General features: G+C 46.8%; 1 protein-coding gene across 1 annotated transcript; it reads right to left on the bottom strand.

Annotated features, from left to right (window-relative positions):
- Window positions 1-76,799: 76,799 nt before the first annotated feature.
- PHF2 (PHD finger protein 2) lies at window positions 76,800-119,453 on the bottom strand. Its single transcript, XM_027098383.1, has 21 exons — window positions 119,368-119,453; window positions 114,804-114,918; window positions 109,019-109,179; window positions 100,248-100,389; window positions 99,242-99,428; window positions 97,920-98,082; window positions 96,884-96,971; window positions 96,333-96,439; window positions 94,660-94,751; window positions 93,278-93,367; window positions 92,372-92,731; window positions 91,187-91,306; window positions 90,601-90,719; window positions 88,551-88,729; window positions 88,334-88,404; window positions 87,396-87,556; window positions 82,886-83,160; window positions 81,126-81,221; window positions 80,481-80,590; window positions 79,472-79,877; window positions 76,800-78,794 (listed from the first exon to the last, which is right to left on the bottom strand). Exons 3-21 carry the CDS (start codon window positions 109,125-109,127, stop codon window positions 78,706-78,708), a joined length of 2,964 nt encoding a protein of 987 aa, XP_026954184.1. The 5' UTR covers window positions 109,128-109,179; window positions 114,804-114,918; window positions 119,368-119,453; the 3' UTR covers window positions 76,800-78,705.
- Between the last annotated feature and the right edge of the window lie 24,726 nt (window positions 119,454-144,179).

Genomic DNA, 144,179 nt, shown 5'->3' with positions numbered 1-144,179 from the left:
TTTATCAATTTACATTCCTACTAGCAGTGAAAGCAGTCAATGAGAATTCCTATTGCCTTATATCTTGGCCAGAATTTGGTGTTGCATTTGCCTTCATTTGCAAATATATATTTGCTGGGTATAGCATTTTACGTGGACATATTTTTTCTTTTAGTACTTTAAAAAACATAGCAGGAAGACCCTGAGCTCATGTTTTCTCATGGGCACACCAAAATTACAACTATTTACGAGGCAATTATTGCTGAGAAAGACCAGAAGACTAGCAGAAAAGGTATTCTACAACTAAAGGTATAAAAAAGAAACCATGAGATGGTAGGAAGAGAAGAGTCATAGTATAGTCAAGACCCATACCTCTAGCTGGGCAACTCATAAATGGGAGGTTAATTACAATTGAAGAGGATCTATCCAAGGAGCAACAGATCTGAGCTCCACATTGGGCTCCCCAGCCTGAGGTCTTGCACCAGGAAGACAAACCCCCTGAATGTATGGCTTTGAAGGCCAGCAGGGCTTACTTTCAGGAGTCCCAGCGGGCTGTGGGAAAAAGAGACTCCACTCTTAAATGGCACACACAAAATCTCACACACTTCAGAGCCCAGGACAGAAGAAGTAATTTGAAGACAGCCTGGGTCAGAGCCACCTGCTGATCTTGGAGAAACTCCTGGATGGGTTGGAGGCAACTGGAGCACACCCTAGGGACATAGACACTGGTTGCAGCCATTTTGGGGATCTCATTCTACCATGTGGACACTGGTTCTGACAAGTGTCATTTTGGAGTCCTACCTCCAGCACAGGGACCTGGCCTCACCCACCAGCCTGTGAAAACCAGTACTGGGACACATCAGGCCAAGTAACTAACTGGGGAGGAACACGGTCTTACCCTCCAGTAGGCAGGCTCCCTTAAGAACCCCTGAGCCCACAGCCACCCCAGGACACAGCCCTGTCCACCAAAGGCTCCGGACCCTGTCCCACAGATCAGTGGTCCAGGACCCCCAAGGCTCTGCAGCCAGAGATCCTGGGACCCAGTTCTGCCTACCAGTGAGCCAACTTCAGCCTCAGGACCACCACAGCTACAAAGTCTGCCATGGCAGGACCCAGCCCATGCACCAGCAGGCTGGCATCAACTCTCAGACCTCCTGAGCCCCAGCCCTACCCTCCAGCAGGCCAACACCAGCTCTGAGACATTTGGGACCCTCAGCCAGCTACCTCTGGATCAAGTTCCACCCACCAGCAGGCTGACACAAACTTTAGGACACACTCAACTCTTCATCCAGCTGTCTTAAGTACTAGCCCTGCCCAGAAGCAGGCCAACACCAGCTCCAGGACCTCCCAGGGACCTGAAGCCAGAGATACTGAGACCCATCTTTCCCCTCCAGTGATCCAGCACTAGCCCTAGAATCCATCTTCACCCACCAGTGGGTGGACACCAGCCTCAGGACAACTGCTGCCAAGCAGCCTGCTATGGCAGGATCCAGGCCACACACCAGCAGGACAGCATTAGCCCTGGGAACACCTGCTTCCTGTTCCCCACCCACCAGCAAGCCAACACCAACACTGAGACACCTTAGGTCCCTTAGTCAGCCACCCTGTGATCAGCCCCACCCACCAAGAGGCCAACACCAGCTGGAAGACACCAAGAACACTGTAGACAGAGATACCATGACCCAGGTCCAACCATTAGTTAGCTGGCACTAGCCATGGGAACCTGTGAGTCCCAACCTGCCTACTGGCAAGATGAAACCAGCCCCAGGACCTGGCCCCACCCAACAGCAGGCCAACAGCAGCCCCAAGACACATTGGCCACCTTAACCAGCCAACCCAGGATACAGCACCATGCACCAGTGTGCAAGTATCCGATTTGGGATACCCCAGAACACTGAGCCAGCCATGTCAGGAAATGGTTGCACCCACCATCAGGCTAACACTAGATTTGGGAACCCTGGCCCTGCAACCACCCACTCCAGAACACAGCTCTGCCCACCACTGAGCCAACACTAGCCCCAGGACCTGCCCCCCAGGGTACTGTCATCAGCCACCTCATGACACAGCCCCACCAAAAAGTGGCTAGTAGTCTCTTCACAGTGCAGGGTCTGGTAGCAACTGGACCCAGGGGCCAGCCGTGCTTACCACAGTAGTCAGCCCACCATAACAGACGGACACACTCAGCCCAGATGGCGGCACCCCTCGAGTATATAGCTCTGGTGACCAAAGAGGGGTGCACTGAGGGGATGCATAAGCCACTTCTTCAAGGTCAGTAAATGTAACCAACCTACCAGATACATAGAAATAAAAAGCAGCACATTAGGCAAAATGAGGCAACAGAAGAACATGTTACAAATGAAGGAACAAAACAAAACCCCAGAAGAAGAACTAAGTGAAGTGGAGATAACCAGCCTACCTGATAAAGAGTTCAAAGTAATGATCATAAATATAATCAATGAACTCAGGAGAAGAATGGATGAACAGAATGAGAAGTTATAAGTTTTTAACAAAGAGTTAGAAAATTCTAACTTCTTATTCTTAAAGAAGAACCAAATAGAGATGAAGAACACAATAACTGAAATAAAAAATACACTAGAAGGAAGCAGCAGTAGATCAAATGGTGCAGAGGAATGCATCAATGAGCTGGAAGACAGAGTAGTGGAAATCTCTGAAGATGAACAACAACAACAAAAGAGAATAAAAGAAATGAGAACAGCTTAAGAAAATTCTGGGACAACATCAAGTGCACTAAGACACACATTATAAGGGTTCCAGAATGAGAAGAGAGAGAGAAAGGGACAGAGAACATATTTGAAAACATAATAGCTGAAATTTTCCCTAACCTGGGAAAGGATACAGACATCCAGGTTGAGGAAGCACAGAGTCCCAAACAGCATCGACCCAAAGAGGAACACACCAAGACACATTGTAATTAAAATGCCAAGAATTAAAGATAAGGAAAGAACATTAAAAGCAGCAAGGGAAGTGCAACAAGTTACATACAAGGGAACTACCATAAGGCTATCAGCTGACTTTTCATCAGATACTCTGCAAGTCAGAGAGGAGTGGCATAATATATTTAAAGAGATGAAAGGGGAAAACCTACAACCAAGAATAGTCTACCCAACAAGGCTTTTGTTCAGATTTGGTGGAGAGATCAAAAATTTTACAGACAAGCAGAAGCTAGAAGAGTTCAGCACCACCAAATCAACTTTACGAGAAGTGATAAAGTGACTTCTTTAAACAATAAAGAAAAGGCCAGAACTAGAAACATGAAAATTATGAAAGGAAAAATCTCATAGGTAAAAGCAAATATACAGTAAAGGTAGTAAATTAACCATGTACAAAGCTAGTAGGAAGGTTAAAAGACAAAAGTAGTAAAATAATCTATATGCACAATAAGCAGTTAAGGGATACACAAAACAAAAAGATGTAAAATATAATGTCAAAAACAGTAACCATGAGGAGAGGGGAGTAAAAACGCAGGGTTGTTAAAATGTGTTTGAAATTAAGAGGTCAGCAACTTAAAATAATCATATATAGTTATAGTTATATATAAACCTAGTAGTAACCACAAGCCAAAAATCTATAATAGATACACACAACACAAAAAGAAAGGAATCCAAACATAACACTATAGATAGTCATCAAATCACAAGGGAAGAGAACAAAAGAAAGGAACAAAAATGAACTACAAAAGCAACCTCAAAACAATTAACAATAAGGCAATAAGTACATAGCTATCAGTAATTACTTTAAATGTAAATGGACTCAATCTTGCAATTAAAAACATAGAGTGGTTGAAAGGATACAAAAACAAGACCCATATATATGCTGTCTACAAGAGACTCACGTCAGGTCTAAAGACACACACAGACTGCAAAAGAGAGAATAGGAAAAGGTATTCCATGCAAATGGAAATGAAAAGAAAGTCAAGGTAGCAATACTTATATCAGACAAAGTCTATGGGACACAGCAAAGCAGTTCTAAGAGGGAATTTTATAGACATACAAGTTACCTCAGAAAACAAGAAAAATCTCAAATAAACAACCTAAACTTACACCTAAAGGAATTAGAAATAGAAGAACAAACAAAACCCAAAGTTAGCAGAAGGAAAGAAATCTTAAAGATCAGAGCACAAATAAATGAAATAGAGATGGGAAAAATAGAAAAGGTCAATAAAACTAAAGATCATGTTCCTTGAAAAGATAAACCAACTTTATAAACCTCTATCCAGCCACATCAAGAAGAGAGAGGGCCCAAATCAATAAAATCAGATGTGAAAAGGAGAAATAAAAACCAATGCCACAGAAATAAAAAGTATCATATTACTAGAAACTATTTGCCAATAAAATGGACAACATAGCAGAAACTGAAAATTTCCTAGAAATACAAGACTGAATGCAGAAGAAATAGAAAATGTGAACAGACAAATTACCAGTACTGAAATTGAATCAGTAATTTAAAAGCTCCCAATAAACAAAAGTCCAGGTCCAGATGGCTTCACAGGTGAATTCTACAAAATATTTAAAGAAGAGTTAACACCTATCCTTCTCAAACTATTCCAAAAAATTGCAAAGGAAGGAACATTTCTGAACTCATTCTATGAGGCCAGAATCACTCTGATACCAAAATCAGACAAAGATATTAACAAAAAAATAAAATTACAGGTCAATATCACTGATGAACATAGATGCAAAAATCTTGAACAAAATGTTAGCAAACCAAGTCCAACAATACATTAGAAGGATCATACACCATGAACAAGTGGGATTTCTTTAATGGATACAAGGCTGGTTCACTATCCACAATCAATCAATGTGATACACTGCATTAAAAAAGCAAAGAATAAAAATCATATAAGCATTTCAGTAGATGTAGAAAAGGCTTTTGACAAAATTCAACATCCATTTATGATTAAAAAAAAACTCTCCAGAAAGTGGGTATACAGGGAACATACCTCAACATAATAAAGGCCATATATAATAACCCAGAGCTAACATACACTCAATGGTGAAAAGCTGAAAACATTTGCTCTAAGACCAGGAATAATACAAGGATGTCCACTCTCACCAATTTTATTCAACATAGTTTTGGAAGTCCTAGCCCCTGCAATCAGAGAAGAAAAAGAAATAAAAGGAACTCACATTGGAAAGGAAGAGGAAACTGTCACTGTTTGCAGATGACATGACACTATAACCAGAAAATCTTAAAGATGCCACAAAAAAAACTACTTAATCTCATTAATGAATTTGGTAAAGTTTCAGAATAATACAAAATTAATATACAGAAATCTGCTGCATTTCTATACACTATCAACAAACTATCAGAAAGAGAAATTAAGGAAATGATCCCATTTACCACTGCATCAAAAAGAATAAAATACCTAGGAATAAACTTATCTAAGGAGGTAAAAGATCTGTACTTGGAAAACTATCAGACATTGATGAAAGAAACTGAAGATGACACAAAGAGATGGAAAGATATTACATGTTCATGGATTGGAAGAATTAACATTTTCAAAAATGACCATACTACCCAAGACAATGTACAGATTCAATGCAATCCCTACCAAAATACCAATGGCATTTTTCTCAGAACTAGAAAACATAATTCTAAAATTTGTATGGAAACACAAAAGACCCTGATAGCTAAAGCAATCTTGAGAAAGAAGAACAGGGCTGGAGGTATCATGCTCCCTGACTTCAGGCTATACTACAAAGCTATAGTAATCAAAACACTATGGTACTGGCACAAAGACAGACACATAGATCAATGGAACAGAATAGATAGCCCAGAAATAAACCCACACACTTATGGTCAATTAATCTATGACAAAGGAGGAAAGAATATACAATGGTTGAAAGATAGTTTTTTGAATATAGTGGTGCTGGGAAAACTGGACATCTACCTGTAAAAGAATGAAATTAGAACATTCTCTAAAGCCGTATACAAAAATAAACTCAGAATGGATTAAAAACCTAAGTGTAAGACCAGATACTATAAAAGTCCTAGAAGAAAACATAGAACACTCTCTGACATAAATTAGAAATATTTTTTGCATCTGTCTTCTAAGGCAAAGTAAACAAAAATAAACAAATGGGACCTAACTAAACCTAAAAGCTTTTGCACAACAAAAGAAACCATCAACAAAACAAAAAGACAACCTACTGAATGGGAGAAAAGTTTTGCAAATGATATGACCAATAAGGAGCTAATGTCCAAAATATATAAACAGCTCATCCAACTTAATGTTAAAAAACAAACAACCAATTTAAAAATGGGCAGAAGACCTAAATTGACATTTCTTCAAAGAAGATATACAGATGACCAGTAGGCACATGAAAAGATGCTCAACATCATTAATCATCAGAGAAATGCAAATCAAAACCACAATGAGATATCACCTTACACCTGTCAGAATGGCTATCACTTAATGATAGCCACAAATAACATATGTTGGTGAGGATTTGGAGAAGAGGGAATCCTCATACACTGTTGGTGGGAATATAAATTAGTGCAGACACTGTGGAAAACAGTATGATGGTTTCTCAAAAAACTAAAAATTGAACTATCATATGACCCAGAAATTCCACTCAGGGATATATATCTGAGAAAAACAAAACACTAATTTAAAAAGATACATGCACCCCAATGTTCATAGCAGCATTATTTACAGTTGCCAAGATATGAAAGCAACCTAACTGTTCATCAACAGATGAATGGATAAAGAAACATATATATTGGTTATATGTGTCATATATATATATATATATATATATATATATATATATACACACACATATATGTATGTATATATATACATATACATATAATGGAATATTACTCGGCCATAGAAAAGAATGAAATTTTTGTCAATTGCAACAACATGAATGGACCTGGAGGGCATTATGCTAAGTGAAATAAGTCAGACAGAGAAACACAAATACTTCATGATATCACTTATTTGTGGAATCTAAAAAATAAAACAAACTAGTGGTTACCAGTGGGAAGAGGGAAGGGGGGAGGGGAAGTATAGGGGTAGAGGATCAAGGGGTACAAACTAAAATGAGGGATAAAATAAGCTACAAGTGTATATTGTACAAGGGGCATATAGCAAATATTTTATAATAATTATAAATGGAATATAATCTTCAAAAATTGTGAATCAATATATTTTACACCTGTAACTTATATAACATTGTACATCAACTATATATGAATTATAAATAAATAAATAATAAACAAACTACAAGGATATATTGTACAGCTCAAGGAATGTAGTCAATATTTTATGATAATGTTAAATGGAGTAAAATCTATAAAAATATTGAATCATTATGTTGTACAGCTGAGACTAATATTACAAATAAATTCTACCTCAATGAAAACAATTTTTTAATAAATGGAATCATACAGTTTTTAAAATTTTCTCCACTATTTTCTGGCTTGCATACTTTCTGACAAGATGTCTGCTGTTTTTCTTATCTATATTCTTCGGTTGCAGTGTTTCTTTTCTTCTTCTCTTAAGATTTTTACTTTATATTTATTTTCAGAAGGAAGATTATGATGTATGAAGTCTGTAAATATGTTTTATAGTTAGAGTCAACAGGTGATGGATTAGCTGTGGAGGGTCAAGAAGGAAAGGAATCAAAAATATTGTTAAGAGTTTGAGTTTGAGCAACTGGGTGGATGGAGTGAAATTTGATGAGAAGGGAAAGACAGTTGGTGAAGGCCAAGGGGAATCAGTTTGGTTGATTCAGAGAAGAAGAAGGCATATCCCTTGGGCTGTGTCAGAAGCAGAGCCATGGACAAATATTACAGATGCATGTAGCTTATTTGAGAGATTGACCCCAGACAGCACCAAAAGTGGGAGGGACAAGAGGTAGGGAAGAGAAGGCAGACTAATAGAAGGTGTGCTGTCAAAATTACCACCGTTGGAAAATAGAGCTACTCCCACTGGAGAATTCTGAGATCCAATGTAGAACACGCTCCTCAGCAGTAGCCAACACAAGGGGAAAAGGAGATGGAGTATTGATCCACTAGCTCCCACCAGGCTTTGGTTGACGGCTGGCCCTGAAGGTCATTAATACTCAGACATTTCTGGCCTGCCTCACACAGGCAGAGAGCAAGGCTCTGGAGGCAGATGGCCTCAGGTAGGGATGCAGATGCTGGCAGTGGAATGTTGGCTGCTGCTGTCCAAGGGTATATGGGCAGGGTCTGAGTGGTAGACCAGAGGACAGTCACCTATCAGCTATTCATGAGCCAGGGGTTTCCAAATTTGGGAGTGAAAGACAGTGCCCCTGATACATCCTGTCATCCTGACTGTTTGCCCGGAAGCTCACCAGCCGTCTAATTTAACCCCTGTCAGGGCATGGTGGCTCTTTGCCAAGACCTCAGTAGCAGACAAGCAGAGACCAGTTTCACAAGGCTCCCAAACCCATTCCCACTGCCACCTAAGAGACTTGTATGCAGAGAGGTCTCTACTCACCATTATATTTCATGCTTACCATGAGGCTGAAAGTTGGCATCTTTCCCATATACATCTCATAGAAGAAACTGGTGCTCAGAGAGCTGCAGTGACTAATGTAAGGCTGCCCAGCAAGAGAGTTGGAGTCAGGACTGAAACTGATCCCTGAGTCACTGCCTTTCAGGAACCCAGTCTCCCAGCCTCCACTCTCTAGAAATGAGCATTAGACAAGGCAGTGGCTCTTATTCATCATCATGTCTTATGAATTAAAAACAATGTTCATGAGGTCATTTCCATGGGGCTTTGAGGTTGGCTGTGTAAATATTTGGCCTTCAGGGCTCTTCTTGGCCAAGCTCCTCAGGGTGCTGACGTTAAACACACTCCTTCAGGAAAAATGCAATTGGTCTCAGGAAGCCCCTGGGGTCCAGCTCTCAGAGGGTGTCTGCTCAGCCTAATGTATGACAACACAAAGCCCATTTTTCCTATGACTTTTTCTCATTTAAGACAAGAAAGATCACCCTCCTCTCGACAACACACATACTCAACAGTCATTAATACGCAGGCATTTAAAAACATTTGTGATCAGAAAGGTCTGTGTTTTCTCATTTCTTTACAGAGTCAGGGAGGTTTAAGAGTGAGAGACAGGAGAGATGGAGGAGAGAGAGAGGGAGAGGGAGAGAAGGAGACAGAAAGGGAGGGAGGGAGAGGAAAGGGGAGAAAGAGAGAGAGAAAGGGGGAGGGAGGACAAAGGATGAAGGGAGGGAGAGGAGAAAGCAACCTTAGTATCCACCAACAGGACTTTGTTAAAATATGTTCTATCTGTGCATGGGGTGCTGCAGTCATTTAAAATGATGCTGCAGATCTACATGTAAAAGCCTACTATAGCCTCAGGTGACAAAGCAGGTCTCAGAGCAGCCTAAGAAGCTGTAAGTCAGTGCCCAACTAAGTGCACAAAAACTGATAGAAGGGGTGGTCATCAGAAGCTTAGCAGCAATTTCCTCTGAGTGATGGGGTTCCAGGTGGTTTTACCTTTATTCTGTGATGATTCCTCTTGTGTTCGCCCCCTATGGCCGCAGTAACTAAGTACCACTAATGGGATGACTTAGTTTTATTCTGTCTCAGTTCTGGAGGCCAGAAGTCCAAGATCAAGATGTCAGCAGGGGTGTGCTCCTTCCGTAGCTCTAGAGGAGGAACCCTCCTTGCCTCTCCCAGTTTTGAACAGTGGCTGGCAACCTCTGGTTCTCCTTGGCTTACAGCTGCAGCATTACAATCTCTGCCTCTGTCATCATGTGGCCTCTACCCTCTGTGTCTGTGGCTGTGTCTCCTCTTCTTATAAGGATACCAATCATGTTGGATTAAGGCCCACCCTACTCCAGCCTGATCTCATTTTAACTAATTGCTTTTTAATGACCCTATTTCCAAAAAGGGTAGAGGTCACATGTTGAGGTCCTGGGGATCAGGACTTCAACATAACTTTTGGGGAGAGGACACAGTGATGAAAAATGGCCATCTGTAGATTGTGGGCAGGGCCCAATTCAGGAGGTGAATGTGCCCATCACTTGGGGACTCATCCTCTGTGTTTCTGGACAGTCACACCTTCCCCCAGTACTGTGGGAAGCCTGCAGAGTGTCCCAAATGCAGAGATGCTCCACAGGAAAGAAGGGGTCATGCCCTGGGAAGGAGACTGGGTCTCTGGCAAGATTACAGGGGATACCAGGCAAGGGGTCTGAAGGCTAGAGCAAGGTGTCCTCCTAACAATGTATCTTGGTGCATTGGAAGGGTGCTAGATGCATGTTACTAGTGGAAGGTGCAAAGAGAGGCTGGGACATCTAGGATGAACTAATTGGACAGGGACAACATGCTGGGAATATTAAACCAGAATATTTTATCATGAATCCCTTGTTCATTATGAGGATGGACCTGGAGGACAGGACAATATAATAGAGTCTTCCCTATGGTGGGGATGAAGAGGACTTGGCCTGCTCGAGGAAGAGCAAAGCCCAGAGGCCTGTGGGAAAGAGAAACTGGGAGGTCAGCATGAAAGAAGGTGCACAGGCATATGTGGCTCAGGGCAGGAGCAGTGGGGGAGTGGAATCACTGAAGAACTAGGGGACTTTCCAGATACACCTTCAAAAACTTCTTTTTAATAACGTTGAATTCATAGAAGTGATTATTTATTTGTTAATTTATTTTTAAATTTTATTTTATTGTTTTTATTCTTATCTTTTTAGATTGATAAACACACATCTTAGAGAGTAGAGAGAGCAAGAAGTTAATCATAGGATGTGAATAGCAAGGCATTTAAACATCTGGTTTCACTACATGCCAGGGTAATATTACTATCTTAAGATACTGAAGTCTTTGATTATTCTTTTATTTCAAACCCCACAGTCATTAGGCATAATGATTTTTTTAGAAGTCATTATTTATAATATGTGTGTGAGGTATAAAGAATACCAAGAAACGAGCACCTATGTATCCATCAGGGTCTCTTCATCCCACCTCTCTCCTACCCAGACGTGACGGCCACAACAAATTCTGTGTTAACCTGCCTTTTGTCATTCAGACACAATCTTGCCACCTATGTGTGCCTCCCTAAAAAGAACCTTGTGATATATATTCTTTTGTGACTTGCCTCTTTGCTAATGGCCAAGTATGTACCTGTAGTTAATTTGTTCTCAATGCCACATTGTTTTCACTGTATGAATATGCACGAATTTGTCCACTCTCTTTCCAGGGAACACATGGCTGCCCCACAACTATGCTACTGTGAGAAGTTTCCTGGTGCCTACCTCCTGGTGCCTGTGTGTGGGCACTTGCCCAGGAGGGGAATTGTTGTGACACAGGATGGGCATGTCAGGTTTGCCAGCTGATGCCAAACTGGTTTTCCAAGCACCCAGGCAGGTTCACATGCCCAGTGAGGGGCCAAGGATTTGTACTTCGCCACACCCTGGCCCTATCAGATTCTCAGTCCTATTTCGCATACATTTTAGAATTGTCAGGATATTGTTTACAAGTGTCACAAAACAATCAGGAAATAGGGCAATAAAGAGGATATTGTTTATAAATGTCGCAAAATAATCAGGAAATAAGGCAATAAAGTAATTTATCATTCAAAACAAACCCAAACCAAAAAAGGGGGGAGGAAGATGAAAAATATAAGAAATATTTGCTTGAAGGGGAGCAAGGTGAGATCCCCTGGTCCCTGAAGCAGCAGGTATTCTAGGTGGAGCATTGTGGGAACAGCCCTATGGGCTGATCCAGTCAAGGGCTCCTCAGAAAAGATTATATTTTTCATGTTTGTTCTTTCCATAAAATCCATGACCACAACCCTCCTCTGGAACCACAACTTCATTCTCTGTGACTCCTGCGAGCCCCCACGTCATGACCATCTCCCTAGTCCTGGGCTCTGGAGAGGTAGGAGCCAGGAGGCTTCTCATTGTCTTCTGTAGCAATGCTGTGAGAGAGCTTGACTGTATCTACAAGCCCATCCTACAGGTGAGAAATCTGAGGCTCAGGGGATCACATCAGCCCCCGGCCAACAACTTCAGAGGCCCCAGGACTCCTTCTTGTGAGGGAAACATGCCGTCCAGAACATCTTCTTTCCTTTGCTTTCTTCTCACCTTTCTGTTTGGGGCCATCTGGTCGCCCCATCTTCCCTGATGCACATACAGGTTCATTTCAGCAGTAGCTGGAGCCTTGGGGCACTGCTGTGAGGCTGGGTTAAACCAGGCTTTCTGCTCTGAGGAGAAACAGCTCCTGAGAGCTCAGGGTCCCATTCTGGGTGCTCCTTGCCTTCTCTCACAGCCCCAGGGGTTCACCTCTTCTATCTCCCTGAGGCTCTACCTTTCCCCTGCCCACTGACAAGAGGAAGGACACCCCTCAAGGAACCACACTTTACCAAGGAGCTGAGGTATCTGGGGCAAGAAGGGTTAAAGCAGCAACCAGGAGCAACCAGGAAGGCTGTCTTGGAGGAGGAGGGGCAAGCAGGCTGGGAAGGGCCTTGTGGCACTCCAAGGCAGATGAGCTGAGGGCAGGAAGAGCCCCTCCTCCCTGCGGCACTCCCTGTGGAGCTGGTGCTCAGAATACAGCTTCAATGGTCCAGACCATGTGTAGGTTTATACCCAAGGGCCCCAGGGGTGGTGGCTGACCCCAGGACATGGTGGTCCAAGGGTATGGTGGCCAACCCTAGGTCTGGTGGCTGACCCCAGGGGCCATGGCAGAGGTTCTTGGAAGGGTGTGGGCAGCTGCTCCCCTCCCATGGGGCCTACCCTCCTCCTCATTCTTTCTTGATTTCCCCTCCCCAGTGGGAACAGCCTCTTCCCCCACAGGGCTCTGCATGGGGCCCTGTTTGCCCCCAGAGAGCCTTGGGTGTTTGTTTGATACCTTGCCAGAGCGGTGTGATGCTCTGAGGTCCCCCATCTCCTCCTTTCCTTTACCTTTCAATGGTATGACCCGAGGTAAGCCTGCTGCCTCCCAAAGAGCAAGACAGATGCAGTGATAGCCCTGCCCTGCCTTCCCAAAGCCCTGCTCTTCTCCATCGGCATCATCACCCTCCTTTGCTGACACACCCTCAGTCTCGCTGTGCTGGCACCTTCTAGAGATTTCACATACCTGTTCAGCATGATGGCCCTATGAGGCCAGTGCAGAGACAGGCTCGGAGAGTTCATGAGGTGGCCAGGAGGGATTCTGAGCCAAGGCTGACTGCAACTCCTACCTCAGCCCAGGGCCTCGCTCAGCATGCCCGTCATCATCACTGCCTGCCTCTGAGCCGTGGTTTCCTCACAGGAACAGGGGTGACAGGACCCAAGTAGCCCAGTGCCCGTGGAGACTCTGCTCCCTGCCCTGCCCACAGGCAGACATTATGCTCTAGGTGACTTCTGTGGGCTGGCTGGGTCTCTCGTCCCTAACATGCCTCTAACCCGGCCTCCTAGCTGTTTATCCTCAACCGCGTGAAGAAGTCATAAACCGTGGAGCCTGCCCAGGTATTTATTTTAGTTAGCAAAAATGCCTTGGACTTTGCCAAGAGCCATTTGACTTTAATTGGAAACTTTTGAGGCATTAAGAATGCGCCAAGGTTTAAGACGTGTCCAAAGGCTCTGCAATCATCGATCATGTGAGTGCTGCTTTGGACCAGGTGGAACGAAGACAACCTTTTAGCAAATCCACCTCCCTTAATGGACTCATTTATAATAACTCTGCATTGCTGGGCAGCACGTCTCCCCCAGAACATCATGAACGCCGGCCAGTGCGTTTAAAAGCAATGAACATCTGGTGACTGTAAACCAGGAACCCAGAAAAAAACAAAACATGACATAAAAAAAGGCAGCTCAGGGAGGGCCATTAAGATGGTCTCCATTCTGTGGTCAGGGTAGACATTTCCCCCGCAATGTGAAGGAAGCTAGGGAGAGGCACCATCTGCTGTTCCTCCAAGAAATGTCACCCCAACAGCTTTCTTTATGGAGGACTTACCAGGTGCCAGGCTTGGTCAGGAAGCCTTGGCCAACTGCTCTGGCCTCATCTCCTGACATGTTCCCACTGGCCTTTCTCAGACCCCACCCCATTACAAGGCCTTTGCTTAGGCTCTTCCCTGTGTCTGGAACACTCCCTCTTCCTCTCCTCATGTGTATTAGTTAGCTGTGGCTGCATAACAAACTACCCCAAAACTTAGGAATGTAGAACAATAAACACTGATTATACCAGTCTCTGAGTCAGGAAACCAAGAGCAGCTTAGCTGGGTGCATCTGGTTGAGGTCTCTTATGAGGTTGCAGTCAAGCTATCAGCAGGGGCTGTAGTCTCCTATGGCTGGATTGGGGCTGTAGGATACACTTCCAAGCTCACTTACATGGCTGTGCATGGAAGTCTTCAGTTCCTCATCACATGGACATCCACAGGGATGCTTGAGTGACCTCACAGCATGACGACTAGCTTGCCCAGAGCGAATGATCCAAGAGAGAGTCAATGTGGAAGGTCCAGTCTTTTATGACCTGATTTTGAAAGTGATACACCATCATTTATGCTGTGTTCTGTTGTTTACTGTGTTGAATAATGTCCCTCAAAATTCATGTATACCAGAACTTCAGAATGTGAACTTATTTGGAAAAAGGGTCTTTGCAGATGTAATTAGTTAGGACGAGGCCATTCTGAATTGGGGTGGCTCCTAAATCCAATGACTAGTATCTTTATAAGAAGGCCATATGCAAACACAGAGACACAGAGGAGACACAGGGAAGAGGGCCATGTGGTAATGCAGGCAGAGGTTAGAGTGATGCATCTACAAGCCAAGGTTGATTGCTGGCAGCCATCAGAAGCCAGGAGAAAGTCATGGAATGGATTCTACTGCAGAACCTCCAGAAGGAACCAATCTTGCCAACATCTTGATCTTGGACTTCTGGCCTCCAGACTGGTAGAGAACAAATTCTTATTGTTTCAAGCCCCCCAGCTGAGGGCACTTTGTTACAACAGCCACAGGAAACTAATACATGTTGGCCACATACAGCCTTACAGTCCATGTAGGAGGGAGCATGAGGGTGTAACGAGAGATGGGGACACCGGGACTGCCTACCACATTGCCTGAGCTATTCCACTCATTCTTCAGGCCTCAACGACTGTGGCTTCCTCCAGAAGGCTGGGCCTTGTGCCCTTCATGGATCGTGTACCCTGGAGCATCCAGAGGACCTCTGTAATACACTCCCACTTGGAGTTGTTTCAACTATCTTTCCACCCTATTGGACTGTAAGGTCCAAGATGAGGGCAGTTCTATCTTGATCACCTCCTGACCACTCTTATCCCTGGTGACAAGCTCATGCTCAGCACACAATAGGTACTCAATAAGTACATGAGTGACTATGGGATGTGCTATACATCTTCTACTTCAACCACCCCTCCATTGTCAGTAACCGTCCTCTGAGGCTCAAGGGCGATAGAACTCATCAGGTCACTCAGCACACACAGGTATGCCTGGTTCCAAGTTCTGGGCTTTTCCTACTACATCAACACTGATTCAAAACAGCTGCCAGGGCTTCCCTGGTGGTGCAGTGGTTGAGAGTCCGCCTGCTGATGCAGGGGACACAGGTTTGTGCCCCAGTCCGGGAAGATCCCACATGCCATGGAGAGGCTGGGCCCGTGAGCCACGGCCGCTGAGCCTGCGCGTCTGGAGCCTGTGCTCCGCAACAGGAGAGGCCACAACAGTGAGAGGCCCACGTACCGAAAAAAAAAAAAAAAAAAAACAGCTGCCAGTGGTGGGGTGGGGTGAGAAGGGCCCCAAGGAAAGGTACCTACTTCAGGTATGACAATGTCTCCTATGGGGTGCAGCTGGCCATGGACATTTTACCTGGGAATCACTTGCTGATCATCACTGCCTGCACACGCTGACTGCTGGAGCCTGCTCCTCCTAGGCTGGCTGGCTCATCAGGACCTCAGAACCCTCACCTTTACTCCCCAAAGCACTGTGGAGACCAGGCCAGAACAAGAACAGATTTACTGATGGCTCAGAAATGATGACAGGGAAACAGACACAGAAGCTAAACGGACTCAGAGCATACCCAGGCTGCAGGAACGACATGGGCTATGTCCTGTGGCCCATTCTCCTCCTTCTCATCCTACTCATAGTGAATCACTAGCTATGGGCATGCACAGACGATATTTCCCAACCTCCTGTGCAGCTAGACATGGCCATGAGTCCATCTAAATTCTAGCCAAAGGGATAGCAGAAGTGTCACATGGGACCCCCTGGAAGTGATGTAAGGTGAGAAGGGTGAGTTCTTCTTTGCCCCTTGTCCTACTTTCACCTTCCTGGAATGGCAGAAGTGATGGCTGATGCTCAAGCAGCTATCTTTAACCATGAGATGGAAGCTGTGTGTTGAGAATAGCTGTGCAAGAAAGGTGGAAGAGTTGGAGTCCCTTATGCCTACCTCTGTGCTTTTCATATGAGAGAATAAACTTCCATCTGTCTTAAGCTACTGTAATTTGGATTTTTCTGTTAATTGTAGCCAAACTTGATCCCAATTTATGGAGGAGACTTTGTCTTTTGTGCTTTAGCCAAGGTTCTGCTATCAGAACTTTCTCACACTACTCTGAGCACTTGCTGAGCTGTGAGGGGACCACCAAAATGAAGCCCTGGATCTGTGGTTCTGATGACCTCTCATTCATGGGGAAGGGAGGTTGATGGTTGGCCATTTTGGATGCTCTCAACACTCCAGCTGCCCCCTCTGCCTTCTCATCCCCAGAACTCAGTCTCCTCTCCTGATCCTGGGGACAGAGAGCTCACATTTATTGAGCACCGACTGTGTGTAAGGCAAGTTACTAAGACATTCATGTCAATGATTTCACATGGTTCTTCCCATTATTCCCTGAGATGGCAGTGAGATTCTAAGGATGAGGAAGTTGAGGGTCAGAGATTCACTACACACCTCTGTCCCACAAGAGGATATCTATCAGCTCCTAAACATGAGGGTGACCTGTCTGTAACACCCCTGTTGGCTGTGCCCAGCTTCTCAGCAAGCCCCCTGTAGCATCTGATCTTCATGGAGTCTAGCTCCACCCCTCCTCCCTACTTCCAGGTCCCTCACCCACCTGGAGAGAGCCCCTTGCCTACCTAGAGAAGCCTCCTCTCTGTCTCCACCCTTACCTCTCACTATACTTGTCCTGCTCACTACATTCCAGGCACTCTGGCTGCTCCTCAAACAGGCCAAGCTCATTCTGGCACCTTTGCCATTGTTCCTTCTGGCCACCCAAAGGTATTATTCATGCTCTATCATACATCCTGCTGGTTTTCACAATGGTTTTGTTTGTTTATTGTCTGTTTCCTGAATAGGTAGGCATGCTCCAAGCAGCCAGGGACTTGGTCTTGTGTGTTGCTGTGTTCACAGAGCATAGAACAGTGTCTGACACACAGCAGGTGCTCAGTAAATATCTATTGAATGAATTAATTAAAATCAATTTAATTAATGTAACCAGCAGAGCTGGGGGAAACTTCAGGGAGCAATGGGAGAGAAGACAGGGAGATTTTAATGGAGAAACCTGAGGCCAAGACTACTGCAGAGAAAGGCCCCACAAGCATCCTGGGCAGGTAAGGTATATCAGGGATCAACCTCAGGAGCAGAGCCAGTAGATGAGATATATACATATATATGACTTGTTATAAGGCGTTGGCTTATGTGATGATGGGGGCTAGCTAAGCAAGTCTAAAATTCATAGGCAGGCCATCAGGAAGGAATACCATGAGTAGGCTGAAATCTCCAGACATGGGCTGAAGCTGTGGTGCACAGGAGGTATGTGTTCTCTCTTTTGGGGAAGACTCAGCCCTGCCTTTAAGGCCCCCAACTGATTAAGTCAGGCCCACCCAGATTATCCAGGGTACTCTCCATTAATTAAAGTCAACTGATTAGGAGCCTTAATTATATCTGAAAAATACCTTTACAGCAACATCTGGGTTAGTGTTTGATTGAATAACTGGGGACCATAGCCTAGCCAAGTTGACACATTAAAGAAGCTATTACGGTCCATCCCTTGTCAATGTGGAACTAGATCTCTTTAAACTAGATTAATCTCCAAATAAAGAAATAACAAAGTCACACTTCCACCTAACATGGTAGAATTCACCTGCATACAACCAAAAATACCCTAACCCTTTCCCCCAAAAGAAGACACAAGATCCTTGGATGATGTTCACTCTTGTCCTTTATATCCTGAAACTTAAGTACTATAAGTAGATGTAGAGTTAACACTGTTAATATATCTTATGTTAGATGATAAAGGCATAAGAGAGAAAAAATTAAAAATATTTGGTTACTTTATATATACAAATATACTCATATCAGTATGAGGAAGAAATATTCCACTATTTCTCATTTCTGCATTCCTCATTTCTGTAACTAGTAGTATGGTAAAGCTGGTATTTATCACTACCTTCTTCCACTGCCTATTCCATCTTCTCTTCAACAATCATCTCAACTGGTTATGGTTCTTTACCTGGTGGAATGACCCAAACATTTATTCCTGAAGGGTCTGGGCTATTGGCTTTTTTAGCTTTGCATTGACCTTAGTCACAGGCCATGGGAGATGCCCTCAGGAATCTCCTCTCTTCCAAACATACTCTTCCTTACTTCAGTTGCATAATAGTAGACACATTTTCTCTTGGTAATCAGGATCAACCAAGGGGTACAGTGAACCCCTTCTTCAGCTTGTTTACTCAGAGGCATAAGGAACCCAAAGTGGCCAGGTGGATGCCTTAACTTCTAGTTCAGTGGAATCATTGTTGTGTCTCCTAGTGGAAGCACTTCTCCTTCTAAAATCAAGACCCCTAGGCCAGCAGAGTATAAAGTTACAGGAACAGGAAGCGAAAATTTTGCTAGTGGGTCACTAGTGGCAATAGTGAGTGCTGCCACTCTCACTTCCACCCCTTGATTCCTGGACCCGTGAATCCTGGCTATGGGAAAAATAGCACCATATATTGGACACTGATTCAGAGCACATACAGCCAGCTAGAGAACGTTGCAAGGTATTGCAAGGTATTGCCACCTAGCTTGCACTGTAACTGAGTCTTCAAAAGACCATTCCACCAACTTGTCAAACCAGTTACTTCAGGACGGCGGGAGACATTGTGAATCTAGTGAATTCCATGAACATCAGCCTGCTGTAGCACTTCTTTTGCTGTGAAGTGAGTTTCTTGATCAGAAGCAATGCTGTGTGGAATACCACGATGGTGGATAAAGCACTCTATAAGTCCATGCATGGTACTTCTGGCAGAAGCATTCCATGCAGGGAAGGCAAATTCATACCCTGAGTGTTTATTCCAGTAAGAACAAAATCCTGCTCCTTCCATGATGTAAGTGGTCTGATGTAATCAACCTGTCACCAGGTAACTGGCTGATCATCCTGGGGAATAGTTCCATTTTGGGGACTCAGGTTAGCCAAGGTGCATCACCTCCATCACTGCCACTATGGTCCCTTTGTTCATGACCCCATTAAGTTATGACAGGGTGGTTGGGGAAAGAGGCTGACTGGTATCCACAGAAGATGTAATTCTGTCCACTTGATTATTAAAATCCTTTTCTGCTGAGGCTACCCTTTGATGAGCATTCACATGGGACACAAATATCTTCACATTTTTGCCCATTCAAAGAGGTCTACCCACATACTTTTCCCCCCGGACTTCTTTGTCACCAATTTTCCAATCATGTTCCTTCCAAGTCTCTGATCATCCATTCAAACCATTGGCCAAAGAACATGAATCAGTATATAATTGCACATTTGGTTATTTCTCCTTCCAAGCAAAACTTTGAGTTCTGCCTGCTGGGAGGACTTCCCTTTGCCATTATCCTTCAGCGATGCCCCAGAAAGGGACTATAGGGCTGCAACTGTTCACTTTCAGATGGTACCCGAATACTGAGCAAAAACATCTGTAAATTAAGCCCAACTGTTCTCTTCCTCTATCAGCTGATCATAGGGAACTCCCCATGAGACCATAAGTCAAGGCTGGGAGAGGGAAGGCAATGTAGCAGGAGTGGGGACCATGGGCATTTGGGTCACTTTTTCATGTAACTTACTTTTGCCTTCAGGGCTGCTGTGTCTGATCATGTACATACCATCTCCATTTGATGATGGAGTGCTGCTGTGCACACCCAACTTTATGGTATGGTGGGTCAGGTAACACCCAGTTCATGATGGGCAGTGCAAGTCACTTGATGACCCATGAATAGTAGTGTTTAGTCTCTACTAAGGACTAATAGCAGGTCAAGGGCTGTTTCTCAAAAGAAGAGTAGTTCTGTGGATGTTAGTAAGGTCATGCTCCAAAATCTTAAAGGCCTGCACTAGGATTCACCTATAGCACCCTGCCGAAAGCTCCAAACAGCATCTCTGTCTGCCATTGGATCTGCTGGATTATATGACCCAAGTGGCAGAGCAGCTTGCATGGCAGCCTGGACCTGTTGCAGAGCCTTCTCTTGTTTTGGGCCTCACTCAAAAAGCAGCTTTTGGGGTCACACAGTAAAAGGATCACAGTAACACAGCCAAATGTCCCCAAAATCCAAAATGACCCACTAGGCACTGTGCCTCTTTTTTGTTTGTAAGGGGGCCAGATGCAACAACTTATCCTCCACTTTAGAAGGAATATCTTGACATGCTTCACATCACTTGAGCCCTAGAAATTTCACTGATGTAGAAGGCCCCTAAATTTTAGTTTGACTTATTTCTCATCATCTGACTTGCAGATATCTTACCAAAAAGTCTAGAGTGATCACTCCTTCTTGCTCACTAGGTCCAATCAACATGATGTCATAAATGTAATGGACTGGTGGGATGTCTTGTGGAAAGGAAATATACCACTGAGGTAAGAAGGTAAAGATATATTTCTAGCCTTGTCATCTGAAAGCAATCTGCTTCTGGTGGATCTTATGGACAGGTATGGAGAAAACAGCATTTGCTAGATCAATAGTTGCATACCATGCTCCAGAGGATGTGTTAATTGCTCAAGCAATGAAACCACATCTGGTACAGCAGTTGCAATTGGAGTCACAATCTGGTTAGGCTTATGATAAGCCACTAGCATTTTCCAAGACCCATCTGTCTTCTGCACATGACAGGAGAGTTAAATGGGGATGTGGTGGGAATCACCATCCCTGCATCTTTCAAGTCCTTGATGGTAGCAATAAACTCTGCAATATCTCAAAGAATTGCTTTTGGTTAACTCTTTTGTAGGTAGAGGCAGTTTTAGTAGCTTCCACTTGGCCTTTTCCACCATAATAACCCTGACTGCACAGGTCAGGGAAATAATATGGGGATTCTGCCAGATACTAAGTATGTTTATTCCAATTATACATTCTGGAACTGGAACAATAACAACAAGATGGGTTCGGGGAACCATGGGCCCCACCGTGAGACGGACCTTAGCTAAAATTCCATTGATCACCTGATCTCCATAAACCCCTACCACAGGGATATTTGGGGTCTCCTAGAATTAGTGTCAGTCCAGAACTAGTGTCAGAAATCCCTCAAAAGTCTGATAATTCTCTTTTTCCTATTGCACAGTCATCCTGGTGAATGGTCATAGGTCCCTTTTGAGAAGGCTGGTAAAAAGATTAACAGTGTAAGGTTTCACAGTGTAATGGAGTCCTTCCTGAAGGGGATCTGTCTTCCCTTTCATTCAAGGAGCTCTGGGTCTGTAAACTGGCTCAAGTCTGGCATTTGATTGAGGGCTGTGACTCTATGTTTTTATGATTCAGGCTAGACTTTTATTCATTGACCTAGAATTTTTCTGCTCATACAGATCAAGTATTTAGTAGACTACCCATCTATTTCACTTCCAGAAACACCATGATCTTTGGTCAACACATAGGTCTCTGCAAGTCAGACTATTCTGATTGCTTCTTTGACACTACTGTCCATGCCCACTTTGCCTTTGGTGATTAAGGGCTGCCACTTGGCCTCTGTCACCCCAGGATCCAGTTATCCCCATTGCCTTTAGGTTTCTCAATTTAGTGACAGCAGTTTCCACTGTAATTTCTGACCTACAAGGAAGAGCAATCACAGAGCTTTTCAAGGATGTTGGGACTCCCCCCACAAATTGACTTCTCACAGTTGTGATAAAGGTGTGTCCTTCCTTTTGGTGAGCAAAGGGAGATGAGAAGATCTCAAATGACAAACCCTTTCTAACACTACAATTACCCTAAGCCTTTGGATTCCTTCCTCTGCAGTAAAACAAGGCAGCTCTGGCATCTCAAACTCATCTACTGTGGGTCACCATTTGGTCGACGTTTTAGCCAAGAAACCAAACAAACTGTTAAAGCCCTTTCTCTCCCCTCAAGCTGCAATACTAAATCCAGATTCTCTGCTTAGTGGGTCCATATCAATAAAGTCCTCTTGATCCAACTTTTATGTTTCTTCTGCTATTATCTCGTACTCTTAATATTCATTCCCACACATCCCCTGGATTTCTGTCTGTATAAGTTGGGAAAATCATGTCACTCTTTTGGGGGTTGCCCTTCCTCATGGGTCATAATTTTTACCTCATCTTTTGGGGTCTGTTAGGACTTGCATCTAGTCATATGTCTAGAAGCGAAGAGGGGTGGTGGGCGTAGGGGTGGGACCTGAGTAAAATCAGCAATGTCTTGCAAGGCTAGATGGTGGGAGAGGGGGACATTACAGGTTCTTCAGATAAACTTCTCAGACAGGGGTGGGAGAACTGGTTCTCCTGGTCAAGATGACTTAGCAGAATTTAGGGGTTCAATGTCACCACTTTCATTGGTATCTTTCCATGTATCCCCCTTCCAACTTTCAAGATACCATTTCTTCCCAATCAATGCCCTCACCATAATAACAAACACCATGCAGGATTGGGGCTTCAGTTTGCTTTATAAATCAGCCATTCACAAGATGACATTCTATGTTTGGCTTACAGAAATCCCAGCCCTGTGACTATATGAGATAAGCGTTCCTGGGAACATGTAGAAGACTTCAGGTCATCAATGCAGAGTTTGAGCTGGGAATTTGAATCTTGAGCTCATCTTCTTTTTTCCCCACTCTCTTTAACACATTTAGGAGCAACTGCCCAAATCCATTATACTCCTTATTTTGACTAAAATGTTCTAAGATAGCAAATATGTGGCTACCCAGACTCTTGCCATCTGTGTTTGATTACAAATGTCCAACAGCAATCATCTGAGTAACTTTTTTGCCACATCTTGACACAGACTGCCATTGTCTTCTTTACCACTAAAAGCAGGGTCACTAGCGCCTTTAAATCTAGGAAGATTAGAGAACCAGCTCCAGAAACTCAGAGCCAATACAGGGAACTTATCCATAAGAGTCTGTTTCTCTGGAGACACTTACATTGTGGACATCTGTATCAGCCAGGATTCAAACAGAGAAAAAGACTCAGTATTACAAATATGGAGTGATTATAAAGTTCTACATTTTGATTTAATGTCGGAATGAGCCATAATGGAAATGCCATAAGCAAGCAAAAAGTGAAGAGACAAACATATGTAAGTCAAATCATTATGTAGTACACATTACACTTACAGAGTGCTGTGTGTCAATTATATCTCAATAAAACTGAAAGGAAAAAAACAGTTCATTCCCTTTTATTGTTGAGTATTATTCCATGGTATACCTTATGTACTACAGTTTGTTTAGCCATTTACTTGTGGAAGGCCTCATAAAATGAGTTAGGGAGTGTTCTCTCCTCTTCTACTTTCCAGAAAGAAGTTATGTAAAATTGGTGTTACCAAAATGTTTGGTAAATTCTCCAGTGAGACCTTCTGAGCCTGGAAATTTCTAGCCTGGGAGCTTTTTAATTCAAATTAAATATCTTTAATATATACAAGGCTGTTGATATTATCTATTTAATCTTGGTTGAGATTTCATAGTTTGCGGTATTTGAGAAATTTGTCCATTTCTTCCAGATTGCTGAACTCATGAGCATAGAGTTGTTCATAGTATTCCTTTATTAGCCTTTTAGTGGCTGCAAGATCTGTAGTGATGTCCCCTACTTCATTCTTGATATTGATGGTTTGAATCTTCTCTCTTTTTATTTTTGTCACTCTTGCTATATGCTTATCCGTTTAATTGATTTTTTAAATCAGCATTCTGTTTTATTGACATTCTCTAATTTTAAAAATAGTTCCTATTTCATTCATTTCTGCTCATATTTTTATTATTTCCTTCCTACATTTTATTTCCTTCTGGTTTATTTTTCCCTTCTTTTTTAATATCTTGAGGTAGAAACTTAAGATTGTATATTTGAGACCTTTCTTCCCTTCTAATGTAAGCATTTAAGTGCTGTAAAGTTTCTTCTCAGCACTGTTGAGTTGAGTCACACATATTTAGATTTTTTTCCTTTGTGACTTTCTCTTTGACCCATAGATTATTTAGAAGTATGTTGTTTAATTTCCAAGTATCTAGAGGTTTTCCTCTTGTTTTTCTCTGTTGATTTCTAGTTTGGTGCCATTATGGTGAGAGAACACACTCTGCATGATTTCTATTTTTAAAAATTTGTTGAGGGTTGTTTTATGGCCCAGGATATGGTCTATCTTGGTGAATGTTCCACGGGCACTTGAAAAGAATGTATGTTTTGCTGTTGTTGGGTGGAGTGTTCTACAAATGTCAATTTGATTCTGTTGGTAGATTGCTTTGTTCAATTCTTCTAAGTGTTGCTAGCTTTCTGTTTCATGGTTCTGTCAGTTGTTGAGATGGGGGTATTGAGGTCTCTAAATATAACTGTGGATTTGTCTATTTCTCCTTTTAGCTTTACCAGTTTTTGCTTCATGCATATTGAGGGTCTGTTTTTGTAGGGTTAGGACTGTTAAGCTTTCTGGTAGACTGATCTTTTCTCATTATGTAAGGTGTCTCTTTGTCTCTAATAATTTTCTTTGCTTTGAAGTCTACTTTATCTGATATTTATGTAGCTACTTCTACTTTTAAAAAATCAATATTTGCTTGATATATCTTTTCCAATCTTTTACTTTTACTTGTACGATTGAATCTGAAGTGAAGTTCTTATAAACAGCACAAAGTTGTGTGGTGCTTTTATATCCATTCTGCCAAGCTCTGATTCAGCCACATGCCTACCCTTGAGCTTATCCTGGCCCAGAAGAATGCCATGGTCTGACTGGCCAGGACTGGGTCCCAGGTTTGGCTCCACCTATACCACCTGAACCAGGAAAGAGAGAGCGCTGTGGACTTCCAAAGGAAAAGAGCAGATGGCAGGACAGAGGGTGGGTGGCAGAAACAGCCACACACTTCCTTGTCCCTCTCACTGACCAGGCACATCCATGTCTAGCCACAGCGGCAGGCAGTCCTGTCATCCTGCCCCACCTCCTTCTGCTGCTTGTAGGTTGGGGTGGGTTCTAGAGGCTCCTTTAAGGGACTGTCCACAGCCTCTTCTTCCCTGGAACTGGTGGCTCCAACTGAGTCTGACAGCACTCCATGTCTATACTCAGAGCCAAAAGCCAGGGAGAGGCAAAGGAGACCAATCCACCTGAAGTCACCTGAGATCACACTCCTGTGTCAAATTATCAGATAATCACAGAAAGAGCAACCAGAATTCTGAGAAGGGCACGTTGGGGACCTCTGTGCCCTCTAGAAAGGCTCATGGGTCATAAGCAGGGGGAGGAGGGCTGCATCCTATTAATGGTGTGAGATGGAGCACTCAACCCCAGTTGAGGGCTGGACCTCCTCTTAATGTAGTACCAGGCACTGTCCAGGAGACTTCAAGTCTCCAACCTGCAGAATTGTATCCCAGGTGTGACTCCGCAGCCAGGGAAGTCAAGGAATGTGCCCAGGAATGCACCTCTGCTAAGGGTGGGGTCGGGACTCAGGTGAAGTCCATCTGGTCCCAAAGCCCAGGCTCAGCATAGGAACTGGACTGATGTTCTCCCCAGAGAAATAAAAACAGAGAAGTGTATTCAGACATTCTTACAGGGGAGCAGGTCACTTGCCAGGTTGAGCACATGGGCCAGGTCTTGGTCCTCCCTGCACTTATCTCCTTACCTGCCAGGTGCAGGAGCATTCCCTCCCTTCTTCCCTCTGAGGGCTGTGTGAGTTCACAGGAGATCTTGCCCAGGCACCTTTGGGTGGACTCTCAGCCCCACAGTGGGTTTACTGCAGGCAGGACAGAATCTATAATTCCTGTCATGGGCTGGGCTGGACTACTCTTACCTCCCACCCTCATCTCCCCCTACTACGTCCAATCCATCCCACAAGGAAGTGTGGGTGCAACATCTTATGAGGACTTGAGTCTTCCCCAGAGTCTCCCGAGGGGCTGTCAGCAAGAAAGTCATGATCTTGGGGTGTCAGGTGGGTGACAGGGCTGCTGGGGCCTCTGTCCTTGGCCCTGCCTTCCAAAGACCCTGTGCCAAGAGTGGGAAGGAGGAGGAGAGAGGGTGAGGGCAAGTCATAAGAAAGAATCAGGGCATGCCTCATACTCATGAAGACTCCCTCCAAGATGTATCAAAAGGGAAAAACAAAAGCACAAAAGTTTGCACAGCTAGACAAAAATGAGATAATATACAGACAAAACACTTGTTTGTGCATAAAGACATTCTAAATGGGTACACAGGAAATGGGCAGGATAGGGTGGTTGACCTGGAGTGGGAGGGGCAGGATTTTCTTGTGTATCCTTCTGTCCCTACTGAATTTTGAACCATGGAAAAGAGATATTGGTTTTTAAAATATTTGGTACTTTAAAATATTTGGTACTCTTATTTGGTACTTTAAAAGTTTCTGTGTTTTGTTTCATTCAATTTTTAAATTATGCTACAGGTGTACAATATAGTGATTTACAATTTTTAAAAGTTATCTTCCATTAGAGTTATTATAAAATATTTGCTATATTCCCCATGTTGTACAATATACTCTTTTTGAAATTTATTTTTTATTGAAGTATAGTTGAATTACAATGTGTTAATTACTGGTGTACAGCAAAGTGACTCAATTATACATATATATACATTCTTTTTCATATTCTTTTCCATTATGATTTATCACAGGATATTGAACATAGTTTCCTGTGCTATACAGTAGGACCTTGTTGTTTATCCATTCTATATATACCAGTTTGCTTCTACTAATCCCAAACTAGCAATCCAATCCTCTCCTACACCCCTCCCCATTGGCAGCCACCAATCTATTCTCTATGTCTCTGATTCTGTTTCTGTTGCATAGATAAGTTCATTTGTGTCATATTTTAGATTCCACATATAGTGATATCATATGGTATTTATCTTTTCTGACTTACTTCACATAGTATGATAATCTCTAGGTCCATCCATGTTGCTACAAATGGCATTATTTCATTTTTTATGGCTGAGTAGTATTCCATTGTATATATGTACCACAACTTCTTTATCCATTCATCTGTCGATGGACGTTTAGGTTGTTTCCATGTTTTGGTTACTGTGAATAGTGCTGCTATGAACATAGAGGTGCATGTATCTTTTTGAATTATAGTTTTGTCTGGATATATGCCCAGGAGTGGGATTGCCAGATCATATGGTAATTCTATTTTCAGTTTTCTGAGGAAATTCCATACTGTTTTCCACGGTGGCTGCACCAACTTATTTCCCACCAACAGTGTAGGAGGGTTCCATTTTCTCCAGACCCTCTCCAACATTTGTTATTTGTAGGTTTTTTAATGAAGGCCATTCTGACCGATGTGAGGTCATTTTGTAGTTTTGATTTGCATTTCTCCAATAATTAGTGATGTTAAGCATCTTTTCATGTGCCTATTGGCCATCTGTATTTCTTCTTTGGACAAATGTCTCTTTAGGTCTTCTGCCCATTTTTCGATTGTGTTGTTTGTTTTTTAGTTGTCAAGTTGTGTGAGCTGTTTGTAGAAATTAAGCCCTTGTTGGTTGCATCTTTTGCAAATATTTTCTCCCATTCTGTAGGTTGTCTTTTTGTTCTGTTTATGGTTTCCTTTGTGGTGCAAAAGCTTGTAACAATATACTCTTGTAGCTTACTTTATACCTAATAGTTTGTATCTCTTACTTCCCTACCCCTATATTGCCCCTTCCCCTTTCCCTCTCCCCACTGGTAACCACTAGTTTGCTCTCCATATCTCTGAGTCTGCTTCTTTTTTGTTATATTCACTAGTTTGTTGTATTTTTTATATTCCACATATAAGAGATATCATACAGTATTTGTCTTTCTTTGTCTGACTTATTTCACTTAGCAAAATGCCTTCCAAATCCATCCATGTTGCTGTAAATGACAAATTTTCATTCTTTTAATGACTGAGTAGTATTCCACCATGTGTGTGTGTGTGTGTGTGTGATATACCACATCTTCTTTAACCATTCATCTGTTGATGGACATTTAAGTTGCTTCCATAACTTGGCAATTGTAAATAACGCTGTTACGAACATTGGGGTGCATGTGTCTTTTCAAATGATTGTTTTTATTTTTTTTCAGATACATATCCATGAGTGAAATTGCTGGGTCATATGGTAGTTCAATTTTTAGTTTTCTGAGAAACTGCCATACTGTTTTCCACAGTAGCTGCACCAATTTATATTCCCACCAACACTGTAGGAAAATTCCCTTTTCTCCACATCCTCACCAACATTTGTTATTTGTGTTCTTTTTGATAGCCATTCTGACAGCTGTGGTTTTGATTTGCATTTCCCTGATAATCATGCAGTGCTGAGCACCATTTCATGTGCCTGTAGGCCATCTGTATTTCTTCTTTGGAAAAATGTCTATCCACTTCTCTGCCCATTTTTTAATCGGGTTTTTTTTTTTTTGATGTTGAGTTGTATGAGCTCTTTGTATATTTGGATATTAATCCCTTTTCTGTCATATCATTAGCAAATATTTTCTTCCATTCCATAGGTTGTCCTTTCATTTTGTTGATGGTTACCCTTGTTATGCCAAAACTTTTAAGCTTAATTAGGTCCCATTTGTTTATTTTTGCTTTTATTTCCTTTGTTTCTAGGAGACAGATCCAAAAAACTATTGATACGATTTATGGCAAAGAGTGTTCTGCCTATGTTTTCCTCTAGGAGTTTTATGGTATCTCGTCTTACATTTAGGTCTTTAATCCATTTTGAGTTTATTTTTGTATATGGTGTTAGAGAATGTCTTAATTTCATTCTTTTACATGTAGCTGTCCAGTTTTCTTGCCCCATTTTTTAAAATATTTATTTTGGCTGTTGGTTGCAGCACGCAGGATCTTTTTCTTTTTTTAAATTAATTTATTTATTTTTGGCTGCATTGGGTCTTTGTTGCTGCACACTGTCTTTCTTTAGTTGAGGCGAGTGGGGTTACTCATTGTTGCGGTGCACGGGCTTCTCATTGTGGTGGCTTCTCTTGTTGCAGAGCATGGGCTCTAGGTGCATGGGCTTCAGTAGTTGTGGCATGTGGACTTCAGTAGTTGTGGCACATGGGCTGTAGAGCACAGGCTCAGTAGTGGTGGTGCACATGTCTAGTTGCTCTGCAGCATGTGGGATCTTCCTGGACCAGGGCTCGAACCCATGTCCCCTGCATTGGCAGGCAGATTCCTAAGAACTGCACCACCAGAGAAGCCCCTTCTCACACCATTTATTGAAGAGAGTGTCTTTTCCCCATTGTATATTCTTGCCTCCTTTGTCATAGATTGATTAAACATAAGTGCATGGGTTTATTTCTGGGCTCTCTATTCTGTTCCATTGATCTATGTCTCCGTTTTTGTGCCAGTACCATACTGTTTTGAGTATAATCTGAAGTCAGGGAGAATCATACTTCCAGCTTTGTTTTTCTTTCTCAAGACTGTTTTGGCTATTCGGGGTCTTTTGTGTTTCCATACAAATTTTAAAATTAATTGTTCTAGTTCTGTGAAAATGCCATTGGTGTTTTGATAGGGATTGCACTGCATCTGTAGATTGCCCTGGATAGTATGGTCATCTTACTAACAATTTTTCCAATCCAAGAACATAGTGTATCCTTCCATCTGTTTGTGTCATCTTTCAATTCTTTCACTGGTGTCTGACAGTTTTCCAAGTACAGGTATTTTACCTCCTTAAGTAAGTTTATTCCTAGGTATTTTATTCTTTTTGATGCAATGGTAAATGGGATTGTTTCCATAATTTCTCTTTCTGATAGTTCTTTGTTAGTGTATAGAAATGCAACAGATTTATGTATATTAATTTTGTATCCTGAAACTTTACTCAATTCATTGATGAGCTCCAGTAGTTTTCTGGTGGTGTCTTTAGATTTTACTATGTATAGAATCATGTCATCTACAAAAAATGCCAATTTTACTTCTTCCTTTTCAATTTGGATGCATTTTATTTCTTTTTCTTCTCTGATTGCTGTGGCTAAGACTTCCAAAACTATATTGAATAAAAGTGGTAAGAGTGGGCATCCTTGTCTTGTTCCTGGTTTTAGGGGAAATGCTTTCAGCTTTTCACCATTGGGTATGATCACGTTAGCTGTGGGTTTGTCATATATTGGCTTTATTATGTTGAGGTAGATTCCCTCTATGCCTACTTTCTGAAGAGTTTTTTTAAAATTAATTTATTATTTTTTTGCGGTACGCAGGTCTCTCACTGTTGTGGCCTCTCCCATTGCGGAGCACAGGCTCCAGACACACAGGCTCAGCGGCCATGACTTACGGGCCCAGCCGCTCCACGGCATGTGGGATCTTCCCAGACCGAGGCACGAACCCGTGTCCCCTGCATTGGCAGGCGGACTCTCAACCACTGTGCCACCAGGGAAGCCCTGAAGAGTTTTTATCATAAATGGATGTTCAATTTTATCAAACGTTTGTTCTGCATCTATTAAGATGATCATATGGTTTTTATTCTTCAATTTGTTTTATTCTTCAATCAATGTTAATATCACATTCATTGATTTGCAGATATTAAAAAATCCCTGCATAACTGAGATAAAGCCCGCTTGATCATGGTGTATGATTCTTCGAACGTACTGTGGGATTCAGTTTACTAATTGTTGAGGATTTTTGCATCTATGTTCAACAGTGATATTGGCCTGTAATTTTCTTTTTTGTGTGATGTATTTGTCTGGCTTTGGTATCGGGATGATGGTGGCCTCAGAAAGAGTTCAGAAATGTTCCTTTCTCTGTAATTTTTTGGAATAATTTCAGAAGGATAGGTGTTAACTCTTCTCTAAATGTTAGAATTCACCTATGAAGCCATCTGGTCCTGGAATTTTGTTTGTAAGGAGTTTTTAATTAGTGATTCAATATCATTACTGGTAATTGCCTGATTCATATTTTCTATTTCTTCCTGGTTCAGTCTTGGGAGATTGTACATATCTAAGAATTTGTCCATTCCTTCTAGATTGTCCATTTTATTGGCATATAGTTGCTTATAGTAGTCTCTTATGATCCTTTGTATTTCTGTGGTATCAGTTGTAACTTCTCATTTTCATTTTTGGTTTTATTAATTTGAGCACTCTCCTCTTTTTTCTTGATAAGTCTGGCTAGATGTTTATCAATTTTGTTTATCTTTTCAAAGAATGGGCTTTTAGTTTCATTGATCTTTTCTACTGTTTTTTAAGTCTCTATTTCATTTATTTCTGCTCTCATCTTTTGATTTCTTTCCTTCTATCATCTTTGGGTTTTGTTTGTTCTTCCTTCTCTAGTTCCTTTAGGTGTAAGGTTAGGTTGTTAATTTGAGATTTTTCTTGTTTCCTGAGGTAAGCTTGTATCACTATAAGCTTCCCACTTACAACTGCTTTTGCTGCAGTTCTAAGGTTTTGGATCACCGTATTTTCATTTTCATTTGTATCTAGGTATTTTTTATTTCCTCTTTGATTTCTTCAGCAATCCATTGGTTGTTTAGTAGCATATTGTTTAAGCCTCCATGTGTTTGTGTTTTTTGCAGTTTTTTTCTTGTAGTTGATTTCTAGTCTCATAGTATTGTGGTTGGAAAAGATGCTTGATATGATTTCAATTTTCTTAAATTTACTGAGGCTTATTTTGTGGCCTGACATTTAATCTATCGTGGAGAATGTTCCACATGCACTTGAAAAGAATGTGTATTGTTCTCCTTTCAAATGGAATGCGCTCTCTCCCTCTCTCTCTCTCTCTCTCTCTCTCTCTATATATATATATATATATATCAGTTAAGTCCATCTGGTCTAATGTGTCATTCAAGGCCTTTGTTTTCTTATTGATTTTTCTGTCTGGATGATCTGTCCATTGATGTAAGTGAGGTGTTAAAGTCCCCTACTAGTATTGTGTTACTGTCAATTTTTCCTTGTATATCTGTTAATATTTGCCTTATATATTTAGGAGCTCCTATGTTAGGCGCATATATATTTACAACTGTTATATTGTCTTCTTGGATTGATCCCTTGATCATTATGTAGTCTCCTTCTTTGTCTCTTGTAACAGTCTTTATTTTGTCTGATATAAGTATTGCTATTTTTTAATTTCCATTTGTGTGGAATACCTTTTTTCCATCCTCTCACTTTCAGTCTCTGTGTGTCTCTGATCTGAAGTGAGTTTTCTGTAGGTAACATATATATGGGTCTTGGTTTTGTATACATTCAACAACTCTGACTTTTGGTTGGAGTATTTAGTCCAGTTACATTTAAGGTAATTATCAATATGCATGTTCTTATTGCCATTTTGTTAATTGTTTTGGGTTTGTTTTTGTGGGTCTTTTTTTCACCCTTTCTTCTTCTCTTGTTTTCTTGTGATTTGATGACAATTTTTAGTGTTATGTTTGGATTTCTTTTTTGTGTGTATATTAATTATAGATTTTTGGTTTGTGGTTACCATGGAGTTTTTATATAGATATATATATATATATATATATATATATAATTTTTTTAAGTTGCCGATCTCTTAATTTCAAAACAGGTTTTAAAACCCTGAATTTGTACTCTCATCCCCTCATGATTACTGTTTTTTTTTGGGGGGGTGGTTGGGTTTTTTCTTTTGCTGTACACGGTCGTCTCACTGTTGTGGCCTCTTCCATTGCAGAGCACAGGTTCCAGACACACAGGCTCAGCGGCATGGCTCACAGGCCCAGCCGCTCCACCACATGTGGGATCTTCCCAGACTGGGGCACGAACCCGTGTCCCCTGCATCAGCAGGCAAACTCTCAACCACTGCGCCACCAGGGAAGCCCATGATTACTGTTTTTGATATCATATTTTACATCTAATTTATTTGTATATTCCTTGACTGCTTATTGTGGTTATAGATGATTTTATTACTTTTGTCTTTTAACCACCCTAATAGCTTAATGTGTGGATGATTTCCTACCTCTACTGCATGTTTACCTTTACAGGTGAACTTATTTATTTTGTAGTTTTCTTGTTTCTAGTTGCGGCCTTTTCTTTTTTACCTAGAGAAGTTTCTTTAACATTTGTTGTAAAGCTGGTTTGGTGGTGCTGAACTCTATTAGCTTTTACCTGTCTGTAAAGCTTTTGATCTCTCTATCAAATCTGAACAAGAGCTTTGTTGGGTAGAGTATTCTTGGTTATAGGTTTTTCCTTTCCACCACTTTAAATATATTGTGACACTTCCTTCTGGACTGCAAAGTTTCTGCTGAAAAGTCAGCTTTTAACCTTATGGGAGCTCTCTTGTATGTAACTTATTGCTTTTCCCTTGCTGCTTTTAAATATTTTCTTTTTATATTCAATTTTTGTCATTTTAATTACAATTTGTCTTGGTGTATTCCTCTTTGGGTTCATCCTGTATGGGACTCTCTGTGCTTCCCAGACTTGGATGACTGTTTCCTTTCACCGCTTAGGGAAGTTTTCAGCTACTAAGCTTTCAAATATGTTCTCAGCCCCTTTCTCTCTCTCTCTTCTCCTTCTGGGACCCTTATAATGCAACTATTATTGGGCTTGATGTTGTCCCAGAATTCTCTTAAACTGTCTTCATTTCATTTCATTCTTTTTTCTTTTTCTGTCAGCAGCAGTGATTTGTACTACTCTGTCTTCCAGTTCACTGATCTGTTTCTGTGTATCATTTAGTCCACTGATAATTACTTGTAGTGTATTTTTCATTTCAGTTATTCTATTCTTCATCTCTGTTTGGTTGTTCTTTACATTTTCTAACTCTTTGTTAAAAACTTCTAACTTCACCCTCTGTGCATCCATTCTTCTCCTGAGTTCTTTCTTCATCTTTAGGATCATTACTCTGAATGCTTTCTTGGGTATATTGCCTATCTTCACTTCACTCAGTTCTTCTTCTGGGGTTTTACCTTGTTCCTTTTTCTGAAACATGATCCTCTGCCACCTCATTTTGTCAGTTGCTATTTGTATTTTTATGTATGTAGTAGGTTAGTTATGTTTCTTGACCTGGAGATGTGGCCTTCTCTGTAGAAGAAGTCCAATGCATCCCCTCTCATCACCCAAGCCATATGCTCTAGGGATTCCCCTAAGAGGAATGTGTGGATCCTTCTGTTGTGGCGGGTTGACTATATGGGTGGTCTCGTAGGCTTGGTTCGTCCCTAGCCCAGTTGATTGCCAAGCCCTGCCTTGTGTGGATGCTGCTGGCTACTGGTTAGTGAGGATAGATCACGAGGCAACTAAGGCAGAACACCAGGGCTACCATTAGTTCACTGGTAGGCAGAGCTGGTGTCAGATTGCTGGGGGGGCGGGGGGGTGGGTTCCTGACACAGTTGGGTCCTGAAGCTTGTGTTAGCCTGCTAGTAAGCAGGGGTGGGGTCCAGCTGCCTCAGGGTAGGGGCTGGCCTCTTGTGGGTGGGCTAGGTCTGCAAGCTGTGGGATTGTTGTTTCCTTAGTTCTGGTGTCTGCCCACTGGTGAGTGAGGCTGGTCTAGAGGCTAGCATTGCCTTCTCCCTGGTGGGTGGAGCTAGATCTTGGCCCTCTGGTGGGCAAGGTCATGTGTAGAGGCATGTGGCTGTGGGTTTGGGAATTTTTTAGGCAACCTGTCTGCTGATGAGTGAGGCTGTGTTCCCACTCAGTTGTTTGATCTGAAGTGTCTTAGCACTGCTGCCTATAGGCTGTTGGGTAGGGCCAGTTCTTGGCACTAATGAGCTAGCGGGAGGATCTCACAAAGGCACCCACCAGCACCAGCTTCCATATGGTAGAGCAAGCTCCCAAATATGTCTGGTGCCAGTGTCTATGTCCCCAGGGTGAGCAGCAGCCACTCCCTGCCTAACTGGGAGACTCTTCAAGGCCAGTGGTAGGGCTGGCTCAGGCTCCTATCAAACTACTGATTTTTCCCTGGATCCCAGAATGCATGAGAATTTGTGTGTGTCCTTTAAAAGTGAAGTCTCTATTTCCCATAGTCCTTTGGGGCTCCTGAAATTAAGCCCCACTGGTCTTCAAAATCAAATGCTCTGGGGGCTTGTCTTCTTGGTACAGGACCCATGGGCTGGAGAGCCCAACATGGGACACAGAACATGACTCCTGTGGAGAACCTCTGCACTATAATTGTTCTTCAGTTTTTAGGTCACCCACCCAGGGTATGTGACTTGATTATATCACAAGTCCACCCCTCCTACCTGTCTTACTGTGGTTTCTTCATGTCTTTAGTTGTAGAAGATCTTTTCTTATAGGTTTCAGTCTTTCTCATAGATGGTCGTTCTACAGATAGTTGTGATTCTGGTATGCTCGTGAGAGGAGGTGAGCTCAGGGTCTTTCTACTCCACCATCTTGGCTGATCTACACCTGTTTTGTTTTGTTTTGTTTTAAGCCAGCTTTGATGAACACCCTGATGGTCTGTTTCTCCCCTAGAGAGTTAAACCTATTTGGACTAGATTCAGATCAAATTAGATGACTTAGCCACACTGCAAATGTAGTTCCAAGAATGTCTATCTTCCATCACCTACCTCTCAGTGTCTTAAACATTAGCGGGTAGGTAACTACTGTGAAATTTCTAGGCTGAGACCTTTATATAACATGACAGTTTATTGTACTGTTGTGATTAACCCGAGTGTTCTGTTAGTCCTAACTGGTTTCCTAAAAGTAAGATAGCTGTTTTTTACACAAAGAATGCTGTTGTGTAGAAGCCTATCATTTTCATGGCACTGGGGACCAGAAGTTAAGCTTTCAGTAATTGTGTCCAAAAGATAGAAGAGCTCCACAGCCAGGTTGTCAGGTTCAAACCCTGACTCCACCATCTACCAGCAGAATGGCTTTAGCTTCACTGGATTTCAGTTGTCTTCCATGTAAATCAGGATATTCATATTATCAGTGGTTCAGTCTTAACAGGCTACCAATGAGTACACACAAAAACACACAAACTCAAAGCCTATTCCACACAAGCAACAAAAAAGTAAATAGATAAATTGGACTGCATCAAAATTAAAAACTTATGCATCAAAGGACACTATCAAGAAAGTGAAATGATAAACCACAGAATGAGAGGAAATATTTTTAAAGCATATATCTAATAAGGGTCTAATATCTATTATAAATAAAGAACTCCTACAACTCAATAATGAAAAGATAACCCAATTAAAAAACAGGCCAGGGCTTCCCTGGTGGCGCAGTGGTTGGGAGTCCGCCTGCCGATGCAGGGGACGCAGGTTTGTGCCCCAGTCCAGGAAGATCCCACATGCCGCGGAGCAGCTAGGCCCGTGAGCCATGGCCGCTGAGCCTGCGCGTCCGGAGCCTGTGCTCTGCAACGGGAGAGGCCACAACAGTGAGAGGCCCACGTACTGCAAAAAAAAAAAAAAAAAAAAAAAAACAGGCCAAAGATCTGAGTAGACATTTTTTCAAAGAAAAACAAATGACCAAAAAATTCATGAAAATATGCTCAGCATCTGTAGTCATTAGGGAAATACAAGTCAAACAATAAAGAGATAGCACTTCACATCTGCTAGGATGCCTATTTTTTTATAGCCCAGAAACTAACAAGTGTTAACAAGGATAGAGAGATATTGAAATTTTGTACATTATTAGTGGAATGTAAAATTGTGTAGCCACTATGGAAAATAGCTTGGTGTTTCCTCAATAAATTAAACATAGTATTACCATATGACTCAGCAAGTCCACTCTTGGGTTTATACCCCAAAGAATATAACATGGCTATTTGAACAAAAACTTGTACACAAATGTTCATAGCAACACTATTTACAAAAGCCCCAAAGTGGAAACATCCAAATGTCCATCAACCAATGAATGGATAAGCAAATGTGGCACATCCATACAAAGGAATATTATTTGACCATAAAAAGCTATATAATATTGACACATGTTATAACATGGATGAACCCTGAAAACACTCTACTAAATGAAATAAACCAGGCACAAAAGGCCACACATGATATTATTCCATTTATATGAAATATCTAGAATAGGTAAATCCAGAGACAGAAAGCAAATTAGTAGTTGCCAGGGCAGGAGGAGGACTGAATGGGGATTGATTGCTTCATGGATATGGGAGTCTCCTTTAAGGGTGATGGGAATATTTTAGAATTTGGTAGTTGTGATGGTTGTACAACACTATGAATGTACTAAATGTCACTAATGGTAAATTTTATGTTATGTGATTTTAACACAATTAAAAACATAAAATATTAAAAATTTAAAAGCCTGTTCTCCCTAGCCAAAAACCCAGAAGAGTGTGGCCTAACAATAAGAATCCTTTTAGGCAACACCCACCATACTCCAGCCAAAGACAAAGAGGAGGTCTGCACCAATTCCACCTCTGTGGTTTCAGTTGGGCTGACAGAAAGTTGATCCTCCATCCCCTTCCTATAGAAGCAGGCAGCAGGAGAGTTTTCATGGGATCAAGTAAGCTGCTCATCTTCCATCACTTGCCCAGCAAAAGCAAGCAGTACTTTGATGCTCCCACAAGTATAGCCTAGAAAGCTGAGGCTTCACCCCTCACAGCATCAGTAAGACTGAACAAGGCAGAACAAGTCAGGGTAAATAAACACTTTACTTTCCCCTAACTCTTGGTGTTGGTGAGGCCCAGTAGGGAACTAAACTTGTGTTCCCACCCTGCAGCAAAAAATCAGTGTGAGCCAGCCTTCTAATTCTCCTTCCCTCAGATCAACTCTAGCAGGAGTTGTCCCTGCTCACAAAGAGTGCTTTGATTGGTACCACACTTCAGCTAAAAAATTATCAGCAAGGTTCAGTGGGGAAGTACACATACACACCTACCTGACTTTTGTACTACACATGAACAGGAGGACTACCTGATTAAAAAAAAAAAAGAAGAAGATAATGATGAAATAGAATCCAGAGTCTCATAATATAATATGTAAAATGTCCAAAATGCAATACAAAAAATCACTTGTCATTCCAAGATCCAGGAAAATCACAACATAAATGAAAAAGACAAGCAACATATATCAACACTGACATAACTCAAATATTGAAATTATCTGACTAGGATTTAAAGGTAGCCATTATAAAAATGCTTCAACAAGCAATTATAAATTCTCTTGAAACAAATTTTAAAAATAGAAAATATCATTCAAGAAGTAAAAGTTATGAAAAAGAACAAAATGGTAATGATAGAATAGAAAAATACAACAACTAGAATGAAAAACACATGGTAGTAGAGTGGAGATCATAGATGATAGAATCAGTAAACTTGAGGCCAGATTAAGAGGATTTACACAATCTGAGCAACAGAGAGAAAATGGACAGAAAAAAAATTTAGAACAGTTTCAAGGACCTGTGAGAAAATAAGAAAAGAGCTAACATTCATTTTCATTATAGTCTTAAAAGGAAAGAAGCAAAAGACAGACAAAAAAATATTTGAAGAACTAATGGCTGAAAACCTACTAACCTTAAAGATACCAGCCTGTATATTCAAGGTAAGCAAATATCAAATAAGTTAAGCCTAAGGAAATCCATGCTACGACACAACATATTTAAAATTCTGAAAACTGTAAATATAGGAAAAAATCTTGAAAATGACCAGAGAGAAAAGACACCTTACTTATAAGGAAACATAAATTTGAATTAAAGCAGATTTCTCATCAGGAACTATGTAGGCACATTTTTCAAGTACTGAAAGAACTGTCAACCATGAATGCCAAATCCAATGAAACTGTCCTTCAAGCAATGAAAGATAAAAGAAATATAAGAAAATTTACTGTTATAAGACATTCTCTTAAATGATGGCTAAAGAAAGCTCTGTAAACAGAAAGGAAATGGTGAACGAAAAATGTCTGGAATGTCAGAAAGGAAAGAACAACATTAACATGGGTAAAAATAGGAGTAAATGTAAAAGACTATCTTACTTCTCATGAGTTTTTAAATCATATTTGATGATTGAGTCAAAATTATAATATAACCTGATGTGGTGCTCAATGTATGAAGAAGAAATACTAAAGATATATTTTTTAAATGGGGAAGGTAAAAAACATAAAGGAAATTAAGTTTTCTACACTTCACAATATATTCAAAAACATTATACATAAATCAAAAGAGAATACTAAAAAATGTTGAAATAATCCACAGAAAGATATTAAAAGAGAAACAGAGGACTGAAAAATAAAAGAAACAAACAGAAAACAAAATAAACTGTCAGACTTTAGCCGTAATATTACCAGTAATTACCTTAAATGTAAATAGTCTAAATACACTAGTTAAAAGACAGAAATTGATGGAGTGGATAAAATTGTGATTCCAACAGTATGCTGACCACAAGAAACTCAATTCAAATACAACAACTTAGGCAGATTGTAAAATAAATGATAGAACTAGATGGACCATGAAAATGTTATTTGTTTTTAAAAGTAGGAGTGGCTATTTGAATATTAGCAGAGAAAAGAAAAATACTAAAGAGAAAAAGGGACATTATATAACAATTAAAGGATTGATCCACCATGAAGCCATAATGACCCTAAATGTGCATGCACAAAACAACAGAACCTCAAAATATACATGAAGCAAGAACCAATAGACCTTAAAAGAGAAATGGAAAAAATCTGAAATTATAGTTGGGAACTTCAACAACCTTTACTCAGCAATTGATATATTGCTAGACAGAAAATCAGAAAGAATACAGAAAAATTTAACAATAAAGCCAACCACCATAATCTAATTGAGATTTATAGACTACTCCACTCAACAACAGCAGAACATACATTCTTTTCAAGCACCTATAAAACATTAACAAAGATAGACAATATCCTGGACCATAAAACAATCATAGCAAATTTTTAACACACCATTGTAAAGCAATTATACTCTAATAAAGATGTAAAAAAAATTAAATCATACATGGGCTTCCCTGGTGGCACAGTGGTTGAGAATCTTCCTGCCAATGCAGGGGACACGGGTTCGAGCCCTGGTCTGGGAAGATCCCACGTGTCACAGAGCAACTAGGCCCATGAGCCACAACTACTGAGCCTGCGCGTCTGGAGCCTGTGCTCCGCAACAAGAGAGACCGTGATAGTGAGAGGCCCACGCACCATGATGAAGAGTGGCCCCAACTTGCCGCAACTAGAGAAAGCTCTCGCACAGAAACGAAGACCCAACACAGCCAAAAATAAATAAATAAATTAATTAATTAATTAAAAATTAATATCATACAGAGTGTGTTCTCTAACCAGAACAGAATCAAACTAGAAATCAATAAGAGAAAGACAACAGAAATATCTCTAAACAGTTAAAAATGAAACAATACACTTCTAAATAATCCATGGGGCAAAAAGAAATTCTCAAAGGAAATTCAAAAATACATATAACTAAATAAAATAAAAACATATCATATTCAAATTTGTGGGATGCAGCTAAAATAGAGCTTACAGCAAAATTTATAGTACTGGAAGTATAATGTCCATCAATGGATAAATGGGTAAAGAGGTGGAATATGTATATATACAATGGAATATTATTCAGCCATGAGAGAGAAGGAAATCCTGCCATTTGTGACAACATGGGTGGAACTTGAGGGTGTGATACTAAGTGAGGTAAATCAGACAAAGAAAACTAAATACTGTATGATATCACATACATGTACAACCTATAAAATCCAAACTCATAAAAACAGAGAGTAAAATAATAGTTACCAGGGGATGGGGTGGGGGACAAAACAGCTGTTGTTTAAGGGTACAAATATGCAATGAGTTAGTAAACAAGCCCTGGAGATCTAATGCACAATGAGGTGAATATAGACAACAATGTTGTATTATATCATAAAACCTGCTAAGAGATTAGACTTTAATTATTCAAATCACTAAAAAGAAATTATAATTTTGTGATGTGACAGAGGTGCTAACTATCCCTACATTAGCAACCTTGCTACAATGTATAAATGTATCAAATTAATATGTTGTACACCTTAAATATATACAATGTTACATGTCAAATATATTTCAGTTAAAAAAATCCCATTTACCATCACACCAAAAAGAATAAAATACCTAGGAATAAACCTACCTAAGTTCATTTGTATCATTTTTTTTTAGATTCCACATATAAGTGATATCATATGATATTTCTCTTTCTCTGACTTATGTCACTCAGCATGATGAACTTATCTACAAATCAGAAATGGACTCACAGACTTAGAGAATGAACTTATGGTTACCAAGGGGGAAGGGTGGTAGGGAGGGATAGTTAAGGAGTTTGGGATTGACATGTACACACTGCTATGTTTAAAATGGATAACCAAAAAGACCTACTGTATAGCACAGGGAATTCTGCTGAACATTATGTAACAACATAAATAGGAAAAGAATTTGAAAAAGAATAGATACATGTATATGTATAATTGAATCACTTTGCTGTACACATGAAACTAGCACAACATTGTTAATCAACTATACTTCAGTATAAAATTAAAAGTTTAAAAAAAATAAAATGTATTTTAGTATATTAAAAAAAAAACCTATGGAGGCAAAAGACCTGTACTCTGAGAATCATAAGATGCTGATGAAAGAAATTGAAGATGACACAAATAGATGGAAAGATATACCATGTTCTTAGATTGGAAGAATTAATATTGTCAAAATTATTATACTACCCAAGGAAATGTACAGATTCATTGAAATCCTTATCAAATTACCAATGGCATTTTTCACAGAACTAGAACAAAATTTTTTTTAATTTATAAGGAGACACAAAAGATCCCAAATCGAGCTGGAGGAATCAGCCTCCCTGACTTCAGACTATACTACAAAGCTACAGTCATCAAAACAACATAGTACAGGTACAGAAACAGAATATAGATCAATGAAACAGGATAGAAAGCCCAGAAATAAACCCGTGCACCTAAGGTCAATTAATCTACGACAAAGGGGGCAAGACTATACAATGGAGAAAAGACAGTCTCTTCAATAAACGGTTCTGGGAAAACTGGACAGCAACATTTAAAAGAATGAAATTAGAACATTCTTTAACACCATACACAAAAATAAACTCAAAATGGATTAAAAACCTAAATGTAAGACCTGATACTATAAAACTCTTAGAGGGAAACATAGGCAGAACACTCTTTGACATAAATCACAACAATATCTTTTTTGATCTGTCTCCTAGAGTAATGGAAATAAAAACAAATATTAAAAAATGGGACCTAATTAAACTTAAAAGCTTTGCACAGCAAAGGAAACCATAAACAAAACAAAAATACAACCCACAGAATGGGAGAAAATATTTTCAAACGATATGACCAACAAGGGATTAATTTCTGAAATAAACAGCTCATTCAGCTCAATATCAAAAAAACAAAAAACCCAATCAAAATATGGGCAGAAGACCTAGAGAGACATTTCTCCAAAGAAGACTTATGGATGGCCAATAGGCACATGAAAAGATGCTCAGCATCACTAATTATTAGAGAAATGTAAATCAGACTACAGTGAGGTACCACTTCACACTGGTTAGAATGGCCATCATTAAAAAGTTTACAAATAACAAATGCTAGAGGGGGTGTGGAGAGAAGGGAACCCTCTTACAGTGTTGGCGGGAATGTAAATTAGTACAGCCACTGTGGAGAACAGTATGGAATTTCCTTAAGAACTTAAAAATAGAGTTATCATATAAGCCAGCAATCCCACTCCTGGGCATATATCTAGAGAAAACCATGGTTTGAATGGATATATGCACCCCAATTTTCACTGCAGCACTGTTTACAATAGCCAAGACATGGAAGCAACCTAAATGTCCATTGACAGATGAATGTATAAAGAAGATGTGGTACATATATACAATAGAATATTACTGGACCTGGACCTGGATATTATCACACTAAGTGAAGTAAGTCAGACCAAGAAAGACAAATATCATATGACATTGCTTATATGTGGAATCTAAAAAAATTATACAACTGAACTTATTTACAAAACAGAAACAGACTCAAAGACTTAGAAAACAAACTTATGGTTACCAAAGGGAAAGGTGAGGAGGAGGGATAAACTGGGAATTTTGGATTAACATATACACACTATTATATTTAAAATAGATAACCAACAAGGACCTACTGTATAGCACAGGGAATTCTGCTCAATATTCTGTAACAACCTAAACAGGAAAAGACTACGAAAAAGAATATACATATGTGTGTGTGTGTGTGTGTATATATATACACACACACACATATATATATACACACATATATATATACATACGTATATATATTATATGTAATAAAAACTTTTATAAGGAAAAATATTTTTAATTAAAACCCAGTTAAAAAACAACAACAACCAAAAATGCCTGTTAGGAAGCTGGTCCCAGGAAAACATTCGAATCTGCTTAAACAATCAGGCTAAGGTTCCATCACTTGGGTCCACTAAGGAGACAATCATGGGAACTTGCCCCCAAATCTCTAAAACCCCAGAAAATAGACCCCACAAACACACAGTGTGATGGCTGCAGTGTCAAAGCTGCATATGGTGTGAGCCCTGGGGAGGGAGGGGGTCTAGGCTGCTCTGGGCCTGAACCCTGATGGGAATGGGAGCTAAACACCTGAGGCTCACAGACCTCTATGAGAATATTACAGAGCTCTGGTACCACATGCCAGAGCAATGCACATTTGTGAGCATGCATGTGCACACACATATACTGTCATGATAGCATCAGGTCCAGCCATGAACCGCCCTCACACTGAGGACCAGGAGCAGCTTCACAGGTGAGGCAATGATGGGCAGAGGAGAGGCACTGGGAGAAGTACCCCTCCAGGTGGGAAGATGCTGAACAGCAAGGCTGCAGAAAGGCTCAGCAATGTGAGGCACCAGGGCCCAGGACACACAGGCAATGCTGACAGTCCACTATAGAGTTGAATGGGCAGTGGAAGTGGTGCTTCTTAGGAATTTGGACCCCAGATCAGGAAGCCCATGTCTGAGCTGTGACCTACAGCTGTGACCATGTCCTACACTGTGACCCTTCTATTGGCCCCAAATGAAAATAGTAACACAATGTTACAAAATCTATGGGACACAGCAAAAGCAGTTCTAATAGGGACATTTATGGCAATCCAGGAAACAAGAAAAATCTCAAACAATCTAAACTTACTCCTAAAGGAACTACAAAAAGAAGAACAAACAAAACCCAAAGTTAATAGAAGGAAAGAAGTCATAAATATCAGAGCAGAAATAAATGAAATAGAAGCTAAAGAAAATAGAAAAGATCAATGAAACTAAAAGCATATTCTTTGAAAAGATAAACAAAATTGATAAACCTCTAGCCAGACTCATCAAGAAAAAAAGGGAGAGGGTGAAAATCAATAAAATCAGAAATGAAAAAGAAGTTACAAATGACACTGCAGAAATACAAAGGATCATGAGACTACTATGAACAACTATATGCCAATAAAATGGACAATCTAGAAGAAATAGACAAATTCTTAGAAATGTACACTTTCTCAAGACTGAACTAGGAAGAAATAGAAAATATGAATGGACCAATTACCAGTAATGATATTGAATCAGTAATTTTAAAACTCCCAACAAATAAAATTCCAGGACCAGATGGCTTCACAGGTGAATTCTAACAAATATTTAGAGAAGAGTTAACACCTATCCTTCTGAAACTATCCCAAAAAACTGCAGAGGAAGGAACAATCCCTAATTCATTCCATGAGGCCATCATGACCCTGATATCAAAACCAGACAAAGATATCACAAGAAAAAAAAATTTCAGGCCAATGTCACTGATGAATATACATGCAAAAATCCTCAACAAAATACTAGCAAACTGATTCCAACAGTACATTAAAAGGATCATACACCATGATCAATTGGGATTTATGCCAGGGATGCAAGGATTTTTTCAATATGTGCAAATCAATCAATATGATACACCACATTAACAAATTGAAGACCATATGATCAGTTCAATAGATGCAGAAAAAGCTTTTGATAAAATTCAACATCAATTTTATGATAAAAACTCTCAACACAGTGGGTATGGAGAGAACATACCTAAACATAATAAAGGCCATATATGACAAACCCACAACTAACATCATACTCAATGGTGAAAAGCTGAAAGCTTTTTCTCTAAAATCAAGAATAAGACAAGGATACTTACTATAGCCACTTTTACTCAACATAGTAGTATAAGTCCTAGCCATAACAATGAGACAAGAAAATGTTAAAAGCCATCCAAATTGGAAAGGAACAAGTAAAACTGTCACTATTTGCAGATTACATGACTTTATATATAGAAACCTTAAGGACTCCATCAATAAACTGTTAGAACTAATTAATTCAGTAATGTTGGGGGATAAAAAAACAGTACACAAGAATTGGTTGCACTTCTATACACCAATAATGACCTGTCAGAAAGAGAAATTAAGAAAAAATAAAACTATCCCATTTACAATTGCATCAAAAAGAATTCAATACCTCAGAATAAATTTAACCAAGGAAATGAAAGACTTATACTCTGAAAGCTATAAGACGTTGATGAAAGAAACTGAAGACAAAACAAATGAAGGGAAAGATATACCATGCTCATGGATTGGAAGAATTATTGGAAATGTCCGTACTACCCAAAGCCACCTACAGATTCAGTGCAATCCCTGTCAAAATAACAATGACATTTTTCTCAGAACTGGAACAAATAATCCTAAAATTTGTATGGAATCACATAAGACCCCAAATATCCAAAGCAATCTTAAGGAAAAAGAATAAAATTGAAGGGATCATGTGCCCTGATTTCAAACTATACTACAAAGCTATAGTAATCAAAACTGTATGATACTGGCACAAAAACAGACAATGGAATAGAATAGAGAGCACTGAAACAAATCCATGCTTATATGGTCAATTAATTTATGGCAAATGAGCCAAGAATATAAAGCAGGGAAAAGAGAATCACTTCAATAAATGGTGTTGGAGAAACTGGACAGCTGCATGCAAAAGAAAGAAAGTGGGCCATTTCTTACACGATATACAAAAATAAACTCAAAATGGATTAAAGACCTAAATGTAAGATCTGAAACCATAAAAATCCTAGAAGAAAACATAGGCACTACACTCTTTGACATTGGTCTTAGCAATATTTTTTGGATCTGTCTTCTCAGGCAAGGGCAGCAAAAGCAAAAATAAACAGATGGGACTACATCAATCTAAAAGTCTCTGTACAGCAAAGGAAACACTCAACAAAATGAAAAGGCAACTTAATGGGAGAAAATATTTGCAAATCATACCTATGATAAGGGGCTAATACCCAAAATATACCCAAAAGTCACAGAACTCAGTATCAAAAAAAGACAATCCAATTAAAAAATATTCAGAGGACCTGAATGGTTAGGTTTCAAAGAAAGACATACAGATGGCCAACAGACACATGAAATAATGCTGAGAATCACTAATCATCAGGGAAGTACACAAATGAAAACCACAATGAGATATCACCTCTCACCTGTCAGAATGGTATTATCAAAAAGACAATGAATAATAACAGCTGGTGAGGATGTAGAGAAAAAGGAACTCTAGTGAACTGTTTGTGGGAATGTAAATTGGTGCAGCCATTTTGGAAAACAGTATGGAGGTCCCTCCAAAAAATCAAAAATAGAACTATCATGTGATCCAGCAATTCCACTTCTGGGTATTTATCCAAAAAAAGCAAAAACAATAATTAGAAAAGATATATGCACCCCTATGTTCATCACAGCATTATTTACAGTAGCCAAGACATGGAAAAAACCTAAGCATTCATTGATAGATGAATGGATCCAAAAAATTATATATATATATATTATTCAGCCATAAAAAAGAATCAAATCTTACCATTTGCAAACACAGATGGACATAGAGGGTATTATGAAATATATCAGAGAAAGATATATACTATATGATTTCGCTTATATGTAAAATTTTTTTAAAAAATGAACAAAACAGAAATACTCCCATAGACAGAGAACAAATTGGTGGTCACTAGGGTGGAGGTAGGTGAGGTTTTAGTAGAATAGGTAAAGGGGATTAAGAGGTACAAATTTTGAGTTATAAAATAAATAGGTCACAGGGTTATAATGCACAGCATATGGAATATAGTCAATAATATTGTAATAAATTTGTATGGTGACAGATGGTTACTAATCTTATTGTGGTGATCAGTTAATAATATATATAAATATCTAATCACTATGTTGTATTCTTGAAACTAATATAATAGTGTATGCCATCTATTCTTCAATAAAAATAACAACAATGAACATAATATTGGCAATTCTAGTCAGAGCAATTAGGCAAGAAAAAGAAATAAATGGTATCCAAATAAGAAAGGAAGAAGTAAAAAAATTATTTCTGTTCAAATATGAAATGATATTATATGTAGAAAACACTAAAGACTCTACACACAAATAAAGCTGTCAGAGCTAATAAGTGAATTCAACAAAGTTGCAAGATATCAAAACAATAGGCCAAAATCAGTTGTATTTCTATACACTAACAATGAAAAGGAAATTAAGAAAATAATCCTATTTACAATGGCATCGAAAAAGAATAAAATACTTAGGAATAAATTTAACAAAGTATACAAAAGACTTGTACACTGAAAACAAACCTTTGCTGAAAGAAATTAAAGAAGACATAGATGTAAAGACATCCCATATTCATGAATTGAAAGATTTAATATTGTCAAGATCACAATGTTACCAAGAGGGATCTACAGATTCAATGCAATCTCTATAAAAATATCTACAGCATTTTTGGTAGAAATAGAAAAACCCTCTCTAAAATTCATATGGAATCTCAAATAACACAAATAGCCAAAGGAATATTGAAAAAGCAGAGCAAAGTTGGAGGATTCACACTTCCTAATTTCAAAACTTACTAAAAAAACCCTACAGTGATGAAAATAGTGTGATCTGGCATAATGACAGACATATAGACCAATGGAATAGAATGGATACCCTAGATATAAACCCTCATATATTTGATTAAATGATTTTCAGCAATGTTGCCAAGACCATAGAGTGGGAAAAAGTTTTTTCAACAAGTGGTACTGGGAAAACTGCATATCCACAAGAAAAATAATGAATTTGTACCCTTATTTTACCCCCTATAAAAAGAATTATCTCAAAATGTGTCGAGACCTAAACATGAGTTGAAACTATAAAACTCATAGTGGGAAAAACAGAGAATAATCTTCATGACATTGGATTTGTCAATGATTCCTTAGTTATGACACCAAAAACATAGGCAACAAAAGAAAAAGAGATAAATTGGATTCATCAAAATTAAAAACTTTTGTGCATCACAGAACACAGTCAGGAGAGTGAAAAGACAACCCACAGAATGGGAGAAAATATTTGCAAATCAGATATCTGATTAGGTATTCATATCCAAAATATATAAAGAACTCCTACCACTCAACAACAAAAATTAAGCAATCTAATTCATAAATCGGCTAAGGGTTGAATAGGCATATTTTTAAAAGATAAAAAATGGCCAATAAGCACATGAAGAGATACTCAACATCATTAGTCATTAGGTAAATGCAAGTCAAAACCACAATTAGATGCCATCTCATGCCTACTAGGACGGCAATTGTTTTTGTTTTTTTTAAAAGGAAAATAACAAGTGTTGGTGAGGACTTGAAGAAATTGCAAATATCACACATTACTGATAGGAACGTAAAATGATCCAGCCAGTATGGAAAACAGTAAGGCAGTTCCTCAAAAAGTTAAACATAGAATTACCATATGATGCAGCATTTCCACTTCTAAGCATATACCCAAAAGAACTGAAAGCAAAAACTCAGACACTTGTACACCCATGCATAGAAACACTGTTCACAATAGCCAAAAGGTGGAAACAACCCAAGTGTTCACCAACAGATGAATGGATAAACAAATGTGATATATACACACAATGAAATATTATTCAGCCATTAAAAGGAATGAAATGCTGATAATGCTACAACATGAATGAACCTTGAAGACATTATGCTAAGTGAAATAAGCCAGACACAAAAGAGCACATATTGTATGATTCTACTTATATGAGATACCTAGAGTAGGCAAATTCAGACAGAGAGTAGAAAGGTGGTTACCAGGGACTGGCAGAGTGAGGAATGGGAAGTTATTGCTTAGAGGTTACAGAGTTTTTGTTTGGGATGATAAAAAAGTTCTCGAGATAGATATTTGTGATAGTTATACAACATTGTGAATGTAATTAGTTTCATCACTTTAAAATAATGTATACTTAAAAATGGTTAAAATGGTAAATTTTATGTTATGTATATTCTGCCACAATAAAATATAATCAGGAAAGGAAAGGAAGGGAGGGAGAAGGCAGGCCAGCCTGGTTGTTATTCCGGGCCTGACAGCGACAGTTTATTGCCTTTCCTGATCCAGCCTCCATACAAACTGTCCTCTTAGGCTGGATATGTATACTTCCAAAGTAAACAGAAGGATAATTTAATCCCCAAAGAAGAGAGTTGAAGGAGGGCAGCAATTTCTCCTATTTTCACAATCTTAATTTTTCAGGTGAAGGAGAAATGCTCATTCTATTTCCAGATGGAAATCCTAGCATTTCACAAAGTGGACTGTGCTTTCCAAGTGGAGTAGCTCTAGAAATATCCCAGGGTTATGAGTGACTGAATATAACTAACCACACATGAGCCTCACACAGTCAGAACTAATCTTCCCACATTGTGAATGGAGTGTGCTTGCCCCATGTTACGAAGAAAGAACCCCAGTCTCAGAGGGGCACTGGGATTTGCCCGGGTCTCACAGTTAGAGTACATGGAAGAGTCTATAATAAAATCTAGGTCTGCCTGAATCTTTTTTCCTGATTTCTAAGAATAGGAGACTTTATCAGGCCAGAGGCCAGAGAAGTGCTGGATTTGGAAGCAGAAAGTTTAGCTCCAGTATTTACCCCCAACTTACCGTATGTCTTTGGTCCAGTTGTTCCATCTTTCTGTGCTTCATTTTCTTCATCAGTAAAAGGAGGATCAGAATCTGCCTCAAGGGGCTTGTAGCTGAGCTCTGTTGAGTTGCTGTGATGTACAGCCTATACTACTTCTTTGGGGGAGATTTACGGGTGGCTGGGCTGATTCCTTTCGTGTGCTTGAGGTGGACATCTTGAGAGAGGTTCATTCTCTTGGTCTGATATATTTTTCTTCCAGAAATGTTAAGATGGAAGTATAATGAAGTAGGCTCCCAAAGTAGAGTGAACACCCATGAGGGAACGCAAGGGACTTTTGGATCTTGGTGGCACGTACAGAGATGATTTCTCTTCTGGAAAGGAGTAAGACTAAGTATCTTTTGAAGACCTTGTGAAGCCTGATGACCTTTGAGGAAAGTAGGTGGAGAAGGAGGAGAGCTTTCAGTTCCCCTGGGGAGCTATATAAGGAAATGCTGTGAGCAAATGTAAGCATTGGCTTCGGGCCAGCCGTATCCTCCCCGCATTAGCTGTGTGACTTTGATCAGTTCACCTGGGAGCTTCTTATTCCAGGTGCCTACCATCTTCTTCTGAGCCCTTAGAGTAGACTCTTCCTGCTCTGACACACAGAAGTGGAGTAGATGGCCATGAGTGTGGTCAGATTTCCTTGTGAGGGCAACTCCCTCCCACTGACTGTGTCATTCCTTGAGTGTAGGGGTTTGTTGGTAGCAAACGCATTATGAACACCTACCGTCCCAAGCTGCCAAGCACTGGAGGCAAAGGTCCCCACAGCACAGCATTTCCTCACACACCAAGGTGACCAAGTCTCAGAGCCTCTCCTTGGAGCAGGAGTTCACAGTAATAGGGAGACTCTGCAAACCCCCATGCCACAACGGTAACAGGAGTGGGTGAAGGGGAACCTGAGGCAAAGTGAAACAGTCTTGCCCCCATACAAAGCTGTCACTCAGCCCATACACTCATGGCCATGTGGGAACTTGGGCCTCATGTGGCCAGAGCTCCCAACTTTTTCTAGAAAATCCAGAGATCCTGATAATTGTGTAAAATATCTGTAGCAGTCGAGATTGTCTTGGTTCTGCTACAGTAACAAACCTCAAATCCCAGTGGCTGGAAACAACGGAGATTTTTAGCTTGCTCATTCATCGTCTGTGTCCCATAAAATCTGCAGGAACCTCTGATCACCATCATTTACCATGATTTTTGTCCTGTGTGACTCATCGAGAGGATTTAGGGGACTGGCCCAATTCAGTGCTGGCTAGAGGAGCATCCCCCATCCCAGATGTCTCTATGCCAAGGAGAGAGAGCTGGAGGACCTCCCCCTTGCAGTCAAATGCTCAGACTCAGAAGAGACACATCACCTCTGCTTCCCTCATTGGTCGGAGCCACACATGGGGCCCCATGTGGCCCCACGTGGCACAAGGTACAAGCTAGCCACAACCTTTAGAGGAAGTCCCAGGCAACCACACAGCTAGCCACCCCACCTCCTGATTAGTCAATGTTGGCGTCAACCTGCAGTCCACACAGAATCCATCTCAGGTAGGATGTGGCCAATGTGCCCAGGGTTGTGTCCTGGGACCGTGAGATAGTAAGGAGAAGTGCTGGAGACCAGATGTGACAGACAGCCAAACACAGAGCCAGCCCACTCAGGCATGGGGGGACCGGCAAATGCTATTACCACACTGCTTTCTCCATTCCTCCATCTCCCTTGAGGTGGTACCTCTCCAGAAGCCTCTGCCCCTCAGGCCTGCAAGTACATGTTCTCAGCGGCCTCACTCCTGCCCTTTGACCCCTTTGTCTGGGATCATCCCATTGCACCTGCCCCTCTACCTGACCAGCAGCCCCCAGGAAAGGCCAGCCCTGTCCCAGTTCCAGGCCCGCAGGACAGGTGTTCAGTAGAGTAGTTTGGAAGAAACAGCGAATGAGCACATGGGATCCCCATTTTTCAGATAAAAACTATTTCAGCCAATATTGTTGCCCATTTGCACATGTTGGGTACTGAAGCAAGTACTAACCTAATAACCCAGCACAGGGTACTGGGCGCTTCCTGTGTAGCAGAACCTGCTCTCATTCACTCCTCACAGATGCCCCTGAGGTTGACATCATCATCCCAGTCTACAGATGGGGAGACTGAGGTATGGAGAAGCTAAGAGCTTTACCTTTAGCCACCACTTCCACCATCTCCCCACAGCCACCTGAGGGCCCTGGAGTGAGATGGGGGCTTGGCTGGCCTGCCTGCTGTGGGCTGTGTTCACCACTGGCGGCCATGACCCTCTCACCTGCAGGCTCAGAATCCAACCCAGGGTTCCAACTCCTTTGCCCCCTCTAGAATGCTCTTGGTGCTCTGGGTGTCAGCAGGGGGCTACCCAGCTCCTGAAAGCCAGGCCAGCCCAGAGACAGTGTCCAACCAGCTCAGCCCCTAGTGCCCCCATGTTGACCCTGGACACCTACTGTGGTATCCTTCTCAAAGCCTTGTGCTGGGGAGAGGCAGCATCCCATTTTACAGATGAGAAAAACCAAGTCCACAGGGCCGGCAAGTGTGGACGCACATTCCAGCCAGACCACCCCCCATCCCCCAGGGGATGCCTTTGGATAGAGCCACTGCATCAGGCGGAACTGATTTGGCAAGGAGGTGGACACATATCTGTTAAATTATTTTTAATTGTGGTAAAATATACATAACATAAAGTTTAGCATTTTAACCATTTTTAAGTGACAATTGAGCAGCATTAGGTACATTCATTGTGTTGTGCAAACATCACCACCATCCATCTCCAGAACATTTTCATCTTGCAAAACTGAAACTCTATCCTCATTAAACACTAATTACCCATTCCCTCCTCCTCCAGCCCCTGGTGCCCACCTTTTTACTTTCTGTCTCTATGAGTCCAACTACTGTAGGGGCCTCATATAAGTGGAATCATACAGTATTTCTTCTTTTGTAACTGCCTTATTTCACTTAGCATAATGTTCTCAAGTTTCATCCACGTTTAACTCGTGTCAGAATTTCCTTTTAAAGTCTGAATAGTATTCCATTGTATGGTTATACCACATTTTGTTTATCCATTCATACATCAGTGGGTTGCTTCCCCTTTTGGCTTGTGAATAATTCTTCTATGAACATGGGTGTGCTAATATCTCTTCAAGACCCTGCTTTCAATTCTTTGGGGAATACACCCAGAAGTGGCATTAGATCATATGACAATTCTATATACATTGTTTGAGAAACAGAGATATATTTTTTAAATGACACTTTTAGGAATTTATATTGATTGTAGAAAAGTGGAAAAAATATAGTTGAGAAAAAAAGAAAATCAAAAGTGACTATTCTTTTCAATTTTGCAGAAGAAACCCACTATTAAGATATATGTATGATTCCCTCCAGAGGTGTCAACATGCTTTCAATCAATCCCTCAATTCACCTCCTGTTGGTGTCCTTCACAGCTACTTGCCCTGGGCTCAGCTGGACTGGGTCGTGGGCCTTCCTCATGGGTGGACATTGGGAATAGCGCCCCGGCCCGGGGATGCCACACCAGGCCTTCCCTCAACAGAGACCAGCCGTCCTCGAGGTCGCACACCCACAGAGCCTCAGGTCCCCAGCACCTCCCCGGCTGCCCACCCCAGGCCAGGCGCCAGGCCCCGCGTGCCTCGCAGGTGCTGGAGGCCCAGCCTGCCCAGCCTCCCAGCGGCTCCAGAGTCATCTAGAGAGTATATTCGAGCTGTCGTGTGGAGTTGAGTTTCTTTTGGCAAACGCTGGAGACTGACAAAAATATTCACGTCAAAACATTTCTGGTGCAAAATTTATGAAAGCATTTGAATTTGGCCTGGGCATTTTTTTCCTTTTTCCTTCTCCCCCTCCCCGCCTTGTCCTGAGTTGGGGGTGGGGAGAAGAGATAGAGTCCAGATGTTGGTGGGAATTAACTTCTCTTCTTTCCCTCCCCCCAGCCTCTCTGGCCAGAGGAACGGCCGAATCAATGGCCGCTGTGTGTCCACACAGCACAAAAGGCCGTGCGGCCAAGCCCTGGGCTCTCCCTGCCTTGCGAGCACCGAGGAAGTACCCCGGCCTGGAGTTTGCCCCCTAACCCCAGGGTCTGGGGTAATTGTCTGCAGAGGCAGCCTGGGGCCGGGCTGGCCATAATGATTTAGGCAGGATCTATTTCACTTCAAGCCTTTTCTACTCCGAAGAGGCCTAATCGAAAGTAATCTGAAAATTAGGGAAAATAAAAACCATGCCCACCGTTACATAAATACCCATTTCCTCGCATCGGCTGCTCGAAATCACCTCATTCCAGAGCAATGTGATGTTTCCCTGATGGGCAAAGCCAAGCCCCCGGGGGCCTTTTGATCCACACCGCCTGCGCCTTGCTCCCTGACAGGGATCCCAGAACATAGGGTGGGAGCTGGAGGGGGAGGAGAGCGGCTGGCCATGGGGTTGGCCCAGGTCCCCAGGGGGACCAGCCCTGCAGACCTCAAATGTGGCCTGGGGGTAAAGAGGGTTTGGGCTTGAGGTGGCCCCATGGACTGTTCATTTATTCCTCCATCCCATTTCCTCCCCAAGACTCAAGACTTGCAAGGCCCTCAAGACAGCTCAAGTCAGCTCCATACCTCAGCACTCATACCCCCTCCTGAGTCATTCCTTTCAGCCCTCAGATACTCCCAGCTCAGCTGTACCCCAGGACCTTTGCACGAGCTGTTCCCACAGTCTGGAGGGCCCTTCCTTGCCCAGGTTTGCACTCGCCTCAGGCCTTTTCTGCTGTCATCTCAGATGGAAAGTCGCTTTCTCAGAGTGGCCTTCCCTTGCTCTCCTTGTCACAGGACCCCTCCTCGCTGCACCCTCACCTCACCCCACCCAAGCCAGGCATGTCATTGCTGCTTTCTTGTTTTCTGAGTCCTGTGCTCAAGCTCCAGGAAACTGGGGCCACATCCAGCTTGGTCGCCATGACTAGAACTCAGTAAACATTTGCTGACAGAATGGAGAAGTTTTTCACACAGGAATGAAGTTCGGTGGTTTACAGAAGCGGGGTGGGGTGAGGTCTGGAGTAAACCCGGGTTAGATTCTGCCTTCACCACCCGCCTCCTCACGGGTCTGGCCGGAGGCAGCAGTGTCCTGAGCCCACAAAGCTCCCAGGCCGGCATCCAGCACACTAAATGGTGGTGTTCAACACGACTACTAATCCGCTGACATTCCATCAAGGAGTGAGGTCTCCCCTCAGATGTTCTGGGCCTGTGACAAAGAAGCTTCTAGATGGTTCCAGAGGTCCCCAGCCATTCAAGTCTTCCAAGTTAGGCCCCACTTGGAATGTATGGACTCCCTCTCTAGCCCAAGCCAAGTGCTAGGCGTGGTGGTGTCACAGGGAGCCAGATTCTCTATGTCCTTGAGAAATGGACCCATCCTGTGTCCTTGCACGGACACTGCCCTGTCCACCCACACTTGGCAGCCTTCACTGTGTCAGCCACTCTGGTTTGAGCTGGGACCCTTTGCAGAGCCTCTGCCTCTGCCAGGCAGGTGGAATGTGCCAGGATAAAGTGCCCCTTTGCTGACAGGAGTGGCAGGTAGATGTGCCCCAACTCACTCAGGTGGGGAAACTGAGGTTGGAGTTGTACATGGACACCCACAAGCGTGGCTGGCCAGGAGACACATGATTTGCTACGCTCCTTTTTCCCTGTCTCCCTTCCTTCCTCCTCTCCTGGCATTTCCTGGGGCTCCACCCACTCACTGCTGCACTCAGATCCTTGTCTTGAGTCTGCTTGAGGAGGAGACAGCCCCTCTGGGCTTCTATCTCCTCACTGGGATAAGGGACAATTGTTGCTGGTGACAGATGATGGGATCTCTGTGAGCCAAGGTGAAGGACACACACTGCCACAGCTACAAGGCCAGGGGATCAGCCATTCTTCCTCAGCACAGCCATCTAGCTAGTTTAAACTCAAACCAAAATGGGATGACTGGGGTTCCCCATAATGGAGTCAAGTCTGCTCCCCAAATCCCTGTCTGTCCTTGGCTGCAGAGATCCCAGAACACTAGAATTTGGGGGCTCTTGGGGTGGAGCTCGCTCAGGGACACCAGGTAGGTCAGTCTCTGAGTCCCTGACAGTGGGAGTAAGCCCCTGCCTCTCAGGCTAGGAGTCACCTGGACCAATGCCTACGGCCAGCTGTGCCCATGGTTTTGCAAGAAGGCCTCCAGCCCCAGTTACCTGAGAGGTGGGGCACTGGCTCAAGAATGAGGAGGGCATTTCCGGAACAAATAACTGTACCAATAACTCACATCCATCACATGCCCGGAGGAGGTAAGAATTTCATACACATTACTATACTTAATGCTCACTGCAGCCCTACAAGTTAGAGATGAACAGCCTCATCTTTTTACAGATGAGGACACTGAGACACAATGAGGTTGAGTGACTGAGTCCATTGTGACCCATCAAGCCACAGAGCAGACTGACCCGCAAGTACTGGCACCTCCTTTTCTGCCCCACAAAGACCCATCTCTGCACTGTCCCCCGCCTCAACATCTGCCCAGTTCAGACCCCAATGGCGCTGTGGGAAGCACATCCTCCCAGTGAGAGCTCAGCCAGGATGGAGGGAAATGCCCAGGAGGAGGGAGGGCCCCTTCGCTGGCACATGAGCAGGAGCAGGCAGCGCTGGGTCAGGACAGAATCTGCCAGTCTTGAGTGGAGGCTGGACCAGGGGCCCCCAAGTTCCATGGGCCTGCCTATGTGCCACAGGGGGATGAACAAGTTCAGAGGCTCCTCCCCTGACCACGTGCCGCCTCCATCCACACTGCTGTCATACCCAGGCCTTTGTGTTGTCCCCCACCTGGAGCACATTATCACCCATCACACCATCCCCCACGTGGCCAGCCCCTCTCCAGGGCCTCCTCTGGGCTCTGAAGCCCCACTCCTGCCTCCTCTCCTGGCAGCCTGTGGGGTCACATGCATTTCTGCGTCAGCCTCCCCACCAGCCTGAGCCCCTCAAAGACTCACCCTGGGTCAGAGCAATGCCCAGCAGAGGGCCCAGTGGCCAGCAGCTGCTGGGGGGTGACGAGTGAATGAGTGAGTGAAGTGAAGGAGCGCGTGATGTGGGCTGCACACACCCCTTCTCTGGGTCCCGGTGTCCAACTCTTCACAGAGTATATGGAGGTATAAACACGTGGCTCCCCAGAGGCTATCTCATACAGGCATGCTTGCCCCCTCCATCCCTTTACGTATGCCCAGTGGACCCCCATACCAGCCCAGGATGGACACCAGCTTATCCACACTTCTCCAGGTCCCGAGAGGGGGCAGTCACCCTACTGGCACTGTCGTTTCTACTCTGGAACCTGATGCTGCATCCAGCACTGACCATAGGGTGTAAGGCAGGGGCAGCCATCAGGGCTACCCAGAGAGTTGCCTGGGTTTCAGGAGACAAAGTGGGGTCCCTGTACCAGTTGCTATCACAGGCCTTGAGATAAGGCTTTGTCCAGCAGCCCCTGGTGACCCCTTCTGCTCATCCAGGCCAGGGGTCTCTCAACGGCAGACACAAGCCCCTGCAGGTCCCACAGGACACTGACCCTTTTCCCTAGACCTTGCTGGTCAGAGTTGCAGGAATTTCAAATCTGCCTTTGGAATGTCCCATGTACTGTATCGGGGGACTTTGGTTGAAACTTCCATTTAACAGTCCTGCACCCTGGCCAAGGCTTCCCAGGCAGGCACAGGGCCCAACCCAGAGCCCGAATATGATCCAGTTCAGTACGGACGAAGGCCACACACATCACCCTGAGAAGATTCAGGAAAGCTGTGAAGCAAGAGAAAGTCATGCAGCTGGGAGTTCTGGAAAGGCTGCTCTGAGTTATAGCAGGAGATGAGTATTGAATAGAATTGCAAATGGCTGGTCCCAGGTAAGAGCCTCCCCAGGAGCCAGGCAAGGTGAGCCAAGGTGGCACACATCATGGAAGTGTCTGGAGTGTCTTCCAAGCTGAGGCTGAAAGGGGCAGGCCCAGGTGGGTGGGCCTGCAGGATGGGCCTGGAGGAATGAGCCTGGAGGCTGGACACCATCGGGAAGCCGGGCAGGAGTTGCTCAGACCTGAGCCAAGTCAGGGAAGGCTCCCCAGGACTAGACTTTGTGGATCGGAGCTGAGGGGTGAACAGAGCTAACCACGAGAGATGGGGGACCCAGAGGCCTCCGGAAGCTGGAAGCCCCCTTTCCCCACAGAGAGAACCCTTCCAGAAGTCCTGCCTCTCAGTCTGGGGTGGGGGCCCAAATGGCTCATTTTCAACCCTTGAAGCTTTGGGGAGTGGGTGCTTTGGGGGTGGGCAGGGACTCCCAAGGGTAATGTGTGTTTACCCTCAGTAGTCGGGGAAGGCAGGCCATGTGAAGGCTCCCGGAGTGGAGCCGGTGCTCTGTTGCAATTACCCGTAAGCCTGGTGTTTACATGGGGGTTTTACAGAGAATTCAAAGCATATCTTCCTGTTGCTTTGGCAGCGAAGGCGTATCAAGTGAGTGTTCAAAAGGGCCGAACCGCCTTTACAAAAATAAAAACCAAATGGCTGAGTAATTTCCACCAGAGAAGGACTTACTCTCGCAATTGCATGGTCTATTTAGCATGCTTTCATAAAACCTTTTAACGAATCAGCCCTGAACTCGAGCGCCAGCCCCAACCCACCTGTCAAACTTACATTTCCAAACACAGGTATGGCCGCTTGGGAGACTGGACGCAGGTTTCAGTCCCCCGCACAGGGTAGACGTCCCCAGTGTCCTTTAGGACAAGCCTGGGGCAGGAGGCAGGCCCTGCGTGCCCAGCAGCAAGGATGCGAGGACTCTGTGCCAGCCAGGGACGGAGGGCCCAACCCAGAGGAAATCCCCGGGAAGGGGGCACAAAGCAGCAAGTCAGTGCTGTGACACCATGGGGACACTGGGGGATCCACAGGAGGCCTGACTCAGCCTGGGGAATCAGGAAAATCTTCCAGACGGCGGAGCTGCCTGAACCAGACACTGGAAAGATAAAGTAGGAGAGGACAGACCAGGAGTGAAGGAAGTCTCCGTGAGAGGAGAGCACCCTGAGAGGAGGCCAACCTGGTCCGAGGAGAGTCAGTGATTTGTACGTAGTTACCTAAAGGAGACAAGAAGAAAAATGCTTTCACATAAAAGATTCCATTCCAGAAGTAAATGGTGAGCCTTTCAGCCAAGCTGGGCTGTTGGGGGTTGTTAAAGGAGCAGGATCTCAGCCTTAAATGAGGGGAAACATAGAAGGCATTATTAAGTCAACTCTACTGAGATATTGGGTCTTAGGGTAACTATGTGTCTAAACTTAACAAGAAACGACCAAGATGTTTCACACATGGGGGCCCATTTGATACTGCTACCCGCAGTATATACAAGTTCCAACATGTTCCACGTTTTCTTCAACACTTCATAGTGTCAGTCGTAGTAATGTCAGCATTTTAGTGGATACTTAGTGAGTGATATCTCATTACAGTTGTAATTTGCATTTCCCTGATGAGTAATATTGAGACCATTCCATGTGCTTACTGGCCATCTGAATATCTTCTTCTGAAAAAGGTCTTTCAACTCTTCTGTTCTTTTTTGCTGTGTCTTATCACTGAGTTGTAAGCCTTATGTGTTTTGGACACATAAAATCTACTTAGATTTTTTTCCCTTCTGCATTTTGGCTTGCCTTTCTTTTTTACCTTTTTATTTTGAAATAATTATAGATTTAAAGCAAGTTGCAAAAGATTTTCGAGGAGTCCTATACACCCTTCACTCTGCCTCCCTCAAGCTTAACATATTGCATTAACAGTAGTGCATAATTAAAGCTAGGAGATTCACATTGATACAGTCCATGGAGTTTATTTAGATTCCTCCAGTTATAGGTACACTCATGCATGTGTGTGTGTGCATGTGTGTGTGCAGCTCTATGCAATTTTATCACATGTAGCTTAATGTAACTGTCCCCAGGATCAAGACACTCCACAAGTCTCCCTCATGCTGCCCCCTTATAGCCACTCGCATCCTATCCCTACCCCATGACAACCAGTAATCTGTTCTCTATCTCTATAATTATGTTATTTAATAAATGTTATATAAAAGGACTCCACAATATGTGTCCTTTTAAATTGGCTTTTCTTCACTCAGTCTAGTTCCCTGGAGATTCTTCCATATTTCTGTGTGTGTCAATATTCATTCCTTTTTCTTGCCAAGCAGTGTGTTCCATGGTATGGATATACCACAGTGTTTCCACATTCACTCGTTGAAGGCCGCTAGATCCTCTCTAGGTTTTAGCTATTACAAATAAACATTCCTGTCCAAATTTCTGTGTGAAAATACATTTTCATTTTCTGGGATAAATGCCCAAGAGTACAATTGCTGGGTATTCTAAGTAATTTCATTAATAAGTTTAAAAGGAACTACCCAAGTATTTTACAAAGTGGCTACACCATCGTACATTCAAACCAGGAATGTACGAGGGATCCAGTTTCCCTGCATCCCCACAGCATTTGGCGTTGTCACACTTTTTTATTTTAGTTGTTCTGATAGGCGTGTAATAATATCACATTCCCCTAATGATTACTGCTTATGAGCATCTTTTCACAAGCTTATTTGCCATCTGTGGATTATCTTTGGCAAAATGCCTGTTTATGCATTTTGCCCGTTTCCTAATGGAATTGTCTCTTACAGTTAGACTTTGAGAGGTCTTTATATATTGTAGACACTAGTATTTTGTCATATATGTGGCTTGCAAACATTTTTCTCCCAGTCTGTAGTTTATCTTTTCATCCTCTCAATAAGGGTCTTTCACAGAGGAGCAAAAGTTTTTACTTTTGATTCGTTTTCTTTTTATGGACCATTCTTTTGATATCAAGTCTAAGAACTCTTTGCCTAGTCTAGGTCCCAAAGATTTTGTCCTAATTTTTTTCTAAAATTCATTTAGTTTTACATTTAAATCTATGATCCATTTTGAGTTCATATTTGTATAAGGTGTGACATTTAGACTGAGGTTCATTGCTTCGAATTACGGCCCACTCTAATCACCTCATTTTGACTTGATTACTTCTGTAAAGACTCTATCTCCACTGAGACTCAGTTACATGAGATCATTAAACAAGCCACTTGGCATAAAAGGTGACTCTTTCAATGGGGTTTTTCTTAGACTTATTTGATTTTGATTGGTTTGTGTCTTGCAGACCGTAGCTATGAAGTACTCCCCAGTACAGCTCCTCTTTTTTTTCTTCATAGTTCTTTTTGTAAAATTTTATTGAAATATAGTTGATTTACGTGTTAATTTCTGCTGTATAGCAAAGTGACTCAGTTATACATATTATATGTATACTTTTTCATGTTCTTTTTCATTATGGTTTATCACAGGATATAGAATATATTTCCCTGCGCTATACTGTAGGTCCTTGTTGCTTATCCATCCTATGTATACTAATTTGCACCTGCTAATCCCAAACTCCCAATCTTTCCCTTCCCCACCCCACCTCCCCCTTGGCAACCACCAGTCTGTTCTCTATGTCTGTGAGTCTGTTTCTTTTTCATAGATATGTTCATTTGTGTTGTACTTTAGATTCCACATATAAGTGATATCATAAGTACAGCTCCTCTTGACTTGCTAGATGGGAAACTGCCTGATTCATGAGTTGTTCAATAAAGCCAATTATATCTTTTAAATTTAAAAAAAGGCTCTATCTCCAAATAAGGTCACATTCTGAAGTATGGGGATTAGGTTGTCAATATATGAATCTTGGGGAACACAATTCAACACATAACACTACTTTAAAGCCTTGCTTTTTAATATAAATTTTAGAAAGAATTTGTCTATGTCTACTCAAAAGCTTTTTGGAGTTTTGACAAGAATTACATTAAACCTATAGATTGACTAGGGGAGAACTGACTTGTTTACCATGTTAAGTCTTCCAATTCATGAAGATGGTATGGTTTTCCATTTATTTAGGTATTCTTTGACTTCTTTCATCAACATTTTGTAATTGTCAGCTTTTCTGATCCTATACATGTTTCGTTACACTTGCACCTAAGTGTTTTATTTTCTGTGGAGTGAGTATAAATGGTATTATGTTTTTAATGTCAATTTTCAAATGTTCATTGTTAGTATATAGAAATAAAATAGACTTTTGTATTTTGATCCTTTATCTTTCAACCTTGCTGACTTAACGTATTTCCTCTAAGAGTCTGTTCATATATTTTGCAGATTCCTTTGGATTTTCTACATATACTATCATTTCATCTGCAAATAGGGACAGTTTAATTTCTTCCTTTACAACCTGTGTGCTTTTTTCTTTTCCTTGTCACAGTGGCTAGAACTTCTAGTACTATGTGAAATAACAGTGGTGGGAGCAAACATCTCTCCCTTGTTCCCGAACTCAGAAAGAAAGCATTTAGTCCTTCATCATTAAGTATGATGTTAGCTATAGGTTTTTTGGTAGATGCTTTTTAGCAAGTTAAGGGAGTTTACCTCTCTATTCCTAGTTTGTTGAGGCTTTTTAAAATAATAAATAGGGGCTTCCCTGGTGACACAGTGGTTGAGAATCCACCTGCCAATGTAGGGGACATGGGTTCGAACCCTGGTATGGGAAGATCCCACGTGCCCCAGAGAAACTAAGCCCGTGCACCACAAGTACTGAGCCTGTGCTCTAGAGCCCATGAGCCACAACTACTGAGCCCGTGTGCCGCAACTACTGGAGCCCGCGCGCCTAGAGCCTATGCTCCACAGCAAGAGAAGCCACCACAATGAGAAGCTCACACACCGGAACAAAGAGTAGCCCCCGCTCTCCACAACTAGAGAAAGCCCGCGTGCAGCAACAAAGACCCAACACAGCCAAAATAAATAAATTAAAATAATAATAATAAATGGCTATTGGATTTGTCAAATTCTTTTTCTGCATCCATGGTTATAGTCATATTTTTCATCTTTGACCAGTTGATGCTGATGGTATTGATTGATTTTAAAATATTAAAGCAGACTTGATTCCTGAAATAAATCCCACTATGAGTGTACAGTTTTTTGCTTTACATTCCTGGATTTGATTTGTTCATATTTTGTTGAAAATTTTTGCTTCTAGGTTCATGAAAGATATTAGTCTTTCATTCTGTCTTTCTCTCTCTGCCTCTCCCCTTTCTCTGGTTTTGGTATCAGGGTAACATTGGTCTCATAAAATAAGTCTGGCAAGTATTCCCTCTTTTTGTACTTTCTGAGATAGATTTTGCAGAAATGGTGCTAATTCTTCTTTAAATGTTTTCTAGAAGTTCCTGTTGAAAAATCATTTTGGCCAGCAGATTTCTTTTCCAGCAGTTTTAAAATTACCAATCCAATTTATTTTATGGTTATATTACTATTCAATTTGTCTCATTCATCTTGATTGAGTTTTTGTTGTTTTTAGTGTTTGAGGAATTGGTCAACTGATTGCTTCTAAATTGTCAAATTTATTCTCATAGAGTTTATTGCAGTATTCCCTTACTACATTTTAAATGGCTGCAACCTCTGGTAATACCCTCTCTTCCATTCTTGATATTGGTGATTTGGGTCTTCTCTCTATTTATCTTAGTCTTGCTAAAAGATTATCAATTTTGATGATATTTTTCATTAATTTCCTGTATTGTTTTCCTCTTTTCAGTGTCATAAATTTCTGCTCTTTATTAGTTCCTTCCTTCAGATTGCTTTGGATATATTTTGCTCTTCTTTTTCTAATTTCTTGAGGTATGACCATATATTATTGTTTTGAGAACTTCTCTAAATCCTAATATAAGCATTTAGTGCTATAAATTTTCCTCTCAGCATGGCTTTTGCTGTATTCCACAATTTTTGATATGCTATGTTTTTATTTTTACCCAGTTCTATTTATTATTGTATTTTCTTTGAAACTCTCTTTTTGTCCAATGGATTATTTAGAAATATGTTGATGATTACTTCCCAAGTGTTTGGAGATGTACCTTTTGTCTTTACCTTATTGATTTCTCAGTATGATTTCAATTCTTTTAAATATGTTGCAGTTTGCTTTATGGCTTATCTTGGTAAACATCCCATGGCTGTTTGAAAAGAATATGTATTCTGCTGTTGCTGGGTGATGTGTTCTGTGTTTTCTCAGTTGCTGAGAGTGAGGTGTTGAATTCCCAAACATAATTATGGCTTTGTCTATTTCTCTTTTCAGCTCTATCAATTTTTGCTTCATGTACTTGAAAGAGCTGTTAGTGCATGATATTTAGGATTGCTATACCTTCTTGGTGGATTGTTGCTTCTATCATTATGTAATGTTCCTCTTTGTCCCTAGGAGTTTCTTTGCTCTAAATTCTACTTTACATGATATTAACATAGCCACTTATCCTTTTTAAAATTAATGCTTTGAATGCATTTATCTTTTTCCATTCTTCCACTTTCAACCTATCTATGCCATTATGCTTGAAGTGAATTTCTTGATGACAGCCTACAATTGGAACATTTTTTATCATTTTACCAATCTCTGTCTTTTAACTGATGTATTTATATCATTTACATTTAAAGCAATTATTGACATGTTAGGGCTTAAATCTGCCATTTTATTGTTATTTTCTGTTTGTTCCTTTTGTATCTATTCCTCTGTTTATTTTTTCTTGCCTTCCTGTGGGTTATTTGAACAGTTCTGAGATTCCTTTTTTAGATTTATTTATAATAATTTTGAATAATTTTAAATCTATTGATAAGTATAGTTTCGTTAGTGGTTGCTCTAGGTATTACCACATATAGACACTACTTTGTCACAGCCTAGTGGTGTAAGTGTTTTACCACTTTGAGTGATGTGTAAAAACCTTTCTTCCATCTAGACTGTCTTTACCCTGCCAACTTTTAAAATATAATTTTCCTAATTATTTCTTTTACATATTTTGAGCACCACAACACAAGGGTGATATTACTTTTGTTTCAACAACAAAATATGATTAAAGAAATTCTTGAGGTAAAGAGAGTACTTCTATTTTACTTCTCTTTCTACCTATTGTGTTTGCTTATATTTTTATCTATTCCTTCTTCTATTTTTACCTATTCTGTTGTCTTTCCTTTCTGAAGTTCCCAGTCTTCTTCTGTTATCATTTCCTTTATGTTGGAGAGATTTCTTTAGCTATTTTTTAAGAGTAGGTGTGCTAGCGACAAATTCTCTTATTGTTTGATCATCTGAGAGTGTATCTTTATTTCCCCTTCACTAATGAAGGATAGTTTCACTGAAGATAGGATGTTAGGTTGACAGTTCTTTTCTTTCTCATTTGAAAATCATTGTGTTACTTCCTTCTGAACTTCGCAGTTTCAAATGAGGAATCTACTGTCACTTGAATTGGTGCTTCTTTGTATGTGATGTGCCATTTCTTTCTGAATTTTAAAAATATTTTTTCTTTGTCTTTACTTTTCACAAATTTAGCTCTGATGTGTCATGGTTGGTGTAGATTTCTTTCGATTTATCTTGTTTGGAAACACTCAGCTTCTTGAATCTGGAGGTTTATGTCTTTCATGTGGCTTGGTTTTTATTTTTTAATGGAAACTTACAAAAAGCAAAATATTTTTATTTTGATGAAGTTTAATTTGCCAATTTTAAACTTACTTTTTGTTCTTTTTTGTCCATTCTAAGAAATCTTTGCCTATACAAGTTCTTGAAGATTTTCTCCTATGTTTTCTTGAAGATGTATAGTTTTAGCTTTTTAAGGTCTCTGATCCTTTTGACATTAATTTTTGTGTATGAATGAGGTAAGGGTCAAAGCTCTATTTTTTTTCCTGGTAGATATCTAGTTTTTCAAGTACCATTTGTTGAAAAGAATTTTCTTTTTGTAGTGAACTGCCTTGGTACCTTTGCTGGAAATCGATAGACTATATACATATAGACATTCTTGGATAATTTCTGAACATGCCATCCAGTTTTATTTTTCTATATCTACTTTGCTTAGCTTAATAACAAGTCTTTATAACTTTATGTCAAGTCTTGGAACCAACCAGTGTAAGTCCAATGTTGTTCTTTTAAAATTGTTTGGTTTAGATGTATTAGGTCCTTTGCATTTCTATGTCAATTTCTACAAAAAAGCTTGCTAAGATTGGAATTGCAATAGATGTATAGAATGATTTGGGGGAAACTAACATCTCAAAAATATTGATTCTTCTTAACAATGAATACAATTTATCTCTTCATTTTTTAAGTCTTTAATTTCTTCCAGCAGTTTTTGTAATTTTTAGTGTATGGGTCTTGGAAATATTTTTGTTAAATTTATCCCTAAGCATTTTATGTTTTTATGCTATTGTGAAAAGTATCATTTTATAGTTTCATTTTTCCAGTTGTTCATTGCTAGCGTATAGAAATACAATTGATTTTTAAATTCTGATCCTGTATTCTGTGGCCTTGAACTGGCCTTTGCCAGTCTCTCCAGTCTTAATACTTTTTCCTCTTTCTCTCTTTCTTTGTTCATTATACATAAAACTGATTTATGCTCCAGGTCTTTGCTCCAGTAGCTCTTTTGCATATTCCTTAGGAATTCCTATGTACACAATAATAGCATCTGGAATGTCATCTAATATATAGGTCTTTTACTTCTTTCTTGACTTATTGCTTTGGCTAAGTATACTATTGAATAGAAGTGTTAGAATGGATTTCCTTACCTCAATTCTGTTTTTGGGAGGAAGTATCTAGACTTTTATCAAGTTGAAGATATTCCCTTCTATTTATTATATATTTTCATGAAAGATTTGTCTTGAATGGGTGCCTAATTTTATCAAGTGGTTTGTTTTATGTTTGTTTGTTTTTGTTTTTTGAAATGATCATATGGTTTTATTCTTTATTCTCTTAATTTGGTGAATTACATTGACTTATTTGAGAATGTTAAACCAACCTCACCTTCCTGAGATAAACCCCACTTAAATATATGATCCTTTTTTTATATTGCTGGATTTGATTGCTAATATTTTATGGAGAATCTTATGTTTGTATTCATAAGGGATATAAGTTTATAGGTTTCTTTGTATTTTTTGGTTATATCTCTAGTTTTGACATCAGTGTAATTCTGGCCTCATAAAATGAAATAAGAAGTGTTGCTTCATCCAGTATTTTTTGAAAGAGTTTATATATTATATCATTATGAAAAGTTAGCTAGAATTCACCAGTAAGGCAATCTGGGCCTAGAATTTTGTGGGGGGGGGGGGCAGGGAGGCTTTTTAATTATTAATTCAAAAAATTTTATACACAGAAGGCTAACAAGATATTCTCTTTCTTCTTGCACCAATTTTGGTTATTTGTGTCTTTCAAGGAATTTGTCCATATTTTGTCAGTTGTCAAACATTCACATAAAGTTGATCATAATATTCTTTGGTGTTTTTTTAATGTCTGTAAGATCAGCAGTAATGACCACTCTTTCACTCTTATATTGGAAATGTGTATCTTCTCCATTTTTTCTTATCTGTCCAGCTAGAGATTTATCAGTGTTATTCAAAGAACCAAATTGGGAGTTCATTGGTTTTCTCTATTATTCTTCTATTTTCTATTTCATTGATTGTTTCACACAGCCATTTAAATTTAAACTAAAAGCAATTAAAAGTAAATAAAATTAAGAATTCAAAACTCAGTCACACTAGCCACATTTCAAGTGCTCAACTACACTATATGAACATTTTCATCATTCCAAATAGTTTATTGGTAAGGCCTGTTCTGGAGGGAAGGAGGTCTGTTTCTCAATTAGTCCCATCTCCCCTAGCTAGGCATTTTCTCTAAGCTTCTTAGGGGTCATGGGAGAGCCAGGTGGGTCTTGAAACCATCCTGTCCTCTTGACCCTGGCCTTGGTCCCAGCTCAGGCCTTGTGGCCACCTCCTTTCTTCCTGGTCCCTTTGCCTCCTCTCAGTCCCAACGGTCTGTTCTCCACTTTTGCTTCCAAAGGGAGCTTCCAACACAGTGATCTGCCCCTGCACCACCCTTCACAAATTGCAGTGCTCCCATTACCTGGGCTCCCACAGGACTTCCCAGCAGAGCATGATCTGTTTCCCCCATAGGCCTGAGCCATGGTTGCTAGGAGCAGCCCCCGCTTTTAAATGGGCCACCAAGAACAATCATGTCACTTACATCACTTGGCCTCAGCCACCCACCGGACTACCAGGAAAAAATGCCACCAGCCCCAGAGCTGCATGGCCCCTTCTCTTGGATTTGGTTTATGGCCTAAGCCCCAGAGCCAAGCCCCAGGGAACCTCCTCTCCAGGCCCTCCAGAGCCAGCCTAGGAAGGCAGGTTCCAGATCTTTGAGTCCAGCCAAGTTGAGAGTGAGACAGAGTATCCAGGAGGATGTGAGCGCCCCATCAGAGGTATTAGGGGTGTGGGGTTGAAGGCCAGACAGCACTTGTCTGAATGGGCTCCTAGGCTGTGGCTGCGGATCTTGCCCTCTGCCTACTGGGCTCCCAGGAGCCTGTGCCTGCCTGCACAGGTCAGCCCAGCCCACCACAATGTGAGTGGCCACAGCCCCTCCCTGCTGGCTTAGCCATGCCCCTGACTTCCTGCTCATCAGCCCTCAGACCATGAATCACCAGCAGCCTCACAAGAGGAAGCAGTGATAACCCCAGGCTTCAGAAGGGCCACCCTGGATGCTTGTCTGTCCTAATCCACCCCTGCAGGGCAGGAATTAACAGCCCCTGCTCCACACATGCCATTAGTCCCTCTGCCTGGAGGCTTCTTCCTTACAAACACCTTCTCTCCACTGAAACATCCCTCTTCTCAAAGTCCCCCTTTGCCCTATCCCACCTTCCTGTTCCCTCCTTCCTCTGGGGTCCCTGGTCCTTCAATCCACCTTGCTTTCCCACTATCCACCAGCCACTGGTGCCCTTGTCTACCCCGAACCAGGGGCTCCCCATTGCTCCAAGGCCCACGTTGAGGACAGAGACTATCCTCTGGGGTGAAATGGGCCGGGAGGGTGTCCATTTGACCACACAGAGGATGCCCTGCTGGGGCTGTGGGCACTGAGGCATGAAAGAATGGAAGGCCTGGATTGTGGGGATCCTGTAGGCAGTTAATGGGGAGCCACAGAAGGTGGCTGAGCTGAAGAGTGACCACAGGAGGTGGTGTCTGGGACTGAATTTGGGGACCGTGAAGGAGGGAATCAGGGAAACAGAGTCAGGACAGGGCTGGTATAAGGCATCCTGGGGAAGGCTAAGTTGGGGCAGGCAGGTACATGAGACCTGAAGAAGCCAGAATCAACCCATCTAAGCGTGTTGGTGGAATGACAGATAAGAAGGGCCCCTGAGGCCAAAGTCACTGAGGAGTGAAGGTTTGGAGCAGCTGAGTGGGCACAGCTGAGGGGTCCCCTCCAGAGGACTGCAGGGTGAGGGCAGGAGAGCTGAACCCAGAGAATACCCACATCAGGGGAGAGGAGGAGGGAGGTTTTGAACAGATGGAGAAGGCACCCCTCCTCCCTGAGTGGAGACCATAGCTGGAGCATGAGCCCCCTTTCCCCCACCTTCAGAGCTGCTTCACAGATTGCAGCACAGCAATTCAAGAAGCACATGGAGCGTTTGATAGATTGGAAATATATCCTAAAACCACAGTCACAAAAACTATATGGTCTGAGTCTAGAACAGAATAAACAGAAACAAAAAATGAAAGAATTCCCCAGAAAGTATCCTTATTTACATCTGCCACAAGCCCCCAGATGCCTCCTTCTCGTGGAACCACCCCCTAACCCCTAACCCTGGCACTGCTCCTGGTAACTCCCTGGGAAGAGCAGAGTACAGACTCCAATAAACTTTGCCAGAGCTTAATCCACAGCCACCAAGAGAAACCCACCAACAAATGTCTGTGTGATATGGGCCACAAATACCTGGATGTTGATGGAGGATAAACTTGGGATCCCTGCTCTTGGCCATTAACTACAGTTCATCCCAGGGGGTCATAGTTAGATCGTTTAAAAAGAAAAGAATAAGAAAGTAGGACTGGGTTTTTCCCCCAGATTTAAGCATTTGAACAAAGATACTGATCCCAGAACACATTGTAGGGACCCATCTGTGAGCCTGGCTTTGGTTTATCCCTATGACCCCATAGGAGGTAAGATCATTGTCCCCAAGTCACAGCTCATAGAGGTGGCATCTCCACCAGCTGCAGGTGCAGAGCAGGGGGACCCTTGATGGCCCATCGCAGGCAAAGTCATGCAGTTTTCCTAAACTCTAAAATAAATTAACCCAAAAAGGAGGGAAGGGAGGAAATATAAATGTGGCAGACCAAAGCTCACTCAGAATTGTGGCCCATTTATATGAGATTTCTCTTTGATAAGCAGAAGAGGTATTATTGGTGTACACATATGCACAAGGTATCACTGACTCTGGACAACATTCTAGAACAGCATTCTACAAAAAATCGTCCCTCTTCAAGGTAAAAAGGCACATATTGTAACACATGTGGCTTTACGCACTTACTAAATCAGCCCAAATGAGTAGAAAAGGTAAACAGCAGTGTCAGCCGAGCTGAGCCCACATCCGGGGTGTGGAGACCCTGGTGGCCCGTCGGGGCTGCACTCTCTCAACAACCGACCCATTCGGGCTGGGCAGCCCGAGACAGCATGCTCGTGAGTGTGCAGATGCTCCGGCCCAACTCAAGCCAGGCACATGGGTCCTGTTCTGCCGACCATCAGGGAGGCCAGGGCGATGGCTCCATTTTACAGGGAGGAAGTTGAGGACTGCAGAGCCAGGACCATCTCTCTGCTCCTTCCTACAAGCTCCAGCACATCCGCTGTTTGGTAAATGCAGTTGGGTGGGGCGGGGGGACAGGACGGATTGCGATCTTGAAATAACACGGGCTGGAGTGTGGGTTCAGGCCGGCAGGCCGGCAGGCCGGCAGGCGGACAATTAATTAAGAGGATCCCGCTTTGAGCCGGGCGAGGGCCCAGCTAGGCCGGGTGTTTACATGCACGCTCGTCTGTTTGGGGCCTGCAAATCCGTGTCAGATGTTAATGGAACAGCATCATTTTTCTGCCGAGGTGGCATCCCCTGGGATGTTTGGATGAGGCGGCCGATGGGACTCGGCCTGGGAAAGGCGGGCTGGCGGCTGAGGAGGGAGGTCATTTGTCAGGCTGCCCGACAGCCCGCAGTGCTCCCCTCACACCAGCACCCCTCCTCAACCCTGCAGCCCCACCTGGTGTCCCTCCGTCCACCAGGCTCTGGGGACACAAAACCGTGAGTCGTGAGAAGTAAGGATCCACTCCAAAATATGGGAAGGAGACTGCAAACTGGATGTGAATAAACATTTAATTGATCATCGACACAACCACCTGGGTACACACCCAGCCCAGGGTGCAGCCTCTGCTCTACACCTCACACCTCTGCAAGTCGGGGTGCACATGGCATGTCTGTTGACAGATCTCTCAGGCCAGGCCTGGCCACCTAAGGCCGGGCTGTGTCCTGTGTCCTGCTGCGACTTGCCTCCTGTGTGGGCAGTCCTCTGCAGGCCATAGCAGAGAAGACGTAGGGCAGACCAGGTGGGGACATGCTGTCCCCTCAGCTCCAGATCCCTACTCCATCCCCCTCCTCATCATCAGGGAGGCTGATGGAAGAAGAGGCCCAGAGAGGGGAAGTCCTGCCTGAGATCACATAGCAAACAGACTGTCAGGGCAGGCAGGTAGAGTGGGGCATGCCCCAGCAGAGGGCCAGGTGGGAATGGCGGGCCTGTGGGGAGAAGTCAGCCCTGAAGCACCTCTGTGTGGGGTCACGCTATCTGCCACTCTGCAGATGAGGAAGGTGAGGCCAGCCCCAAGGTTCCACAGCCAGGCTGGGCTGGGCCTGCCATGGGCTCCTTGGGCCAAGAGTATAGCCACTCAGGGCTCCCCTGGTGGCGCAGTGGTTGAGAGTCCGCCTGTCGATGCAAGGGACACGGGGTCGTGCCCCGGTCCGGGAAGATCCCACAGGCCGCGGAGCCGCTGGGCCCGTGAGTCATGGCCGCTGAGCCTGCGCATCTGGAGCCTGTGCTCCGCAACGGGAGAGGCCACAACAGTGAGGAGCCCGCGTACCACAAAAAAAAAAAAAAAAAAGAGTATAGCCACTCATGTCAGGGGGCGCAGCCTGGACCAAGGCCTGAGGCAGACAAAGCCTTGCTGGAACCCTGGCCCTGCCAACTTCTCCACCCACACTGCCCCCACTGTTCCTCACGAAGCTGGATCCTGTCCCAGGGCCTTTGTTCTACTGTTCCCTTGGTCGCAACACTCTTCCTCCATGGTCTCTGGGCTCTGTTCAAAGGTCACCTCCTCAGAGAGGCCTCCCAGTCTCAGGACCCGAGCCTGAGGTGTAGGGGCAGTGGTAAGTGATTAGCCTTGGGAAAGCTCATGGCACCCTGCCCAGCACACTGTAGGCACTCAGGAAACGGGACCACACTGGCAGCACAATCACTACGTGAAACCTATGGAACTCAGCACCAGACTAATGTCTTTGATATGAATCTTATGCACCATTATCATTATTGTTATGGAGAATTGCTTTCACAGGGCTGGGAACACAGCCTGAAGTTTTACATCAGCAGCATCTTTTTTTTCTTTTTTTAAAAAATTTATTTATTTATTATTTATATTTGGTTGCATTGGGTCTCTGTTGCTGTGCGCAGGCGCTCTCTAGCTGCAGCAAGCAGGGGTCACTCTTCGTTGTGGTGCGCAGGCCTCTCATTGTGGTGGCTTCTCTTGTTGCGGAGCATGGGGTCTAGGCGCGCGGGCTTCAGTAGTTGTGGCACATGGGATCAGTAGTTGTGGCTCACGGGCTCTAGAATGCAGGCTCAGTAGCTGCGGCGCATGGGCTTAGCTGCTCCTTAGCATGTGGGATCTTCCCAGACCAGGGCTTGAACCCGTGTGCCCTGCATTGGTAGGCAGGCTCTTAACCACTGCGCCACCAGGGAAGCCCAGCATCTTTTTCTTTAACCCTTGGACAGTGAGCCCTCTTCACTCTTCCTCCCACACACCATCCAGCGCTCAGTACCGTGGACAAGGAGGGCAGAGACCCCGGCAGCCATGTGTCCAACACAAGACCTGCCTCAGTGTCCTCATCTGCAAAGAGGGTTCCCGGTTCAGGGCTGTGCACAGAGGCAGGGTGGGCTGGGTCCAGAGGGGAAAGTGTGGTTGGGGGAAAGTGGGGGTTGAAGGTCTCTGTGCAGCCTGGGAAAGAGGGAGAGCCCCATGATGGAAGGGAGAGTCGGGCAAGGGGATGGCCCAGCCTGCTGCCCTGCCCAACATTCCACCCCGTCCCCTGTGCTCAGCCCCTCGCTCCAGCCATCCTCAAAGACGGCACCTCACTTTGTCCCCATCTCAGGGCCTTTGAACGGTAGCAATTGTGCAATTTCTCTCTACGCTGGCACAGCTCTTCCTCCTGGGCCTTGGGGAGCTGCCCTCCTGGCCGCTGTCTGCAGGATGGTGTCTCTCATAAGCTCAAGGGCTCTGTAACTGTCCTGCCAGCTCCACTAACTGTGAGACTCTGTGCCTCAGTTTCCTCCTTGATAGGATAGAGACAGTTGTAGGACCTTCCTCAGAGGGCAGTGGTGAGGCGTGAATGCGCTAATACAGGCCAGATACTTAAACGGGTCCCGGCACACTCAGCCCTTAAACAGTTCAGGACCAAGCTGATCTGATTATTATCATCTCCTTCCCAACGCTCACAGTAGGCTGTTAACTTTATTTCTCTTTGCCCATTGCTGTCCCTTCGGCAGTTAGCCCCAGGGTCTTGCCCACAGGACAACACGTGCTAAATGAACTGCTATTCGATTGAAGGACTGTTCGTTCATGGCCCTCCCCTGCCCCCTGGTGGTCACTCTCAGTATTGCCCCAAGGCACCAAGTGGGACTCTTTCCTGCAGGTTTGGGGACTGGCTCTTGGACTGACCATCCAAGGCTCTGAGCACCCAGGCAGGACCATGCAAAGCAGACTGGGCTGCCGGCGGGGCTAAGCTCCCCACCTGCACAGAGACGATGGGAACACGTGCCTGATGGGCACAAGGGGTAGAGGGCGAGACCTGGGGGAGGGGGAGCCTTTGAGGGGAGAGGGAGCCCTAGGAGGAGGGGGATCCTAGGGGAATGCGAGCCAGGGGGAGAGTAAACCCCTTGCCCTCAGCCTACCCTGCAGAGGCTGCTCTCCCGGAGAGTCCACTGCACCTGCTTGCTAACCTGCAGGGGCTCCCCAGGGCCTGCCACATTCCCCACTGGGTGGACACCCTCCACCTGCTCTGAGCCAGCTCCAGCCCTATCTCCCACCATCTGACCACCCTGAGGTCTGGTCACTTGCCCTGGGGCATTTGCTTGTGTTGCTGAAGACATTTTCATCTCATGGGCTGCTCCAGGGAAGCTTCCAGACCCCCTTCATTCACCTGGAGTGTAACACAACACCATGGGTGTGTCTCATCACAGTCTGTCCTTCTGTACAAGTGAGCAGGTGGCAGTGTGGGTCCCAGGCAAAGCCCAGGCTTCCCAAAAGGAGCAGGGGAACAGGTGGCCCCTCTGAGCTTGGAGTCCTCCTTGGCTAAATCGGCCCCGATGAAGCCTCTGGAAGGTTCTCAGCACCGAGCCTGGAACACAGTAGGTGCTCGGGAAATGACTAAAATTCAGCTGAAATTTGGAAGCCGACTTAAGGGGCAATTTGTTTATTTATGCCATGTTCAGTACACAGGACACAGCCGCATGTGAGTCTCAGTCAGACAGAGCTAGGCAGCCTGCAGTAAAAAAACAGCTCCCAACATCTCAGAGGCTTAACGTGCAACCCTTCATGTTTCCTCTTGCGAAGTTTGTTGCTGGTCAGGTGGCTCTCCAGGACCCTGCTGCTGGCATCCTGCGGCCCCCAGGAGCTGCCTCAGCACGATGGTGGTGTTCCACTTACACCTGTTGCCAGGAGGCTGAGAAATTATGGTGAGCAGGGGACAATCCTGGAGCACTTAAGTCTCATCCATGGAGGGCTTCAGTGTGGGCCTCAGTTTATCTACCTGTCAAATGAGGGGCTGGGTCCGTGGGGCCGCGCAGGGAGCTTGCTCAGCCCCTCCCCTCCCAGTTCACTGTCGCAGGGCTGTTGGCCCTGCATGGAGATGGGGAGAAGACCCTGGAAGGGCCACAGTCAGCACCAAGCACAGAGCGACACAGGCCCCTGGCTGCCCATGCTGCAGGCACACCCAGAAATGCATGCCTCTAGTCCACCTACAGACATTCCCGAACACAAGGGCCGCTGGGGCCACAGTGACGGCCCAGGGCACGACCAGGCCGTGCTGCACCAGGATGGTGTGGGTGCAGCGCAGGATAGGGCCTAGGGACAGGGAAGAGGCTCTGGGTACCTTCTGGGAGGTCTTTCCCAAGCCTAGGGCCCCAGGTCCCAGATGGCCCTCTGAAGACCCAGTCCCTACAGCCATGCTGGGGTGGGAAGACCCAAGCAGCACCCAGATAGCTCAGCCTCAAGGACTCCAGCTCAGAGGCTGGGCAGCCAGAGCCAGGCCTCGGGAGGGTGGGCTGTACAGAACAGCCCAGGGCTTGGCACGGTCCCCCAGCGGCTGTGGGGTGAGGGGGCGGGGACCCCTGGGGAAGCCACAGGGCAGGATCTGGCTGGATCCGGGCAGGCACAGGACAGTTGCCAGGAAGGGTGAATACCCAACCATGGGGTTTGCAAAGGCCCCTCTTGCGGGGTCCAGCGGAGCAAATTCAGGCTGTGGAGCTGCCTTGGCTAAACACTGCATACCAGGGCCCAGCAATGTCTGAAATGCCTGGCAGCCGGGGCAGCCCCAGCGTGTGCCTAGGGTCTCCTCTGTGGCAGTCCCCTTTGCCCAGTTGGTCATTCTTTCTCCCTAATCCTCGATCCTCACTGTGCCCTACACTGTTCATCTGTGTATGTGGGGGGGGGGGGGTGTCTGCTTTTGTTCATTTGTTGTGAGTAACATCAGCTTTTTTGGGGGGCTGCACTGGGTCTTCGTTGCTGCGTGTGGGCTTTCTCTAGTTGTGGCGAGCGGGGTCTACTCTTCGTTGCGGTTCATGGGTTTCTCATTGGGTGGTTTCTCTTGTTGTGGAGCACGGGCTTCAGTAGTTGCAGCGCATGGGCTCTAGGGCACACAGGCTTCAGTAGCTGTGGCACGCAGGCTTCAGTAGCTGTGGCACGCAGGCTCAGTAGTTGTGGCTCGTGGGCTCTAGAGCACAGACTCAGTAGTTGTGGCGCACGGGCTTAGTTGCTCCACGGCATGTGGGATCTTCCCGGACCAGGGATCGAAACCATGTCCCCTGCATTGGCGGGTGGATTCTTAACCACTGCGCCATCACGGAAGTCCCTAACATCAGCTTTAGACTGAAATTCTGCACATGTTCTCGGGTGCCTCTCACCGGACTCAACTAAACTGCACACCTGTGAACACTAAGAAGATACTAGAGGCTCCTGAGGATGCCAGGGGCTGGGGCTGGTACTGTCAGGGTCTCAAAGGCTGCCCACTCTGACCAAGGGTCTCTTCTGCCTACTCCTGCAGGCTGGCTCAGGGTGCTGCAGCTTTGGGGTGCAGGGCAGTACATATGCCCTGTGGGCAATCCAAAGGCTTTCCAAGAGGAAAGCTGGTAGCCAGGGCTGGGCCTGGGTAGGGGGCCTGGCCTGACTGCCCACCCTCACACCCAGCCCACTCACTGGCCCACTCCTCTCCCCAACGTCGAGGATCCCCACCGTCCTCACCACCAGAGTGGATGACAGTGAACAAGGCAGAAATGACACAGACATGGTTCTGTACAAAACCTGAAATATTTTTACTCTTTTAAAACTTTGATCTAAGTTACCTTAGACCTCATGGACTCGATACAAGAGTAATATGAATTGGGAAATAAAACACTTTAATAGCCACAATAAACTTTGTTAGAAATGTACATGTTGCCAAAATAATAATAATAAAATTAAAAAAATAAAAGAGAGAGAGAGAGGAAGAGAGAGAACAGCTTGATGGCCAGGTTAGATTATATAAATGTTCAACAAGGACAGGAAAGGAAACCTTCAAAACGCCGGGTCGGAATAGTCAGGGCCCCATGAGGCTCACCCCTCCCAGCCTCTGGGTCCCGGGGCTGCATCCCCCAAACAGGATGAGCAAGGGTGGCAAGGCCCACGCAAAGCTGCCTCTCCTCATGGACAGAACACCCAGGAATGGGCATATAAACAAAGCTCATAAGAAATGTACAAATATAAAAAGCTACAAACATTAATAAATTACAGCATCACAAAACACAGAAACACTTCACAAGGTGCTAGTAAAATAACTGTACCCCCACCCCCTTCATCAACAAGAAGGAAAGAAAGAGCTGGTATTCAAGTTGAAGATTCCTCTTCAAATGTGTCTGAAATAGATCTTTTGTGTACTGTTTGCTTCTGTAAAGACAGATATAAGGCTGCAAAGACATCACTTGTTTTTCAGGCAATACCTTAGTTCCTAAAAGAAAAAATAATAATAATAACCATAATAATACAAAGAAAGAAGGAAAAGGAAAAGCATCGGAAACGCAACTGTTCATCATACTCGGCAAAAAACTCGTATAAATGTTAATGAAGGACTCTATAGAAAGAAATTCCTAAAGATACTTTTACTCTTATAAAAAAGAAGTTATTTAAAAAGCTATTTACACGCTACATTCTATGAAAAATATGCTTCAGGAAATACATCTAAAATTAAAATACAGGATTGCCTGAGAAACAAATCCAGCCCCTCCGTGTCGATGGGCAGACACGTGGTCCAGGAGCCACCCATGCACTCGACACCAAACGTTAACAGGTGACAAGACAGAAGTGCCTGGCCCCCAAGTCCTCGGGCCACCCGGCCACCATCTGCCCCACCAGGCATATGGTGGGGTGCCTTGGCTGGGAAGTGCTTCTCGGAGTATAGATGGTCAGGCTGGACGGGGACCACCCATGTGGCTTAGCCTGGGCCCCCTGGGCCCCACACTGTGTCTGGGCCTGAACCCTTCCCTGGGGACCCCATGAGGGCTTCCCCCCCAACACTGACACACTGACCCTGCTGATGGCCCCAGCCAGCCCTGAGAAATGCCCCAGGCATTCAGGGTGCAACACCCACCATCCGGCCCACCACCCACCAGCCGGGGAGCACAGAGGCTCCTCTCCTGGCTGGGCCCAACAGTCTCTGGACTTGTCTGAGAATCACTTGGGAAGAGAAGGGGGGCACATACACACCCCGATCTCTCCTCCTCTTCCTCTCTAGTGTTCTTTGCCTTTTTTAAAGCCTCTGGAGGCTACCAGCCTGTGGCCAGCTCAGACTCTGGGCCTGGTGAGCATTGGCTCACTCCTCCTTCCTTGAAGGACTCATGCTCCCAGCAGAGCTGCAAAGGCCCTGCAATCACACCCATGCTCGGGGATGCCTGGAGGCTGTCCTGAAACTGGAATGGTCCTCAAACTGGCAGGGCCACGTTTCGGGAACTGGTCACTCTAAGCAACTTGAGAAAGGACGTCTGTCCATGTTGGCGAGCTCCGCCCGCTGAAGCAACAGATGCTCATGTGAGGGGGATGGTTGCCGGGAAGAGGCCAGGCCCTCCCTGGGGTGAGGCAGCAAGGCCACCCTCCTGGGGGCTGCTGTTTTAGCAGGGCTCCAAGGGTCCTGAGCGGAGCAGAAGGATCCTGGCTTTCCAAACTTTAAAGGAGCAGTTTTCCATTCCGATGAATTTTCAAAATTTTCCCAAGCCTCTGTTTGGCAGTGGCCATGCCCTTTTTTGTACGCTTTCCTGGGGGAGGCAGAGACACAAAAAGGACAGATGAGTGACAGGAGCAGCATGTGGGATGGGGGTCTGTATCCCTCCTGAGCCCCCACCCTGTCTGTAAAATGGGCCTGCAATTCCCAGGTCCAGGGAGTTCTGCATCCCTCCAAAACCACCAACTGTCAACAAAGCGCCCCACTCAGAGGCTATGTCGACAAGGGGTTGGGCCGTGGTGAGTAGGGTAGGGACAGGCCAGGGATGGCATTAGGGCCACCTAGAGCCACACTCCCCATGTCCATGGCCGGCTGGGCCTCACGTCCATGGTGCAAGGGGTCTGGGGGGTGACAGTGGGGAATGCCACGAGACCCGGCCAGCCGTCTCACCCCTAATTCACACAGAGGAGCCTGGGTCACCTTAGGCTCCTCCCAGTGAATCCTTGGCAAACCACCAACCACACTCTGACTTCAAGCCAGGCCCCAGAGCCGAGGCCCTGGGAGTCTGAAGGGCCAGACCTAACTCCAAGGTAACCAGAACCCCCCCTGGTGAGTAACCAGAGCTCTTGGTCTTGAAAGGGACCATTTGTTTCACATACTGACTGAGTGCCTGGCCATACACACACATGGCTGCAGGGACAAAGGAGACCTGTGGTCATCCACAGGGACAGTCTGCAAGTCTAGGTGACTCAGGGTCGGCGGGCAAGGTACCTTTGGCAGCGGTGTTGTTGGGGGATGACGAGGAGGGCCTCCTCGTGGTGAGGAAGACCCCAGGGGCCATGGGCTGAGAGGCACGGCCGGCTTGGGCCCCAGCAAAGGCGCCGGCTGCCGTGTACTCGTGGTCAACCAGGCTGCTGCTGTGGGACTCTGGTGGGGGCTCAGGTGAGCTGCCCTCCTGTGAGGCCTGGCTGCTGGCCGTGCTGGTGGAAGCCGGGGTGGTGGAGGCCGGGGTGGTAGAGGCCGAGGTGGTGGAGGCCGAGGTGGTGGAGGCCGAGGTGGTGGAGGCCGAGGTGGTGGAGGCCGAGGTGGTGCCGGCAGAGGCAGAGGCGGAAGGGGAGGTGGTGTTGGGAGCCAGCTTCCTTTTGGTGTTCTTTTTCTTTTTGCTTTTCTGCTCCTCCTTTGAACAAAACATGCAGGTGTGTCACCCCACAGGGCTGGCCAGGCTTCGGACACTGGGAAGCAGCCTGCAGCCTGGGAGCAGCCTGGTCTGCTGTGCACAAGGCTTCTCCCATGGAGCTGAGCGAGCCAGCACTGCAGGAGCAGAAAGGGCTGGATCACGCCCGAGCCCCACCTCCAGCCACCATGAGCTCTGCAGAGCAGTACTGGGGCCTGTGGAGAGACCACCAGGCCCCCCTCTGTGAGGTGGGCCATCCCAGACACAGGGACGTGCGGGATGTGGCACCAGCACTCAGCTGTAGTGGACAGACTCAATCTGAGTTTACCTATCGGTGGACACGTAGTATGGGCCCCCGCCCCCGTCACCCTAACCCCCTCCATTCCCCACCACCCCACTCCGAGCTGCCATGAGACTCCTGCCACCAGTTCCCAGCTTCTCTGCTTCCCACTAGCAGGGACTTGGGAGCCTAGAGGAACCGGGGTCGGCAATACTCAAATGTCCCCAAGGCTGTGACAGCCCCAGACTGGGTGGTCTCCGTACATGAGGGTGGGGGGAGCAGAGGCATCTGGGGAGCCTGAGCCCAGGAGGGGGCCCCCTCCTCACCTGCTGGGACAGTTTGGCTGCAGCAGCTGCCAGCCCGGTCTCAATGGAGGCCACTCTGGTCCCCTCGCGCACAGGCCTGTCCTGCCTTGGCACCGACGGGCCGACCCTCGCTGCGGGAGAGAAGGTCAGCCTGCCTCGAGCAGCCACCCACTGCCTGTGCGCCCTCCTGGGATCCCCCGGCCCTGCCCCAGTTTGTCCCCAAATTCCAGGGACAAGTCACAACTCGGGGAGTGTCAGCATGGGCCCCAACCTGGTGTAGGGCTGGTTTCCCTACACCAGCAAGACAGGAGAGGTCAGGAGGGAAGTCACGTGCTAGGTGAGCCAGACCCCACCCCGCTGGCTGCCATGATGGGGGGCCAGGTGCAATCGTGACCCTCCCAGGGCTGTCCATTGAGGAGAAACTAGGCAGAGGGCCACCTCAAGATAGGGACACCGCACTGCCCTACTGGCAGGAGCTGGGATGCCTTTGGGTGAGCTTGCAAAAGCACCTGGGCTGAGGTCCCGGGAGAAAGAAGTGGAACCCCAGTCAGGCTCCCGCAGGCAAGTGACACCCCGTCTGAGCCCCCGCACAGAGCTAGTGGGTGTGGAACACGGCTGCTGGCCTTCGTGTGTGGATGGAGCTCCCCTTCCAGCCCCCAGCACTACCTGTCGGGCTGTAGGGAGCATCATCTGAGCCTTTCCTCTTCTTGGAACGGGACTTGAAAACAGGACTGTCCTCATCCGACTCCAGGGAGGGGTAAACTAGAGCGGCAAAGGGGAGAAGGGCTGGGCTGCTGGTGTGGCCACAGGAGGGTGGCTGCTGCAGGCTACTGGCAGAGCTTATGACCGGCATCCCCCAGGCTGTCCCCAGGCTGCAGAGCACCAGCCCTCCTGGTGTGGCTGCCACACGCATAGGCACAGGTGGCCTCTGAAATTGTCAAGCCCAGGCCCCCTTGAGGTCCAGAGAGGGCCAGACAAGGGGCTCCATCCAGCCCCCATGACCAGCTGTTCCTACCCCAGCCTGGCCACCGCACCCACTTGAATGCCCAATTCTCAAAACGTCTCCTCTGTTGCTATCAGAGAAGAAAACATCTGATGTCCACGGAACTGAGTGGCTCTGAAGGACCCCAGGCTAACCTCAGCAAGTCTCTGGAGGAGGGAGACCCACACGGCAGCCCTGGGTGACTCACTGGGTACCTCCTCCCATTACAGGTTCAACCTCCAAGGCTTGTGACACCCGAACTCAGAAAATGGTGCCCAGAAAATGAAGTTCACTCCGCTGTTGATCTGTCAGACCACGGCAGGCCCCTCAGTGAGGCCTGAAAGTGTCCACCAGATAGGGCAGGTCCAGCCTCACCACGGGAGGGCTCTCCAGGGACAGGGTCTCCAGGACAAATACACTGCCCTCAGACCATCAGGACTGAACTGGAAACAGGCCCTGCACCATGGGGGCCAGCACGGCCCTGACCCTGAGGAGCACAGCGCACCCTGCGGGGGCTGGGACATCTGTGGGCAATGGGCTGAGACATGGAGGCAGGTCTTCACTCCAAGTCCCCTCCCAGGCGGCCAACAGCAGCTCCTTCAGAGCCCGTTGGAACCCAAAGCGCCAGGCCTGGAAGGAAGGGCTTGTAGTGGGAGGCGAGGGGCCATGCCCCTGGGCAGAGGCCACAGCTATGGCCCAGCCACCAACTCACTGCCCACCTCAGACTCAGGGCCACAAAGCCACTCTGGGCCTCAGTTTCTCTGTCTACACAGACATAGGATGGACACGGTCTCAACGTGTCTGAAATGGTATAGCCACGTGGAGAACAGTCGGGCAGGTTCTCAGAAGGTGAAACAGGCAGTGACCCAGGTATACACCACAGGAGCACCATAGACACAGGCCATACAAAACTCCCTGCACACCCACATTCACAGCAGCACTGTTCACAACTGCCAAAGGGTGGAAGCCATCCAAGTGCCTGTGGATGGATAAAGGGATAAACAAACGTGGTGTGTCCACGTGGTGGAATAGTATTCAGCCATCAAAAGGAACAAAGAGCTGACATGTGCTACATCGTGGATGAAGCCTGAAGAGCATGCTAATGAAAGAAGACAGGCACCAAAGACCAAGCACTGTGCGATTCTGTTCACGTGACACACCCTGATTAGGAATATCTGTGAGGCAGCATAAATCAGTGGCTGCCAGGGGCCAGAGGAGACGTACTGACTCTTAACAGGTACAGCGCAGGCTTTCCTTTCTGGATGATGAAACGTTCTCAAACTGGGTGTGATGATGGTGGCATGCACGTCCCTCCAAATACACTAAGCACCACTGAATTACACGCTTTTAAAGGGTGACTTTTAAGGTCTGTGAATCATATCCATAAGAGGGCCCGGCTCCCAACCCCCAGGTCTAGCGCCCCTCCCCGCACAGCGGCGCTCACCGTAGTCCGAGTCCTTGAAGCAGGCGTCCAGGTGGTCCTGCTCCTCCTCGTAATCATCCAGGTCCACACTGTTCTTGGCCGCCCTCTTCAGCAGCCGCTTGCCTGCGCTCTTACTGCCAGCCCCGTTCTTCCGGGTGCCATGGGCCGCCAGCGAGCTGCCCTTGGCCTGGCCAGCACCCCATGTGGTCTGCAGGCAGGAGTCGGAGGCCTGCAGGTTGGCCATGGACAGCATTCCCTGAATGGCTTCCTGTGTGCTGGGGGAGGCGGGGGGCTGGCTGGAGGCACAGAGAGACAGGCACTCAGCCCATGGCCCACACATCCTCCCACTCAGCAGCCAGCAGAGGGTGTGGGGTGGAGGATAGTGGTAGCTGATAACTCCCCCGTGGAAAGAGCCAGCTATCCCCGTCCCCTACCCTCTGTTCCCACCCCCCAACACCAAAGGAGGGCTGGAGGCCTTGGGACAGAGAGGGGCATAAAGAGAGAAGAGAGGGAGGGGATGAAGAGGGGCAGAGGGATAGAAGGTGGTAGACAAAGGTGCCATTACTCCTGATCTCTCCTACCAAAAGGTCAACAAGCAGATTCTCCCAGGGACCCAGGCCACGCTCCTCCCTCCCTCTTCCACTCCAGCTGGTTTTGTGCACGCCTCCACCCACCGTGGACTCCTGCGCTCAGCCACAGCCCCAAGCGCTCCCTCCCCCATGTCTTCAAGGGCATCCTCCCATCTGGTACCTGAGATGGGGCAGCACAGCCCTCTCCCTCCCATGGCACTCGATCTCCCCAGGTGACTCACACCATCTTTTCATGACTGCACCTGCACCAGCACCCAGACCCTCACCCTTGCCCATCACCCCAGGCTTTTGTCCACCTGGGTCAGGATGGCCCACCCTGGCCTCTGGGGAGCCTGGCCATACCTCTCATTGCTCCCTGGGACCCTAGGAAGCAGGACCTGGAGTGGGGCACTGCTTAGCCCTCCTCCCTGGTCGCAGACCCAGGAGGCCCAGGAGCCCCAGCAGCGGGCCCGCCCTGTGTGTCTGACATCCAGGCTCCCTCCTGCCTGCCCCATGTGCCCCCAGGGGATGGACCCACCTGCAGGGCTGCCAGACCCAGAAGCAGCCCCCAAAAGTGCCAGTCCACATGGGCCCCTGGTGGTTCTGCATGGTCCCTGCTCCCTCCTCCACTTCCGAGAAGTATTGGAAGCATGTTTAGTAAGACATTAGAACAAGAAGGAGTCCCTGCTCAGAAATAAGGTTCCCAAGATTGAGGCTGGAGGGTGCAGGGAGATGGAGCTGGCCCCAGGAAGCACAGACACAGAGGGTGGTCCCCTGTGGGCCTGGGGGCCCACCGAGGCAAGCTTGGACAAAAGCCATCCTGTGAGGGGTACTGCTGGGCTCCAGGCCAAGGACTCTGCCCCAAGCCAGGAGGAGGCGACGGGCAGGCGCCTCTCTGGGCAGCGCTGCACGAATACCACTTCCCCAAGCCCTGCCCGAGACACACTGGACCACAGCGTTTTGGGGTTTTGCTGGAAGCAAATGGATTACGGCTCCAAAGGCACAAACAATGGGAAAAATCAAGTATGGTCAGACCGCCGTGGAGAGTCGGGAGCCTTCCACCAGACTCTCCACCTGCCCCAGCATACCCCCGACCCCCATTGTCCCACGCCATGACGGCAAAGGGCTACCCAGACCCAGCCAGGAGCACACGGCATTTGGTAGCGGTAATATCATTGCTGTGCCATCATCGCTGATGCTTTCTGAGCCCGGACAGGTCCCCGACCCAGCACTAGAGCCAGCAAGAGCTGAGAGCTGGCCCCCCATCCTCTGCCAGGCTCTCCAGTGCTCTACGAATGAGGCCCTTCCAGGCTCACCCTGAAGGTCTCAGGCACCCTCACCCAGCCTCATGGCCCAGACAAACACCTGGCTTCCTGCAGGGATGGGAGGGTGGGGGCCAGGACACTCACCATGAGGGGCCTCCGGGAGCCAACATGGAAGCCAGCCGCCTGCCTGTGCCATCTGGACCTCATGGTCCCAGCCCAGCTCGGCTGCAACCTGAGAGGGAGGGGCCTTGGAGCCCAGGGCTGCAGGCTGTCCACGTGGGCCGGCGAATCAAGGAGCAAAGTCTAACTAGTGCGCATGGAAAATAATACCTTAATCCTCCAATTATCATACCAAAATCCTCTCTTTCCCTCACCCCCAGGCAGTAAACACTAAGGAAACCATCCACAAGAAATTAACATATTTTCCTCCATTTTCTTCAGCTGCCTTTTTCCAAACAGCAAATACTTAAAACAGAGCAAATGGACCATCAAACACTGACCTACACTCCAAATGGGAGACCTGGGAAAGGAACTGCCTGCGGCGGCCGAGGAGACCCAGCCCCAGCAGGCACACATGCACGTGTGCAGGCGTGTGTGAGCACATACGTGTGTGCCTACGGAGCAGTTCACAGCGCATCCTCAAACTGGCTGCCCTCCTCCCGGCAGGCTGTGTCCAGGTTCAGTCAGGAGCCCAAGCTGCAGCACCCGTGTCCCAGCTCCATGCAGAGTTCTGGCACCAGCCCCATCCGCCCTCATCCCAGGGGTGCCTCGCCCTGGGACTCATGGGGGACCCAGGGTGTGCAAGGCACTTCTCCAGGGTCTGAGCATCAACCGGCCACTGAGGTCCCAGCTAGCCATAGCCTTCCCAGAAGAAAGGCACCTCCAAAGAGGTGAGGGGCCAGCCCGGGAACCAGCACCTTCCAGGAAAAGGGGGTTCACAGCCAGGTATCTCCTCCTGGCAAAGTGCCTCAGGTCTGGGTCCCTCCCACCACTGCAAAGGCCACAGGGCATCTCTGCAGTGAGGGGCTTAGGTTTGCTCATCTACAGAAACCACTTAATGCTGAACAGGAAATCTGCACCCCACAGCTCTGTAGAAGCCTCCAGCCATACACTCCACTCCCATGAGAGAAGGCGCCTATGGCTGTCTGTGAGCATAACACTGCACAAATAATGGTAATTTATGAAAGAAAATACAACCATTTGATTTAGCAAGAACGCTTTTCAATCAAGCCCTAATCCGCCTCCCGGAGTCCCACTGTCTAAGACGGGGCTGACGTGCTGCCTCCACGGGCTCATGTAGCCCCTGGACCTCGATTCTGGAAGCACAGACTGCGAGGCAGAGGGGGATGGGTGGAGCGCAGATCTGGAGGACCAAGCGAACCCTGAGCAGGTCACATGAGCCCTGACTTCCTCAAGCCAAGTCCCTCCTGGCTGGATGTCACCGCCCAGCATGGTTAACATTCCAAGACCCCCAGGCTTGGGTTCCATTATCAGCAGATGGAGATTCTGGCCCTGCCTCTGCCACTTCCTGGCCGTGCGGCCTTGAGCAAGTCACCTAAGCTCTCTGAGCCTCAGTTTCCCCATCAGTGCAGCAGGACTCTCCTGCTGGTTCGAGGACTAGGAGGGGAGCCACCCCTCACCATGGTGGCTGAGGTCCCCAGAATGGGGAGGCTACAGGGGGCGTGGGCCCTGATCCCTTGGTTGTCTGTCTGTGGTACATGTGGAAAAAAAAAAAAATGGCCATGATGCATAAAAACAAAAGTTAATTGGGATCAAAAGAGAATTTAACTGGGACCACCATGAGAAAAACAAGCCCAGTGGCCTTCCACCAATGCAAAACCCAAAGAGGATGAATCCATTTCTCTCAAAGCAAAGGACTGCAATTGGGCAGGCCTAGGTAGAGAAGACCGCCTGAGCTGAGCAGACACATGTCCTGGCCTGCCCGACCGCCCAGAATCTCAGGGCCTCCGGGAAAGAACAGCATATACACCAGCAGCCAGTGGGCTCCTGAGGCCGCAGATCTGGATGCACACAGGTCTCGAGGACAGTGTGGCTTGGTTCCCACACACCCCCCAGCTGGTGTGGGAATCTGGGACCCCTGGCCGACCCAGCCCCTCCTCAGGAAGTGGGCTCTCACGTCCCCGAGCTCTGAAGCCATCATCTCCCTTGCCGCAGGTAAGGGCTCTGCAGGGAAGCCAGCTTGGGGTCCCAGAGAGGCCCATTAAATGCCCTAGAGCCCGACACTGGGCACACACTGTGGAATTTTTCTTATGTTATTTTTATGGCATTCAGGAAGTGATGAGACAGAGACAGCTGGGCGTCCTGGCCTGGAACAACCCTGACACCCTCCAGGTGCCCAGCCTGGCCCTGCTTCCCCACAGGCACCTAGAGGTATGGTGGCCCCACAGACTCCTCCCTCCATGGCCCCAACGCGGAACGACTTCTCACCTGACTCCCCATCTAGCATCTAGAATCATCTGTCCTCAGAGCTCTGTGCCCTCGCTCAGGAGCTCTGCAACACACAGGACCTGCACAGCCAGCCCCCTCTCACCTCTCTGGCCACCTGGCACCACCTCTGCCAGGCAGGGGTCCTGCTCTGGCCGCCTGGCCTCTGGGACGTGGGCTGATGGAGCCCTGCTTGGCCCACCTCTGTGGAAGCAGCCACTTCCCCAAGTTCCCCGTGGGCACCGGGCCTACCTGTTGGGGTTGTACTCGAGCGCGCCGACCTCCTCGCTGGCCTGCAGCAGGTCCAAGATGCCTGCAGCCGAACCCCCGCCATCCTTCTTCACTTTGGCATTGCGGGCGGGCTTAGTGTCCGTGTCTATGTGCAGCGAACCCTCATCAGAGGAGTCATCACTCTGCTGTGGGGACAGAGTAGCTGGTCGGAAAAGGACTTGGGGGTAGGGGTAGGGACTACTGTTTCCCTTCGGTGAGAAAAAGAGGTTTTTAAAGAGCCTGTCCTTGTAATGAGCACCATGGGGCTGGCTGACCAGACACACAGAGCAGGGCACAGGTGCCACAGCTCTGTGCTGGGATCTTGGAGCCCCGCCTGCACCATTTCCCCAGGTGAACCTTGGTTCACAGGACCTTACATGAGACCCCAATATTGAACATAGATACAAGAGGAGTCGGCGTGGTTGGACTGGGAACAGGCAGTGTGCCTGCACCTGAGGGACACCGGTTAATAGCCCCTGGCAAGTGGCTCTGCAGGGACACCTTGGGCTCTGCAGGCAGAGCCTGCAGACCCCAACAGGGAAGCTGGCTTTCTTGGAGACGGCCACCGCATCCTGGGTTGGACATGCATGGCCTTGGAGGACATCTAACTTAACCCCCACACGTTTGGTGCAGGACCCAACCCCCAGCAGGTCTGGCCTGCTACTCCCTGTACCCCAGTCCTCCGGCATCAAGGAGATGCACTATCTTCCCAGTGGATCTGACTACGGAGGGCGGCTCCCAAGGCCCCACCACTCACAGAGACCTGCAACCTTCCACAAGTCCCACATCTGCTTTTGTCCCTTTGTGCAGGGTCCCGGGGCTCAGAGCTCCACATCTGGAGCCCAGCCAGCCTCCCCAGGAGAACGTCCCCCTCTGCACTCCACGCAGAAAGCTCAGTCACCCAGAAGGCACTCGCTTACCTTGTAGAGAGCCGAGTCCAGCTTTGGCTTCGTAATGGGCGTGGGCAGCGGCTCCTTCTTGTCCAGTAGGACTGAAAGCAGAGCACATGGGAGTCAGCAGCAGTTCTGGAGGAGCAGAGGGGGACCCTGGTCCAGCCACACCCGATGCCCACTCCACATGCCTGAGATGGCCTAGGCGGGGCTGGGCCTGCCCCCTCCCCATGTCCCCCCAACTCACAGGACAAGTCCCTCTTCGGAGCATTTTTCTTCCTCCTAATAGGAAATTCGTCAATCTTGAGCTCCCCGTCATCCGACACGTACTCATACTCATCCCGCACTGGCTGGGGCTTGTCCTCCTTGAAGTTCTGCAAGGCTCCAAACACCCCTGGGCCTGGCTGTGGCTTGAGGGCCTTGGAGCTGGGGCGGCAGAAGTAGGCCGGTCAGTGGACATTCACACAGCCTGGCTAGTGTCTCCAGCACCCCCCCACAGGCCTTGGAGGACCAACAGCCAGGCTGGAGCCTTCCCAACCCCACAGCCTCCTCTCCAATGTCGTGACCCCAGGGAAGACAGCGCACAACCCACAGGGTATATGCCTGGCCCTTTCTCGGGCTATTTAAGGTTGTGCCCCCCACTGCCCCCTCACCCTAGCCAACGGATGAGCACGCCTTCTTTCAGGCTGCCCTGGGGCCTGATATAAGCCCAGTGTCAGATGGAGCCAGTGCCAACTGGCCTGGGTTTTCTACAGAGCTATTCTAGAAAAATAATTTCAGGGCCGAGGTGTACACAATAGTCTAAAAAGTTTCACACAACTCATCTCTCTCCTGGGGCAAGACAGGGCTACTGCAAACGAGGAGAGTGCAACGCTCCAGCCGCTGTCTCCCTGTGGGCTGAGGGCACAAGTGCACACTGCACACACAGCAGTGGGGACAGCAGGCAGGGCACAGGCATCTGCGATTCTCAACAGGTACAGCTCTGATTCCCAACAACGGAAACACAGAGGACGGCTGGCAGTGAGCCCTGCTGGGTGTAGTCATGAGCTACGTAACACAACACACACGTACACACACACCCATGTACATACACACGGGTGTGACATAGTTATAGAATCATGTCTCCCTTTCTCCCTTCCATTTCTAAACTCTGTAGCGCAGTCGGTCAGTCATAGAGTTAATGCTGTGCAGAAGCTCCCCGGGACCCAGCAGCTGAGCTTCAGATACATCAAGGCCGTGCTCAGGGCCATGAAGTCAGGGCAACCGGGCCCCTGCAGATCAGACCCAACCCACCTGCTCACCAAGCAGCCTTGGCACATTGCCGTGAGCTCTTGGGAATAACAGGCCCACTTGTGCCAGGCTCTTCAAGAGTACAAGATGCTGACAGGCTCTGTTCCCCCACCACCTAAAAATGGCCTTCTCCCCCCCATCTTGCAGATGAGAAAACTCAGGCCTACAGCAGAAAAGTGGCCCCATTCCCACTGGGACGTGTCTGCTTCCTGATTGCTGGGCACCCACCCTGGACTTTGGATTCAGCATACAACTGGGTGTGGGACCGAAGCCACCGAGGGGCTTCTTGGTGGGCACAGGGTGTCTGGCCCACCAACCTCCCATCTGGCCAGCCCACCACACTGGTCAGCAGATGGAGACCCCTTATACAGTCCAGAACCCGGACACACCAGCTCACACACACATACCCTCCCAGGCGAGGTGCCCCCATCTCTCAGCTCAGTGCCATCTCCTCCAGGAAGCCCTCCCGCCAACTCCCTTGGACACACAAGGCCTCCACAGCACCCCAGGCCCCACAAATCCTTCTTCCATGGCCCCCATCACGGCCATAATTTTAGATGGATTTGAGAGTGTTGGATTCATACCAGCCCCTCCCCACTGGCCTCTAGACTCCAAGGCCAAGATCCTGACCCCCACCACGTCCTCTGTGCCAGCCCAGGACAGCCACTCGGCTAACATCTGCCCAGTCACACTCTCCTACTCCTTGCTGGCGCACACCACTGCCCCCTCCCCACCTACCCAAACCTTTTGGCTTAGGAGGCAGGAAGGGAGTCTGCCTGGAGGCCCTCATGAGGGGTGTGCCGAGCAACACAGCCCTGGCTGTGGCTTGGGTGCAGCCAGCTCAAAAGGGGGGCTCACCGCAGAGCCCTCCAGGAGGGTGTATGTGTGTGTCGTGTGTGCACAAGCAGGGGATGTGTGTGTGTGATGTGGGGGGGCGGTGTTCAGGGTGTGTGTGTGGCACGTGACACACGTGCAACCAACCCCTCCTGGCACGAGCGCTCACGTACCCTAGCAGTTTCTTGTTGGAGAAGGAAAATGAGAACTTGTTGTCCTTGTTCCCTGACAGAGGAGACTTCTCCAACTTCTGCTCTTCCTCCATCTTCAGTAGGGAGTCGGGTTTGCTGTTCTGAAAAGCAAACCCAGGACCATCCCTGAGCCCCACACAGGCGCCCAGTGGGCAGAGGCAGCTGGACTGGGCAGCCTCCTCCCTCTGACATGTCACCTGGGGACCCACTGCAGCCCCACAGGACCTGCCCACAGGACCTGCCCTCGGATGCTGCCCAGCTCCAGGGAGTGTGAGCTTGAACCAGGGCAGGCCACAAAGGGCAACGCCGTCCATGCTCTTAGGCCGAGATGTGCCCAGGCCAGCCCCTCAGAAGGTAGCTCCATGGAAGCCACGTGCACAACCAGACCCTCAAAGACCTTCACGGCACTGCCCACCTGCAGACAGGCAGACACACACCTGACATCCCCCACAGGCGCACACACACACCACCAAGCCCACACTTGCCCCACACACCACCTTCTTTCACTAACATAGCCCTCCCTGAGGGTAGATTCACTCACCAGCATACCTGTATACACACATCTCACCTTGTACTTCCACTTGGCCTCCGACTTGCTCTTGGTCTGCTCTCGGATTTCCAACCTCTCCACGTCGTTCTGCGTGCTGATAACCTCCTTGTTGGGCACACTCAGGACATTCTTTGTGGCCTAGAAAATACTAGCCATTATCTGGTAGCGGACATGGGTGGGCAGTAGGCCTCCATCAGGCTACAGTACAAAGTGAGAACCACACAGCACAGAGTTCCTGCCTCCTGCTGGCCTACATGCATCAGCTAATCCGTCAATCAATCTACCCAACCACCCATCCAACTAACCATCCATCCATCCACCCACCCATCCAACTAACCATCCATCCATCTACCCACCCATCCATTTATCCACCATCTACCTATCTACCCACCCATCCACCCACCACCCACCTATCTACCCATCCATCCACCCAACCATCCATCCACCCACCCATCCACTCATACATTCACCAACCATCCATCTATCCACCAATCCATCCATCAAACCATTCACCCACACATTCATTCATCTACTCTTACTCCTCCCTCCCTTCCTTCCTTCCTCTCTCCTTCCTTCCTTCCATCCATTCATTCATTCATACATTCATCTACCCTCTTCGCCTTGAGGAAGGGAAAATCAATGTGCCCCACTTAAGCCCTGCAACACTAGCTCCAGTGGCCACCAAACCCCTGGGAAGTGAGCAATGACCGCCCACCAGCAGGAAATCACTCAATGTGGCCTGGTCTCAGGGACTCATGGTCCCCAAAGCCCACACCTAAGACCCTCTCTACTCACATTGGTGGGTCCTCAGGGCCAGGCCTGCCTCTCTCACTGCCACAGGGGCTCAGGCCCCCCAAGGACCTGCCCCCATCACTGGCTCCACCCCTGCCTCCCCACTGCCCTCCACTGGTGCCTCACCCACCTTCAGGTCTCAGCCAATGTCTGGGCCCCAGGGAAGACTCAGCCGGCTTGTCCCCCCAGATGACCCTCAGTGGTGCCACCCTGACCCAGCAGAGACTCTGCTGCCTTCATCGTGAGGGTCTCTCCCCAGCTGCCCACTACACCAAGCTTGTTGGGGCAAAGCCCAGCTGCCCTGGGTCTCTAGCACAAGGACATGGCAGCCCCAGCACCATCCCGCAGGCCTGGTCCTCGGAGGTGTCTGCAGGCCTGCTGACTAGAGGTGGGGAGGGTGAGGCCACCCACCTTGCCCTTCTTAGGAGGCTCAATCTTGGTCAGTGCCTCCTTGGTGTGGGCCTCCAGCAGGTCCAGGTTGGGGATGGTGGGTGAAGCCGAGCCCCTGCACTTCTTCCCCTTCTTCTTGCCCCCGTCCTTGAGCTTCAGGGATTTGGGAGGCTTGGGGGGTTTTGGGGGCTTGGGAACTTTGGACGGCTTGGGCATCTTCACGGTTTTGGGAGTCTTTTTTTTGGACACTTTCTCCAGGAAGGACCGAGGAGGGCTGGCCTCAATGGGGGATGGGGGCTCCTCCTTTTCTCGGTCCCCAAAACAGACCTCGTCCGAGGAGACGGCCGCAGTTACTTCAGGTCGGGAGGCCTTGGAGGCATTCTGGGAAAAGGACAGGGAGAGGTGACCAACCACACCCTGCCAGGAGATGGGAGACACTCGAGCAGAAAAGGAGCATCTGTCTACATCATCAGTGACACGCTCACATTCATCCTACACCATCTGTGTGACAGGCTCACATCCATCTACACCATCTGTGTGACATATTCACATCTGTCCCACACCACCCGTGAGGCAGGGTGCCATCCATCTACATCACCAACCACTTGACCCCTTTACCTCCTTGGTGGGGACTAGACAGGCTCACACAAGCAGGGTCTCAAGGGGCTGAAGTCCCCCCTGCAGAGTCCTTCCCCACCCCCACAGGGAGCTGGAGGGAGACCCCACACTAATTCCCAGGGCTCCCACCAGAAGACTGCAAGTCTACCACCGGGACCTAGGAGTCCAGAGCCATCATGCAGGTGACCCTGCCCCAGAGGGCTAAAGGAGGGGCTGCCTCACACATGGCCATCTCTGGAGGGATACCCAGGGAAGACAGGCAGAGGCCTCCCTCAACCAGGGTCAGCGGGCCCCCGAGGTCAGCCCTACCTCACTGAGCCGGATCTCTTTGGCAAGGTCTTTGATGAGCTGCGATGGTTTGAAGTGCTCTGGTAGCTCATCTTCATGCTCCGCCAAAGCCTGCAGGACAGCCACGCACAGGGTCAGCGGGTCAGCCGCCCAGTCTGGGCACTGATGCCCACCCACCCTCCACCCACAGGGGCCCCAAGCAGCCTCAGCTTCTGTGGTTCCTGACTCATGCCCTCTGTCCCTCCAGGCTGTCCCCCCATCTACCCACCCAGGACCTCCGGCCCCACTGCCGTCCCGACAGGCACAAGGGCAGGTGCTGCCAAAGGTGTGGACTGGCTGCATGGGGTCCTAAGGGAGTTAGCCCACTCTGGCCAGACACTGCCCCAACGAGGAGGCCCTGCCGTGACTCCACCCTACAGGTGGACAAACAAGTCCCCGAGAGGAGGGGGTGCCTGAGTCCACCACCAGTTGTGAAGTGAATGTGGGCCATCCCTTCTTCCTGGGCACGAGGCCATTCCACCTGGCCATACAGCTGACGTGAGGTAGGAGGGACACCCTGCATTACTCCAGGCCTTGAGGCAAGAGAAGTTGTAGCTGAAAGGGGGCTCTAGGAGGGTACCTGCTGCCCCACCTCCTGGACTCCCCACCCCCACAAGGCCTCCTGCGGGCCTGATGGGATCTGCTCAGACTATGCTGGCACCCCTGATTGGGAGAGAGTCCCTTGGCAGCGGACAGGGAGTCCCAAGGCTGACCAGGCCTCTCCACTCCCTCTGTACCAACAATCCAGGCAAGATGCCAAAGGAAGCTGGAAGCTGCTTCTCTGGAGCCTCCATTAGAAGTAGCTGCTGCATGGATGCTAGTGAGGGTGCTAACGCTTTACAGTGGGGGCATGAGGTGGGGCCCAGACATGCTGCTTCAAGAGAGCCATGAGGGGCAAAGGACAGTGCTACTGTGGTGGTGGTGGTGGGGGTGATGGAGGGGCATGGGGCAAAGGGACTGTCCTAGTCACAGAGCAAAGCCAGCTTCTGAGTTGATGCCTGGGACAGCCAGTAGGACAAAGAGGACATCTCCACTCTCCTCTTCAGAGCCCTGAACATCCAACCAGTCACTGACTCGAGTCCTCCCTGCTCCCTGTGCTTTTGGGTTCGCGCAGTGCTGTCTCCACCACCTGATTTCCTCCCACTGAATCTCCCTGCCGCCCAGCCCCCACCCCTCAGGCCAGGTCCTTAGATGGAGGGCTCTGTCCTGCACCTGCCCCCACCAACAGGTGTCTGACCTGGCCAGGAGGCACCCACCTGCTTTTCACATGCTAGTTCCCACCAAAGGAAGGACAAGCCTTGGGAATGACTCCTCGCCTGCCACCCTCCCTTCTGCCCTGGATCACGCCTAGTACACATCCCTACCTGCTTTTTCGTCCATGATCTGAAAGCACCATTGAGAATTTTAGCTCCTTGGACTAAATGAGGGGGCAGCTGCTTCCCAGACTTGTGAGAACCTGGGGGAAGACAGACGGGTTTGCTCAGGAGGGTGCCCACTCTCACCTGCCGCCTGCAGGTGACTTAAAGCCCCCGTGGTGGGGGACGCTCAGGGCCAGACCTTTCAGAGGCCTCTGCCCACTGCCACCTGCCCAACTGCCAACGGTTCCTCTTGGAACCTAGGGGATGCCCACCTACGATGCCCTGCGAGGGGCAGGATTGGCTTTCCCATTGTCTACACACCAGGCCCCTTATGCAGGTGGCCCAGCTCCTCCCTCCACCTGGTCCCCAGCCTGCATCAGTGAGGGGCCACAGTCATGCCCCAAACCAAGCATCCCTAGAGGCTTTCTGATTCCCACCCTCACACTGCCCCCTGCATAGCTGAAGGATGCTGGGCAGTGGGTCCAGTTCCCGCTGGGGTGGCTCAGGGCAAGCACCACCGCAAACACACCCCTGGGAGCTGGAGCCAGCCCCAAACAAAACGGACAGGGCATTCCCCCTTCAGGCAGAGAGCTCAGCATGGAGGCAGAGCAGCCCCGAGCTCTGACACCACCAGGTGACCATTTGTCTGGCCTGTGGCAAATCCCTGGGTCCTCTCAGCTCTGGGGCTGCTGAGCTGCCAGCCCCTTCACAGAGGAAGGCCTGAGGCAGAGAGGCAGGGGCAGCTCAGAGAGGCCCAGCTAGTCAGCGGTCACCCTGGTCAGGCTGTCCCAATGTCCCCAAGTGTGACTCCACCCACACGACCCCCATTCCATCTCCCTGGCAAGAGGCCCCTAGGGCAGGGCACTTGCTCTGCCAGGGTGGAGCACAGGGCTTGAATTTAGAGAGCGATGGAAGAATTTCACTGAAACTTGGCCAGCCCAGGTTAAGAACCATTTTCAGCTTTCTCATCTCAAATTAGAGCCAAAGTGCAAAGGTGGTGGTCTCCACTCAGCTCTTATCGGAACACAAAACAGCAGCTTCCTGGAAGGGTGGGTGCTGCTGAAAAAGGAAGCTCTCCGTGAAAGTAAATGCTCCTCCTGGGTCCTTCATCCGCTGCAGGAAGTCTGCAGACCTGAGCAGGGGTTGGCCACCAGGAGCCAAACGCTGATCCCGAAGGCATGGCCTGGCAGGGCCTAGGATGGAGGGCCATGCCCACAGAGGGCATGGACCCAGTGCAGCCCACCCCTTCCCACAGGCCTTCCACGGGGGACTCTGGCATGCACACCCACCCACCCACAGTACAGCAGGGATGCTGCAGGGGTCCCTGCAGGCCTCTCAATATCCCAACTGAGCCCTGTCAGTAACCACACAAGGCCACAGGAACCGAGCAGAACACACACCAGGTCTGGGAACATGCGGCCAGTGCTCTTTTTGCAACACCAGATGACCCTGCAGGCAGGAGTCCAGTCCAGCCCCACAGCACACAGACAGGAAAAGCAAGGCCCGTGAGCTAAGGAGACTTGCTCAGGGCCCATGAAGGCATCGCTCAGCCTGTTCCCCAGGGCCCAGCCGCCCTGCTGCATGATGGCAGAACTGTTACCACTCCCCGGCGTCCCTGAGCTCCGCACGCAAACGAACTGTCCAGAGCCGCAGGCTGAGACGCTGACCAGGGGACGTACTTTTGAACGCCTCCAGCAGGTGCTTCCCCATGTACCAGCAGGCAGTTTCGAAGTTGGGAAACTGAGTCAGGCTGCCCAGTTTCAACCTTCTTTCCACTTCGTATGCTCTGGAAGCCATAGCAAAGAACTATTCAGTGCATTAAGCCCTGAGCAGGCAATGATAAAGGAAGGTGAACCCACACTACGACCAGAGGCCACACCTAGGCCATGACCGCTCAGGCCTCCTTTCTGGGCACTACGTGGCAAGGTGGACCAGAGGACCACATCAGGATGAGCGCTTTGCGTTAAGGGCAAGCCCCGTGGGCCGCGGCTTCTAGAGCTCTGGGTCAGTGCGCAAGGAGAAGGCAGCTCGGCCTTTCAGCTCACCCCAAACCCACTACAGTCCCGAGGCTGTCCAGCGACCAGGCACCTCAGGGGCCCTGGTAAGATCATGGCCCCCCTCCTCCTTCCTCCCCACCACCCAGAGGCCCAGCCAGGATTCAGGAGAGGTATCAGCATACCGATGGTGGGGACCCCGCCCAGTGGACCCTGGGAGTCAGGTGTGGCCCTACCTCATCTGCATCTCCACGCTCAGGCTGTGCAGAAAATGTCCCGCGAAGGCCAGGCAGTCCACGGGTGTAAGTGTGGCATAAATCCAGCCTGGGGAGACAGGGATGGGGCTATCTCTTAACAGTGGTCTCGTGCCAGGCTCTTGGCAGCTACCGGGCCTGAATCCTGCCAGCCCTTCCTCTGTGGCCCCCATCCACCCGGGCCCCCTGGAAGGTGCTCTGGCCCTGGCTTCCGTGTAATGAGTGGGTGAGCCCTCCCAGAAGGACAGACTGTGTCCGAGCTCACAGTCTATTCTATCCAGCCCTGTATGGTACAGACAGGGAAACTGAGGCCCAGGAGCCAAGGGGACTTGCTCAGACCCACCCCAGGGTCGGGCTGCCTGGCATCCCTGATCTCCACATACAGGGGTGGAAAGAGACAGGCAGAGTTGCCACACCTCCCGGGAGAGCTGGGTTTGTCCCTACAGACTTCGGGAAATAACTGTGATTATAGGAAACAGGGGTAGGGACTAGATCAGGAAGCACTCAGAGGCACATAAATCAGTGGAAATGTGAGGGCCTCCATATACGACAATTAGAAAATCTGAACACTGGCTATTTGGTGATACTAAGGAACTGTTAACTGTTCCTTTTTAAAGTGTGATGACAGTATTGTAATTATGTTATCTTTAAAAGGAAACCTTACAGATACGGTGAAATATTTATGGGTGAAGCAACATGACATCTGTAAAGGGCATTTATCTGCTCATGTCATTTTTCCTCCTTCTGCATGTTTGAGATGTTGAGATCAGCGAACACCATCTCTGACAGTGTGGCTGTGCTCTCTGGGCTGGGCTCTTGGGGCCCCATGCAATCCCACGTGCCTGGCCTCTGTGAGCACAGCCAGGCTGGAAGCTGCAGGGGCTCATGGCCCCAAGGTGGCCCCAGAGGTGACCACAGAGCAGGACTGACCCCAAGGCAAGGCAGGGAACAGCCAGGGCATGACCTCCCCTGGCAGACGTCAGAGGTGGGAGACACAGCATGAGGACGGGGCACTCACCCGAGGGGATGAAGAGCGTCTGGCCCTGCTTGAGGGTGCACTTGTAGCATTTGTCCACCTGGTCAGCAAAGAACATCTCACTGTGGTTTGAGGCCGACTGCCAGCGCTCATACAGGGAGATGTTGGCCGAAGCTGGCTTGATGAGATAGAAGATCTTCTCCCCCTGCCAAGAAGAGGCCATTGGCGGAGCCTGTCATATGCTGGGGATGCTGGGGGTGGGCAGTGCCCATCATGTCCTGGGGATGCTGAGAGGGGATGGAGCCCACCGTGTGCCGGGGATGGGTCCTAGCTTCAACAGCATCCTGCCCAGGCCCATCATTCCTCCCCTGAAACACTGGGACCACATGTGCTTTGCAATTCAGACGTCTGCGTGTTAGGAAGACTCTAGGCAGTGGCACCTCCGGCATGTTCAGGGCAGCCCCTACCACTCCACACACCATATCTCTGCAGCGCTCTGGATGCCTATCTACCAAGGGGAACAACGTTGTGACCTGCTGTCTGACAAGTTACAAGAAAGCTCTGCTCTTGAGAGTGGCTTGGGTCCCAGATGGAGATGGAAGGACGGCCCTGCTGCCAGCACCAGCACCAGGCCAGCCCTGCACTTGGACTAGGGAGATATAGACTATAGAGGTCCTCACTCACGAGGCACACAGGCTGAGGGTGGGGATGAACGGGGGGCGGGGGCAGGACTTGCTCAGGGCCTCGAAGGGCTAGGATCAGAAGCTGAGCTGCCTACCCTAGCCTGGGCTCTAGCAGGTCTGGGGAGACCCAAGGCAAGGTGGTGAGCCCAAGGCTTAGGTTCTCCTTTTTTGTTTTTTTTCACATCTCCCTTTTCCCCTAGCTTCCCTACCTGTCCCCAGCCAGAAGTCCCCTAGCTCTCTCTGCCACTCAGATGCCACTGCAGCCTTGCTCCCCAGCCCCCAGCCCACCCCCTCATCCTCCCAGTGGGGCATGTTCCCTCATCCCTTCTGCCAGGAAGTCTTCCCAGCACAGCTCTCCCTTCCCTGGACATGAGCCCTTGGTCACCACTGCAGTGGGCCTCCTCCAATTGCTTCATGAGCCTCAATCTTTAGAAAAGGCAACACACATGTGCTGCTCTGGTCCTGAGGTGCTCCCCCCAACCCCCATGCCTCCCAAGGGCCCAACGTCCGTGTCCCTTCTGTGGAGAAACATCTTGTCCCTCATCCCACCTGATGCTGGCCACTGTTAGGGCCTGTGGGGACTACAAACGGTCCTGCAGGTGGACAGTGGCCTGGTCAAGAGCAGGTCTTGCCCCTGAGGCCCCCGTAGGGCCCACATGGGGAGCAGAGGCCAGCGCTCACCTTGAGCACGTGGTACCATGCAGAGGCACCCCCGGAGTCGATGTGAAAGTCAGTGTAGCTGTCCTTCACACAGATCAGGCAGTACTTGGTCACCTTGGGCTTGGCCAACAGTGCGTCGTCAGGCCAGTAGTTTTCTACCCAGGACAGTTTCTTTACGATGTCAGGAGGCTCCACAAAGCTGGACATTCTGGGGGCACGGACAGGAACAGTCAGCAGTGATGGGAACCGTCAGCACAGTTGTTTTGCCCACTGGGCGGGATGGGAAAGGTGCTCTGAGATGTGTGTCCCATGCCTATTTCTCCACCTCGGGCTACATGGCATTGCTCCCATTCTACAGATGAGCAAACTGAGGTTCACAGAGGGCAGAATGAGCCCAGCTGCTGGGTGTGGCTGCAGCAGGCATCCAACACTGAGCTCTCACCCAAGGACAGGCATGGAGAAGGCCTGAGAACCATCTACCCCAGAAACAACTTCCTTCCTGGAGAACTGGAAAGAGACTTGTCAGGTGGGCTCATGCTAGTGTCGCTGGGCACGATGGGGCCCTGAGAGTAAATATCATTGCTCATGCACAGCCCAGGCGCTTCCTGTCAACACCTAAGGAAAAGCCACTTCTCTCCAGAGCAGACAACAGGGGTGCCTGCAGCTCCTTGCCATGCCGGGCCATGTCAGACCAGATAACTGATCTCCAGGGAAGATGAGAAAAGGCAAAGGCAGCCTTTGATTCTATTAAATGTCACTGTCCTGGATAGAATGCACAATACTGCACCAAAAACACCCAGCTCAGCAGCACCTGTGCAATGACACTTCAGCCAAGCTGAGAACCGGGTCTCAGTGTTCTTGCTGCCTTGGCTACATCTCTGCCTTCAAGGCCACGCCTGCTCGGACAAGACGTTCGCAAATCATAAGCCAGGCCACCCTGACCTCAACAGCCTCAGTCACAGGCTTAAATCTCCAGCATGTTCCAAACTGCTATCCCTCTCCATCCCTCCACCCTGGCCCCACTCACCTGGTGTCAGAGAACTCAAGGTTGGTGAGGTTAAGGACCCGCTTGCGGTTGGTGCTGTAGTAATAGTCCACAAACTCCTTCAGTTTCATCTTGCAGTCCTTCTGCTTGGTGACGTCTGTCACGTCCACACTCCGCTCTGGGCCTGGGGAGGCAGCAGGGGAGGGTGAGCACACCCAGGGAAGATGGCGTGGCCTTCTGTGAGGTCGGGGGCCAGGAGGTGCAGAGGAAATGCTCACTCACCCTCAGAAGACAACGGAGAGAGGGCTGAATGCTGAGGCTCTAGGCTCTAACGTCTGACCCTCCCCCCACCTGCCCTGTCTGCTCCTTCCCTTGGGTGGCCATGAAGACCCCCTGGTACAGTGGGGTGGCACAGTAGTGAGCCTCAGCTAAGGTGGCCAGATAAGCAAGTACAAATATAGGATGCCAGGTAAAAACTTACACTTCAGATAAACAATGAAGATGTTTTTAGTGCAAATATGTCCCAAATAATGCATGGACATACTTATACATAAAAAATTTTTTAAAATCAAAAAAATTCTTGCATTTCTAGGACACCAACTCATTATTCTGAAAATTGAAAATAAAAGGAAAAACATTTATCCTACATTTTCTATACTTGATGGGAAAAGTTCAGGGTAAAAACTGTTGATGACAGAAATAGAGTTTTGGATAACCAGGTAACTAATAAGGGGAAGTTCTTTAGAGAAGACTCACAATAGACAGAGAGAGAAGGACAGAATTAGCAAACTCTTCCTTTACAACAGTCCTCACTGGCTGCTCAGACAGCAAGCTGAAAGGCGGATGGAGCATTCTGTGAACAGATGAGACTGCACTGCCTTGACCACTGAAAAGAAGTGGGTGGTAGCACCCCTACCCCAAGGAGGAGTCCTGCCAACAACTTGAACACAAATCTAAGCAACCTCTAACCACCGTTACAGGAACTATTAGGGTCAGAAGAACACGTTAGGTGACACTACAGGGACGCTGTCAGCCAAATCCCTAATGTAAGATCTTCCCAAAACGCAAATATGAAAGATTCTCCAGAGAGATTGGTTCAAGATAGCGGAGTAGAAGGACATGCGCTTACTCCCTCTTGCAAGGGCACCGGAATCACAACTAACTGCTGAATAATCATCGACAGGAAGCCACTGGAACTCACCAAAAAAGATACCCCACATCCAAAGACAAAGGAGAAGCCACAATGAGATGGTAGGAGGGGCACAATCACAATAAAATCAAATCCCATAACTGCTGGGAGGGTGACTCACAAACTGGAGAACACTTATACCACAGAAGTCCACCCACTGAAGTGAAGGTTCTGAGCCCCACGTCAGGCTTTCGAAACTGGGGGTCCGGCAACAGGAGGAGGAATTCCTAGAGAATCAGACTTTGAAGGCTACCAGGATTTGACTGCAGGACTTCAACAGGACCGGGGGAAACAGAGACTCCACTCTTGGAGGGTGCACACAAAGTACGGTGTGCATCGGGACCCAGGGGAAGGAGCAGTGACCCCACTGGAGACTGAACCAGACCTACCTGCTAGTGTTGGAGGGTCTCCTGCAGAGGTGGGGAGTGGATGTGGCTCACCATGAGGACAAGGACACTGGCAGCAGGAGTTCTGGGAAGTACTCCTTGGTGTGAGCCCTCCCAGAGTCTGCCAATAGCCCCACCAAAGAGCCGGGTAGGCTCCAGTGTTGGGTCCCTTCAGGCCAAACAACCAACAGGGAGGGAACCCAGACCCACCCATCAGCAGACAAGTGGATTAAAGTTTTACTGAACTCTGCCCACCAGAGCAACAGCCAGCTCTACCCACCACCAGTCCCTCCCATCAAGAAAGTTGCACAAGCCTCTTAGATAGACTCATCCACCAGAGGGCAGACAGCAGAAGCAACAAGAACTACAATTCTGCAGCCTGTGGAACAAAAACCATATTCACAGAAAGACAGACAAGATGAAAAGGCAGAGGGCAATGTACCAGATGAAGAAACAAGATAAAACCCCAGAAAAACAACTAAATGAAGTGGAGATAGGCAACCTTCCAGAAAAAGAATTCAGAATAACGATAGTGAAGATGATCCAGGACCTTGGAAAAAGAAAGGAGGCAAAGATTGAGAAGATGCAAGAAATGTTTAACAAAGACCTAGAAGAATTAAAGAACAAACAGAGATGAACAATATAATAACTGAATGAAAAATATACTAGAAGGAATCAATAGCAGAACAACTGAGGCAGAAGAACGGATAAGTGACCTGGAAGACATAATGGTGGAATTCACTGCCATGGAACAGAATAAAGAAAAAAGAATGAAAAGAAATGAAGACAGCCTAACAGACCTCTGGGACAACATTAAACTCAACAACATTCGCATTATAGCGGTCCCAGAAGGAGAAGAGAAGGAGAAAGGACCTGAGAAAATGTTTGAAGCGATTATAGTCGAAAACTTCCCTAACATGGGAAAGGAAATAGCCACTCAAGTCCAGGAAGCACAGAGAGTCCCAGGCAGGATAAACCCAAAGAGAAACACGCCGAGACACACAGTAATCATATTGACAAAAATTAAGGAAAAAGAAAAATTTTTGAAAGCAACAAGGGAAAAATGACAAATAACATACAAGGGAACTCCCATAAGTTTAACGGCTGATTTCTCAGCAGAAACTCTACAAGCCAGAAGAGAGTGGCAGGACATATTTAAAGTGATGAAAGGGAAGAACTTACAACCAAGATTACTCTACCCAGCAAGTATCTCATTCAGATTTGACGGAGAAATCAAAAGCTTTACAGACAAGCGAAAGCTAAGAGAATTCAGCACCACCAAACCAGCTCTACAACAAATGCTAAAGGAACTTTTCTAAGTGGGAAACACAAAAGAAGAAAAGGACCTACAAAAACAAATCCATAACAATTAAGAAAATGGTAATAGGAACATACATACTGATAATTACCTTAAACGTGAATGGATTAAATGCTCCAACCAAAAGACAGAGGCACGCTGAATGGATACAAAACCAAGACCCATATATATGCTGTCTACAAGAGACACATTTCAGACCTAGGGATACATACAGACTGAAAGTGAGGGGATGGAAAAAGATATTCCATGCGAATGGAAATCAAAAGAAAGCTGGAGTAGCAATACTCCTGTCAGATAAAATGGACTTTAAAATAATGACTGTTACAAGAGACAAAGAAAGACACTACCTAATGATCAAGGGATCAATCCAAGAAGAAGATATAACAATTATAAATATATATGCACCCAACATAGAAGCACCTCAATACATAAAGCAACTGCTAACAGTTATAAAAGAGGAAATCGACAGTAACACAATAATAGTGGGGGATTTTAACACCTCACTTACACCAATGGACAGATCATCCAAACAAAAAATTAATAAGGAAACACAAGCTTTAAATGACACAATAGACTAGATAGATTTAATTGATATTTATAGGACATTCCATCTGAAAACAGCAGATTACACTTTCTTCTCAAGTGCACATGGAACATTCCCCAGGATAGATCACATCTTGGGTCACAAATCAAGCCTCAGTAAATTTAAGAAAATTGAAATCATATCCAGCATCTTTTCTGACCACAACACTATGAGATTAGAAATCAATTACAGGGAAAAAAACGTAAAAAACACAAACACGTGGAGGCTAAACAATATGTTACTAAATAACCAAGAGATCACTGAAGAAATCAAAAAGGAAATCAAAAAATACCTAGAAACAAATGACAATGAAAACACGATGATCCAAAACGTATGGGATGCAGCAAAAGCAGTTCTAAGAGGGAAGTTTATAGCTATACAAGCCTACCTCAAGAAACAAGGAAAATCTCAAATAAACAATCTAACCTTACACCTAAAGGAACCAGAGAAAGAACAAACAAAACCCAAAGTTAGTAGAAATCATAAAGATCAGAGCAGAAATAAATGAAATAGAAACAAAGAAAACAATAGAAAAGATAAATAAAACTAAAAGCTCGTTCTTTGCAAAGGTAAACATAATTGATAAACCATTAGCCAGACTCATCAAGAAAAAGAGGGAGAGGACTCAAATCAATAAAATTAGAAATGAAAAAGGAGAAGTTACAACAGACACTGCAGAAATACAAAGCGTCCTAAGAGACTACTACAAGCTACTCTATGCCAATAAAATGGACAACCTGGAAGAAATGGACAAATTCTTAGAAAGGTAAAACCTTGCAAGACTGAACCAGGAAGAAATAGAAAATGTGAATAGACCAATCACAACTAATGAAATTGAAACTGTGATTAAAAATCTTCCAACAAATAAAAGTCCAGGACCAGATGGCTTCACAGGTGAATTCTACCAAACATTTAGAGAAGAGCTAACACCCATCCTTCTCCAACTCTTCCAAAAAATTGCAGGGGAAGGAACACTCCCAAACTCACTGTATGAGGCCACCATCACCCTGATACCAAAACCAGACTAAGATACTACAAAAAAAAGAAAATTAAAGACCAATATCACTGATGAACATAGATGCAAAAATCCTCAACAAAATACTAGCAAACAGAATCCAACAACACATTAAAAGGATCATACACCATGATCAAGTGGGGGTTATCCCAGGGATGCAAGGATTCTTCAATATACGCAAATCAATCAATGTTATACACCATATTAACAAACTGAAGAACAAAAACCATATGATCATCTCAATAGATGCAGAAAAAGCTTTTGACAAAATTCAATACCCATTTATGATAAAAATTCTCCAGAAAGTGGGCACAGAGGGAACCTACCTCAACTTAATAAACGCCATATACAACAAACCCACAGCAAACATCATTCTCAATGGTGAAAAACTGAAAGCATTTCCTCTAAGATCAGAACAAGACAAGGATGTCCACTCTCACCACTATTATTCAACATAGTTTTGGAAGTCCTAGCCACGGCAATCAAAGAAAAAGAAATAAAAGGAATACAAATTGGAAAAGCAGAAGTAAAACTGTCACTGTTTGCAGATGACATGATACTGTACATAGAGAATCCTAAAGATGCCACCAGAAAACTACTAGAGCTAATCAATGAATTTGGTAAAGTAGCAGGATACAAAATTAATGCACAGAAATCGCTCGCATTCCTATACACTAATGATGAAAAATCTGAAAGAGAAATTAAGGAAACACTCCCATTTACCACTGCAACTAAAAGAATAAAATACCTAGGAATAAACCTACCTAAGGAGACAAAAGACCTGTATGCAGAAAACTATAAGACACTGATGAAAGAAATTAAAGATGATACAAACAGATGGAGAGATATACCATGTTCTTGGATTGGAAGAATCAATATTGTGAAAATGACTATACTGCCCAAAGCAATCTACAGCTTCAATGCAATCCCTATCAAATTACCAATGGCATTTTTTGCAGAACTTGAACAAAAAATCTTAAAATTTGTACAGAGACACAAAAGACCCTGAAGAGCCAAAGCAGTCTTGAGGGAAAAAAACGGAGCTGGAGGATTCAGACTCCCTAACTTCCAACTATCTTACAAAGCTACAGTAATCAAGACAATATGGTACTGGCACAAAAACAGAAATATAGATCAATGGAACAGGATAGAAAGCCCAGAGATAAACCCATGCACCTATGGTCAACTAATCTATGACAAAGGAGGCAAGGATATAAAATGGAGAAAAGACGGTCTCTTCAATAAGTGGTGCTGGGAAAACCGGACAGCTACATGTAAAAGAATGAAATTAGAATACTCCCTAACACCATACACAAAAATAAACTCAAAATGCATTAGAAACCTAAATGTAAGACTGGACACTATAAAACCCTTAGAGGAAAACATAGGAAGAACACTCTTTGACAAAAATTACAGCAAGATCATTTTTGACCCACTTCCTAGAGTGATGGAAATAAAAACAAAAATAAACAAATGGGACCTAATTAAACTTAAAAGCTTTTGCAAAGCAAAGGAAACTACAAACAAGACGAAAAGACAAACCTCAGAATGGGAGAAAATATTTGCAAATGAATCAATGGACAAAGGATTAATCTCCAAAATATATAAACAGCTCATGCAGCTCAATATTAAAAAAACAAACAACCCAAACCAAAAATGGGCAGATGACCTAAGTAGACATTTCTCCAAAGAAGACATACAGATGGCCAAGAAGCACATGAAAAGATGCTCAACATCACTAATTATTAGAGAAATGCACATCAAAACTACAATGAGGTATCATCTCACACCAGTTAGAATGGGCATCATCAGAAAATCTACAAACAAAAATGCTGGAGAGGGTGTGGAGAAAAGGGAACCCTCTTGCACTGCTGGTGGGAATGTAAATTGATACAGCCACTATGGAGAACAGTATGGAGGTTCCTTAAGAAACTAAAAATAGAATTACCATATGAACCAGCAATCCCACTACTGGGCAAATACCCAGAGAAAACCATAATTCAAAAAGACACATGCACCCCAATGTTCATTGCAGCACTATTTACAATAGTCAGGTCATGGAAGCAACCTAAATGCCCATTGACATATGAATGGATAAGGAAGATGTTGTACATATAAACAATGGAATATTACTCAGCCATAAAAAGGAACGAAATTGGGTCATTTGTAGAGACGTGGATGGATCTAGAGACTGTCATACAGAGTGAAGTAAGTCAGAAAGAGAAAAACAAATATTGTATATTAACGCATATATATGGAACCTAGAAAAATGGTATAGATGAACCGGTTTGCAGGGCAGAAATGGAGACGCAGATGTAGAGAACAAACATATGGACACCAAGGGGGGAAAGTTGCAGGGCGTTGGGGTGTGTGGTGGTATGAATTGGGAGATTGGGATTGACATATATACACTAATATGTATTAAATGGATAACTAGTAAGAACCTGCTGTATAAAAAAATAAATAAAATAAAATTCAAAAAAGAAAAAAAAAGCAAGATTCTCCAGGACTAACAACCCCATTTCTCCAACAAACCAAGGGAATGAAAAGGGGATGGGGGCTGTTACAGAAGAGACTGAAGGGACATCAAACCCAAATGTAGTATGTGGTCTTGTTTAGATTCAGAGTCAAACGTCCAAATATAAAAAGGTGTTTTTGAGGCAACTGGGGAGAATTTAGGTGGTCTTAGGTGATTTTAAGGAATTATTGTTAGTGTCGTAAAGTGCAAGATGGAACTGTGATTATATACTTATTTAAACTGTCTGTTAGCGCTGTGTACTGGAGTTTTCATGGGCGAAATGATGTATGTACCAGAGACTTGCCTTCAAATACTTGGGGGAGGGGGGAGTTGGGGAGACAGGAAAACAGCCAAAAGCTGATGGGTTTTGTGACCAGTACTGGGTACATGAGGGTTCACTGCTTATTTCTCTCATTTTGTGTGTGTGTGAAAAGTTGCATAATAAAAAAATTAAAAGGTGAAAGAAAGACATTTACAACGGAAACCTCTGGACCGTCTCCTCCCCTATTCAGTAAGCTGCTTCCCACTCCTGTAAGCACAACTGGTTGGGGGGTTGTGGGGAGGCAGGGACTGCGGCAGACCTGGCCCTGCCGTTTGCAGCTGGCTGAGCCTGGGGCCTGGATGACAGAGCTGTGAGCAGGACAACACTAGCTCCTATGCAGAAACAGCTTAGAAAAATGCCTGGCACCTGGTAGACACTCACTAGTTATTAACTGTTATTACAGGTGCTACGACATGGCAGAGACAGTCCTGGACTGTGGTCATTCCCAGACTGAAAACATGAGTCCCTTCTTCCTCCCTGCCACAAGCCGGCCAGCCTTGGGGCCTCCCCTGATGGGCTTCGGCTCCAGAGAAGGCGTGTTTCCCACCCCGCCCCCTGTTCTCTGGAATGCCACTGGCTTCCTGTGTGGCTTGTACAGACGATCTCATTTAATCCTCACACCCATCTGCCCCCTGCCCCCCACTCATAAGCCTTAGAGATGCAGAGGGTCAAGAGCTCAGTGATGGAACAACTCGTCTGAGGGTTTCAGCACCTGTGCCCTCTCCTGCCCAGTGTGCGGCCAGAGCTGGCCTGGGCATTTGCCTTTTCAGGGTCTTTCCTCTCCCCTCTCCTCACTGGCCACCCAGGCATCCCTGTGAACACCCCAATCCCCAGCAACCATGAGGGCCTCAGAGCCACGGCTGTGAGGCCACCAGCCCTGCCAAGGTCACTGCAAGCACGTGCTAGCCTCTCCGTGCCAGATGATGTCCCAGCACATACAAGCACTTCATCCACCCAGAGGTGTCCTGACCGAGGGTGTCCACAGCACTGGGAGCTGCCAGGGAACACAAGACAGGGCGCCAATAGCACCAGCTAGAACCCAAAGGGATCCAGAAGAGGAGGTAGTCCTGGGGCCATGGGACGGCATGTCCAGGGCAGACAAGGGAGGTCAGCCCCCAGGTTGGCCCCAGCAGAGGCTGAGGAGGACATGGCACGAACATCAGGAACTGTGGACAACACAGCTGGGGCCCTCCCAGGCATGACTATCATTAGCGCCCAACAGTACTATAGCTGGCAGAATCCAGGGGTCCCCACGAAGCCCCCATTTTGTGGGCAGAGTAACTGAGAAGGGAAGGGGCCTGGGTCCCGCATCACTTGCTGGGGCATGGGGTCTCATTCTAAGAAGAGCACCCAGAACGGAACAAGGAGACCCAGAGTCACACTGGCTCACATGGCTCTGAGACACAGTCAGGGCCTAGGCAGCGTATACAGGGACTCCTGGCTCAGGGAGCCCACAACTCACTTGCAGGAGAGGGCACTTACCCACGTAGTTCTCGACATCGCTGACATAGAAGGTGGGGGCTGGGACCGCCAGGCCCAGCCCATCTTTCTTGGGGACAAGGATGGGCTCGGTGAAGCCATGCTCTTCCATGTAGCCCAGCGTGAGCTGGTTGCCCGTCACGCGGGCCACCACGTCTTCCGCGCTGCAGGGAAATACAAGTCAGGGGTCACATCAAGCCCAGGTCCCAGCCTCCATGATAGGCCTGGACAGGGCCTCAGGGCTGCAGACACGGAGCCTGAGCTCCAGGCACACACCGCCCATGCCCCAGAAGGAGGACCTGTCACGGTGCCACACTCAGTGGTCACAGGGCAGCCACAAGGTAGACATGACAGGGTCCCACACACTCATCACAGACAGGAACCTTGAGGTCCAGGAGGTCTGGGCACCTGTCCAGGGCCGTGGTGAGTAGAGAATGGGGACACACTGCACCCATCCCTCTTACTATGGCAGAGGGAGCCTCCAGACATGTGAGCGAGATCCCTCCCCCACCTCCCTTGCTCTCCACTCACCCTCCACTCGATAATATTCCTCTCAAGTGCTCAGAGATCAGACCCCTGCATGGGGGTAGGTCTAAGGACACAGCAGATGGAGATAAAGCCCTTTATAGAGAGAACCTACCCCCTGGACAAGCCAAACACAGGACCCAGGGCTGGGCTGGGATGCTGTGGTCAGCAGCTCTCCTGCCTCCCTGTGTGTCGGATGCTGCCCTGGGCGCCAGAGACCTGTGGGTCCCAGCTGGAAAGACCCCTGTGTGGTGACGCTGGAGAGGGGCTTTCATCAGATGAGCATGCAAGGCCATTAACCCACAGCTGAGAGCAGTGCTGTGGTGGAGACAGCAGGAAGCAGTGTCAGACTGGGCCTGTCGAAGCCTGGGGGAGCAGGAGTGAGAGGGGCAGGGCTCTGAGTAGAAGGAATGTACCAGCAAAGGCCTTGGAGGGAGGAGGATGTGGCAAGTGTGAGGAATAAGAAGGACCTGGGGGGCTGGGGGCGGGGGGGGGGGGGGGGCAAGCACCCAAGTCGGTGAGGTGGTGGGCCAGGCCACCTCATGCCAAGAGCACTGGGAGCCACTGGACAACTTGAGAAGGGCAGTGACGGTCAGAGATTCATCTGGCTGCTGTGCGGATGTTCAGTGGACAGCAGCAGGACCAGGGTGGGGCAGGGCAACCACAGAGGAGGAGGCTCAGCATGCGGTGCCTGGACCAGAAGGTGACAGTGAGAGGGAGGTGGTGGACTCAGGAGATCAGATGGGGGTGGGAGAACAAGGGGAGGCAAAGGTGAATGGCCAAGAGACTGGCCTGAGCGACCAAGGGACCGGGGCCACTGACTGAGGCCTGGAGGTGGGGCAGGAATGGGGGTGGGGGCAGATCCAGAGCTGAGTAGGAACACACTTGTTGGGATTGGCCAGTGGATGCACCAGTTGGACAGACAGGTCAGGAGCTCAGAAGGACTAGTGGCTGGAGAAAGAAGTTGAGGAGCTGCTGGCCAAGGGACAATCTATGAGGCCAGGGAAAAAGATGGTGGGGATCGAGTAGAGTTCCCAGAATCCCTCAGGGAGAGTCGTCAGCAGGGAAGGAGGCCGGGCAGGGAAGGACAGCCAGCAGAGCATGGTGGCATGGTCTCTACAGAGGACAGGACTCAAGGAGAGGGGACTGCACCACTGCTACGGGTTGACAAGGGTCAGTTAAGGTGAGGACTGAAGAGTGATCCTGGGGTTTGACACCATGGTGACAGAGTGTTAGGGATAACTCAGAAGGAGTGAGTGGAGGGTGAGGAAGAAGAAGTAGTGGGGTGGGCAACTGCTGTGAGAAGCTCTGGGAGTACTGGGACAGCACAGAGTCAGCTGTGGAAGCTACAAGGCAGCCAGAGGTAGAAGGTCGCCCTTGATAAACTGGAATCCCAAGCTCTTGTCTCACTAGTGAGAGCTCCAAATTCACACCCATGGATTGGGTCTGGAACTGTGAAACCCATGAGGACCCAGAAAGAGGCAAACACGAGGGCTTCCCTGGTGGCGCGGTGGTTGAGAGTCCGCCTGCCGATGCAGGGGACACAGGTTCGCGCCCCAGTCCAGGAAGATCCCACATGCCGTGGAGCGGCTGGGCCCGTGAGCCACGGCCGCTGAGCCTGCGCGTCCGGAGCCTGTGCTCTGCAACGGGAGAGGCCACAGCGGTAAGAGGCCCGCATACAGCAAAAAAAAGAGGCAAACACGAAACCATCCTGTAGGGACACCTCAGAGCCCAGGGCAGACTGGCTGCCATGGGAATGATGCCCTCTGAAGATCACACCTCCCAGAAGGAGGTGAACCCCCAGGAGGGAGAGCCAGCAGCCTCATCTGCCCAGAAGAGTAGATCCCAAGAACTGAGGATAATAGGATAATTGAAAAGGCCATTTTAAGACAAGTACATTAAACACGTCCAAAGGGATAATGAGGATAAGGCAAAGAACAGAGAAGGAGGAAAAGAACAGGCAACACTAAAAAGGAATAGAAATTGTAGAAAAAATAATATGATGATTGAAATTTTTTAAAACTCAGTAGATACATTAAATGGTAGCTGGCTGAAAAAAAAATAGTGAATTTGATGAAAAGATCTGAAAAATAAGACAGAATGGGGAAGAAGTGTTATTAAAAGAGAAAACAGGACATTTTTCAGAATTGCGATAAAATATGACACCTCAAATTAAAGGCACTTACTGAGTCCTGAACAGGATAAATAAAAACAAATGCACATTAGAAGCACTGCAGTATACCTATAGTATATTAAAAATGAGAAAACAATCTCAAAAGTTTTCAGAGAAATAAACAGATTATTCACCAAAAATGAAAATGAAACAAAACAAAAACTCCAGCGGCTAGACTGATATCAGTAACAATAAATGTCAAAAGACAACAAAATAGTATTTCCAAAAAGTTCAAGGAAAATAACTTTTACTCTAGAATTTTAGATCCATTTTAGAAAATTAGAATCATGTAAGAATAAAGACAAAATATTTTCAGACACAGAGAATATTTTTATAGGCCTTTTCTGAAAGAACTACTAACAGATAAAATTCAACAAGGAGGAAACCAAATCTAGAAGGAAGGAGTGGGATTCAAGAAATAATGGAAAACTGATCTACAGATTCCACACAATCCCTGTCAAAATACCAGCTGACTACTTTGCAGAAACTGACATGCTGAACTTGGAATGCTGAATGAAATACAAGGCACCCAGATAACCAAAACAGTCTTTAAAAAAAAGAAAGTTGGAGGGCACTTGCCAATTTCAAACTTCACTACAAAGCTACAGTAATCAAGATTGTGTGGTACTGGCATAATATGAGACATATGGATCAATGGAACAGAACTGAGGGTCCAGAAATAAACCCAAACATCTATGGTCAATTGTTTTTCATCAAGGGTACCAAGATAATTCAATGGCGAAAGAATAGGCATTTCAATAAATGGTGCATGGGAGAACTGGATATCCACATGCAACGGAATGAAGTTGGACCTTTACCTCACACCATATACAAAAATTAACTCAAAATGAGTTAAAGACATAAATATAAGAGCTAAAACTATAAAACTTTTAGAAGAAAACATAGGCATAAATCTTCATGACCTTGAATTTGGCAATGGTTTGTTTTTGTCTAAAACAAAAGCACAAGCAACAACAGAAAAAATAAATAAATTAGACTTAATCAAAATTTAAAACTTTTGTGCTTCAAAAGACACCAAGTGAAAAGACAACCCACAAAAGTGGAGAAAGTATTTGCACATCATATATCTGGTAAGGGACTTGTATCTAAAATACATAAAGAACTCTTACAATTCAATAATAAAAAGACAAAAAAAAAACACTTTTAATGGGCAAACGACAAATGGCCAACAAGAACATGAAAAGATGCTCAACATCACTAGTCATCAGGGAAATGCAAATTAAAACCACAGTGAGAGACCACTTCACAACTACAGGATAGGTAGAATCAAGAAGTCAGATAAGGGACTTCCCTGGTGGTCCACCAGTAAAGAATCTGCCTTCCAACTCAGGGGACGCGGGGTTTGATCCCTGCTCAGAGAGCTAAGATCCCACATGCTGCGGGGCAACTAAGCCGGCTCACCACAACTACTGAGCTCGCACGCCTCAACGAGAGAGAGAAAACCCACATGCCACAACTAGAGAAAAGCCTGCTAGAGAGAAGCCCACACGCCACAACTAGAGAGAAGCCCGTGCTTCTCAACGAAAGATCCTACATGCCTCAACAAAGATCCTGCATGCCTCAACAAAGATCCCACGTGTCGCAACTAAGACCCAACGCAGCCAAAAAAAAAAAGTCAGATAATAACAAGTTCTGGTGAATTGAAACCTTCAGACGCTGCTGGTGGGAATGGAAAGTGATACAACCATTTTAGAAAACAGTCTGGCAGTTCCTCAAAGAATTAAATATTGAATTACTCCTAAAAAAAAATGAAAATATATGTCCAAACAAAATATTTTACAAGAACATTTATAGTAGAATTCTTCACAGTAGCCCCAAATCAGAAATAACCCAAATGTCCATCAGCTGACGAATGGATAAACAAAATGTGGTCTATACATACAACGGAATATTATTCGGCCATAAAAAAGGAATGAGGCACTGACACTTGCTATACCCTGGATGAACCTTGAAGACATTATGCTAAGTGAAATAAGCCAGTCACAAAGACCACATATTATATGATTTCATTTTGATGAAATGTTCAGAATAGGCAAAGCTACAGTGACAGAAAGCAGATTAGTGATAGGACTTTGGGGAGAAGTGGGGAGGAATGAGGATGATAAAGCTACAGGGGTTTTTTTGAGGTGATGGAAACATTCTAAAACTGACTGGTGGTGGTGCAGAGCTATGAATACACTGAACTGTACTCTTTAAATGGATGGATTGTATGGTGTATGAATTATATCTCAATAAAGGTGGAAAAAAAGAAAATAAAAAAGAAGCCAGAGAGGAAAAATACCTTATCCACTGAGCAGCAAGGCTAAGAGTTACACTGAATTTCTCACCAGAAACCATGCACTCAAGTCGAGCATGGGATGAGACATTTAAAGTGTTAAAAGAAAAAACCCACCAACTTAGAATTCTGTGTCCATCAAATTATCCTTCAGAAGTGAAGAAGAAGTAAAGACTTTGAAAAGACTTTGTCAGACAAAGAGAAACTGTCTTCCAGCTGTGAAGGGACAAGGGTGTTTCAGAGCAGCTGTCTGTACAACCTCACGTCCATGCAGTCACGGTGCCCCCCTCACCAGAAACCATTTCCTGTGGCCCTGATCCTGCTCTCTGCCCTCGGCCCTCATATAGGACAAGGCTGCGCAGGGGGAGGGTGTGCTCTGAGAAGACCTAGGGACACCCCACCAGGCCATGGACACAGAGGAAAGCCCACAGCCATTTGACACCAGGACCTGCCACCTCCAGAGGATGGTCTCATGCTGGACGCCAGCCCCCACTCCTGGTCCATAAAATGGGGACGGTAGCCTCTCTTTCAGGAAGGTTCCATGGGAAGGCCCATACCAGGTGGGGGAGGTAGGTCCCTTCCCTCCCGGGCTGTGAAGAGGGTCCCCATAAACTGTCCTCGGAGGTGCTGAGAAGGGAGAGATCAGCCCTCATGCCGGGAGCACCTGGAGTTTCGGGGACTGTGCTGCTCCCCCAGAGGGAAACCCATGGCCCTGGAGCCCTAGTGGTGGGATACGTATCCAGACCTCGGAGGGAGCAGGCAGGCTGGAGAGGAAAAGGCTGCCACCTGCTCACCTGGGAAAGGTCCGACTCCGCAACTCCTTGATGAAGAGCTGGCTGCCATTCTGCACGGGCTTTACTTCGGGAGTCTGCCCCGGGCCATGTTTGTGCCAGGTTCGCTTCTTTTTCACTGTGGGGGAACAAGAGGCAGGTCATCACCCACAGCCCCCTCCCCTTGCCTCCAGGGACCCGGCCGGGAGGGCAGCCACTGTGAATGCCGCAAGACTCAGACCCCTCAGAGGCAAAGAACTTGGGGTTCCCTGTCCCTGGCCCACCCCGCCTCCCCTGCCTCTTAGGACCCCAAGTTGTCACATGGTCAGGAGCCCCCACCCTCCACATCCTTAAGTCACAGTCCCCACCTCACCTCCCGACCTGCCAGCTCAGACGATGCACCCGAAAGCTGGGGCCTTCCTGGGACCCCATGTCACTCAGCACTCAGTCTGCTGAGAACTCGTCAGAGGCACCTCCTGAGAAGGTCCCACTAAGGCTCACTATTCAGGACCCCTCCCACCTGGCCTCCCCTCAGATTTGCCCTCAAACAGCACCAACCCTGTCCTTCCCTGCTGGGACCTTTGCTGCCATGACAGACCACAACTCACAGGCGTCACCTGCTGTGCCCTCTGCCCTCCCCACCCCTGCCCACTCCCTCAGGCTGTCCTATTGTCACACATGCTCTGTGTGACATGCACTGGACACACCCACCTTGGACTTTTTACAAGTGAGCATACACACCTGTCCCTACTGGGCTGTGACACATGTGTGCACACACATACACATGCATGCGCACCCACACACAAGTACACATGCCCCTACTGGACTGGGACAGGCACGTGCACACTAGCACACACATACACACACACACACGCGCAAGCACAAACGCGCACACGCATACACACTAATGTTTGCCCCTACTGGACTTTGAGCCCCCAGAGGGAAGGAAGCTATTTCCTTGATACCCTTGCCCCCATTCAGGGCAGCCACAGGTAACTCGGTGAGTGAAGATGGGCCAGGCATGGAGACCATCCCTGGGGGCTGCCTGGAAGGGTTTGAAACAGGCTGAGATGAGACTGGAGGTGAGGGAGAGCTGGTGGGGCCCTCAGGGTGCCTGTCCTTCACAGATGGGGACAGGGTGGGGGCTGCAGTCCTCCTGCATCCCGGTGGTTGTGGGGGTGAAGGGAGCTGACAACTGCCCCTGAGTAGGACCTGCCTAAAGCAAGAAGGGGAAAGCGCTAGGTGGATGGTGGCTGAGCTGACCTCTGTTCCAAACTGCCACCCCTTCCCCGTCTCATCAAGTCACAGCTCCTTGAGACTGTCTCCTACAACAGGTGATATTTACATCATGCTTGGTCTCCAAGACCAAGGTGTGAGTGCATACTATGGAAATCTGTCAAGATCCTACGAAGGGAGGTCTGGAGCTGGAACTTCTGCTGGCAGCACCAGGCAGACAGGAGATCCAAAGGGATCCAACTATCTGGTAGTCATGTGACCCTAGGCAAGTTACTAGGTATCTCTGTGCTTCATCATTAATGCTAGTCCTGGCTTCCCAGGCTCCTCGTGAGCATGGAGTGCCCTGTGTCAGAAGGCCATGTGGGGAAACCAAGTCTTGGAGGGGGCATGCAGCCCAGCGATAGCAGACATGCAGGGGAGCAGTGGGCAGCAGGAGAGAGAAGCAGCATCTCCACTGCCTGCCAGGAGCTGGGCCTGAGAAGTGCATGCTGACCAGGGGCCAGTGGCAGTCCTGGGCCACCTGGGCTTCCCAGGCCCTCACTCGGGACTGGGCAGCTCCAAGAACCTCGTGGAGAGGCTGGAATACACCTGATACTGTGGCTGGAGCAGGTATGCTGGGACAACAGCCAAAGATGAAGCTGTGAGGCAGGGTCTGAGCTCCATGGGGCTACCCTTGAACCCCTCTGCAGCCCTGGCTGGTGGGTTCCCTCCCTCCCCAGGTCCCATGACCCTCCTAAGCCCAGAGGCTGAGCCTTCTCCTGCCTATGGTGGCCCAAGGCACCCTCTGACAAGGTGCCCAGGAGACAGCAGGAAGCTGGTGGGTCTCAGTGGGCCCCCCGGGTTATGGGGGCAAGAGGTGTCCCTAAGGCATTCAGCACCAGAGCCCGGCCCACCGTCCTAAGCGTGGTTCATCCCACCAGGAAGATGTGACAGCTACACCCGCCTCAGGCAGGAGGAAAGTAAGAAATTAGTAAGTTACCTCTTAAGCAGTCATAGCGCTAACAAGAGGCAACACCAGGATTCAGAACCACTTTAAGGGCCATGTCACCCGCTTCCCGTGAGCCTTCGTGTCAGTAAGGATACCTTGCCGAGTTCCCACAGGGACTCCTGGGTCTCACTCTACATCTGTGAATTGCGTAAACCTGTGAGGGTCACAGACCAAAATCAGTCCAAGGGACAGGTGGCAACAGCGTGGGGAGAGAACCCTGAGATCTGGTAAGACACGCAAAGCTAGAGGGATATGGCCTCAGGCCCAGCTCACCCTGGGAACTCTGCCTCCATCCCATCACGCTGCTCCATTCCCCAACTCTATCCTGTTCTGGTCCTCCCCCTGCCATCCCCACCTCACTGTGCCCATCACAAATCTCACCCAGGCCAGGGCAAGGAAAGGAGGCAGGCTCATGGGCTTAGGTGGCCCCCAGGGGGCACAGGGTCATCGAGGAGCCTTACTGTGGAAGGTGTGACTGGAATCCAAGCAGAAAAAACCAACCAGTGTGTCACAGACAGGCTCTGGTCAGGGCACACACATGTAAAATAAAGGGTGATGGGCAATCTAGGAGTGCACACTGGCGGAAGATGCTAAAACCAGTGCCTTCGTCCCTGATGGGCACACGGGCCTCAATAACAACAAGAAGTCTGGTTCACAGAATTTACAAATCACATATGCACACACACACGCGTGCACACATGCAAGACACACATACACACACACAGCCAAGGAGGGGCTGCCAGGTCCTGCCAGGCTGAAGTCCCACACTGTCTGCTGATCTAGAACAGCACTCACAGAGGTGGCCCTGCCCCCCACCCTCCCTGAGCACCTCCCAGGGTAGTGCCTACCCAGGCACTCAGCTCTATATGGCAGGGGGTTGTCTCCTGGCCCCAGCCCTGATCAGCCCCCCACCCCACACCCAGGGCCACGAGATGCAGGACCTGGGTCCACACCCTGTTTGTCTCTCCTAGGCCCTGAGTTTTCCTGGAGGTTCATGAGGTGCCAGAAATTCAGGTTAAGCCACGGGGTGACAGTCATCCTCCTGTATCTGCTGCAAAGCAGTTACCAGGAGGATCGGGTCGTTTAGGGGAGTTGTGTTGTGAGCATCAGTGCTGCCAACTTCTAGGGGTATGAGGGTAAGTCAGGAACTTGAGAATCTTCATGCCTAGGAAGTTCAGAAGCCACCAGGCCTTTTCTTCTTCATCTTCTCATGCATTTACCTCATGCCCACATGCGCTGGAGGGCAGAGCACAAGAGCCGAAAGGAATACAGCTCCCATGGTCGCTTAGTGATGATGGGGCACAGGCCAGGCACAAAGAGAGGCCCAAGAAAAGTCAAGGAGAGGTGAGACCCCACTTCACCCAGCTTCCCAAGGGGCTGGCCTGGGCTCCCTTGGCTGGCCACGACTCACAGAACAGGGGTGCTGGAGGTGGGCTTTCACCCTGTGCTGGTGTCCTCCCTCTATGCCCACTGGATCCACAGGACTCACTCCACAAGGGCTACAGGGGTCCAGCCCCAGAAGGTCACAGCACTTCCCCCACACAGACCCGGCCTTAGAACTTGCCTCCCAGCCATGATGTGGGCCACCCTGGATGAGCCTGTGCCTTGGGGAGCCCCCACTGGGCCTCCCACACCCCCAGAGGGCCAGATGGAAGGGGAGGAGGATAAAGTCCTTGTAATGCACAAATAGTTTGAGAAAGGGAATTCTTTTGCATTTCAGAAATACAAAATTCCTTGGCTGTATACTTCAATTAAAAAAAAAAAACAACTATTATTTTTCCTCCCTGTACTCTTATTTATTAATAATGTAGAACTGACAGGAAATAAAATGTTTTTCATTGCTGGAAAAAAAAAAGAGAGAGAGAGAAAGGTGAACACCTAAGATTCCACGCAGGGGGTGCTAGAGAAGGGAAGGAGAGCAAATCTGCAACAATGCACATTCCTGGACCCCTGCAGAGAGATGGCCAGCTGGGCAGAGCTGGGCAGGGCTGGGATGGATGGTCCCTTGGACATTTCCCAGCCTATGTACCCATCTCAGGTTGCCTGGTCACTGCAAATGCTGGACTTTGCAACCCCTGCCCAGGCCTTTGAAGGCTGGTGGGCTCTTTGCAAAGGCCGTGAGGGGCCCCAGCTGCATGTGCAGGCAGGAGATGACCAGGAGGGGCCACAGTGAGCCCAGCAAGGCCATGAGGGGCAATAAATGAGGCAGGAGGTGGTTCCTAGATACCAGAGTCCCCTGGCTGCAACTACACAGGGCGGTTCACGTCAGCAAGGTGGGGTCCAGTTGGGGTTGGGGTCAAGGCCAAGCAGAGACCCTGCCCCCATAGTCAGATCCAAGGAGCAGCAGCATGATGCTATACTTACGGGTGGACTTCCCATGGGTTTTCTCACAGTTTGGGCAGTGGTATATGTCGATGTCTGGGGCCTCCTCCTCTTCCACTCCAACACAGCTGAAACGAAGGAGAAACAGACATCATTAACCAGCAGTCAGCTGACTCCTCAAGAGCTTCCCCTGCAAAGATCTGCAGCACCTCCCACTCACTTTTCAAGAGGAAGGGCAGGGTAGCATGAGGGCAGCTGGGGCAGAGTGTGTGTGGGGACAGTGGCCCACATGGATGGGATGGGAGACTCGAAGTGGAGAGGGAGGGTCAAGAAAGACCTCACCATATGTGACTGGGAAAGGCAGAGGGAACCAGCCATCCTTTGGGCCTGCCTCCATGAGGGCCATTACTGCCCTGTCCCCACAGAGCCCAGGGAGGTTGAGGCGGGGGGGTGGTGGGGGCGTGTCTCAGAGCCAGGGCACCCCCACCATTTCACCATAGGCAGTTTGCAGCCATAGGCAGGGCCCCTCCGGACCCCGTGAAGGGGACGGCTTTAAGTCACCTTCCCCAGGGAGCTGTACCATGGTGCTGGAACAGCTGGATATCAAAACGGTGAAGTTGAACCCCTACCTCACACCATATACAAAAAATTAACTGAAGATGGATTAACAATCTAAATATAAGAGCTAAAACTATAACACCCTTAGAAGAAAACACAGGAGTGAATCTTCATGACCTTGGATTTGGGCATGGATTCCTAGAAATGACACCAAAAGCACAAGAAACAAAAGGAAAAAGACATAAATTAGACATCATCAAACTTTAAAACTTTTCTGCATTAAAGGATAGTATCAAGAAAGTGAAAAGGCACTATGCAGAATGGGAGAAAATATCTGCAAATCATATTACCTGATAAGGGTCTATCATGCAGAATGCATAAAGAACTTTACAACAAAAAGACAAATCAATTTAAAAATGGTCAAAGGATCTGAATAGACATTTCTCCAAAGAAGAAATACAAATGGCCAAGAAGCTCATGAAGAGAAGCTCAACATCCTTAAGTCATCTGGATGCCACTGAATTGCAAATCAAAACCATGAGATGCCACTATACACTCACTAGGATGGCTATAATTTTAAAAAGAAAAAAAACAAACAGGAAACTAGCAAGTGCTGGTGAAGATGTGGAGAAATTAGAACCCTCACACATTCATGGTAGGAACATAAAATGGTACATTTTCTATGCAAAACAGTATGGTGGTTCCTCAAAAAGTTAAACAGAAAATTATAATATGACCTGGCAATTCCACTCCAAGGTATAGACCCGCAAAGAACTAAGAACGGTTTCTCAAACAAATCCTTGTATACAAATGTTAACAGCAGCAGTAGTCACAATAGCCAAAAGATGGAAGCAACCCAAATGTCTGTCAACTGATGAATGGCTAAGCAAACTGCAGTGCCGCCATACAATGGAGTAGTATTCAGCCTTAAAAAGGAATGAAGTGCTGATGCACACTACAACAAGGATGAGCCTCAAAAGCATTGTGCTGAGTGAAGGAAACCAGACACAGAAGGCCACATATTGTGATTCCATTTACATGATCATGCCCAGAATAGGTAAATGCAGAGAGACAGAGGCCGACTGGCAGCACCAGAGGGTGGGGGCAGAGGGGAATGGGGAGTGGCTGTTTAGTGCACACAGAGTTTCCTTTTGGTATGAAAATGTTCTGGAACTAGACAGAGGTGATGGTTGCACAACACTGTGAATGTATTAAATGCCACCAAATTGTTCGCTTTAAAATGGTTAATTTTATGTGATGTGAATTTTATCTCAAAAAAGAAAGAGAAAAGAACCTGGTGGCCCTGTGAGAGTGACCCCACCCATCATCACTAAGGCTGGCTGAGTGCTGACTCTGCATCTGGTAGCATCAAGAACTCTACATTCATTTTTTTTTGCAACAACCTTGCGGTAATCGGGATAATTATCATTAGCCCTATTGTACAATGAGGAAACTGAGGCATGAGAGGTTAGCTGTCTGCCCACACCCAAAGGTCTCCTCACCGTTCAGAGGGACAGTTCTCCCCCCACCCTCAGCCACTGGCCCAGGAGGAGCACTCAGCAGACAAGACCCTCTGCAGGCCACCAACGCCCCAGGGTCCCTGGGCAGGACACTGCCTGCCACAGCTGCCGCAGTCCGACAGCCCTGGGAACAGAGCCTGAAGCCCAGAAAGACCTTGGCAAGTGTTTTTTGAAAACATAAAGTTCGGTCTTCACTTCAGAACGTAAACGGTAATAAAGTGAAAGAAATCTAAAGAGTCAGATGTAAAAGACAAAGCCATCAAAATCAGAACATGAGGGCATATTTGCTCTCATTATGCAAAGTGACTTTCTAAACAAACAAACAAACAAAAAAGAAAATGGAAAGGAAAACGGAGAGGACACTGATGGATTGAAACAGTGCTCCAAATCATGAAAACAAACTTCAAAGTGCTATGAAAAGTATGTACAGCAAATATAGCAAAGTTTTTCTACTCTTCCTCCATGAACTATATATACTGTGGGGATCTCCCAACAGAACAGGGCAGAGCCAGGAACAGAACAGGCACATGCTACAGCTGTGTGAGAAGGATACCCAACCTCACTAACCACCCATGAAAGGCAAGCTAAAATCACAATACATATCATTTTCAACTGACAAATTAACCAAAACCGAACACATTAAACTGGTAGCATGCCACATTGGCAAAGGCACAGTGAGGACAGTAAACACAGCCAGATCTTCCCAGCCCCCAGGCATGGGGCACTCCCTGGAGGCTGGGGCAGCAGAGAACAGCTTCTCTCCACCCAGGAGGAGGAAGAGCTGGCTCACCTGAACCCCCACCTCCTACCCAGGGCTAGCCCACCAGACCTGACCCTCTGCTCCTTCCCTACCAGTCTTCTCCAAGCCCCTGCCTTCCAGAGTCAGGCTACAGAAGGGTCCTGTGCCTTGGGTCTCCTCTGCATGGCAGGCCCCGAGCTGGCTGTCCTTAGTTTGCTCATCCATAAAGTGGGCTCATGATACCAGCGATCAACACCAGGGTGAAGATGGCTCAAACCCAGCAACTGTAGAACTGGGCACACAGTGAGCCCCCATCACCCATACCCACCAGGAGCCACGGACTGAGACAAAGGCAGAGCCCTGCAACTGCTCAGGATTGGCCAGGTCCAGAGACTGGACCCAGAAGTTACACCCCACGTCCACACCTGGAGTCCTGTGAAAATTAATAAACAGACCCTCATTTAAAATGGAGTCAGGAGGCCATAAGGGAGAGCTCTTACACCCTATCACTCAGTGTCAATGATAGACTCAGAGGAAGAGTCTACACCTTTGTATCTCCAACAGGAAGAATGTTACTACTTTACTACACAGAAGGAGGAAGAATTTCTCCTTGCCTGGCAACAGCCCAGCCAACCAAAGGCTGTCACACTTAGCCAATGAAAGCCACTATATTTCGAACTCCCAGTTTCCTCCAATGGACTCTTGTTTTACAACAGCTCCTCCCAACTCTCCCTTCTCTATAAAAGAATGTTACTCTCCTTTGTTCCCTGGACTTTCCTGTGGCTTGCCAGAGATTGCATGTTCCAAATTGCAATTCTTTGCGGTGCCTGAATAAACCCATTTTGCTGGTAAAATAGCTGGCTGTGTTACGATTTTAGGTCAACAGTGCATACTGCACGTCCACACTGGACAGTGGCTCCAGGCTATCTTCTCACTGGCAGCCCCTGGAGCTCACAAACACTGAGGATGGCCGACCTCCCCTGATGGGTCTGCCTCTGTCCCCTGGCCCGGTGTGAACCCCTGCCTGCCCAGGTCCCAGGGGCCCCAGGGACAAACAAGGAGGCTGCAGCAGGTTCTGCTGCAAGGCCTCTATGTGCCGGCACTGACCCTGCAGGTGGGCAGGATGTCTGAGGTCAGATGACACAGACTTAGGGCCCTTTCAGGAGGTCGGGAGTCAGGTGCACCTTGGAAGGTCCAAGGGGCTTCTCTGATGGAGGCTCCAGGTCAATCAAAAGGAAGGAAACCAATGTGCCTTAAAATACAAAACCCCACTTGGCGTTCCTCAGGCCTAGTTACTGGGACTGCCTCCCCAAACACTACCTGCTGGTCCCACGCATCCCTGAAGCCTCACCATGCTCTGGAAAGCCCACGGCAGGGGCCCCTGTGACAGATGTGGAAGCTGAGACACAGGGGTCACGACCATGTGCACTGTGCATGACACCCCAACTCCACCCCTGGGGGTCTTTAGAACACCACCACCTGGTGGGCTCAGGTCTCACCTGGGCCAGGATGGGTCTGGCTGTTTGCTATGTTGTGCAGGAAGGCCCCGGGACTGAAAGAGAAAGTGAGAAGCAGGGAAGGTGGGTTCTGTTCTGCCGGGAACACCTTAGAGCTACCCCTCACCTAGGAGAGGCAGACAGGCCACCCACCCCATGGAGACCACTGCTGGCTCACAACAAGAGCTGGGCACCCAAGGACTGCCCTGATGGACGTGGGGGGCTCAGCACACCCAGCCTGCTAGTCCTCCTGTGTCTACAGCAAGGCACCCAAGAGCCTCACCTGTCCCCTGCCCCCTGCCCCTTGTAGGACTGCAACAGACGAAAGCTCTATGAGGATACAATGAGCTTCTTGATGGAAGGTGGGCATCACTCTCCTGGGAAGCAGGCACTAGAGCCTGCCATACACTCCAGGCCCAAGCAGGGGCTCGAAGTTACCTGCAAATGGTCCAAGGGAAAAAGGAGGATGAGGGGCATCACCTGCAAGCTGGGCCCTGGACATGTCCGGGCCCAGCTGCATCCGTGTCCCCAAGATCATCACAACTGCACAAGGTAGCCCCAGCTGCAGCCTGGGAGGGTCAGCCAGGCCTTGGGCTGGGCTGGCCAGGTGAGCACACTGTGGTGACTGGGGGAGGGCATGAGGGTAAGAGGGAGAGGGGCAGAGGCAGGGAGAGAGAGTGGGGGTGGTAACTCAGGGCACAGGGGAAAAGACCAGCAGCTGGGAGAGGTGTTGTGGGGCCAAGGCAGGGGAGCCCTACACAAACCTCGAGGCTAGATGGGGACAGAATCACCCAGGACATCAGTTCTGAAACAGAGCTCCAACTGCGACAGCCCTGACACCTTGGAGAAAAGATGCATTCAGCCAGATAATTGTGGCGTTTGTCCTTTTTAACTCTGGTGAGAGCAGCAGTCCCCCAAGCACCCCATAGGCCACATGGCTTCCTAAAGGACAGAAGCTTCAGGGGCCAAATCCAGCCTGCCCAGCCCCAGTGCCCAGGATGGAAAGCCGTGGCCCACCCAGGGGGTGGGCAGCAGGCAGAAGCACAGGCTGCCAGGGCCAACATCAACACGGATCCTGCTGACCCCGCTTTCCCTCCCTTGGAGAGAACCCAGGTCGCTGGCACCCAGGACTCCAGGTGCCTAGGAGAAGACTCAAATGAATGAGTGATGTTTCCACCAACCTGTAGACCTCCCAGGGGCCCAGGGATGGCTCTGCCCATGTGACAGCTGAGGGAGAGGCTGGGACACAGACCGAGGTTGGACCCAGGCCTCACAGCATAAAGGGAACCTGGAAACCACCTGCCCGGCACACGCAGACGGTAATGCAGAATGCTCTGTGAGGGCAGGATACTGCTAAACTAATTTAAAAATAAAAAGAATGAGGTAGATTTTTACATCCTGACATGGAAAGATATCCACAGTAATTGTAAACTGAAAAATCGTAGGTAATAGGAGAATGTGTATGGTATAATTTCTTTTGGTGGAAAACCCAGAACAAAATTATGGGGTGTGTGAATGTGTGTGTGTGTGTGTGTGTGTGCGCGCGTGAGTGTATGTGCACTGCATGTATGTGTGCATACATATGTAAGTTGCACATGTGTGCATACATGTGTGTGCAAGTGTGGGGGGGGCCCATGTGTTCCTGTCTATGTGCTCATTCAGTCCACCGCACTCACCTTGACACTGAGGGGGCAGGTGGTGAGAAACAAGGAGAGATGCAGCTGCATTTTCAGGGGCTCACGACCCAGTGGGGCCGGGAACTGGTTTGATCTGAGGCACCAGCAACCCCAGCATGCCAGAAAGTCAACCCCAAACAAATAATAAAGGTAATTTGGTACCCAGAGCCCAGTGAGTAGAAAGACAACAGAATTTTCAAAGGCAGAGGTGAGTGGGGGATAAGACACCAAAGAAAATGACCAAGAAAAAGGGAACTGAGGGGTGGGAGGCTGCAGATTTCAGACACTTGCAAAGATGGCAAAATCGTCAGAATTGCCAAAGTGGCCAGCCACCCTTGGGAAGTCCTGCTCCCAAGGAAGCCTGGGTTCCCTGCTCTTTGTGCAAAATCTGAATCTGCCTCTTGGAGATGCTCTGGTTGTGAGACCCTTGTGACACCAAGGGCCAGGGGGACCGAGAGAGGAAGCAGCTCTTCTGAGGTCGTCCCACAGTAATCCCTGCTCTGCCATCCAATAGGGCGACTTCCAGCAGGCCTTTCTAGAATCCCAGCCCCAAGCATGCAGGGTATGACCTCATGGTGAGAGCCCTGCCAGAGGAGCTCCCCAGGGCACAGGCTCCTGGCCCGGCCTGGGCACCCCACCACACTCCTCTGCTCAGCCTTTGAGAATCAAGGCTGGAATTTTCTCATGAATCCACAATTAGATTGCATTGTGGTTTTTTTCTATTGTGTTGTCAAGAATGTTGATTTAACATAAACCAAAACTTCTGTAACACTGTTTTGACTTTTTTTAAGTCAGAGGAGGAGCCTCAAAAAAGGAAGTGGCCCCTGTCAATTCCCGAGGGGAGGGGGACAGGCAAACCTCGCCTCACATGCCAGTCCCTGCAATGTAAAGCACCGAGGAGCTCAGAGGTGGCACAGTTGATGTGTCAATAATGGTCATGATGCAGGTGGGGCCACTGGGACCAGGCACTCATCCTGCCCATGGAGGAATTAACATGGGAAGCAGTCTCCCCAAATATGGTCGTGTGTGCCAAGAGCTTTAAGAAGGATTTTATCCTTCAGGCCAGTAATTCCACAACTACAAACCTGTTATAAGGCAGAAAATAGAAATGCATACAAGATTCACATGCAAGATGGTCCACCTCAAGATTATTTAAAACAGCGAAAAATTAGGAGCAGTAAACTTTTCCAGCCAGGAGGTCAGATACCCAGGTCATGCTAGGCTCGCACAGCAGAATATTATGCAGTCATCAAAACTCAGGTTTTATTTTTGAGTTTACATGTTTAAGATCTGCAGACACTAAAACTACAGCCCTGGCACACAGTGATACAGAAGGGCTCCACACTGGTGCCGGGCAGTGGCATGCTTGTTTTCTCTTTACACTTTTCTGTACTTTCCTAAATCACTGAAAATGAGTGTGTATTCTTTTTATAACAAGCAGCAAAATTCCTGCTTTATTTGGAAAGTCAGAACGGTGCCCCTTCCCAGCTCACCTCCTCCCACATTTCTTGGGTCCTGGTGCCCCACTGAGAAGGGCTCCTGAGCTGTCCACCCTGCAGCAAGGCTGGGACACCCATCTCAGGGCCCCTGGGTCTCCCCCAGGGAGCCCGATGGAGGGGAGAGGCCACGTTGGAGACAACAGGGAGAGGCAGGGCAGGCGGACACCTGCATGGAAGCCTGGGCTGGCCAAGGAAGGCATGGGGGTGCTCAGTGATTCCCCTCAAGATGACTTCATCCTATGTCAAGCCAGCCCCACTTCACGGCCATCCCCTTCCTCCCTCATCCTCCCCCATTCCAGCCTGCAGTCTCCAAAGGATACCCAGAAACTGGTCACTGACACAATTCCACACGATGCAGCCATGGGGACCACAACTCAGTCACCACTCGGCTTCAAGATGGTCATCAGCCACATGTCAAACTTAAGGTGGTCCTTTAGGCCCTAATCGTGTAACAACTACTAAATCACTGAATGCCCAGCCACTAGTCCAGGAGCCACACAACCTTCTCCACACGACAGGGGAGAAATCACAGTGGGAGAAGGGAACTGACACCCTCAGAGCCACACATGGGCTCAAGGCAGTGGGTCTGGGTTCTACCTCAGGATGCCCCCAGGCAACAGCTGTCCATGGGTTTCGTGGTTTCACCCTAAGAGCCTCAGGCATGTTGTGCAAGGGCCTCTCTGAGAGGTCCGCATTTGCCAGGACCACGTGAAAAGGTGGCAAGAGCAGGTGGGGGCAGCCAAGTCTGTTTGCACCCCACAGCTCGTACACCAGGCTCAGGAGCCTTCACAGTTTCCAGTCAGCCAAGGGCCTGCTGTGCAGGAGTAGGTAGCAAACACTTTGCCACAGGAGGAGGTGGAGGGTGCAGTAAGGACTGGACCCCTGAGGCACCTGAGCCCTCATAGGACAAGTTCATAAAGAGGAGCAGGAAAGGGGAAAGAGAAAACAGCCAGACCTGACCCAGCTGGAAAAGCCTGGCCCCCAGGGAGGGGGGCGCCTGTGTGCGTGGGATGACAGGGTGTCTGCCATGGCCTGGGGGGCGGTAGGTGACACTGCGCCACAGAGGAGGGTCTCACTACCAACCCTGGAGGGCAGTCAGCCCGGGGAATCAGTATATCAGGACCCCCAAGAGTCACACAGACCATGTGGCTTCCACCTGGACCTCGTGGGGACCCAGCCACAGAGCAATGACAGAGATTTGGGGGGGGTAGGTCTGTCTGCTGAGCTCAGATGCAGACTTGGGAAAATCCACACAGTTGTTGTCAGAAACCACTATGTTTTGCGGTGACTATTACACAGCCACAGATAACCAGGACTATGGGGAGGGACTGCGTGCTCAGAAGAAATGAAAACAGGTTCCAGAATGTGAAGAACAATTGTCCTCCCAGCCCCTGCCAGTGGGGCAGGTAAGCTCAAAAAGGATCGTATGTACAGTGCCCAGCGCCATGCCTGGCACAAGCAGGAGCCTGCAGACAGTTTACTGCTCGTTGTAGTCATCGTCACTATCACCATCATCATCAGTACAGTCATCACCATCATCACCAGTATCATCACTACCATCACCATCACCATCATCATCATCATTATCATCAGCAGCAGCATTTTCTCCTGCTGGTCTGATGGATCATGACACATGCTCTCATATCTGTCAGCAAGTGGCTGAGAGCAGAACTCCAGAGGGAAACACAGAATCCATATGGAAAGAATGTCAACATCTATTCTTCTTCCCAGATGTGTCACATCCACTCCTCCAGGACTCTGAGGTGAATGGACTCCAGCCCAGCCCCTCCCTATCTCCAAGGAGAGAATAAGGGGCCAGTGGCCTCTGACCAGCTGAGCCCGACCCCATCTTGCCCAAAGTTTTTCCTTCCTGGCCGTAATACCTTTGTTTGTGCTTCTCCACACTTTCCTCAGCAGGATGGGGCACCCAGGGGAAACAGGAGCCTCCGGGGGATGGAAGATATGGGGGGTTGGAAGCCATGGGGGAACAGCAGCCATCGGGGGGACAAAGCCACGGAGGGGAGGAAAGCCATGGGGGGATGGAAGCCACAGGCAGACACACTGGAGAGGAGTCTCCGTCATCCTCCAGGCCAACCCAGAGAGCACCACTCACAGGAATCTGGAGGAAGCACCACTGCAGGGGAGGAAAGCAGAGCCCAAAGAGCCTTCACTTCTTTAACTTCCCAATTTATCACAATCTCTAAAAGAAACACTTGCGTCCATACTTACAGTGGAAGCAAACATTCATAGATGTACCTTGTAGGACATGTGGGGTTTCTCCTCTCTCTTAGTTCAAAGGTTTAAACAAGGTGAGTCATGACCCTATAAACTGATGTTTATAAAACCCACTCCAGTGGGTGCAGGTGGAGGTCAAGGTCTCCAATGTCCACACACCTCTCTTGCCAGCCACCTTGGAGCAGGTGACTCACGTCCCTAGTCTCCTTCACCTGGTAAAGGCACCAAAGGCAGTATGAGGGGCGGTGAGAGGATTGACAGGATAGAGAGGAGCAGGGCAGCGGGTAGCAAGCACGAGGCCCCGGGAAGGGTCCCAAGCTGGGCGGAGTACAGCCCTGGGGAGTCTACAAACAGGTGCCACTATGAGATGGACAGGACCCAGGCCCTCCCCTGGCACAGGTGAGGGACTCAGGCAGAGGAGGTAGGTGACAGGTCTCTGCCTGCTCAATGTCACCATCACCTGAGAGGGCTCTCCCGACCCACTTCCCATTTTGAAATTTTAAACCCTATAGAAAAATTACAATGGATGCCCATGTTCCCTTCACTCAGGTTCTCCAATGGTTAACAATTCCCCTTATTTGCTTTATATCTCTGTAGTTTTTTTCTGAAACACTTGAAAATATGTTATAGACATGAGGACCGGCCCCCTAATTCATCAGCCTGCAGTCTCCTAAGAACCAAGCTGTTGCCACCATAACCACAACATCAAAGTTAACACCGTAAGATGTATCCTAATGCACATGTCTACATAGTCACATTTTCCCGGTTGTTGACAACATTCCTCACAGCTGTTTGTATATTTGACCCAGAATCACACATGGCACCAGCTGCCCAGCCTCTGGGCTCCTTAAATGGGGGTGAGGGATGCTATTTGTCTTTGGCGCTATCGCCTTTTGCAAGCTCCAAGCCAGTGATCTCCTACAGACACTGAGTTCTGGACTATCTGGTGTTCCTGCCCAAGCACACCTGACACGAGTGCCCCATGGGTGGTGCTGGTGCAGGTCACAGACTCGGGTCAGGCTGTGCCCCCATGGGCATGCACCCTGGAGTCTCTTGGCCAGGGCAAGTCCACTATCAGGTGATGAAGAAGCGACTTTGTGAGGGGTCACTCTGTTGTCCCCACAACGTCGGACCTGCGGCCTCAGCGTCCAGGGCTGATCCAGTCATTGCCCTGGGGTTTCCACTTACCAATATGTCCTAGCAATTATATTGTCTTGGCAATATGTCCAGACAAGATGGTAGAGCCTTTGGGAAGGTTCTGAAGATCTGGACCCCAAGCTCCACCTAACTTATTGGATTAGGCCCATTTCCAAAGACAAGCTGGGGTCTGGGAGCTGCTACAACAGTGCCTATTTTAGGAAGCCAGGTGGGGCCGGACCTATGCTCCTCTCAGCTCTCACCTGGGGTTTCCATGAGCCATAGGGGCTATAACTTCCTTCTTAGGGGGACACACAACCCCTTCCAGAAAAGCAGCCCACATGCGTAGCATGAGTCCCAGGCTCGCTCCTGATTAGCAACCTTGGCCCTCAGCCACAGTCTGTGCCCAGGTGCCAGCTTTGCCTAGGAATTCACTGCTCAACCTCATTTCTGGACTATATTTGCTGACGGAAAACCCCAGGAGTGACTGGTGGAAACCACAGATGCAGCACAGCCCCCTGGGACAGAAGTCACTTTTCCTCCACGAGTCCTGTTACTCGGCCCTAAGGAAACTTCTTTGCCGGCGCATCTTCAAAGTCCCAAGAACACTAAAGCTCCACGACCTAGAAATCCATAGGCAGCTCCGTCCCAGAGGAAGCAGGGAAGTCCTTGATTTCCAGTCGGCATGGAGACTCCAGTAGAGATCACAACTGAGCAGACGCCGCCACCCCCACCCCCCACCGCCACCCATAAGCAAACAAGAACAGGATGGAACCAGAGGGAGGTCAGCACTCAAGGGTCCACGACGCTCCTGTGGACTTAGCTGAAACAACCCTCCTAAGGGGTGCCTTCTTAAAATCTTACTCCTGAAGCATTTAAAAGTACAAACCACATCTGCAGGTTTAGTGTAGGTAAGTGTTTGCTGGAGAGAAGTAAGCAGGACACAGAGGCTCATGGCACTAATTAACCAAGGCCATGTCAGGGAGGGAAACCTGGCCTTTCCCACACCTCACAGAGACACAGCTGAGGGGGACCCCTCCCCATAGCCCTGCCAGGGTGCCCTGCTGCTGGCCTCAGGGACACTAAACCCAAACAATTCCAAACAATGAACAGCAGCACCAGGAGTGAAAAATACCAAGTACCCAAATCAATGACTGCTTTCCATGGAGTCTTACGTGCCTCTGCGAGACCTCAGTTTAGGTCTGGATCACATGTCAAGAATGGAGCAAACAGTAGAAAGACTTTTTGTAGGAGAAAAAAACATAGTGAAACTGCCTGACCAGTGATTGAAATCGTGGCTTTTAGTAAACAATTTACAGAAAAGGACATAGTGGTTTTTCAACGTATGGAAAGAGATACAACAGCACTTTCAGTAAGACACGCAAACTAAAACTGCAAGGTTTTCCACCTATCGGCTGGCACAGCCCTAAGAGACTGGAGAGCGCCTGGTGTGTCAATGCTGCAGACAGACAAGCATTCTATGTCCTCAGCAGAAACACACATTGGCACAGCCTCTAGGATGGGAGCTGCTGATACTGAGAACGCGTGTACCCTTGTCTGTGGCCCTCTTCCAGGAATGCACAGGTACACTGGCGCAGGGGTGTACAGGGTGTTTAGTGCAGCAACAACCAGGTGCCCATCCAGGGGAGACTTAGGTAAATGTCTGGAATGCCAAGAAGTACAAACTCTACACTTTCTATCTGGAACAATCTCCAGGATTTATTGTGCAGCAAAGAGCACAAGTTACAGAAGGGGCCAGGGCATACACCCATTTTTTGTGGGGCATTGAAAGAAATGCATACACATGCTCCTCTGTAATCAGAATGTTCTGCAAAGACTCAGAAACCTAACCCAAGTGGCCACCTTTGGAGAAGACTGGTGGTTAGCAGGGAGGAGACAGAGCTGCCACCGAAGACAAATTCCTGACTGTTGAATTTTTTCCTGTGTGTGCATATTGCTATCTCCCTTTAAACATTATAAAGAACAACTGTAATCCCAATAAACTGATTAGATTCATATTAGAGCTATTTGAATTTTTTAAAGGATGAAAATAGACTTTTAAAGATATACTCTTCTGACTCTCGAAAATATATCTGCATAGAATGTAGGTCATAAGCAAGTGCTGGCGTGTGCTTATGGTACGTACTCAAAACTTTCTGAGAGCAGGTTCAAGCAGGTAAGAATCAAAGGCTCTTGCAGCATCAAAAGTGAAGGGAGGGCTTCCCTGGCGGCGCAGTGGTTGAGAGTCTGCCTGCCAATGCAGGGGATGCGGGTTCGTGCCCTGGTCTGGGAAGATCTCACATGCCGCGGAGCGGCTGGGCCCATGAGCCATGGCCGCTGAGCCTGCACATCCGGAGCCTGTGCTCCGCAACGGGAGAGGCCACAGCAGTGACAGGCCCGTGTACCGAAAAAAAAAAAAAAAAAAAAATGAAGGGATTCTCAGCAAAAATCCATCCTTCCCAGCACTCTCATTTGTGAGACGAGAACACTAAGGCCAAGCGTAGGCAGTGGGCCTACCCACCCTGCTCTAATTCCTTCAACAAATCAGTTTAATGTTGTTCTGGGACATGGCAGGAAGCAGGCAGCCCAATGCACAGGGACAGCCTTCCCTGACACAGCTCTAAGGAAAGGACAGAAGCCCTAGCACTCATGGGTCTCCACACAACTAGCCCTCAGAGACCCATCACATTTCTACATGGCAGGGATCTGAAGGTCATCTAGAACAACCCATCAAATGGGCCCTGACTGTGCACAGGGGATGCTGCATGCCCACAGGTAGGAGCGGGCAGGTGTAAGGGGGCAGAGGTGCAGCCCCCACTCAGCTCAGTGAGCAGCAGAGACGGGAACACTACAGCCCAATGCCAAGCAGGCCCATGGGGGCACCTTGTGGATGTGCACTGAGCTCTGTCAGATCTCCCGATTTTTCAAGAAAATGTGGGAATGCACATCTTTATGTGAAATTTCTTGATTTTAATATGTTGCAGCTAATGGAACTGTTTTTGAAAACCCTGTGTTGACCAACATCATGGGCCCAGCACACACCTGTGGCCCAGCAGGCAGTTTGCAACCTCTGCCTCTGCCCCCATCACCATGTCAGAATATACTCCCTTGCTCTAGGTGGCTGAGCCCACCTGAGGCCCTCCTCCACTGCCCGGTGCCAGGGTAGTGAGAGGTCCCACTGGCCTCTGAGGCCTTCCAGTGCTCCCTCCTTGGCCAGACCTCAGTGATGATGTCTGGGGTACCAACCCCTCCTCCCCCACCAACACAGGGTCTGCACACATCCTGACCGAAAGGCAGTCAATCAGCAAGGGGACTGCATCTGTCCTAGGAGACGCTAGGCCTGGAGCTGCTCTGGGACACTGACCTGCAGAACTAACAGCATAGCTGGTATGTGGTCATAAGATGCTGGGAGGCCAGCATGCTGAAATGCCAGGAGTCCTGGTCCAGCCCAGGCCTGCAGGAGCATCAGGGTGAGCAGGAGGGAGGAGGCTGGCCTGGGTGCTACCCCTCTGGGTGCCTCTCTCAGCCTCCTTGTCCATATACTACAGCAAGAAAACCTGCTTTTCAGCCTCCCCAGGTCAGGAGAGACTAAAAAACTCACAAACTAAAGTATCCAACAACAGGAGAGCTGTTAAGTCGGTTTCCACCTAACAGATCATTATGCACCCAAAGGTTTGTACTGACAGGGACACGCTTATGCTGCAGTACAGGAAACAGCACACTGAGTCATCCCAACATCCACACAGAAAAGAGATGGGAGGGAGACTGTGGTGTACAGCAGTTACAAGTGAGCACCGCTGGATGGGGGACAGTTTTCTTGTCTTTAAAATAGCTTTTTTGCACAAAAAATAAGCATACTAAAAGACAAAAAAAAAAAAACACAGTCTGAAGAAACAGAGAAAGCATGAGATATGCTTTCTCAGATACGGCAGAGATGTTGGAATTATCAGATAAGGAAATAAAATAACTATGATTACTATGTTAAGGGTTTTAATGGAAAAAGTGGACAACATGTGACAACAGATGGGCAATGTAAGCACAGAGATGGAAATCCTAAGAAAGGAACAAAAGGAAGTGCTAGAAATTAAAAACACTGTAACAGAAAAAAGAAAAAGAGAAAACCCTGAAACAAAAGCCATAGGGGTAAACCATTTTATTCATAGAAGAGCAAGGATAAGAATTATATGGGCTTCTCTTTAGAAATCATTCAAATATGAAGAAAGCAGAGTAAAACATTTAAAATGCTAAAAGAAAAAACACCAACCTAGAATTTTGTATCCTGCAAAATTATCCTTCAAAAGTGAAAGAGAAATGAAGACTTTATCAGACAAGCAAAATTTGAGGGAATCTGTCACCAGTAGACCCACCTTGCAAGAAAAGTTAAAAGAATATCTTCAGAGAGAAGGAAAAGAACATAAGTCAGAAATTTGGATCTACATAAAGAAAAGAAGAGCATTAGAAAAGGCATAAATTAAGGGAACATGAAATCTTTTATTTTCTTATTCTCAATTGATCTAGCAGATGATAATTTGTTCAAAATAATAATAGCAACAATGAACTTGATTACAGCTTATGGATAAGTGAAATGAATGATGGCCACGTCATAGGAGATGGGAGGGAGGAATAGGGGATACTCTGTTATAAGGAACTTGCACTATCTATAAGTGGTATATTGTTTGAAAGTGGACTTGGCTTAGCCATAAATACATACATTGCAAGCCATAAATATATATATTGCAAACTCAAGAGCCACCACTAAAAGAAAAGGTTTAAAAAGAAGTACACATACTAAGAGAGGAGAAAAAATAAAATCATGTAAAATGCTCAATTAAAACCTGAGAAGGCAGAAAAAGAGTGGAAGACAAAAACCTAAACAAACAACAAGGGCAACAAATAGAAAATGAAAACAAATATAATAGATATTAATCCAACATTTTCAATAATCACTTTAAAAATCAATGGTCTAAATATACAAATTAAAAGACAGAGACTGTAAGAGTGGGGGGGGGAACAAAACCACATGTTTTCTATCAGAAACTCATTTTAAATAATAAAGAGATAGATTAAAAGTAAAGGGACAGTGACAGCCTGGAGGGGTGGGATAGGGAGGGTGGGAGGGAGGGAGATGCAAGAGGGAAGAGATATGGGAACATATGTATATGTATAACTGATTCACTTTGTTATAAAGCAGAAACTAACACACCATTGTAAAGCAATTATACCCCAATAAAGATGTTAAAAAAAAAAAAAAAAGTAAAGGGACAGGACTTCCCTGGTGGTGCAGTGGTTAAGAATCCGCCTGCCAATTCAGGGGACACGGGTTTGATCCCTGGTCTGGGAAAATCCCACATGCCGCGGAGCAACTAAACCCATGCACCACAACTACTGATCCTGCGCTTCAGAGCCCGCGAGCCACAACTACTGAGCCCGCGTGCCACAACTACTGAAGCCTGCACGCCTAGAGCCCGTGCTCTGCAACAAGAGAAGCCACCGCACCGCAACGAAGAGTAGCCCCCGCTCACTGCAACTAGAGAAAGCCTGTGCCCAGCAACGAAGACCCAACGCAGACAAAAATTAATTAATTAATTAATTTTAAAAAGTAAAGGGACAATGTAGGGGCAGGGAAGGTATGGGAACTCTGTGCTTTCTGCTCAGTTTGAATCTAAAACTGCTCTAAAAAATAAAAGTCTGTTAGAAAATAATAAAAATTTAGGTGGAGGAGAAAAAGTAAAGGGATGAAGAAAGATATATCATTGCTTATGCTAGTCAAAAGAAAGCCAGAATAGCTAAAGTAATTTCAGACAATGTAAACTTCAGAGTAAGAAAAATCATCAGGATAAAGAGGGGCATTACATAATGATAAATGGTTTCATTTTCCAAGAAGATGTAACAATCCTGATCGTGCCTGTGCCTAATAACAGCACATCAAAATACCAGAGGCAAAAACCGATAGGCTTCAAGGAGAAATAGACAAATCCATTATTATATTAGAGATTTCCACACCCTCTATCAATAATTGACATATCCAACAGACCAAAAACTCAGTAAGGATATAGTTGAACTGAACAACACCACCAACCAACTTGATCTAATTGACATCTATAGAATACATCATCCAACAAAGGCAGAATAAACATTCCTCTCAAGCTCACACAGGACATTCACCAAGAGAGATCACATTCTGGGCAATAAAACACACGCTAACAAATTTAAAAGACTAGAAGTCATACAAAGGATGCTCACATACCACAATGGAATTACACTAGAAACCAATAACAAAAAGATATCTAGAAAACCCCCCAAATACTAGGAGATTAAATAACTCACTTCTAAATAACACCTAGACAAAGTCTAAGGAGAAATTTAAAAATATTTCTAACTAAATGAAAATGAAACACAACTTAAGAAAATGTATGGGATGCAGTGAAAGTAGTGCTTAAAGGGAAATTTACAGCATTGAATGCAAACATTACAAAGAAGATCTAAAATCAGTTATCTCTGCTTCTACCTGAGGAAACTAGAAAAAGAAAAGAAAACTAACTCCAAAGTAAGCAGAAGGAAATAAATTTTTTAAAAAATTAGAGCAGAAATTAATGAAAATGAAAACAGCAAATAGAAATAAAATCAAAGAAAGCAAAATATGGTTCTTTGAAAAGATCAATCAATTAATCAGCCTCTAGCCAAGTTAACAAAGAAAAAGAGAGAGAGAAGACACAAATTACTAATGTCAGAAATGAAAGAGGGGCCATCACTACAGATCCCATGGACATTGAACGGTTAATGAAGGAATATTATGAACAACTCTAAGCCCACAAATTTGATAACCTAGATTAAATAAACCAATTCTTTGAAAGGTTCAATCTACCAAAACTCACGCAAGGAGAAAAAATCTGCTTATGACTGTATCTATTAAAGAAATTGAATCAATATTTAAAAACCTTCCAAAATAGAAAGCACCAGGCCCAGATGGGTTCTCTGATTAATTCTAGCAAACATTTAAGGACAATATTATACCAATTCTCTACAATCTCTTCCAGAAATTAGAAGCAGAGGAAATACTTCCTATGTCTTTCTATGAGGCCAGCATTATCTTAATACTAAAACCAGACAAGGACAAAGAAAGGAAAACCATACAAAGACAAGAAAGGAAAACTATAGACCAATATCTTTCATGAACACAGATGCAAAAATCTTCTACAAAACATTAGCAAGTCAAATTCAACAATATGTTAAAAAGACCAAGAGGGATTTATTTCACCTAAGCAAGGTTGCTTCGGTATTTGAAAATCAATTGGGACTTCCCTGGTGGTGCAATGGTTAAGAATCCGCCTGCCAATGCAGGGGACATGGGTTCGATCCCTGGTCCAGGAAGATCCCACATGTCACGGAGCAACTAAGCCCGTGCACCACAACTACTGAGCCTGCGCTCTAGAGCCTGCAAGCCACAACTACTGGGCCCACGCGCCGGAACTACTGAGCCCACGTGCTGCAACTACTGAAGCCCCCGCGGCTAGAGCCCGTGCTCCACAACAAGAAAAGCCACCGCAATGAGAAGCCTGTGCACCACAACGAAGAGTAGCCTCTGCTTGCCACAACTAGAGAAAGCCCGTGTGCAGCAACAAGGACCCAACACAGCCATAAATAAATAAATAAAATTTTTTTAAAAAAGAAAATCAATTAACATAGTCCACCACATAGACAGGCTAAAGAAGAAAAATTATATAATCATACCAATAGATGGGGAAAAAGTATTTGACAAAGTCCAACACTCCTTTGTGTAAAAATTCACAACAAACTAGGAATAGAGGGGAATTTCCTCTACTTGGTTACAAAGTCCTAAAAAAACAATAAACAAACACACACCCACAAAACTACAGCTAACATCATACGTAATATGAAAAACTAGATGTTTTTCCCCTAAGATCAGGAACCAGGCAAGAATATTCAATACCACCACTCTTATTCAACATGGTACTGGAAGTCCTAGCTAATAAAATAAGACAAGAAAAGGAAATAAAAAATATACAGATTGGGAAGGAAGAAATAAAACTGTCTTTGTTTGAAGATGACATGATTGTCTACATAAAAAGTCCTAAGCAATCAACAAAAACCTTCTGGAACTGTAAGTGATTAGGGCAAGGTTGTGGGATACCAATGTTAATATACAAAGGTAAATTGCTTTCTTACATACCACAATGAACAATTATAAATTGAAATTAAAAATGCAATACAATTTACATTAGCACCCCCAAAAATGAAATACTGAGGTATCAATCTAACAAAATATGTACAAGATCCATATAAGGAAAACTATAAAACTTTGATGAATGTAATCAAAGAACTAAATAAGTGGAGAAATACTCCATATTCATGGATAGGAATAATCAATACTGTCAAGATGTCAGTTCTTCACAACTTGATCTATAGATCTAATGCAATCCCAATGAAAAGGAAAGCAAGTTATTTTGTGGACATTGACAAACTGATCCTAAAGTTTAAATGGAAAGTAAAGAGACAGAATAGCCAACGTTGAAGGAGAAGTTGGAGGACTGACACTATCCAACTTCAAGACTTACTATAAAGCTACAGTAATCAAGATAGCTTGGTATCGGGACTTCCCTGGTGGCGCAGTGGTTATGAGTCCGCCTGCCAGTGTGGGAGACAGGGGTTTAATCCCTGGTCCGGAAAGATCCCACATGCCACAGAGTAACTGAGCCCGTGCACCACAACTACTGAGCCTGCACTCTACAGCCCACGAGCCGCAACTACTGAGACTGCATGCTGCAACTACTGAAGCCCAGAGCCTGTGCTCTGCAACAAGAGAAGCCACCGCAATGAGAAGCCCATGCACCGCAATGAAAAGTAGCCCCCACTCGCTGCAACTAAAGAAAGCCCATGCAGCAGCGAAGACCCAATGCAGCCAAAAATAAGTAAAATTAAAACAAAACAATGAGATACAACTACACACCTATTAGAATGACCAAAATCTGGGACACTGACAACATCAAATGCTGGTGAAAATGTGGAACAACAGGAACCCTCATTCATTGTTGGTGGGAATGCAAATGGTGTAGCCACTTTGGAAGACAGTTTGTCAGTTTCTTACAAAGCTACGTGTACTCTTACCATTCGATCCAGAAATGGCATTCCTTGGGTTTTACTCAAATGAACTGAAAACTTATGTCCACACAAATACCTGCACATGGATGTTTATAGCAGCTTTATTCATAATTTCCAAAACTCAGAAGCATCGAAGATGCCTGTAGTAGTTGAATAGATAAATAAGCTGCTGCATAACCAGATGATGAATGTTATTCAGCACTAAAAAGAAATGAGCTATCAAGCCATGAAAGACATGGAAGAAACTTAAATGCATATCACTAAGAGAAAGAAGCCAGTCTGAAAAGACTACATACATATGATTCCAACTATACAACGTTCTGGAAAACCCATAACTACAGAGACAGTAAAAAGACAGTAAAAAGGTTGCCAGGGGGGATGGGGGAGGGATCACAGAGGATTTTTAAGGCAGTGAAAATACTCTGTATTATACATTGATATAATGGCAGGTACGTGTCATTATACGTGTGTCCAAAAACATAGAGTGTACAACACCGAGAGTGAACCCTAATGTAAACTATGGACTTTAGTTAGTAATAATGTATCAATATTGGCTCATGAATTATAACAAATATGTCACACTAATGCAAGATGTTAATAATAGAGGAGGCTGGGGGCAGGTATGAAGGGGTACATGGGGACCCTGCACTTTCCACTCAATCTTTCTGTAAATCTAAAACTACTCTTTAAAAAAGTCATTTTCCAATCAGAAAGGAAAAGTTCCACGTGTGTCCACATGCTCACTAACTGAAAGATCCTAGAGAGACATGCGGAGCCATCTGGTGAGAATGCTGGAGAAACGCTGCCAAAACCTTACGTGAAAATCTTACGAAGGAAATACTGATAAAAACCTATAGAAATAATATCTACCTCAGATATTACTTAAAATAACTTAAAAATGAGCAAGCAAACGGACAAGGACTAGGATATTAGAAATACTGACTTATTGGGTAATGAGATGGGGAAACATGCTGCTATTTAATTTTGGAATCCTATGCTAATGTAAATCATCTCTCTAAATTTAAAAGCAAGGCCTAGGCCTCCTGTTCACCCCCTCTAAGCCCACTCTTCTCCCTGATTCCCTGATACCAGGAGCAGAGCTCAGGGCTCCAGGCTGAGGCCTCCACTGTGCCTGACCCTCAGCCCCCACCTGGTGAGTGCAGGCCTCCACCCACCACCCACCATCTGCCTCTTAGTCTGATGTCTGGAGCACCATCTGTCTTCTCCCATCTTGCAGGGGCCTCCTTATCTCAGGGTCTTCTCCTCCACACTCTCGGTGCTTCCTCATATGCTCACAGGTCAAGGTCAGGGTGTCCCCTCAAACAGCAGAAATGCCCCCTTGGCCAGCAGTCTTCTGAGACGACACAGACACACTAGCAGTGTCCAGTGGGTGCAGACTGGCCCACTCCAGACCCTGAGCCCATCTGGACCAGAACTGGCTGTGGGCTGGGGATCCAGAAGCAGCCACTGGGTAGCCTCCAGGTGTTGACTAATGGGGCAATAACAAGATGAGCACTGAAGGTAAGTGCACTGTGCCAGGCCACACAATCCCATGCGGATGCCATCAGATAGGAGTTCCGGCAGCATCTGGAACAAGCCATCCTGAAGGGAGAATAAGGCTTCCTTCCACAAGCAGGTTTGCAGTAAGGGGTGCCGCTGGGCAAAGGTGCAGTGTACACCAAGGGGCCTGTGTGGCCCTGGCTCAAGACAAGCTGGCAGGGACTCAGGGTGCACCCAGTATGTCCCGACCCAGGCTGCGGATTGCCATTTGAATCTGCAGACAATGGGGGCGTCCAGGTTTCCATGTGGTCGACCCTAGTGGAGAGAATGTTCAGGCAGCAGGTATAGCCGGGCTTGAACGAAGAGGCTGCAGACAGAAACCATCTGTAAAGGCCCTGAGGTGAGGGCTAGCCTGGGGAAGGGGGAGGGGCTGTGACCCCAGCTGTGTGGGCAGGGGGAGTCCGGCACCAGTAGTACTTTGGGGGGGTCCACAGCACCTCAAAGTCAACCAAAAGACAAACTGTATGTATCCAAGGCCTGTGAACGCCCTGTGCTCTGTGCTGGAAACACCAGGCTCAGCCAGGAGCCAACCATCCCTTTCCCGACCTGGCCGCTCCCACCAAGTGGTGACAGGGCCCTAGGGGAGGGGACCCAGTATCTAGATTGGGCCTTGTCCTGCCCGTGCACTGTGGCCCAGGGCACCAATATGAGGTTCCCAGCACCAGTGCCATCATCTGGGCTAGCTGCCTCTGCAGCCTTGGGTCCCTGGGAAGGGAAGCCACACACCTGGGAGTCCATCTTCATTTCTCAGCTTCCTTCCCACATCTGTGCCTCCACTGGTCCAGGAGACTCAGGGGTCCTCCCTCTTAGGGAGGGGTCCATCACCCTTCCCTGCTGGAAAGACTCCTAGGCAGGGCCCCCAGCCCCAGGCTCTGGAAGAATTAGAAGGTCTGTCACAGCACTAGAGCCACCCCTGAGTGCCCTAAGGGGCAATATCGCAACAAATGAGCTATACAACCAGCCTCAGGTCCTTTGACCAAATAAATTCACTGCTGGGACTCTGCCCCAAAGATGTGATTCCAAAGAACATAAGAGGATGTTTTTGATGTTCCGGGTGCTCCACAGAGGAAGGCCTGACGCAGGGATGCCACTAACCAAGGGACTCACAGTGAGCCACACCCTGAGAAATCTGAGGCCGTGGAAAAACACAGGAAAACGTTTACAACATCAGGATGTGTCTCCAGCCGTGTGGAAATAGGGGAACAGAAGCAGGGCTGCAGTCCATGGTAGACTATGGGTGGGCCTGCTGCCAGGCCTCATTTCTCCTCATGACACTGGAGGTGTTTTTACTGACCAATAACTCTTCTCACAGTTCTGCACTGCTCAGTCATGGCACCAGTCCCTGAAAGGCCTTGTCAGAGAGGCAAATCAACGCAAGACCAGCCCAGGCCCACAGGATATCAGACAGAAGCCGGCTGAAAGCCTCTGCACAGGGGTGGGGTTTCCAGAGCCCACGGAGCAGAGAAGAGGGGGCACACTTTAGGGGGCCATCTCAGATGCTCCAACACCCCCTAGAAACCACACCGTGGGGCAGGTGCCGGCTGTGCCCCACAGACCTGGGGGAGGACGGCAGCTCCCTGGGGCCTCAGGAGGACAGATTTCCAAACACAAGGAGATGACCTACCCTGAGGGAAAGTAGGACTAAACCCCCAAGTACATTATACAATAACAGAGTCATCTAATAGAAGATATAAAACAATTTTAAATGATCGTAGGAAAAAAAAGATTCAAAAGCATTAAACGCACACTCACACATGCTGGAAAAATAAAATGATCAGACAAATCTGAAAAACTAGAACTTCTAGAAATGAAAAATGATATTAAAATTTAAAACTCCATGAACAGTGTAAGCAACAAATTAGACACATTTGTTTAATGTGCCCATGGAATTCAGAGAATTGGTGAACTGGAGTCACCAAGAATGAAACACAGAAAGAAGAAGATATGGGAAAATGTGAAAGCAAAGTAAAGGGCCATGAAAGAGAATGAGAAGGCCCAACACAAGAAAAAACAGCTTCAGGAGGTGAGGAGAGAAGGGAAGAGAGGCCAAGAGATGGAGGCTGAGGGCTGTATGGAATTGAAGAAAGGCTTAGCTCAGCTCTAGGAAACAAAGCCACGGCAGGATGGACTGTAAGTAGTTGGAGAAGCATAACGTCCACCTTGCTGCCACTTGCATTAGTCAGGGCCCTGCTTCCCCTTCTCCAAGAATCTCTTCCCATCACTGCCATCAGGTTTGGGGCGGGGAGGTGTGGGGGAGTGGAGACAGCAGCTGCTTCGCCACCTGCAGTGTCCTGGAAAAAACAGTCCCCTCATCCCCCAGAAACAACGTTTGGGCTTTGCTCCCACCCTCCTGAGAGCCTTTCTGGTGTGCCCATTAGGCACTGGGGCTCTCACTGGGCACTGATCTACCTCCTAGGTCCTCCTAGGTCCACAGAGACCCTCCTGGCAACAGTGCACGGGGTCGGGGTGCCAATCCTCCTGCTAGCACACAATTACCCCTCCTGAAATGCCAAGTAATCCAATACACCGATTTTTAAAGTCCATAGTTGCCCAATTTATCCTCTATTCTTTACCAAATAAACACATCGAAAAAAGGATTAGATACCCTTTGTGTGTTTTCCACCAGTCAGAGCCTGACTGTGGTTTCATGATAGTCTTTCCCTCTCTCAGGCTTGAGCAAAACTTAACTCTTTTATGACGTGATGCTACTTAGAACTTCCCGTGCTGAGCCAATGGGGCTCCAGCCAAGTGCCTCCAGGCTGTGGGGCTGAGACGCCATTCACACTGGCCTGCTGAGTTTGACAGGCGCCAGGATGTGATCAAAGAGTGGCTGTTGGCCTGGGACTCAATCTGCATGACAACATGCAAAGTGGCCCTGTCACTTTCACTTTACAGGTGAGAAACTGTACCAGGTGAGGTGCTCACTCAGGCCATGTGCTGAAGGTGGCCGCACAGATCTGAGGTTGCAAAGCCATCCCACACTGTAGGAAGGCCAGGCAGCCTCACATCAGTGGAGCAGTGGCCCAGGCTCCCACAGTGAGGACAGATTTCAGACTAAGAGATTCACACAGGCGATGCTCTGGAAAATTCCTAGACTCTCCTCCTAGTGCATCTGCTTTCCCTTCAAGAGAAAGCATGTGCGGAATCCATGGCCTTGAGGGTTTATGAGGGCCTCCCCCCAAATTCTCAGGGTGCTGAACACAGGCAGCCATATCTTACTCCACCGCCCTGTGGCTGCCACACAAACATACACACACATATAACCCACACACACACCACACATAACACACACAAACACCATACACATATACATG

This window comes from Aethalodelphis obliquidens, unplaced genomic scaffold (genome assembly GCF_003676395.1).
Source record: "Aethalodelphis obliquidens isolate GAN/ISIS:26980383/991018 unplaced genomic scaffold, ASM367639v1 scaffold122, whole genome shotgun sequence".
NCBI classification, from domain to species: Eukaryota; Metazoa; Chordata; class Mammalia; order Artiodactyla; family Delphinidae; genus Aethalodelphis; species Aethalodelphis obliquidens.
This window is presented reverse-complemented; position numbering and strand designations above follow the sequence as displayed.

What these genes read in the sequence shown, in the direction of transcription:
- PHF2 (XM_027098383.1), bottom strand. Translation starts at nt 109,127, where the DNA reads ATGGAAGAGCATGGCTTCACCGAGCCCATCCTTGTCCCCAAGAAAGAT. An exon ending in CCTGCTGGAGGCGTTCAAAA is followed by an intron (nt 94,752 to 96,332) that starts GTACGTCCCCTG and finishes GTCTTCCCCCAG; the next exon opens with GTTCTCACAAGTCTGGGAAG. An exon ending in GATCATGGACGAAAAAGCAG is followed by an intron (nt 93,368 to 94,659) that starts GTAGGGATGTGT and finishes GCTGTCCTGCAG; the next exon opens with GCTTTGGCGGAGCATGAAGA.